At 41.1% G+C, this 126704-nt stretch overlaps 2 protein-coding genes across 6 annotated transcripts; one reads left to right on the top strand and one right to left on the bottom strand.

The window, feature by feature from the left end:
• Positions 1-11678: 11678 nt before the first annotated feature.
• EMP2 (epithelial membrane protein 2) lies at positions 11679-44586 on the top strand. The gene is made up of 5 exons (XM_073362466.2): positions 11679-11779; positions 34951-35061; positions 38725-38815; positions 40917-41063; positions 41612-44586. The coding sequence occupies exons 2-5, from the start codon at positions 34984-34986 to the stop codon at positions 41791-41793; spliced, it is 498 nt and encodes a 165-aa protein (XP_073218567.1). The 5' UTR covers positions 11679-11779; positions 34951-34983; the 3' UTR covers positions 41794-44586.
• A 5239-nt stretch (positions 44587-49825) lies between these two features.
• Positions 49826-106142, bottom strand: ATF7IP2 (activating transcription factor 7 interacting protein 2). Of its 5 annotated transcripts, none has more exons than XM_073362468.2 (12): positions 105883-106142; positions 76047-76953; positions 73766-73899; positions 70820-70954; positions 70415-70498; positions 67267-67439; positions 64005-64067; positions 62662-62732; positions 61969-62033; positions 58732-58798; positions 56607-56710; positions 49826-50592 (listed from the first exon to the last, which is right to left on the bottom strand). In XM_073362468.2, the coding sequence occupies exons 2-12, from the start codon at positions 76942-76944 to the stop codon at positions 50176-50178; spliced, it is 2211 nt and encodes a 736-aa protein (XP_073218569.2). In that variant the 5' UTR covers positions 76945-76953; positions 105883-106142; the 3' UTR covers positions 49826-50175. The 5 variants fall into 5 exon arrangements, with proteins under 5 accessions (XP_073218569.2, XP_073218572.2, XP_073218571.2 ...); XM_073362471.2 differs by lacking the exon at positions 105883-106142 and adding an exon at positions 105327-105846; XM_073362470.2 differs by lacking the exon at positions 105883-106142 and adding an exon at positions 98728-99873.
• Positions 106143-126704: the final 20562 nt, after the last annotated feature.

The raw sequence follows: 126704 nt of genomic DNA on the forward strand, positions 1-126704 counted from the left end.
CAAACAATGAGAGCTTAATTGTAATAATATATTATGCAGTTTTAAAGTTTGATTTAAAAAGGTTATAAAAAGACAATCTAAGTTTATAAAAAACTGAAAGATGAAATAAGGATAAGACAATAGCTCTGATGAGGTCAACACTGGATGATAAAAGCCTTTCTTTTTCAGTAGAGCAGTTATTTTGTTTAATGGTAGCTTAACACCCCAAATTTAGTGTGTGTTAATAATGGGCTTTTACATAAGACCGTTGTTAATAAAAATAAATTGATAATTTTTTAGACTATTTTAATTGAAACAAATGGCTGTTTAGTTTAAAACATTGTTTCCTGAAATGTAGTCAAACAAACAAAAAAACCACCCAACAACCCCAACCTCCCTACAACCATCCTGCAACGTGAAACCAAAAAAATGGAACTAAGCAGAAAGCAAAGTAAAACTGTTCTATTTTTTTGGGTCAAGCTAAAATTAAATAAAAGAGGAAATAAAGAACAGAAAATGGTGAAATGCAAGTTAAATTTCTTATAGTCTATCAGTTTCAATAAATTAAGTTATGACTAATAAAATAGCTTATTTTACCTGAGTCTATTTGTAAAGAGCTAGCGAGTCCTCAAAAAATTAAACAAAAACTTAAACCCAGAAAAACAACAACAATAGTAATAAAAAGATACTGAGAGAGAGAGTATGCCTAAAACAGTCAAACACAAAGGAGATTATGTTGGGAAAGGCTCCTATCAAAGGGAAAACCGAAGTGCAAGCTCAGTCATTGCTGTGGGTTTCAAAGAAGCAGTAGACTAACCAGGTAACTATTAAAAAAATAGTAATGTTAAATTTTAAGCCATAGGAGTAAAAGGTATTTTGAATTTTTGTAAGTAAGTTTTTTCTTTTACACACTTTGTGGCGTACCTTCCAGTGGTGGTACCCTATACGTCAGAAATGAGGGTTCCTTTAATTACTAATCCTTGTCCAGGATTGGAGTAATTGTACAAATACTTCAACTACAGACAATGGGGGAGAAAATAAGAGCGATTCTAGATTTTTATGTTAGAGTTACAGGATCATGTAAAAAGAAAAGGAGTACTTGTGGCACCTTAGAGACTAAACACATTTATTTGAGCATAAGCTTTCGTGAGCTACAACTCACTTTATCGGATGCATTCCGACGAAGTGAGCTGTAGCTCACGAAAGCTCATGCTCAAATAAACGTGTTAGTCTCTAAGGTGCCACAAGTTCTCCTTTTCTTTTTGCGAATACAGACGCGAATACAATACTAACACGACTGCTACTCTGAAAAAGGATCATGTAGTATAATCTCACTGCTTCCTCCTCAGAAATGAGTATCCTGAAATTATCTATGGACCCAAAAGAAGGAAACTTTCCAAAAAGATAAGTAGATATTCATTTTTTAAAAAGCAGAAAAATATTCTACTATAATTGTAATGGAAAAATAATAACTAATTAAGTTTTAATATAATCTCAGATCCTAGCTTATCACTTATTTTTCCATCAGGAATTGAAGTAACACAAAAAAGCTTACGGCTTAAATTTTCAAATCTGGGTGCCTAATTAAGGCTTCCATACCCACATTTATGTCCCAGTCCTGAAATCATTTATGTCAGCCAAGACAGTCACACCCAGTACATTTGTAAACTTTCATGTAAAACCAGTCATTTGGCTTATGAAAAGGGGTGGGTGGCGGGAGGGGGGGGGCGGGGGAGGATGCATCTGGCTCTCAACCTCTGCACAGTGCATTAGAGGTACAGACTCTCATGAGTAATGGGGGAAAATGCTTCCTTCAAACAAGGATAAAGCATTTAGGTCTCAGAATTTATACCAGAAGGGACCATCGTGATCATCTAGTCTGACTTCCCGCACATTGCAGGCCACAGAACCTCACCCACCCACTGCTGTAATAGACCTCTAATCTCTGTCTGACTCGCTGAAGTCCTCAGATCATGATCTAAAGTCTGCTAGTTACAGAGAATCCACCTTTTATTCTAGTTCAGGAGTGGGCAAACACAGAAGTTGTGTCTCCCCAAACAGCCAGAGGTGTCCCGGTCCCCGCCTCCTATCCAACCCCCCACCCTGCTTCTCGATCCCTGATGCCCCGTTCCCCGGAACTCCTGACCCATCCACCACCCCCTGCTCCCTGTCCCCTGACCAGCCCTGGACTCCCCACCCCTGACTGCCCCGTGCCACCCCATCCAGCCCCCTCATTCCTGACTCCCCTCCAGAACCTCTGCCCCATCCAACTCCCCTATTCCCTGCCCTCTGACCGCCCCAACCCCTATTCACACCCCTGACCATATCCCCAAACTCCCCTGCCCTCTATCCAAACCCCCAGCTCCTTACCGTGCTGCCTGGAGCACCGGTGGCTGGCGGCACCGCCCAGAGCACCGAGTCAGGCTGCAGCTCTGCAACAGCGGTGCGCTGAGGCCATGTGGGAGGGGAAACAGCAGGGGAGGGGCCGAGCAAGAGGGTCCCACGGGCTGGATGTGGCCCGTAGTTTGCCCACCTCTGCTCTAGTTCAAACCAGCAAGTAACCCATGCTTCAGAGGAAGGTGAAAAAAACCAGGGTCTCTGCCAATCTGACCTGGGGAAAAATTTCTTACAGGCCCCAAATATGGGGATCAGTTAGATCCTGAGCATGTCTGGCTGGTGGGTCTCGCTGACATCTGGGAAAGAATTCACTGTAGTGACTCAGAGCCCTCCCATCGACTGTCCTGGCCACTGGAGATATTTACTACTAGCAGTTACCAATGGGCAATCTCATCATACCTTTACTTTTTGAGGGAGCTGGAAGTAGAATGATCCATCCAGTACACTGTGTTATCAAACCAGCTGAAGGGACTTCAAGACCTGCTATTAGAAATAAGATCTTCCAAAAGGGAGTTTTATACAGATGTGTTAAAACAGTAAGTTATGACTTAATGTGGATATATAGAATAGGCTTTAAAGATTTTACAGACTGATGTGGAAGATTACACAGAGGTTAATTAGCATACTGCATACTGTGGTGAAGCTTGTCAACTAATGGTGGCACAGTGACTAACAGTTATGACAACGAACCATGCCTCTCTCAAGAGACTGAATGGGGAATTTTGGTAGATTGGATACATGCATCTAAATTCACGACACTAGGGTTAAAACTACTGCTCATGATAGAGGTGCTTTGGTATCTTCAATGACCACAAATTCTAGGACCTTGGTCTTAAATATCCTCTCCAAGATGAATCTATCACCTGTACCCTAACACCCTGCTGTCGAAGCGGACTCTTGTTCACTAGTGCAGTGGGAGAAAACCCACTGGTTGGTCTACACTAGTGCGCCCACGGATGGAAATACAGTGGTGCTAGAGCAATAAGAGAAGAACTTCAGACATGTCTGTGTAGTCAAACCAAGAGAACGTGTCAGTCACTACATCAGAGGTAGGCAATCTACGGCCCGCAGCCCACATCCGGCCCCCGGGACCCTCCTGCCTGGCCCCTGAGCTCCTGGCCCGGGATGCTAGTCCCCGGCCCCTCCCCTGCTGTTCCCCCTTCCCAGCAGCCTCAGCGCACTGCTGTTGCAGAGCCGCGGCCTGACCCTGTGCTCTGGGCGGCGCGACTGTAGCGCCGCCAGCCACTGGTGCTCAAGGCAGCACGGTTGGGGGTGGGGGGGGTTAGACAGAGGGCAGGGGAGTTTGGGGGTGTGGTCAGAGGGTGCGGAACAGGGGGGTTGGATGGGGCAGGTGCCCCGCTGGGGGGGGGCAGTCAGGGGTGGGAGGTCCGGGGGTGGTCAGGGGACAGGGAGCATGGGGTGGTGGATGGGGCAGGAGTCCCGGGGGGAGGTGGCTGTCAGGAGACTCCCGGGGGGGGGGGGGGCTGTCAGGAGACAGGGAACAGGGGGGGTTGGATGGGGCAGGAGTCCTGGGGGAGCCGTCAGGGGGTGAGAAGCGGGGTGGGGTCGGATAGGAGGCGGAGGCCAGGCCACCCTTAGCTGTTTGGGGAGACAGCCTCCCCTAACCGGCCCTCCATACAATTTTGGAAACCCAATATGGCCCTCAGGCCAAAAAGTTTGCCTGCACTACATGTTTGCTCCTGTACTACATCCTTCATCAACTACACTGGGTCCTTGGGTTGATAAGCTCACCACGGTCTCCAGACCAGCCCAGGCCTGGAGAACTTGTGACCTGTGGTAGAACCATTGAACAAGGTGCATGTTCAGTGAGAAGCCTGAAGTCATCTGGCAGGATATTAAGATCTAGAAGCATCTAATTTCTAGCTAAAAAAAACCAAATGAGTAAGTAAACTGTAAGAGAAGCAAAAATATATGGAAGAGAAAGTGAGGGAGCAAGAAAGAAGCTGATTATGCTTATTGGCAAGTTTAAGCCATTTATCCTACAGTGAAAGGAAGAAAAAAAATTACTTCTTAGTAAGTTCTATTTTTTTTGGCATGAAACACACTAACTTATCCCCTTTCTAGTCATAATTCACAGCCAGAAATACTTCATTAAAACCACCATGCTTTTAAAAAACACATTCTCTATGAAATGCTTTTGTTTGTATCAAAAGCATGGTTTAAATGACTTAATTTCCAGCTCTTCAGCCCAAGCAGTCAGCTGTTCATGCTTATGCTAGCGGGCACAGCCTTTAAAACGAGGGACTGGTTTTTCTCCCTGTCCCCTTTCAAAATTCAGAGGCCCAGCCTCCATTGCTCTGATTCCACAGTTCCAGCTTTTCCCTTCTATTTACCTCTGCAGGCTGCTTCTTCAGGCCCAAGGGTATAAGCAACTACCTCTAGCTCCACTAGCTAATAATATTCTGTACTCAGGCCAGCAACAACGCGGTTATTGAAAACATGTTTGTCCTCCCTATTGACAAAGGACGCAATCACTTCAGGTCTCTGCCAACTTCCTCCTACCTAGTAACTTGGAATACATGACTATACAAAACCTGAAGTTTTGAACACAGGGACTGTGTAGGAAGAGGCCAGTTCAGGACACTAGATTTTGTCGTGAATCACATTGAAGTGACTCATGGACAAACACATTTATTTAGTAGCTAAAGCTAAAGCAATAAATCATAAAGGGAACACACACAGTGAGGGAGGATTGCCTATGTCTGAACTCTAAGTTACTCCCAGTGCTCTCTATCAGTGGCTCTCAACTTTTCTGGAGTACTATACCCCCTGCAGGAGTCTGAATAGCCTTGCCTACCCCCAAGTTTCAAGTTACTTCTTACAAAATCAGACAAAAATACAAAAAAGTGTCACAGCACACTATTACTGAAAAATTGCTTACTTTCTAATTTTTACCATGTAATTACAAAATAAATCAATTGGAATATAAATATTGTACTTACATTTAAATGTATAGCACGTAGAGCAGTATAATAAATCATTGTCTGTATGAAATTTTAGTTTGTACTATCTTCTCTAGTGCTTTTTATGTAGCCTGTTGTAAAACTAGGCAAATATCTAGATGAGTTGATGTACCCCCTGGAAGACCTGTGTACCCCCAAGGGTACATATACCCCTGGTTGAGAGCCACTGCCCTGTATGTATAATGATCAATAGAGCCCTGGCTTCTCTCGGACTATAAGAGATAGCAGGCATTCTGAATTCTTGTCTCCTATTTCCTACATTTAAACATGAAACACAAGGACCTAGCTACCTAGAGTTCTAGCCAGGTGCTGATTTCGTACACAAAATGCCTCAAGTGAAAGGAAACCAATATTCAAAACTTGAGTAAGTCCCTACTCAGGTAATTGGGCTGTTAGCATATGGTCTCTGGCTTGTATCCATTTTCTACACTTCCCCTACTTAGGGCAAGTCAGTAGATTATATGCCAAACCAACTAAGCAAGCCAAATCTAATTCCTTAATGCTTGCAGTAAATAAAATGTTATCCTTTCCAGGGACCAACTTGATGGCCTAAATGGCCTTTTACTTTGTATCCCAAAAGAGCAGTATAGCTTGTCCTAATATAGGTGACCCTCTTTCAATAAAAATAATACCAAATACTGTACTCAGTACAGGAATCTGACATGTACTCAATTTGCAGGGAAAATGAAAGCACATAACAAACAGACCTAGGTTATAACAATCTGAATGGGAAAGCAGTTATCTCCAGTTTTGAGACTAGAGTTTTGATTTAATACAAAAACGGTAGCTCAAGCAATACCCCTAAATACTCATATTATAATTTGTTGTATTGGTAGCAGAATTTCCTAGTGTCATGCCTGTAACATTCAAGGATACTAATATTCTGACTTGTATGTTTGAAAGGATGGAATAACCTTTTCCCTTTCAGGTCCTACTTGGAAGCCAATACTGGAGCTCCTACTTGTTCTTAATCATATCTTGATCCACCTTTACTGAAGGGGAAAGCAGAGAAGATGGAGTGGCGTATGGCTGAGAGTTAGCACTTTTCCCTGTTGGACAGAGACCCAATGATCTTGATACCAAGATGGGATGTTAGATGTACGCATGCTATTCAAAGTACAGGAAGAATGATTTTAATACTGCCAACAGGACACAATGATTAGTCTTATGCCCAAATATGTGTAGAAGCCAAGTTGCATGGAGAGGCAAGGGTAAGATATTGTACCTTATTGTTGAATATTGCAGATTAAAATAGACAAAAGAAGTCTTTCATGAGCATACATAATAAAGAAAACTCCAAAAATTGGTTGTGGCTACAGTACAGTCATCAAGTTAAGGGCTAGCTTTAGACCTGATTTCACCTCTTCTGGATTTGAACTTTCCTAGTGGATTCTCATTAACCTTCTCTGTTTAATTAGATGTAACCATTTAGAGAAGATTGAGGAGAAAGTGTGTATTCAAAATGTCATGAGTGTCATAGCTATTTATAATGAATCCATGGAGTAAAGACTTTTTACCATGGTTCAATTAACACTATGTCCAGGAGATATCTTCAGATTTGCTTAAAAGCTTAGTATGTGAAAGTGACTCTTGTACAGCAGCACTGGTATCTCTCCTTGTCCTGTTTGGCAGTTGGCATTACCCAGGGGGGGAAAATATGTAAAACATTGCACGAAAGTAGTAGTCACCATGTTAATGATATGGTTACAGAAGTCATCACCCCATCCACTAGGTGAAAGGTTCTGTGCATTAAAGGAAGCAGTGGTGCTTACTGATGAAAGCAAGAGATGGTACGTCAGAAAACCTGGGTTCTGTACCCCGCTCTGTCACTGACTTGTGGTGATCTTAAGAGTCACTTGAGCAAACTATGCTTCACTGTCTCTAATAGTCAGCTGTAGATTACATTACTGGTAGGGAAATGTTCTTGGAGATGCTCTGACTGAAGGCACAACAATGGCCAAATATTTAGTTTCAGAGTAGCAGCCGTGTTAGTCTGTATCCATAAAAAGAAAAGGAGTACTTGTGGCACCTTAGAGACTAACCAATTTATTTGAGCATAAGCTTTCGTGAGCTACAGCTCACTTCATCAATGATCCGATGAAGTGAGCTGTAGCTCACGAAAGCTTATGCTCTAATAAATGTGTTAGTCTCTAAGATGCCACAAGTACTCCTTTTGTTTTTACAAATATTTAGTGGGACATTTGAATACATCCATCAGAATTAAGACATTTCTTGGTGAAATGTCTGAGCCAAGGAACAAATCCTAAAGGCTGATAGAGAGGCTTGGCCCACTTTAACTGTGAATAGTACTCTTCAGCATGGTTACAAAGCACCTAACATCCATATATTCTGACAAGCTTCACAAACATTAACTCACCTCATTTTTGAGAGGTAGGTGAACAATCCCAACTTGAAACTGAGACATGGAGAATAAGTGTCTTCCCCAAAGGTTGCAGCAAAGTAACAGAGCTGGGGAATAGCACACAGGCATTTTAACTTCCAGTCCCTTGCTTTAACCATTAGAGGCGCTTCCTCTTTGTGGATGCTTTCAAGCACCGTAACAGTCAGACAGCATATAAATACTAAGTATTGCAGGAGCTGCTCCTTTGGCCAATAATGGCAAAATATCATTTAAGGTTTAAAAAAGTCACTAGGGTTGACATAATTGAGCAATCACTGATAAGGATCTATCACTGATAAGTGATTGCTCAATGGATCAGTCACGATGATTTATTATGCTGCTTGTTTGCTTTAAATAAAACCGTAAACTCTACCCCAGGGAATTTCCCCCTAAAATGGAATATGGACAATGCTTCAGTTTTTGGAAAAAACAACAGTATCCACGTATGCAGTGTTGGTGGAGCTGCGTTGGTCCCAGGATAGGAGAGAGACAAAGGTGAGTGAAGAGATATCCTTTATTGGACCAACTTTTGTTGGCGAGAGAGAGGGGAGCTTTCGAGGACCTGAAGAAGGGCTCTGTGCAACCCAAAAGATTCTCTCATCAGCAGAAGTTGGTGCAATAAAAGATATTACCTCACCCACCTTGTTTCTCAGAACCTGTGGGCTCTCAGAAAATAAAATTATATAGCTCCAGAGACATAACAGTTCTGCTTTAACCTCACTACATGGGGCCAGACTGCAACCTGACATACAACCCAGTAGGGGGAAGAAGCCGGGGTAAATGAGCACAACATGGCCTATAGTGTTGTACAAGACAGTCTTGCACCAGTGCTATTTCAGCTCCTTTCCCCCCCTCCCTCGGGGGCAGGAGAAACTGACACAACTGCAGCTCCTTCACTCAGGGCCCTCTCCTTGGGTAAGGTAGAGGTGAGAGGCTGAAGTCTCATTCGGTTACCTTGCAAGTTGTATCCTCGCTGTGCAGTTGCTCACCAGCTGGTAGTGGATCCAACACTCAGCAGTACCTGCCCCAGGGAGCTCAGCATTACCTCCTGCCCAGGACAGGTTTTACTTCCTGCTGGGCTGCCCCCGAGGCAGGCCTTTGCATGCTGTTGCTCCGCATGCCAGGGAAGGGTTCTTCCTCCTGCTGCAGCTTGCAGCTGCTAGGAGACTCCCTTCTCATCTGCTGCAGCTCCAGCACCAAGTCCCAGCATGGGGGAGAGGGGAGAGGAGAGCTTCAGGGCAGCCCCTTTCTGCTGTTCTTCCTCTTCCTCTGGGGAATCAATTGCTTGAAACCAAAGAGCACAGCCTCTCTCCTCCCTCATTCCAGCTGCCCTTTCAGTTGCATACATGACTGGAAGGGCAGAAGGAGGGGGTGGTGGAGTACGCACTCGCAGGTGTTGGAGCTCAGCACAGGTATTCATTCATTCCACCCAGGGGAAAATATTACTTCCCCTCCCTTCTCACAACAGGTGCATGGGGAGGCCCAGTCAGGCAAGTAGAGGACTGTGCTGGGGGAAGCCTTACTGCTGTCAACCCATTATGGCTTTGCTAGACTGGCAGCCTCCCCCCCACACCACGTTTTGCTGTAAAGATGGTGGGGAAATAATACACTTAGGTGGAGGAGGCCCAAGTCCTCCCTTCATATGCAAAGACCCCACCTAGATGGAGATGAGGAGCAGAGGGTTGAGGGTGGGCACCCCCAGAGTAACAAAAGGAGTGGTGTAAGGTGGGCGAGGTAATACTTGTTATTGAACCATCATCTGTTGGTGACATAGAAGCTTTTGAGCCACACAGAGCTATTCCCGGAGTCTGGGAAAGGTACACCCAACAAAATGCAATGTGGAACAGATTGTTCAGCATAAAGTAGTTAGCGCATATTGTAAGGGACCATTCATAGAGTGGCCCATTAGCACCTCTGCAGGCACAGAACAGAAAGAGAGGGTTTAGTGGGTTACAGATTGTTGTAATAATCCATAGATCCAGTGTCTATTCAGTCCATGATTTTTAGCGTCTAACATGCTAACTAATCTGCTCCACCATGCATTTTTCTGTGAGGCTAGGAGCCCCTCTGTGACATGAAGAAAATGTCTGTGTGACTTGAAAGCTTGTCTGTCTCACTAACAGAAGTGGGTCCCTAACCCTCACTCCCCTTGTCTTGCTAATGTCTTGAGACAGCCTTGACTGTAATTACACTTCATGCAAAGAGTGTTGTCAGTCTGCACAGCAGTCGGAACCTCCGTGCATGAGTAGAGCCTGCCACTACTTCCACTCCAGTGGGGTTAGTGCTATGGTGCAGGGCCCCAGGGGTCTGTGTGTGTGGCCTTGATCCAGCCCTGGGTCTCCTTTCCACGGTACTGTACCTCTTTCATAGAATATCAAGGTTGGAAGGGACCTCAGGAGGCCATCTAGTCCAACCGGGTGCTCAAAGCTAGGCCAATCCCCAACGAAATCATCCCAGCCAGGGCTTTGTCAAGCCTGACCTTAAAAAACCTCTAAGGAAGGAGATTCCACTACCTCCCTAGGTAACCCCTTCCAGTGCTTCACCACCCTCCTAGTGAAAAAGTTTTTCCTAACATCCAACCTAAACTGCAACTTGAGACCATTACTCCTTGTTCGGTCATCTGGTACCACTCAGAACAGTCTAGATCTCTCCTCTTTAGAACCCCCCTTCAGGTAGTTGAAAGCAGTATCAAATCCCCCCTCATTCTTCTCTTCTGCAGACTAAACAATCCCAGTTCCCTCAGCCTCTCCTCATAAGTCATGTGCTCCAGCCCCCTAATAATTTTTGTTGCCCTCCGCTGGACTGTTTCCAATTTTTCCTTCTTGTAGTGTGGGGCCCCAAACTGGATGCAGTACTCCAGATGAGGCCTCACCAAAGTCAAATAAAGGAGAATGATCAAGTTCCTCAATCTGCTGGCAATGCCCCTACTTATACAGCCCAAAATTCTGTTAGCCTTCTTGGCAACAAGTGCACACTGTTGACTCATATCCAGCTTCTGATCCACTGTAACCCCTAGGTCCTTTTCTGCAGAACTGCTGCCTAGCCATTCGGTCCCTAGTCTTTAAGGAGTGTGATTCGTCTTGCATACCCCAAAGTTTCATCTCACTTAAAAACTACTTGCTTACAAAAATCAGACAAAAATACAAAGTATCACAGCACACTTACTGAAAAAGAGTAAGTGTTTTTACCATATAACCATAAATAAATGGACTGGAATATTTCAATGTATAGTATACAGAGAAGTATAAACAAGTCATTGTATGAAATTTTAGTTTGCACTGACTTCCTAGTGCTTTTTTGTAGCCTGTTGTAAAACTAGGCAAATATCTAAATGAGTTGATGTACCCCTGAGTACCCGCAGGGGTATGTGTGCCCTGGGTGGAGAATGTCTCTGTTAAACTGCAGAAACAAACAGTAATTTATTTGCAAATCCCACAGCTTTTTTAAAAGGGAAACCTAGGCCCGTGTGTGCACTCTCCCTAATCTCATGGGTGATTATTGTAGCATCCCACCTTTCTCGTTCCTCTTGGACAAAGCCAATTTATTAGGCTGGCAATATTAAAAAAAAAAAAAAAAGAGAGGGAGGGGGAGGTAAAGAGGGGAAATCCTTCAAGTCTCAGTGGAGACTGAAATTAGAAATTCTAGTCCTCAGGAGCTGTCTGTGACCCCCCAATACAAAGAGTTTGGAAGCCAAGCCTAGCCATTAACATGCAGGAAAGGGAGACCTAACTATCTGTATGTGTTCAGAGATTGAAACGGGCGGGAAAAGTTTGTTCCAGGTTTCCCTCCACACACACCCCCCTCCGCATTTCCAGGCAGTTGAGAGGCTCTTTTGAAAATTATTTTCTTTCCACACCCAGTTTGCTTCTGACATCATTCATCCAGGGAGGGAGGGCTGGAGAGAGCCAGACCTTCAAAACAACCCAGAGTCCTGCAGCATCTTCCCCTCGGATCTGCCTTGCTCGCCACCATCTCCCTGCTCAGATCTCTGGGCAACTCCTGAGGACACAAGCAGCCCGTGAGTAGCCTTGCTGGTTAGTGAGGGAGGGGTTGGTGGAGGGTGTTGCATTTTATTATGAGAGAAAGTTTTGCAAGCAGTGCTGGCTGCCAGATGGGATTTAGTGGAGAGGGAGAGGAAAGGGATCTCTACACTGCTGGAGGGAGAGAAATTGCTTTTCCAGCAAAGAAAGGGAGAGACCAAGAAAGCAGGGGTTTGTCTAGAACAAACATTTCTAAAAATGGGACATCCACAAATACTTTTTGTTTAGGCTTTTGCTGCTTAGCTGGTCCTTCTAAAACTGGCACTTAAAAAGGTAAAAAGAAAAGGAGTACTTGTGGCACCTTAGAGACTAACCAATTTATTTGAGTATAAGCTTTCGTGAGCTACAGCTCATCCGATGAAGTGAGCTGTAGCTCATGAAAGCTCATGCTCCAATAAATTGGTTAGTCTCCAAGGTGCCACAAGTACTCCTTTTCTTTTTGGAAATACAGATTAACACGGCTGCTACTCTGAAACTTTAAAAGGTGTTGCCCTTCTCCTGTGAAACTCTGCCTAGAGTGGCCTTGAAAACTATTCACTTCCCCAGAGAATCAGGCAGCACTTTGGAAACCTTTTAGTTTCTCTGTCAAACTATCTTGCTTTGAAATTTTAGACTTTAAAAAAATATGAAGAGAGTCTTCATCGGAAGATATTGCTCAGCCTATCAAAATCCAGGAGGAACTTGGGGGCGGAGAGGGAGGGCAGAAGAAACTTGAAATTCACTTTATTGCAAGTAACTTAAAGCCTGGACAATACAACTGTAAACTTTTTCTGGGATAGTCTCTTTCTATGTGATTCACTGCAGGGTTTGCTACGCTCCAACAAGAACTCGGGCTGATCTTGACTACTGTGCCCCCCCTAGTGGAAGCACAAAATATTTAAACATAATTCAGTACAGATTTTTGGCTTATGAAATTCTTGCTGGTGTTAAATGTTTTTTCCTCTTTAACTAGACTAGAGTTTTTAAAAGCCATCTGCCTTCCTACAGCTGCATGCTTGTACCTCTTTCCAGATGAGCTGTCCTCTCTCCTCCAGAGGGACTAATTGCCAGATTCAGGCAAATGGCCTTTAGTAATTTATGTTGCTCATAACACTCCGTAGTAAATTTTAGAGGTTGTCCTGTTTGGAGATAGCTGCTAAGAATGTTCCAAAGCCGTCCCCAGTTCAGCCAGGTAACACTCAGGAAGCTACTAACTCTCTGTTCATGCTGCCAACAAGAAATGTTCACCTGCACTGAGGCAGGACCAAGTAAACCTAGACCAGTGGTTCCCAACCAGGGGTATGCATACCTCTAGAGGTACACAGAGGTCTTCCAGGGGGCACATCACCTCATCTAGATATTTGCCTAGTTTTACCGCAGGCTATATAAAAAGCACTAGTGAAGTCAGTACAAACTAAAATTTCATACAATGACTTGTTTATACTGCTGTATATAACATACAGTATACACTGATATGCAAGAACAATATTTATATTCCAACTGATTTATTTTATAATTATATGGTAAAAATGAAAAAGTAAGCAATTTTTCTATAATACTGTGCTGTGTCACTTTTGTATTTTTATGTCTGATTTTGTAAGTAAGTAGTTTTTAAGTGAAGTGAGACTTGAGGGTACTCAAGACAGATCAGACTCCTGAAAGGGGTCCAGTAATCTGGAAAGGTTGAGAGCCATTGATCTTGACCATCCTTGATACGTGTTTGTCAAACCTGTTCTTAAAAGCTGACAAAGATGGGGATGCCACAACCTTCTTTGGAAGACTATTCTAGAGTCTTTATAACCTTTGTAGTTAGAAAGTTTCTCCTAATATCTAACCTAAATCTCCCTTGCTGCAGATTAACTCCATTACTTCTTCTCCTGACTTCAGTAGATATAGACAACTGATCACTGGCCTCTTTTTAACCGCCCTTAACATATTTGAAGACTTATCAGGTCTCTTGAAACTTCTCAAGACTAAACACATGCAGTTTTTTTTTAACTTTTCCTCATAGGTAAGATTTAGAAAAATCTTATTTTTTGTTGCTATCCTCTGGACTCTCTCCAATTTGACTGCACAGTGTGGCGTAAAGAGGAACAATTATCTTACATACAATACACCCCAGAATGATATGAGCCTTTCACACAGCTGTATCATATTGTTGGCTCCTATTCAATTTGTGATCCACCATTACCTGGAGATCCTTTCCAGCAGTATTACCACCTTGCCAGTCATAGCTATAAAATGGGGAATAAATTTGATTTTTCCTTCTTTGAACTTGTCTCTAGAATTTCATCTTGTTGAATTCAGACCCAATTCTTCAATTTGTCAAAGTTTTGAATTCTAATCCTGTCCTGCAAAGTTCTTGCAACCCCTCCCACCTTGGTGTCATCTGCAATTTTCAGAAGCATATTCTCCACTCTATTGTCCAAGCCATTAATGAAAATTTTGACTAGCACCAGACCCAGTACTAACCCCCTTTGGGACCCCACTAGATACACCCTCTCAGTTTAACAGAAAACCACTGATAGCTACTATTTGAGTATGGTCTTTCAACCAGTTGTGCACTCATCTTATAGTAATTTTATCTAGACCACATTTCCCTAGTTGGCTTATGAGAATGGCAACAGCCTTACTAATAATTAAGATATGACCTCTACTGCATCCCCCCCATCTACTAGGCCAGCAATCCTGTCAAGAAGGAAACTAGGCTGGTTTGGTATGAGTTACTCTTGACAAATGTATGCTGGCTTTTTCTTATCACCTTATTATCCTCTAGGTACTTACAGATTAATTGTTTAATAATTGGTCCTAGTATCTTTCCAGGTGTTGAAGTTGCTGCATTCATTAATATGCAGTTGACAGCAACTGCTTGTTAACAGGATGCATAGAGACTTCCCTCTCTAAAATTTGATTGTGCATCTCTTAAATATTACATGAGTGCAGGTTTGAAAGAAGTTCCTCCTGAATTTTGTAGATGCCTGAGTATTCTGCTTATTTGCAGCCTGGGTTCTCTGAAGCAACTGATTACATAGAGACGACTATTTGGGGGGAGGGATAGCTCAGTGGTTTGAGCATTGGCCTGCTAAACCCAGGGTTGTGAGTTCAATCCTTGAGGGGGCCATTTGGGAACTGGGGCAAAAATTGGGGATTGGTCCTGCTTTGAGCAGGGGGTTGGACTAGATGACCTCCTGAGGTCCCTTCCAACCCTGATATTCTATGATTCTATGATTACTTCAGAGGATACCACATACTCCTGTGGAATGGCTGTAAAAATGCATGCCAGATCTTCCTAAATGGGATTGAAAATCCACAACCTTATTTTCAATCTTGATCAACAATGAAAAGCAGCATATTATACTCACTTTCAGACTCATCAGCCCACATTAGTATGACAGCTATACAGAACAGGATCGATCTCTGCCTAATGAATGGTCCATTAGTTTGCCAAACAAAATATTTGTAATGCATCTTCTGGAACAGCCTGACCGCATGACAGCCACAAGTTTCACTTTCAATTGCACCAGATCAAAATCAAGATGAGAAGAAATAATCACTAAGAATAAAGCTGCTTGTTCTCAATTGAATTTTAATTCCAATCATATGTTACAATAACTCATGGCCCTGACAGGATCACTATGGAATGAAATATTAGCAGTTGAAGAATCTGCTCTCTTCAGTTTATGGCTGATTGTTTTGCAGGTAATAGATGTATTTATCACCCTTGTTCTTGGCAGTTTAGTTGTAAATTTTACATTAGCTGAAAGCAAAAATTCTCATTATCTACAGAATTAGTGTCTGATTCTAAACCAAAATCAAAACAGTTTGAAACTGTTATATTCATGAGCATAAAGTATTAGATAGCTATCAATATTATATATCATTGGCCAAAGTTAAAACAATTATATCTTTCTCTTGTACTGAATTAGATGCATTTTGCTTAATTTGGAAAGACAGACTCTTCTTTTGTTTTTGGCTAATTAGGTGGAACAGCATAAGTCACACTAGCTGTTCCAGTGCATCTGGAATAACAGTTTGAATAAATGGCAGTCTGTTTTCAGTAGAGGTCATTTGTTGAGCTGTACTCTTACAAATGTGTCTAGAATTAGGGCAACAAAAGTAATTTGGTCAGCCTTTTCAGTAGTATTCTGAAGAGTTCACTGAGCCAGACTGACCCCAGATTTCTGCCAACATAGACACTGCTGGAGGGCCTGATAGAACAAAGCCTGACACTTTGCACTGGGGAGATTCTGAAAGAGGGGCCAGTCACACCAAAAAAAGTGGCCAAGCTCCTTCCCAGTCAGAGTGGGACTAGGACATGCATGGATTCATTCACTCCCTCCATGAACTGGCACTCACAAGGCTTTTCTGGAGCTTTTGGGGAGTTACAGCTACTCCCCAATTTCCCTGCTCCAACTTCAGTAAAACTGGCCTCAAGTCTCTTGCTCCTCAATGTTAGAAAGACAACTATGCCAGAAGATTCCATAGAGTCCCACATACTTCTTCATGAGACCTGGTGACCAAAATGCAAGATGTGGAAGGAAACCTTTGGAGCTCCTTTAAAAATGGAGAAGACCCCTCCCCAAAAATATAAACCTAAGAAATTCTACAGTTTCTTTGAGATGGTTGATTTGTGTTAGTGATCAGTTTTAGGTACCACCACTCATATTGATCACCCGGCTATATAGTTCAAAATTGAATTTCTAAAATACTTTGTTTTCTCTTTATATTAATCAGTGGGACTGTAGGTTGAAGGAGCAGGAACAACGTATGTGATTTCTTCCAAAGATAGGAAGGAATTTAGAGGCCTGTGGGTCACTGCAATCCAAGAGAAGGATTTTAAAGCATGTGGGGGTAAATTGCTGGTATAACCTGACTGACCTGCCATGGAATTAAAGTGCCTAGTAGAACTTGTTCTGTCCTTGGAAGATAGGTTGTTTGTGCACTGAATAAATCTGTTGCTTTTTTCTTTTTAAATAGTAGTGATTTTGGACCTCATTACAGTTAAAACATCAGTTTTGCTCAATTTGATCATGAAGAGATTTCAATGTATTTGTGACCCAAGAACCTCTGGGTGCCAACTGGCAGAGTGCATAGACGGTGTATAGAATTTTACAGGAGCCAGTAGCCCCCTATTCATCTTAATCACTGCAAAATGTGTATATGGATACTATTTAAAAAGCATTGTCTATACAGGCAGTCCTCAGACTTATGACACAATTGGTTCCTGAAAATTGCATCATAAGTTGAAAGGTCATAACTCGGAACTGCAGTCCACTCCATTGCAGGACCAAGTGTCAAAGTCAAAACCAATTGTTGTAAGTTGAATCAGGGTGTCAATTCAGAAATGTCGTAAGTACCGTGCATCATAAGTCAAATGTCAGAAAAGTCGAGGACTGTCTGTTCTGAAAATTATGTTAAGGCAGGTAACCAGGAGGTAATATGTCCCAGACAGGACGCTTCTCTCTCTCTGTCCGGTAGTGTGTACTGGACATTGTATGTCTGACAGTGAATGCCTGTTGGCATACTGAGCCAAATGCTAATCAAGAGATTATGAAATCTTCAAGAGGAAATTGACAGAAAAAAAAAACAGCAGGAGGGGTCCTTGTGTATGAGTAAAGACAATGGATTGTTGAGGGCAACACAAGTATTGCCCTGCAGGCCTATGCAGGCCCCCCTCTTTCTCTCTGTAGGTTAGAGATGAGCATACTCTAACCCCTGAGCATTCCTGGAGCGTCCAACCCCTCTTCCACTGGACACTCGCAGTATTCACATATTTGCTGCTACCAAAGAAGCAGTACACCCCGGCTTGCCAGTTTCGCCTCAGATCACTGTGCCACATAATGCAGAGTACTTACATTTTTTTGCTGTAAACATATGTAACAGTTTATTGAATAAAGTGTAGAGATTCAAGTGATAGCAAGAAGAAGTATCAAATGGTTACACATGAAATGAAACATCCATTCTAGAACCTAGACTGACTTAACTAGATACTTTGGGGGAGCAACGTTCTGTAAGACACAAAAGTCCTTCCAGTGTGTTACAGCCAGGCTTGGCTGTGACCCTCTGTTCATAAGACACAAACACTGTTAGCTTGTCTCCTTAGTGAAGGATCCAGGGTGTACCTCAGCAGTCCCCCTTTCAGCTGTGTGGAGCACAATCACTAAATCAGAATCACTTCAAATCAGTTAGGGTACAGCGTCACATGGGTGTTTGACAGTTTTATGCAGTGTTACAAAGAGTTAGTTCAGAATATGGTTGGCATGTGCACCACATTTAAACCATTCACTGTTCCTAAGTTCTCCAGTATGTTCAATTGTCTGGGAATCAAGTAGGCAAAAGGAAGATTATAGAAATGGGGGTGTTACATTGGCTTGTAAACAGGAGCAGCAAACAGGGAAGTTTTGCAAGGGAGTTCTCCAGGCTAACAAGGAGGAGAGACTAAGTGACCCTCCCCCATCTGTTACCAACTCCCCACTACTCTAGTGAGACTAGGACTGCAGGGTTCCTTCTTGCTGCTCCTTCTTGCGCTTTATACTGGTTTTATACTGCTCAGGCTTCCCCTGCTGAGTGGGGCTTCAACGTCAGTTAGACCTTCTCAGCCCTGACTCTCTTCCAGGTGCAGCCTGTCACAGGATTAATTGGCTTTTTTTGCCTACTTAGGCCTTGTATGGGAGTGGGGGACACCCATTCACATCCCCTCCCTGCAAAAAAAACCCACCCCCACCCAGAAAACCCTTCTAAGAGTAGGAGATGTGCAGCCAGAAGTCCAGCAGAGTGGAGGCTATACAGGGCTGAGCTACACTAGAAAATGAGATCAACCCAGCTACATCACTCAGGTGTGGAAAATCCACACCCCGAGTCACATAGTTAAGCCAGCTTAAGTCCCCATGCTGCATGTGTCCCAAAAATCTCTGGCTGCCAGAAACTGAGACTTGCTGACAGGGGAAGGATCACGCAGAGTTGTCCTCTTCTGTTCATTCCCTCTGAAGCATCTGCCACTGGCCACTGTCAGAGACAAGATCCTAGCTTAGATGGACCATTTGTCTGACCCAGTATGGCCATTTTTATTAGTTGGTAAGGACATTTTTAATTTTTCAAATTAGACTTGTCAAGGTTCCTCCCCCACTCTGAACTCTAGGGTACAGATGTGGGGACCTGCATGAAAAACCTCCTAAGCTTATCTTTACCAGCTTAGGTCAAAAATTCCCCAAGGTACAAAATATTCCACCCGTTGTCCTTGGACTGGCCGCTACCACCACCAAACTAATACTGGTTACTGGGGAAGAGCTGTTTGGACGCGTCTTTCCCCCCAAAATACTTCCCAAAACCTTGCACCCCACTTCCTGGACAAGGTTTGGTAAAAAGCCTCACCAATTTGCCTAGGTGACTACAGACCCAGACCCTTGGATCTTAAGAACAATGAACAATCCTCCCAACACTTGCACCCCCCCTTTCCTGGGAAATGTTGGAATAAAAGCCTCACCAATTTACATAGGTGACCACAGACCCAAACCCTTGGATCTGAGAACAATGAAAAAGCATTCAATGTTTTACAAGAAGACTTTTAATAAAAAATAGAAGTAAATAGAAATAAAGAAATCCCCCCTGTAAAATCAGGATGGTAGATATCTTACAGGGTAATTAGATTCAAAAACATAGAGAACCCCTCTAGGCAAAACCTTAAGTTACAAAAAAAAGATACACAGACAGAAATAGTTATTCTATTCAGCACAATTCTTTTCTCAGCCATTTAAAGAAATCATAATCTAACACATACCTAGCTAGATTACTTACTAAAAGTTCTAAGACTCCATTCCTGGTCTTTCCCCGGTAAAGACCAGCATATAGACAGACACAGACCCTTTGTTTCTCTCCCTCCTCCCAGCTTTTGAAAGTATCTTGTCTCCTCATTGGTCATTTTGGTCAGGTGCCAGCGAGGTTACCTTTAGCTTCTTAACCCTTTACAGGTGAGAGGAGCTTTCCCCTGGCCAGGAGGGATTTCAAAGGGGTTTACCCTTCCCTTTATATTTATGACAAGACTAATTACAAAACTTCTGTAGAACATAAAACTACACTTTATAGAAAGAGGTGATGAGCAGGTTGCTACAAACCTAACAATAGCAGCTCACTTCTTTGACCAGAGAACTATTGATACAAGTACAGAATCCAGCTTGCAGTTTCTTGGCAATGTCTTTATGTGTGTAATACATTGTATTAATTTCCCTGACAACTTTACATATCCTCAGGGCTAATAATTTGAAGAGTATTCACAGGCTAACATGTTAAAATCTAGTTGCCAAAAGTAAATTTCTTAATTCAATAGCTAAACACCTAACTAGAACTTGGCTGTTTTGTTCCTGCCCTTGTACCCGAAAGGGCTAACATCACCCCAGTGAAGGGCTGTGTGGCAGGAGAAGGAGAATGGAGCAGGGCCCACACACCCATCCTCCGAAATAGATATACTCTGCCTACAGGGGTAGGTAGGGTGCATGGAGTCCTTGCTGCAATCACTGAATGGAGGTGGGACCCTGTTGCCACTAAGTGGAGAACAGAGCCATTGAGGGTGTACGTGGTTTACCTTATGTTGATTACCTTAATCTAACCCTGACTGGATTTACTCATGGGTAAGGGTTGAATGACTGAGAAAAAAGAGTAGATATGAACTTTGGGGCAGGAACATGTCTTAACAGGACCACTCCTGGAATACTTAGAAATGGGTAAAGGGGCCAAATGCTTCTGTTACACCAGTGTAAATCTCACATTCTGGATTCACACCAGCATAGCAGGGAGAGGGGAGGAAGAATTGGACCAGAATTTCATTCTTGGCTAAATTTCTCCTATTATTATGGATTTAATTTACACTCTGACAAATACTAATGAGTACAAAATAATTACATTCAGTCAAATTTTTAATACCATTGAAGGCTAATTAAAGTAGAACCACTAACACTTCAATCCTTGGCTTGTTCAAAGTTATCATGGAGGCTTTCAAGGCTGATTCCCCACTCTGGCTCTTCGAGTGCAGAACGTGGGGGCCCGCAAGGGTTCTAAAAATTAATACTGACCACTCCAGGCTCGTATTAAACTTGCAAGTTTACAGCTTCTCTGACCTTGGATTGGTAAATGCTGCTACCATTCAAGTGCAGAACCTCTTTGAGAGCCCAGAAAGGTGTACTTGGGAACTCCGTCCTGTGGGGTACCCTCAAGCCCTTTCACCACCCCTCTGGGGAAGAGCTGAGGAAAAATAAAAATAAAAATAGCTGTTGCCACCAGCTAATTAAACAACAAGTGCACAAACCTCTTAGGGCACAAAAATCCAATCCTGTTCTTAAAAAAAGTACATTTTATTATTTAAAAAAAGAGAGAGAAAAATACATCTGGGAACTCAGACTGTTGCTAGATATTAAAAGAGCAACTACAAGGATTAAGCACCAAGACTAGCTTTCTTGAGGTCCAGCTTAAAGTTTACAAGCAAAACAAAAGCACCTGGGGCTAGCACAGAGCAGTCCACAAGCCATAATGAAATAAAAGGGATAAACCTAATCACGTCTTCCTAGACATTTCCTGATCTACTTACATTGCTGGAGTTTTAAATGAGTAGTTTCTAGGTATGATACTGATGATTTTTCATACCTGGCCCAAGCTTCTTATTGCATAGCTGCTGCCCTGTCTGCCTCTCCCCGGGAGAACGACCGACAGACAGACAAAAGGGGAGTCTTTTCTCCATTTTAAAAAGTTCTAGCCTTCCCATTGGCTCTTTTGGCCAGGTGCCCACTCACTTCCTTTTATCTATGCATAGCAGTGAGACTTTTTAACCCTTTACAGGTAGAGCAATTAGAGAACAGCTACTAAGAGGGATTTTACAGCTAACTGGCTGGGTGAGTGTCTATAAAAGGGAGCTCTCCCCACCCCCCTCAATTTATCACAGACGCCCAATCACAGTTTATACTTGCCAGAATACTTTCAATCATCACAGCTGGCTAATGAACAACTTAAGCAAATAGTAGGCCTGTTTTTTCCACTGCCTGGAATCTGTTGTAGCTGCATACTTTGAAGGAGAAAATAACTGCAGAATGTGCTAGGCAGTGTCCCAAAGAACATCTGAGAGGCACTTCTATTTATTTGGTTTTATGATGCTTATTTTAATAGTCTAGCCTGTTTAAAAAGTCTGACACATTTATCCAAGTGGAAAAGCATTCAGAGTCTCTTCTTTATCTGTCCCTCATCTTAAAGAATGATGCTCAATTTAGTCCCAAAATTGCACCCTGCAAATGTAATGTTAAATAGCTTCAGCTAATGAAACTGAAGTTAATTCTTTTCACTAAAGGAATTAATCTAACAGTATTAAGTTTCCTGAATTTTGTGTCTTGCATATTGTCCCATGTTTAGGCCTCAGCAGGTTGACAAGTGTGCAGAGAAAGCTTTTGCTAGTTTGAAAAAAAAAAATCCACTAACTGAACCAGCTTATTTTACTTTTCTAACTGAAGATTATTGGCCATGGAAAAGAAGTCCTGCATACTAGATTTTAAAAAAATGTAAGTTTCCAGTCTGTTCTTACAAACCAGTGAATTTTATACAAGTTTAGGGACAAAGGTACAATGAAAACCTGAACTGGCTTCTATGTTACCATGTGATATGTCACAAGATGCCATGAGATGTTGCACAAGAACTCTGAGTAAAATAAGTTATTGTGATTAAATCAAAAATCTTGTGATACATCATAAGGTAACAAACCTCTCATGCCAATCCATACAAAGTTTTTTCTTCTAACTTAAAAACATGTAGCTTTGACAGTACTCGGAGTTCCTAAAAAATGAAACAGGCTTCTCCTGATTCAGTTTTGAGCTATAATGACGTAGAAAATACAGCTAAGGCTTGAAATCATGAGTTAAAATTTGGACATTTGCTCTTCTTCCTGCACTCTAACAAATCTCAAATGGTTGGGAAGTTCTTAACCAGATGCTGAACAACAAGTTAGGGTAAGATCCTCTCCCTATCTTACACTGAATTCGCTCAGTTATTCAAACTATTCAATGTCCCTATGAAATTGGGATAATCACCTTGATTTGGAGATGCATGGACATGATCTGGCTGCTGCCATAAAGTCGGAATACTCAAGGGTTTTAAGCTTCCATACAACTGCTCGTGGATTAGAATTTGAAACTCTGAGAAGACTGCACAGAGATACTGTATCTCTGAATTTTGGATTCTGTGTATTCTAAAAACTCAGGGGTACTCTTGCTTTCTCCTGAGTACATAGCCCAGATGGAAATGATATGAAGAGCTAGTTTGTGATTAATAGGCAGAGGACAGGAGTTGACATTGCAGGGTAAAATTACCATCACCTAAATGCAGTGAACACAGGATAAAATAAGTAGAACATCTTTCCTTGGTAGAAATCTTTTGGTCCCAGAAAATGAAGAATTGACAAATAGTGGAAGAGTTTGACAAGCAAAGGGTGGGATGCTGAAGTTGCCTTCCAGAACTCAGGCTTTATTCAATGAAGGAGGTCAAGGTAGATACATCCAAGCTTTGAACTTCAGTAAAAAACAAACAAACCAACCAAAAAAACACTTGCCATATGAAGGGGGAGGAACAGTTGATACAGAAGGAGAGAAAAACCTAAGTGATAAACATCATGGAGTTAAAGTTGTAGAGGTCTTAAAAGGGTGTTCCAAATAGGAGTAATGGAATTAAGATGAGAAATTTAGGCTGAATATCAGGAAACTTCCTGACAGGGAGAAGTCTCTCAGTGGAAAGAGTTATATCACCAGAGATGGCATCTAGACTGGAAAGCAGTGGTAATTCTTTTGCAGAGAAGTCCTGCATTAGCAGAGATGGACTGTCTTCTACTTGCTAATCTGAACAACAAGCAAAACTTAGTTTTTCCTGTATTGTCTTACACTTAAATAACAGAAAACAAGTCAGGAGGCTGAAGCTGCCTTATTTTCTTAGTAAGAGTAAGGGACTGGTATTGATCCCTATACTGCTGCTAACATGTCATGCAGGGGCAAGTTATTCCCTGTCCAATAATGTGTTTGTTGAAAAACTGTCTACTAGTTACAATACAGTATTCCATTTTGAAATAGCAAGGGGAGAGCCAACATTGAATACAGTGCCAAATGCCATGCTGTTGGCTTGGCAGGCTACAACGAGGGGTTAATCTATTGCTGAAAGAACTGGGTACAACTGCGAACATGAAGAGAACTCTTGGAAAAGTGTTGTTGGTGGCTGACAAGACAAAGTGAACAACTAGGATACAAAAAAAAAATGGATAGGTTACTGTACTATCTGGACAAGTAAACAGTCAAGATACAGAAGTGTCTGAATATTGATGGATGGAAGTCTTCTCATCTGAACCCTTCCTAATGTTCAAGAACTACACAACTAAATCACTTGAGACAAAATCAAGTGATGAATGATCTGGTTTCCTCTGAGCTTTAAGTGGCTTCTGGAAGGAAACTGGCCATTGTTTATGTAAATGGTACAAATTAAAGGTGGCATGTTACATGCCAAGGGATTTGAAGGATAGAGAAGCAGAAGTAGCTGCTTATAGGAGGGTATAAGATAAAGCGCATGTAACCTGATTTCTCAACCTTTTTGTCACCTTTGAATTTCAAACCAGCATGTTTTGCTGAGAGTTAGTCTGCCTCAGACACAGTAGATAAATTGACATGCGTCTGTGAAAAGGGGGAGTTATGAGAGAAGCAATATAGGCTGAGGCCTGGTCTACACTACAAAGTTATGTCACATAAGCTGCCCTCCATAGACCTCATTGTTCATGTGTCTGTGCTTAAATTTGTCTCCCACTGACCTAAACGCCCTGTCACAGAGATGCAGTAACGCCTCCTCCCCAACCGGCACTGAGCTGCGGTCGATGTACTGAGGTTGATGTAGCGTGAGTGTAGACGCTGCATTACCTATATCGATCCTAACAGTCTGCTAGCAGCTATCCCATAATGCCTGACACTGACAGCTCTCATCACACTTGTGAATTCCACTGCCCAGGGTCACAGACACCAGAAGTCCCCTCTCTCTGCCCCATTTTAAGCCCTGCAACTTTTAAAATGCCTTTTCCTGATTGCTCAGCTTGGCGAGCACACACAGCAGCTCTCCATTGTTGTGTGAAGCTGACCATGCCGGCTACATGCTCCAGATGTGCTCTGGCTTGGAGTACACAAGAGAGATTGGAGCCCTTGGGGAGAAGCGGCTGTGTGGGCAGAGCTACAGACCAGTTGTAGAAATGTGGACATCTACCGGCAAATTGCACAGGGGATGCAGGAGAAGGGGTGTGACAGGAATCAGCAGCAATGGCACATGACAGCGAAGGAACGACAACAGAAGACTGGGGAAGTCAATCCAGTGCTTTACAAAGAGCTGCATGCCGTACTTGGCGGAGACCCCTCTACCTCCCCACAGACCAATGTGGATACCTCTGAGGATCCAGTCACAGACCTCTGACATGAACAGCGAGGAGGTGGTGGGAGACGTGCAACCATGGGCTCCAGCTACGCCATGCGTCAGGACCAGTTTGAGACACCACCACAGTCCAGTCAGTCCCAGGGAACGATTCTCAGGTATGTGGGTAAATATATTTCCCATTACAGTTTGGTGCCCCTAACGTAGCAAGACACAGTTATTGACCTTTCATTAATTTACTTACACTAGGAAAGGTAGCAGTACAAGGAGAAGTAGTTATCAGTACCGAAAGAAGTTCTCTTCTTTTCTTTCCCCTGTAGAGTTAGGCAGGGGTGGGGAATACAGACCAGTTTTTTATGTACACAAGCATGTCCCTTACATCCTCCTGAGAGATCTTGAAACTTTGATGGGGGTACTCTGCAGTCCTCTCCTTGAAGGTTTCTAGGGGTGGCAGCCTTATTTCTTCCTCCATGGTAGGACACTTTCCCACACCAGTCGGTGATAACTTCAGCAGACACCATCGCAGTACACAGGCTAGCAGCATACAGGCCGAGGTGGCTTTAAGATGCCAGCAGCAGCTGTGCTCTCTCAACCCATGTCACCTTAAGGAGAGATATCAGCTAAAATCACCACTGCCTGTGGAAGATGGTGCCAGTATTCAGTGCCATTGCCCTATGCTTAGTTTCATGCAAATGAACGATTCCTTCTTCATTTCCCTCACCCTTGACAGGCCATATTCACCCTGGCTGGTGTTGTGAGCGGTGTCATGCTCAAGCACTTCAAAGCAGAAGTGTCAATAAGCATATCTTGTTTAAAACTTTAGGGGAGCATGGAAAGGGAGTTCTAAATCTTAACTTTCGCTTTCTGTTGTGACTATACTGACAATAGTACCTCTCTGTGTTTTATCTGTAGCTGCTGCCACTGCAGCCTTGAGGGGTTCCCCCTCCACACCTGCAGAACGCCTGAGGGCAGATGAGGAGAAAGAGGACTCTGGATGACATGTTCAAAGGGATCCTATTAGCCAGTGTTGCATCAGACTGTGCGCAAAGGGCCTGGAGGTTGAATATTGCAGACAGCTTAGACAAGGAAAGAATGGACAGGAGAAAGGCCCAGGACGCCCATCAGGAAAGGAGACAGAGATGAACCAGGACATGATGGGGCTTCTCCGACAGCTAACATGGATGCTGCAGACTCTTGTGGACCTATAGGTTCAACAATCAATCACGGGCTCGTCTCTCTTTGCAGTCCATGGAAAACTTCATTATAGCACCTTCCTGCTTCCTCAGTATCCCTTGTGGCTTCAGGGGCTGCACCCCTACCCATACCACTCCACACCAAGGGACATTAAGGACAGCCACAGCTTCACATAGGCTGACCTGTGAAAGCCATGGTTGCTGTATGTGTAGGTAAAATGGACATGCATGTTCTTTCCCCTTGTTAAGCTCTGTTCCATTAATTTATTAAATTGTTAATGTACTTGCTTTAAAATTTCACAGATTTTTCATTACACTGGTTGTGTTACTCAAAATTCTATTATTTGGAAAATAATTCTTCTTGATTAGTTCACAACGTATGCTACAGAATGCCTCGTGGTACCGAACACACCCACTTATTTGTCACTGCACAGTGTGACAACTCATAGGATCAGTGACAAACAGTGGAATAATCCTAAATATATAGCAAGCGCCACAAGATTAATAGGTCCATTGACAATGTTATATTCACAGGTGTACACCAAGCATCATACGAATCCTAACTTTCCCCAAAATAACTGGGCCAGGAAGAGCACAGTACACCACAAGGCATTACTGTGGCTCCCTGAACAGGGGACCCATCACTTTTAAAAGTGGGAGGGTTATGCCCTCCCAGTTTTTACTGGCCGTGAGGGTGAGCGATGGGAGGGAGGGAGCAAAGAGGAGTGAGCAGGGGGTGGTGCTTGGGAGAAGGGGTGGGATGAGGGCCCTGCGCCCTCACACACATTTAGAGAGTTTCTGCCACTCATGGTTCACGCTATGTCCCACAGCAATCTGCCCTACCAGGAATCATCATATTCCCCCTGATTCAGTTCTTCTTGCAGCTCTGTAAATTCTAGAGGATTTTGCACTCTGTGCTTGCAATGCTTATGAAAATAGTGCAGAGCTGTGCGGGCTCCATGTTTCTGTCAAGATGGCAGACAGTGAGGAGAACCATGTAGGTTCATGGAATTTTTAAAAAAGGTGTGAAAATTACAGGCTATGGTTAATGTTATGGGATGGATACAGTTGCATGCTGGGAAATTGACTCCTTCCTCCCAATCATCCCTGCACAACTTGTTTCTGTCCTGCCATGCATTGCCAAAACTTCCCAGAAGATACTGTGTTGGATGATGGTGGGTTGTGCACTAGAAGACCTATCCATGGTGTACTGCACTGTACATTGACATGAGCACACCCATAGGTGGCGAGTTATATGGGCCCGTAATGCCAGGGCCCCACCAATATTTAGGAACATAGGCCTGGCTCCATGAATGTTTGGGCTTATATTTTTAGAGCTGTCCCATCCATAGGGCTGGCCAGGGCAACCACCCTAGGCCCTGTGCTTTGGGGGACCCCACGCTTCAGAGGGATGCAAGGTCCAGGGCAGCCTGGGGAGTTAGCGGAGGGCCTGGCAGCAGCAAGCAACCCAGCCCCAGCCCACTCCTGCTATGCCCCACCCACAAGTCCCCCATCCCTTCCCCCAAGTCCCCACCCCACCTCTTTCTGCCCCTACTCCACCCCCTCCCTGCCACCATTCCACCTCTTCCCCCCCCAAGAGATGCTGGGAACCAAAAGGGTGGAGCAGGGTGGGTTGGGGCTGGGTTGCTCGTTGCTGGCAGCGCTAGGCCCCTTGCTAACCTCCCAGGCTGCCTTTGATCCTGCATCCCCCTGATGTGCAGGACTCCCCAAAGCGCAGGGCCCAGGACAGTTGCCCCAGTCCGTCCTATGGATGAGACAGCTCTGCTTGGACCTGTTCTGGGCACCACCAAAAATTATACAAACCTGGCATCCACGAGCACACCTGGTGAAGATGTGCAGCACTTATACAAGTGTGCACATGCACAACGATATGCTAAGTGCAGCAGCTTTACACGGATATCAAGGAAATCGAGGTTCAGGTGATCTTAAAGTCTATGATATTACTTGTAGGTGCAAAAATTTGCAGTGTAGCATGGATTTGTGACTCTGGCCATGGCAACACAAAGCTAGGAGTAGTAAAAGCTTGTAATATTATGTACAACTTGGCAATTCCATGAGAAATGACCATTCTGACCTAAGCACTTTTATCAGGTAAGTTATGCCCAGAGGGGTTTGGATGGCCAAGGCATGGCTTGCTACAACAAAGTTCCTTGGAGAAAAATGGTCCATCCAGTGTTCTGCACCAGCCATTTTCATACAGATCCATCTTTCCTGACCCATTGCCAGATTTACCTTCTAACTCTCCACAGTACAGTATTGTTATAGATAGCTAGGGGGGAATCACTTTCCTACTTCTGGCCAGCCCTTCTAGTCTGCACTTGGGGAATACATGTGCCTCTTTCTCCAGAGGAGGGATTTTAACCCCCTCCCTGCCAGCTTGTGGACTGGGTTTTTTCCCCCTTCACATAATGGAATAAGTACAGGGCCATGTGAATGGAGGAAGAAGAGATTAGTCAAATGATATAAAAAAAAAACCCGACACAATTTTTACACCTACTGTCTCCTTCCCTACCCCCACAAAATACTATATAGCAAAGATCACCACCAGCATCCAAGAGGTGACTTAATTTTTACAAAGGCACCACTGCTGTTGCAGCATATTGGAATGTGGGATGCCTACAGATACACAGCTGAAATCTATTCATTACTTCTGTCACAGGGCACACAACTCGCGATGCCTCCTGCTGGTCGCTCTGGGGATTAGCTCATTCAGTTAACACCCTGTTCCATGGTTTGCACACCACCTCTCTCTCCAACTCTGCAGCCCCTCATTAACCGCAGCATCCTCTCCGTGACTCAGCCCTCTGGCTAGGTCACTCAAAGTTCCCCCTTTCAGGGTATAGTTCCTCAGCAGTCCTAGACAGCTGTGGCCTCTCAGGTTAATTAGCCTCCTTATTGGCCCTCGTCAACCCTAGCAGCAGAGTGTGTGTGTGTGGAGAGGGGGGGACCGGAACACCGCATCACAACCTCCCATTTTAAAAAACCTGCACAAACTCTGAAGAGGAAGAATGACTGAAAAACACTGCTTCAGAATCAAACTACCTCTTTCTCGATTGGAACAGAATTGGAGCTGCTCCCCTAGGATTAGGCATGAGAAAGCCAGCATCTGACTCTGGGGAGGGCCTACAGGGATTGCGTAGCCTGGCCTCTGAGAGTATGTCTATGCTGCTGTTAAACATTCACAGCTGACCTGTGTCAGCTGTTTCAGGCTGTGGGGCTATACAACTGCAACGTAGACATCCAGGCTTGAGCTGGAGCCCAGGCTTGGGAACCCTTAAGGGACATCTACACCACAGTTTTATAGCCCGTCAGTTGATATGGGCCAGCTGTGGGTATATCTACACTGCAGTGTAAGCCCAAGGTTCAAACTCAGGCTCAAGCCTAACCCCCGCTTCCTTCTACACACAAAGCACTTTAATCCAGTGTTCCAGGATCCCTCAGGGATGGAGAGTCCAAGCTTGAGTCAAGCTGGGGCTCAGGATTCAAGCTCTAATTGCTTTACTGTGTAGACACAGCCCTGTGGGACTTGTGCTCTGGGTATTTGTCAAAAGTATTCCACAATCGCATGAGCCAATTTTCTTTGTTCTCTAGCAATCAAGTTTGGTGGACAGTCAAGTTTTCCCACACTGCCCCACATACAAAGGGCTACAGCGGCCACATTTTGGGAGGATGCTAGAAAATCTGGGCTATGGGTGGTTGGAGTCAGGGCTATATAAAGCAATGTGGACCCTGGAGCCACAAGTTGGGACGCTGAGTCCAACTATTCCTAACCTGAGGTTACAAATTAGTGTAGCTCTCAAGCCCTTGGTTAACAAACCCAGGGTCTACTAACTTGAGTGTTGCTAACCCTGGGCTTACACTGCAGTGTAGACATACCCTGAGGATGTTCTTGAGATGAGTGTTGTGCCTCTTGCTTTTGAGTAAGAGAAATGGAAAGAGATGTTCCTTTTGTTCTGTGCTGATGGGGGAGGAGGGGGGTGTCTGTGCACACAAAGCTGAGGGGATCTTTTCCTCAAAGGTGGGGAGAGCTCCTCTGCATTTGTTTGAGCTCAGGTGCCTCTCCAGGAAAAGCATCTAAAGTCAGGCCACCTTAGGGCTGTGTATGAACCATGTTGGACTTCACTGGGCAGAGGGGAGAGCTGAGCAGAGAAAGCTAGCTTAAAAGGCACAAACCCTCCAAAAAGCCCCTAGTGAATCCCATCTTCTATTCCCTGTCCATAGGACCTATCCCTTCCTGACCCTCAGTGTTTTCCTCTATTCCCCACTGCCTCAGAACTTCTCTCAGTGAAGGTCCAATCCTTTCTTTTTCCCTAGCTCAGCCAGGGAAGGGGAGCCGAAGCTGCCTACTGCTATGAGAAAGAGGCTGCCTGCAGAGGAGGTCAGAGGGAAGAATACCTCACTCACGATTCCAATGCCCTAGAACAAGACATTGTCCATGCTAAACTAGCTGTTCGCAGTGTTGAAGAGCTCAGTGTAGCTCGAAAGCTTGTCTGTTGCAGCAACAGAAGTTGGGTCAATAAAAGATATTACCTCACTCACCTTGTCTCTCAGGTTAAGGTAGGACAGTTGGCTAGAGGAGGAGGAAGCTGCATCTTCTTCCTGTCTCTTGAGTGGTATGTGAGACCTGCTGTTTCGGGTGTTCCCTTTACTGCAGGCTGGCCTCAGGGAGGAAAGCCGCTGCCTGCTTCTGCTGGTGCCCACGTTCTACAGCACTCAGGTAGAACATACATCCTGACCGCTTCTGTTACTTTGAAGGCAGGGATACCTCTGCTCTTCTCAGCCCTGAGGCAAAGGGGAGTGAGCTGTTGCTAGTAATGTCTGGGCCACACAGACTTCTTCATCCTCTTCCTGAGTTTCTGCCTTGCTACAGCATGTTGGGGTGGCAGGTTTATTCCCATTGCTGCTCTGTCTTGCGCTAGCACTTGAGGCATCTCCCTCTCTTCCCCAGTATCCTGAAGGGCCAGTCTCCTTGGTTTACAGCAATGCATTCTGAGACATTCCAGAAAGAGGCAGTTGAGGAAGGGTTATTTCTTTTCAAACCTTAAAAAGACAGGCAGCTTTATATTTAAACACAGAAGCCCTAGTTTAGTCTATCAAGCCTCAGTGTGCTTCATTATGAAGGGCATGTTAGTCCAGAAATTATTTGTATTCCACCCAAACTTGCTGACCCTAGCAAATCCTAAACCAACCATGCCTGCAATGAAGAATCATAAAACTGCTGGTCTAGAAAGCTAATTGCATTAAAGACTTCAAGCATTCTGCAAGAGGGAAAAGAAATTCCCCTCATTGTAGGTCTTTGTCATGCATTGCATCCCAAGTTTGGGCCTTATTAGTTTGGTATGATCTCAGTTAACGAAGCTGTAGACGTCCTGGATCCCAATAAGGCCCCTTTACCAGCCCAAACCTGGAGAAAGCTCTTTAGTATAGTTCTGATTTCAGACTTTCTTGGCTGGCTTCCAAACAACAAATTGGGAGATTTGAGTCTATGTCAATTACTTGAATTTAGGGAGAAATTCTGATGTAATAAAAATGTAATTTATAAAATAGGTTAAGCTTGTCACTGCTGAAGAAGCTGCATTTTTCATTGACTTGTGTTTAACTGGATAGTTGACAACAGGTATTGGCATTTGCATGTTATCTTCTGGCTGCCACAAGGAAGGATCTCCCTGCTTGGCCACTGTTAAATTCGTAGTGCACCCAGGTGCTGAATTTGACACCTGTAAATATTTTTTGCTCTCCTATCAATTAAATGTACCTCACCAGCAGGGTTTTCTGATTCTTTGAGCATTGGGTCTTGTAAACATCTGTGTGGCCAGGCTGAATAATTTGACAGGTGACTAAAATCATTAGCAGTTTCATTATTTACATCATAAGGGAGCTGTTGGCCAGTGGATTGAGCACAAAAGAGTTTAGATTCTAGTGGGTTGCTAATCTAGATGGGGTGATTTTTCTTCAAGCTTTGGCTCCTGGATTCAAGTTATTAGAAGATTCTAAACCAAATTTCAATGGCAGAAAATCATTTTTTGTTAAAGATTTTTTTTTTGAGGACCTGATTGAAGTGTTTTGAAAGCTTAAGGTTAGTAATACTGACTTCTTGTGCCTTAACCAAGTTAATACCCAATCTCTAATTCCTCATGACCCATTCTGTGAAATAAGGAGGATGTTTATCTATAGTTTTCTAAAGTACTTAAATCTGTGGCTGAAAATCAGTTAAATCAAAACCATTAACTTGGTTAAGTTTTTTGTTTTGTTTTTTTTTCCCCCTAGGCTGATAAAACTTGATTTTACAAGGCTGACTTTAATTTGAGCAAATCTGGTTAGTTTGTACAGCAGGATAGGAGATATGAATTGAACTCAGAATTGCATCATACTGCTTTTTATACTGTAATACAATTTGCTTCTCTCATGGTGTGGCAACTGACCTGTTGATTCCTGATTCCTTGTTTGGGAATAATTTGTCCAGCAAATGAAATCTTAAACTGGGGAGGGAGTGTGCTCTCCATTCAGTATGGAGATCAGTGGTATAGATGATTTCAAACTACCTGTATACAAAACCACAAGACTTGTGCTCTTCGTTCAAGGAAGAGCTTGGATGACATTAATAGGAACAAACATGACTAGTGACTTCAGTCATATAATAACCTAGATTTGTTGGTGAAAATTAGCACACAAGGCTAGATGTGGAAAAGGCAAAGTTTAACCGTGAGTAATTAGACCGGCATAAATAGTAGTTTCCTTTAATTTAGAATCCAGATTTAACTTTGCAATATTCCAGTAGGATTTTGCCAACTATATATGGAAAAGACCTATCAGATCAGTCTTCCTTTTCTCAAAAAAATGCTTTGTTAAGTGGGTTTATACATCTTATGATACTCCATAGTAGACTCAGCACATTAGTCTGGAACTCCTTGTTTCCAGTATGTCTATATGTTGTCAGCTTTTTTTGTTTCAACTTTCGCAGAGTAGTTGTATTTTGGAGGAGGGGAATGCCAGTAGATCCATTGCTCATTAAAAATGCTGTCAAAAGAGGCTTTTGTTTGGTTAAACTCACTGTCTGCATTGCTGAGTGTACATGTAGTTGATGAGTCCAGCAGATAAGGCTGGGGTTGAGACGATTAGACGTGCAGCAACTTGGTTGTGGTAAATTTGTAAAAATAGATTGACAACTTGGTTGTGGTAAATTTGTAAAAATATTGCAAAAATAGATTTGTAAAAATAGATTGAATAGAATTTTAAAAATAAATTAAGTCTGTTATGTGAATCTGGTCATTTTAAAAAAAACCCTCCATAGTAAAGGAAATGGAGAAACATCCATTAATGTAAACATCTTAATTTCAGTCACACATCAGTGTGACTCATAATGGTATATACAATAGCCTTATACTGAAATATAAAGAGTTTGAAACAGAAAAATACACAACTGAACATAACTAAAATACACTCTCATTGACAAGCATTCTTAAATAGCAAGAGGGGAAAAAATGCAATGGATAGCAGGCAATAACACAAGTTTAAATATGTTAAAGACCATACTTTCCGCTCTGTGTTTGGTGACTACCCATACCTCTTTCTTAGTGGTCCCTTTCTGATTGCTCTTGATGTCAAAGCTAGGCTGACTGGGCAATAAGATAAAGGTGGAACAGAAAAAAAATTAAGTGACTGACAGTAAATCAGCTACAATGAGTATGAGCAAAGCTACACTTTGGTGGGAAAAGTACTAACACTCAGTCAGCAATAGACAAAAGACCTAGAATAGTTTTTGTTTAAGGAAAAACTAAAGACCTTTTTGGTATGGTATAATCTAGTATACCATGGTTATTGATAAACCTAGCGAATAATTCCTGAACTGCTTCATCTTGTCCTGGTTTGATCGGCAATAGCATCCTTTCGAATCCAGTATTTCTTCCTTGAAGATTTAGGGTGAAATCTTGACCCTACTGTAATCACATTGCCAGGACTCCATCATCTTCAGAGGGGCCAGGATCTCGCCCTTGGTCTTTAAAACACTAACTTTCCTAAAAGTAAAGACAAGATCTCCTAAGCCCTGTTTGCTTGCTGGAGAGGCTCACAGTCAGAAATATACGTGCAGCTAGGAAATTCTGTAGAACTGTGTGTCACCCAACAAGGGTAGCACAATGCATCTGTCTGTAATTTGGCATATTTCAAAATGCAACACTCCCATTCATACTCTTGTTTTTTTAATTATAACTCATTGCAACAGGAAAGGACATAAGGAACTCACTAACTAATCCTGTATATCCAGTGAAATTGTTGCATTATGCTATTCTATACTAAGATTGACCAAAGCTACAGGTGAGCCTTCTATCTTTTATAAAAGCGAGTGCTCTAACTTCCTGGCTCAAAATATACAGAATAGTAACATTTTGGCAGGTACAGTATTTCCTTACTCTGAAACTAATTAATACTCAGACCTTCCTATTCCACAAGCAATTGAGATTATATCCCTGTTTTAAGATGTCAGCTACTCAGTTTATCACTACATAATCTAATTGTATATATTCCTTGTTTTTAAACAGCTTTATCTCAGGCTAAACCTTCAAGGAGCAAACATGTTGATTCTTCTGGCTTTCATTATCGTGTTTCACATAACTTCAGCAGCGCTGTTGTTCATCTCAACCATTGACAATGTAAGTTTCATTCCACCTAGAAATTGTAATTCAGAGCCATAGGTTTCTCCATGTTATACTGACTCAAGCGTCATATTATGTGTTGTCTAGCTGTGTGTTCACAGAAAAAGCAGCTTCCCCAGCGTGTGATCTGGGCACAATCATAATTGAAATATAAATACACCTTTATATAAAACGTGAAGAAAAACATTTCCTGGTCCTAGAGTCTAGCTGAACATTAAAAATACAGTCAGATCAAAAATTAAATTAGTTGCTCATCAGGCCAACCCAAAATGTAACTAACTAGCATATTTAACCTCAACAATGCCCCCCTTTTTTATCAGATCCCTCACTTCCCAAAAGCCTGGGTAAAAACCAGCTATTTGTAAGTATAAAATAACATATTGCAGCTCAGTCTCTTCTCTCTTGGTTTTGTGTTTATTTCATATACTTATCTTAAGATTTGCTTTTGAGCTCTCAAAAGCATTTGACAGTGTTAAGATTTAGTACACTTGATCTACTTAATGGGGAAATTCTAGGCTTCTTGTACTTGCTCGAAAGACCTGAAACCTCCTGCTGCCACTGTGCCTGGAAGAGGCAATCCAAATCAATGCCACGGCACTATGTTTCACAGAGCAGCATTCTGCAGCAGGGCAGGGGGATGTGGCCCATGGGCCTGCACTTACATGGATCTATTAGCCAAGAACCCTACACAGAAGAAGTGTAGCAATCTACAAACACTACTATAGCTTGGAGGCTGAAGTTGTGGCTTTGGGGAGAGGTGAAGATTCTACTGCACTTCTGCCAATGTCACATACACAAAGCCAGTTAATTTAATATTTGTGTAGGGGGAGACTTTGAGCCTAATAAGCCTTCAGAAAGAGGCTTATTAAAACATTTATGCAAGATGTACCATGGAAGACACACTAGAAGCTGAAATATGTTACAGCTTCTGTGCCTGCTTGGAGTCAATTGAGCCTCAAAGTTTAGAAATACTTTAGTGTTGCTTGGAAAGGTGAATTTTCCCATTACTGACCTTTTGCTCTTACATAAAGGGATTTTGCTCTAGCAATATCTGTACGTGTCTGGCTCTTCATCTGGATCTTTTGCTGAACACCCTTTGTCCCACTGTTGCCACTGCAGTTACTTATCATGGTACACTCTTGCTAAGAAGGCAAATGTACACACAGGCTTTTGGGATACTGAAAACACAGCTTGTATCTCCATCTGTTTTTCAACTAGCTCAGCAAAGCGCCCCCCCCCACCTTCCCCCTCCCAACAGTAGCAGAAACTTTGTTTGCAAAACTTTGACTCTCTTTGACGGGGTTGCCTGCGATAGCAGGGAACTGGACTCTGACCCAGGAGGTCCCGTTCAGTCCTACATCTCTATCTTAAGAACTCAAGTTCTATCAGTTGTCTCCTTTATAAACACTTTGGGAAAATATTGACTGAAAGACAGTTAGGAAATATGTTAACTTCAGTGCAAATATCATACACTAGTGTCCAAGCAAATGAAACCCAAGTAACCCTAGCTATAAAGAAACATGCATTCTTGGTCATCTAGTTGCATTGTTTTAAAAAATAATAATAATGAAACCTATAGGTTTGTAACCACCTTCTCAATTTTTTTCTCATTGCCTGAATGGGTTTTGCACAGTGCTGAATATAATGAAAAATAAAACCGTATAAGAAATGGGTGTTCAAAAAGCTATATTGAACTGTAACACTTCTTTGTGCCATCCTTAAACTGCCAGTTTATTTAGTCTTGAACAAAGGCCAAGAATACAGATAAGTCAATACCATAATAAAACCTGATAGTGCAGATGTGAAACTGTCTATCTGTGTCTTCCTTGAATTAATATCCAGCATTTCAGGACACTATCCAGTCTGAATTCTCCTTGTAAAATGACTAATTCCAGAACTGCTTTCCAAACAATTGTTGCATTAACTGACTTAACAATCTCTTAGGTTTCTTATGGGCTATTCCAGCAGCAGACACTACTGTAGATAATATTTAAATGGCATATTTTCCCAAGCCCAGCAGAATAAAGGCCTAGGTAGCTATTTTAACTGGTCTGGATTTCCTCAGGAAATATGCTTGGCTGGACAGCTTGCAGTATTTGTAGTGTTGCTATGAAGAAGGCGTTCAGTCACTACAGTGCTAGTTTGTGTTAACAGATGGTATACCAACAATAGTAATATCACAAGGGGACCTTAATGAGTCACTAGTCGCTTCCAGTCTGATGTCCTACAGTTGGACATTGTACCAAGAGTACAGATAAGTCAATACCAACTTTGCATGATGTCTGATGTTAAATCAGTTAGGAAATTCATGCACAAGGTTCCAACTTCCCACGCCTGTAGTTTTACTCCCTTGCTCACATGCGTTACAAGAGTATCTTATATGCTCACATAACATAGGGCCCCACCTGAATGTACCAGAGAAGGCTTTACTTCTGTTCATTAAAGGAACGGACACTGGCATTTCTGGCTGGTGATCTCCTACTTCTGGCTAGGAGTAGCAGATGCAGCCATCAGCTTGTTTTATAGTTCTGGTCACTGTAGACTTGTGCTCCGTGCACTCGCCTACCTTAACCTCACTATACCCACCACACTTCGCTGTTGCCTTGCAGAGATCTACCATGTAAGCCTCCTGTAGCATAGATGGGTAGAAAGATTTGTGCCCCCTTTCCCCAGATGGAGCTCTATTACTTTTCCAACCATAGCAATGGAGCAGAGATTAATAGTATTCCAGTAGTGCCTACTACCCCAGTGTCCATCACTGGATATATTTACAGTAAGACAGTTCCCACTGCTCTTCACCTGTTGATTGGGTTTTAAGCCATAGGGAGAAATACAAATGTTGCAAACATACATGAGAGGTTACAGAAAAAGAAGCAACTTAAACACGTATGAAAATTCCAACTCCTGGATCTTCAGGGGGCCACATTTGAAATTTAGAAAATGTGAACTCTGGGAGCTGGAGCTAGGAATCTGATCTCTATTTTTTCTTGAGGGTAAGGGGACATCTGACCAGCAGAAAATTGGTGCTTCTCCAGACACGGTAATGTACAAGTTCCTCACTTAGAAGCAGGTATATGGCATGAGCAGAGTTTTAAATCTGAACAACTTATGATTTTTAATCAGTCCTTAAAAAAGCACCTGAAACACTTGCCTGAGCAGCAGAAAGTCTCTCCAACATCTGGACAAAGTAACTGGATATTTGTTTCTTGCCCATTCCCTTCCCACTCTTCACAGAAGACTAAATTGTACTTAGCGATTGGAATTGTAAGATTTACTTCATTTCAAAATGTGTAACCAGTTCATGCAGGAAATGTATGTTTGTTTATTTATTGCAGAAGCTGTTTTTATTCATTTGTAACCTAGTGAGTAGCAATTGATCTTTGTGATCAGTTTCTTGGTTGCTACATAATTGTATCCTTAGACTGTATCTCTAGGCTGAAACATCACTTCCAAGTAATTTAAGTGGCTGAAGATGGGTGCTGAGAATGTTATTATACACGGATGCCCACTTGTAGAGCTGTGAAGAAGTGCACAGTACAGTTTTTGGACACAGTTAATATATTTAAGCCAAACACTTTTCTTATAAAACAATTTTAAGAGGTGGTCTAACTTTCCTGGTCTGAATTTTTTTTTATATATTTCCTTTATATTGTTTTACAGGCCTGGTGGGTAGGAAAAGACTTTTCTACAGATGTCTGGAAAGTCTGCATCAATATCACCAACTGTACAGTCATTAATGAAAACAATTCAGGTGAGTATTAGTACATACTATTAAGCTGTCAAACTAGAAGCTGCTTTTTAAACAGTATCATGTAAATAAACTATAAAATGTTGCAAGACAAAAAAACCTTAATATCTCCATTTCTCTGCCTCCATTTCTCCATCTATGAAATGTGGATGCTATTGCTTTCTCTCCATCCTACAAAGGAACTGAGAATTAATGTTCATAAAGAGCACTAGAGTGTGTTTTGAAAGGTCTGAGATAAAGTACACCCCCTATTTTCTGGCATCAAGAGTCCACAGCAAACTAGTGAGACTAAAACAAAACGGAGGTCCCATGTGACTGCAATGAAGGGCATTAAATGCTAAAAATAAGTTCCAGTTTTCAAATTCTAACTTATTCGCTATTCAGGTTCTTCTAGTATTAATGGTAGTTACCAGAAATACTTCTGAGGGGTCTAACTTAAAGATTAACAAAACAGAACGCAATGCAAAATCTTAACTAAGGGAAAACAATGTACAATATGGACTAGATTATCCCATTTTTAACATGAGTGACTTCACTGGGAATAAAAGATGTATTTCAGTTATGAGAGAAACAGTAGTAACAATTTCTCTTATCCCATCCATTCATTCTTGGTCTATATCCAAGAGGTGAACAATTTGACAAGTATAATCATGGATGGATAGAAAATCATTGTATTGTCTGTCTACAAGTCCATTTAGGGAGGAGTTATGAAGATTATTAAGGTAATTTATGGCCTCCACCATGGTATGGTTACAGTAAGGACCTCAAGTATTTAAACACAACAAAACCAAACTAAAAGTCTCCACAGCCTTTCCATTTCAGTTTATAGAGCAATAGCTGGATTAATTTACAGGGCTGTGAGACTAAACTGAGGAAGAGATTAACGGAAGTAGAGTTTTACACTGAGTTTTGAAAGCCAGTAGGTCCGTGGTCACTTACCTCTTCTAGGTCTGCTGCAATGCCCTGCTCTGCATTCACGAGCCATCTCCACGGTGGTGGTGGTGGAATATACCTGGTACAGGAGGACATTATTTTGGAGCAAGACAGTGTTTTTAATAATTAAAGTCAGTTCTATTGAAGGCTTTGCATATCAAGACCAAGGGTGTCTACGCTGCAGTTGGACGTGTGACTGCAGCGCGTGTAGATGAACGTGAGCCAGGGTTAATCTAACTAGGTCAGGTATCGACAGCAGCAAGCTCGTTGCCTGAGTACATACCCAGGGGGCTCCCTGGCAGGCTTCTACTTGGGCGGCTAGTCTGCACTGCCACTCATGCTGCCGAAGCTTCACTGCTGTTGGTACCTGAGCTAGTTAGATTAAATCTAGCTCAAGAACGTCTACATCTGCTGCAATCCACACCTCCAATTTCAGTACAGACACATCCCTTCACCTTCAACTGTACCCTGTATTATAGGGCCACAGTGTAGAAAGCAGAACAGTGAGCCATTCACACTGGCCTGTGTTACAGTAACTCGTCTGCTTAGCATTGCACTGTCCACTCTTCCTTATTTAAGAAAAGGCAACCAGAGACACACTAGCACAGGAAACCTCAAACACCTGACCTTAGGTACTTTCTAAAGGACACCACTGCTGGAATCCATCCTGAATACTGCAGATCATGCTTGCACTGCTATATTCTCTGACTTCACCTCTGTATAACAGACAGAAGCATCTGAAGGGAAGCAAGTGATGGAATTGGGAAGGTGTAGTGTGAGAGGCTGGGGAAGCTCCATTTGTGCATTGTGGTTGCAGGGCTGGCAGAGACTGTTTAAAAAGCTGCCTTTAATGGGAAAGCAGTAATAGATTCTAAGACCAGAAGGGATTATTGGGATCATCCAGTCTGACTTTGGGTATAGACCACCAAATGTCCCCCATGTAATTCCTACAGCACATCTTTTAGAAAAGTCAGTAAGAGGGGAAGGGTGAGTGGAAGTAGGAAGGTGGCACAGAGGCAGTGGCTTAAACAAGAAGGGAAAGCTGCAAGAAGGAGGGTAGCCAGCAAATCCCAGTAAGAACAGACTACCTAGGAACAGGTAAGGGTTGGTGCTGGTAGTGGAAGCGGCTGGGGAGGAAGGTTTACAATAAAACCTGGTTCTATTTTCACAGAATATCAGTCTGTGCAGGCTGTTCAGGCCACCATGATCCTGTCTACTATTCTGTGTTGTGTGGCATTTCTGGTTTTCATTCTTCAACTCTTCCGCCTAAAGCAAGGAGAAAGATTTGTGTTGACTTCTACGATCCAGCTCCTGTCATGTGAGTGGTTCTTTGACATGTCTCACTTCAATAGCCCTTCCATTAAAAGTGAGAAATAGGGTTCAGAATGGAGCCATGGTACAACACAAAGCAGAAGCAGAAAAATGTTGTACATAATTGGTAAGCTTTTTGCCAAACATTTGTTAGATTTCTAGCTTAACACTACATTTTAAATTTAAAACAAATTTCAAATTAAATGTTCTGATTTTTTTTTTTTTTTTTGGACTTTGGTTTTGACAATTTAAAAAAAACATTCACAAAACATTTTGGTATCACAGAATCTCCATTTTCTGCCAAAAATGTTTTGATTGGAAAAACTTCATCCAGCTCTGACTGTATTTTAGTAACATGACTATTTCAACTTGGCTTAAGAAAAGGATTTGGAAGCCCTGAATTACTCTAAATACAGTTATGATTGCAAAGAGCAGCATCTGGGCAGGGGATGAATAGAGTGGTTGAACTACACACTGTGAGCCTGTATAACTGCTTTAAATCTTTTTTAAAAAGTAACAGACATTGTTTTAATTCTTTCTTTCTTTCTCCTCCAGGCCTGTGTGTTATGATGGCAGCCTCCATTTACACAAATAGGCATGAAGATCTGCACAGGAGTGTTGGATATGAGTTTGATTTTAGTGGCCAATATGGATATTCTTTCATCTTAGCCTGGATTGCATTTGCTTTTACTCTGATCAGTGGTGTCATGTACCTAGTATTAAGGAAACGTAAATAAATGTCAGCAGGTAGTTATTTCTGTCATTGCAGTCCAGAAGCAGAATTTCAGTAACCATTTTGTATATAATCATTTGTGTTTTGTAGTAAAGGTATTGTTTCTCTAAAAATGTACTGTGTTCTTGGTATGAAAGCTATATGGAAAAAATAATGCAAGTTGACTGGAACACTTTGCCAGCTAGGGTCAAGAGTCTGAACAAGCCAAGGCCAAGTTAGCTTTCCTTTGTACATTTCACAACTTTAAAGGGCTGCCACTAAATTAGGCATTCATAAGAGTTTGATCCTGCCCTCTAAATGGTTCACATCATGTATAGTGGAAAAGATACAGTACATGCTTATTACATTGTTAGCAATGTGCTACTAGAAATCTGCTTGGGGATAAGTATGGGGAAAGAAGACACACACACACACTCTACATTACCTAAAAAACCATTAGGGGAGTTCAAAGATATGCTCAGTGCCTATCATAGTAGGGAACCTGCATTCTTGCTGTTTAGCTCTACAATACATGCTCTACAAGCTTTTATTAAAACCCCTTGCTTTGAAAAAGTAAACCACTCCCTTTTGTATGCTGAATTTTTTCAGATTGTGAATGCTCTGGACACAAGCAGTACAAACTGTCAATAATTCATTGCACGTTTTGGGTCTGGAATTGTTTCTGTGTGTACATGCTGAAGCTAATTTACAAACAAAACAAACCCTAAATGCTCTTAACTCTGCATTGTGCATAACTTCACTCAACTCTTGATCTACCTTAAAATTTGCTTGCCTCTATTTCAGGCTTTTTTAAAAAAAAAGTTTTAAGCTAACATGTTCCCCACTGATAGCACATGTAGGTTTGGATGTACAAGTTAGCATGAAGTATTTACTTGTAAAGTGACTTTATGACAAACAGGAATGTCATGCTAAAGTATTATTCAGGACTGCCCATTAGGAAATCCTGGCAAAAGGTGTACAGGTGGCCTTTAACTTCTGTTGGAGATGTTTAAAGGAGCCTAAACACACCAGCTCAACACATCAGGATGGGGTTTTCCTAAGCCATTTAGCCCTGTGTACTTAAACTTAAAGTGACTTAAGGATTTTTTTAATATGGAAATACCTAGTACAGGCTTATATCAGTTATTAAACTTAAATAATCTCTACTGTAAAATACAGTTTTGGTTAATGGTGATTTTAAAGGTTGATCATCCTTGAAGGTTGTCATTTTTACTTGTCTATTGTAGTGTGTGTTTAAAGTAACATTTTATAGTTTGGCATAATCAATCATGGCCTTTTTTACCTACCACAGTTGGACAAACCCCATGTCTAGAAAAAGGAAAGCTAGTAGGTTTTGAATAGGCCTGTAACTAGTTACACTTGAGTCAGATCAGTAGTAGCATAGCTCTACTGAAGTCAGAGCTACACCCTATAAATCAGTGAAATAGCTGACCCACACATCTTCAGTGAGATAACACTTGTTTGACTACTCACAAGGTAGGAATGGATACAACTAAGTGCACCATCTTAAACATGGGAATGGGTCTTGCTCTGTTTCCCAAATTGGTGGTGGTTATGTATTACTTGCAGGGGGCAGGAAAAAACTAATGGCTTAGGGTATGTCTTCACTACCCACTGACTCAGCAGGTAGTGATCAATCTATCAGGGATTGATTTATCATGTCTCATCTAGATGAGATAAATCGATGCCTGTACTCCACCTCGGCAGAGGAAGTAAGCAGAGTCAACAGGGGAGCTGCTGCCACCACAGCTGACTTGCCACCGTGAGGACAGCCAGGTAACTCGAACGAAGATACTTTGACTTCAGCTACGCAAATAGTGTAGCAGAAGTTGCGTATCTTAGTTCAAACCTCCCTCCCTAGTGTAGCCCAGGCCTTTGAGAACAGGTAGAGTAAGAGGGAAACTAGATTTAAAGTAGTCCTAGTACTATGCTTTCTTGCCCTTGTAACATGACAGTGCTAATCTCCTTATTTTCCTTCTAAGTGTGTCCTAACTTGTGAAGTTCCTAACTAACACTCCTTTAATTTGTAATATTTATCCCCCAATCTTCATTCTGTTAAAGGAATAATTAGGTACACAGAATAGAATCTGTTCTGTATATAAACAGATGTACTATAAGGAAAGGGTTAAAGTAGCATTCACCCCAAGAATTTGATATTCTGGCTTACATTTCATGTAATGAACAGTAAAATGATCTAATGAAATTATAAAGCAAATACTTAGCCATAAGTCAGCTACATAGTTTTGGTCCAACAGTCCAATATTTTATAAAAGTTCATACATTACAGTATAAATACTAATTGTGCCACTTACTGGCTACTTGACAGATAGTGAATCATTTTACCTGGGTCATTTTATATTTGACTATTTAAATATGTAAGATACAGCATGCATATATGTACATACATGTATACACAATCGGGCTTTCATTATGAAAGCCCTAACACCCTAAAGCAAATAGCATATGCTGGAAGAGTACATACAGCTATCTATAGATGCTGCCATATTTTAGTTAGACCAAGTGTGAATCTTTTGTAAACTGAAAGCTCAAACTTTTCTTGACAGTTTGTGTCTTGAGAGGAAAACCATGATTTTAGGATATTCTTTTTACCTACTCCGCCTTGAAAATATTCCATTTTCTGTGTTTTATATACTCTGAAATTGTACATGAAAATAAAGCAGAAACTACTGTACTGTAACAGCAAGCTTGATACATTTGATAGCCCTTACATTGCCTTAAAGTTCTGGATCCATTTAAACGTTGTGTGTGAGTATTTCTGTGCAAATAAGTAAAAATCAATAGCTCTTTACTTTCCCTGTGAGATCCTCATTAGGACACTATAAATGAAAACAAGTTGGTGGTTTATTATGGGAGAAGTATCAAGAAGAATTTAGTCAGATAAGGTAGATTTTCCTTAGTTGTCTCTAGGTGACTGGAAGTCATGGTCTCACAGTGTGGCTATGAAGAGGGACCCTTTGATTAAAGTGGAGCCTGCTCCTTTAGCAATGTAAAACCATATTGCTAGCATATAAATTTAATAAGGCTTTAGCTGAGTGTTTAAACTAGGACATAAGGGAAAGATGACAGAAACCAAAGAGCACATAATTTAGACAGAACTTAGATCAAGGAAGTAGGTAATACAAAAATCTGTATCCAGTGAAAGGAAGGACCCAAAACAAACCAGGCCAGGAAAAGATCACAAGAAGCGTGTAGGCCATCAGCAAAGTATAAGGAGGTAAATGAACAAGGCATCTGTTAAAAAGTGAAAGTGAGGTCTATGTACAAATGCAAGAAGCTTAAAAGCAATATTAAAATGCCTGGCAATGGCAGAGGCCTTTCATATAATAAGCATTACTGAAACATGACATCAGTTAGGCTAAGACTTCACTATGAATTACACAGAAAAGATAAGACTATACCAAAGAGGTGGCCAAACAGCACATTATTTAAAAGATTCAATTGAATCCAATGAGAAGTATTGAATGGAGAACACCACGTGGCTGAATGTGGATGGATACAAAGCTTCTGCAGTCAGATGTAAATATATTAGGAGGGCTACACTAATAGTTTGACTCAAAATGATAAGCACACACTACTCAGAGGTCAAACTACCAGCCAAGGCTAGGACATCGCTGGGGGAACTGGTCCAATGGCACAACAGGACAAAGTTTTGTTTGAAGACGTAATCATTAAAATCGTTTCTCTAAACAACCAGTTCTAAAAACACACAAGAGGCGAGGCTTTCTTCAATTCAGTCTTATGCACAACAGAATAGCTACTGTTAGACTCACTTTTGAGAATTATGAAACAGTGACCACAATATACAGTAGTTAAGTTCAACTTCTTAAGGGGAAATAAGATTCCAGAAATTGGTACAGTAACTCTAAACTTTAGAAAGGGAGATTTCAATATGGAGAGAGCTAGTCAAAGGTACTAAAGTAAAATTCTTGGACTATCTTATGTTTTTCTTAAGTCAAATCCATACCACATTTAAGGAGGCATGCACACTACTAAGCAAAAAAGAGACAGCCACACAAGAAATATATAACTAAAAGGCAAGATTGAAAAAGTTATTCAAGAAAAACAGATCTTTCAACATTTGGAAATCAAATCCTAATGAAGCTAACAAACAGAAACATAAGTTACAGCAGGCAATAAGATATCTCAGAGGGAAGTTAGGAGGTATAAAATAGATTCTGAAGAGTAAACAGCGAACACTATAAAAGAAACAAGGAATTCTTGAAATATATTAGAAGCAAGGAACCTGCAAAAGAATCAGTGCATCTGCTGGGTCAGTATGGGTTAAAATTAAGGACAATAAGCACCTAGCTGCAAAGCTAAATGTTACGGGTTGTTTTGTTGTGTGTGGGTCTTCACCACAGATGATGTTAGGGAATTACCTACCCAAAACTCCTCTTTGTTGGTTAATAAAGAGGACCTGGAACAAACTGATCCAGATTATATGTATCCAAGAGTTTTGAAGGAGTTCATCTGTGAAATGACTGAGTTATTAGCAAAGATGTCATTAGAAATAATTTCTATGCCACAGGAGTGGTAAAGTAGCAAGTGTTGTATCTGTATTTTAAAAAGTCTCTGAGGGTATTCCAGGGAATTGCAGAGCAATAAATCTTACATCTTTACCTAATCAACTAGTTAAAATGATAGTTAAAAAAAATTCACAATGAGCACATTATTATGGTAAGGTAGGGTCTAACCAGTATGGTTTCTGCAAAGGAAAATCATGCCTCACTAATCTGGTAGAATTATTTTAATGTGTCAATGTAGTATATAAAATAGAAACTGCTGATAATGTAGACTTTCAAAAAGTATTTGACAAGGTCTCTCACAAGAGACTATTATATAGGTATGACGTGACAAGCAAAGTATTGCAAGATACAAACAGAAAACTGAGCAGATTCAGAGAACACCCTCAGTGTAGCTAAAGTTCTATCATTTTACCTGATCAGGCTGAAGTCATTCAGGAGCAACCCTAGGCTACTTCTTGTGTGGAAGACAGAATGAGGGATCAAGCAATGTCTACCTAAATGCTGTGTTAATGGATGCTTACTTGTATTAAATCTTGCTATGAGTTTAAACCCACAGTTTAAAGTCCACCAGGGGTCAAACAGCTTCTGCAGCTTCCCACAAAAGCATACCAATCTCTGAAAACTGCAGGGCAGCTACACTGTGATCTGTCCACACTTCTACACCATATTATTCCCTAGACACAGCATTAAGATCCAATGTCTGGTTTGGCAGAAATTCAAATAAATTGAGCACCCATCTCCAACCTACAAAATCATTGCTTTTGAGTCATTAGAAGTGGAATACATGCAAACATTCACTCAAAAGAAAATGACGGTGGGTTGTTACTTCAAACAACCTAAGTTCCCCATCCCAGGGTGGGATATGCTTCGTCCATGCAGTAAGAGATAGGAATACCAATTTTGGAAGAATTAGTTTTCATGTATGTGTTGTCTGAACTTAACAGGTACTTTATTACCAGTCAATGTTATAATATTCTCATTCTGATATAAGCATATGGAAGAATATATTACTGAAACCATAAGGCCTATCACTCTGAGGAAGAATATTACAGTTGGTTGGAATTATCTTCATGTTTGAGAATGGCAGACTTGCCTCTGGAAGGAAAACCTTTCTTGCTTGAAATCTACACATCACCCAGACAAAAAAAAACTTTCTGTATAAGAAGGTAAGATTTCTTTCAATTTATTCCGAGTCCCACTTTCTCAAAAAGTAAACATGTACGATGACTTCTGTAAGGCCTTTGTGAGCCAGTTATACAAATAGGGGTAAATCTAAATAGTCTGACACCTCCAATGCACTGCCAAATTCACTGCTGGATTGGACCACATTGTTCTGGCAGGTTGTAAAAGTCCTTTTAATACTGGTAGAACGATCTTGGAATTAGAAGGGTTCCCAGAATATCAAAGTCAAGATGAGTGATAAAAGATTATTTCCACAGAAACTGACGTTAAGTAGAAGCCCTTCTAGATACCATCTCATGAAATTTTATGGCATATTCAGACAGGGAAGATGCTGCAGCAATTCCACTGTCATCTGGGGATGTCTGGTCACTAGGCTTTAGATCAATGTCCTGAAATTCCACAACTCATAGGTGGTTATTCTGATAAAATGTCTGGGACAATCAAAGTATATAGCATTCCAGAGAACCGGATCTGGTGAATGGGGCTTCCCCTGAGGTCTTGGGGGGAATGACTCCTCTATAAAGGCTATTCTCAACCTCTGTATAGTATCTCAAAGAAAGCCAGTAGACCCATCCAGACCAAGGAGGAAACTGAAAGACACCAGAATCAGGTTCTCTGTCATAGAACCTACCAGGATATAGGCAGAGCCTGTGTCTGTTTGGACTATGTAGAGCATTGGTCTAATGTCTACTCTAAAATGTTTTTTTGCCAGGTGACTGGAACTGAGGTGGTAGAATAACTTGCCTGTCCCTATCTGACTAATCAGACCTCAGATCAGAAGCAGAAGATATTGGTGAAATGAAAGGTCTTGGCAACTTTAAAACTGAAAGGGAGAAGTAAACTTCCCTTGTGAGTTCACGGAGATTTAGGAGATAAAAGCACATTTGAATATGCTATACCATCTTTTATTTCTCTCCACCTTGTATCACCTGTATCTTTCCCTTCTGGAGATACTGTAGTCCAAGTATCTTCTGGATCAGTTACTATTGGCTACTGTTAGTTGGCGCTGGGGTGTAGAAATTCTAAGATCCTAAGAAATGTAAATAAATAATTATATTGTTTTGTTCAAAGTTTTTAATCCTAGCTAGCTAGCTATGACTAAAACTACCTGAAGATGCTGTCTTGCTTGAAGAGGTTGTTCTGGAGAGGTTCTAATATAGACCATTCACAACCTTGGCTGGAATGAACTGAGGTGTCCTGAGTGCCATGCTTTTACATAGGCTCATCCTCAGAATGCTCAAACCGGTGAGGGAAAATGCAGGAGAGCACTCCAACAGGCACTGCTAGAAAACATTCCACCACTCAAGATGCACCAAGGGCACAAACCCAAGAGTGGGAATACGTAGAGGCCATTCAAAGAACGGCAAATTATTGCAACAAAATGATCTTTCAAGTTGCTTTTGTTAGAGTTTTTCCATATATGAAAACTTTTGTTTAATACTGAAAGAATCAAACTTATTGGGTTTTTAAAGTATTTTGAGTAACCTACATAGCGTGATTTAAACTGTATAAGAAAAACTTACATTGCTTGTAGTTATTATTAAAATTAAATTAATCCAGATATTTTCTATTTCTTTATAACCTTGCTGTAATGGACACACTACAAATATCACTGAATTCATTTCAATATGCATATTTAAACAGAAAGCCAACTGCCACCACAATGACTTTGTAATTAATAATTTTGTAAATGAATATTCTAGAACCATCACTAACATAAGTAATGAGTCACCTACCTCTTTGTGGCATTATGAAATGTCTATCTGGATGAGTAATGACTACCATTGTACCACACCTAAAGGCAAGTGAAGCCTCTTTAATACCAGAAGATACAAGCAGGTGAAGTACTTATAAAGCAATGGAAAACATTTATTTATCAACACTTTAATCAACTTCCCCAGAAGCTTAATTCTTGCCCAAAATGGGTGACAACGAAACAATCTCACTTGGTGTTCCTTTACAATGCAGCATCTCTAAAAAGATCATGGTCCAGATGATTGTCTCAGGTGATTGTAGTAGGGTAATAATACAGGAACTATAGTGTTTTAAATACTACAGAGACTTGCATCCTTACAAACATTTTTCAGAGGCTTCAGAATAATGGAGATGCTCCTGTACTACTGTTTGAGTATACTCAAGTACAAGAACTAAAACCTTCTGAAAGCTTGTGTACCATTTAGTGAAGGAAATGGAACACAAAAAAACCACTATTTCCCCCAAAAATACAAAAAGGAAGGGTGAACAAAGCACCACAAAACTCATGACATGTTAGATTTCTCATCTCATGATCGTCATCAAAATTCATAGTTACCAAGTAGAAAATTTTATTCCTTTATGTCCCAAGTACATCCTACATGTAATGATGCCCATTGAAAGGAATGGGAGGGGAAGGACTGAGAAGGAAAATAACTAAACTAAACACAGAACTGAAATTAGTTTTATAAACAGAATTCTCAGTGTCAAGTTATTAGAAACAACTTACAAAATGTATAGAACAATGCTCAGAATATAAATAACTGATAGTTGGCATGATAGATAAGAAACAGAACTGAGCGAATACAGTCTGTAGTACAATTCATTCCTTGGCTCTGGATTGTTTACAAGTAAAAATACAATATTTCAAACTGAAACAACCATGTAACAGTTACTGAGGTAGCTTATGAGTTTTCCAGAGAAATTAAAGTAATTGACTGTATATCACAAAATGGTCCATAACGTCCACATACATCTTTTGATTGTATAGTAAAGTAGTACTTCTTGGAGGCTGTAAATTGTGATAAAGAACAAGCCATTGGTAGGGGCAAAGCCTTTATTTCTCCTATTTTCTTCCAGTGTGGTACAGTACTGTTATTGGAGTGTTCATGGTATATGAACAAGTGATAGCTCTCTACAGGAGCGCACATGGGATCAATCTCTGTAACAGTCCATGAGAGTGCAATACCTTTTGGATTTTGCACCTGAGCCAGTTTCAGTTCAGGCTTCTGAGGTGGCACAGTGTCTCTGACTCCATCCTTGAGTTCTGGGTATGGAGGTATCCTTGGTAGCGGAGGAAGATGTGGAAAATGTTCAAGAATCTACAGAGCATAAAAAAAGAAAAAAAGGTGAATAACTTAGCATTACTGTAATATTTCTTTAATGAACAAATCAACCAATGTGCGCTAACTTTTGATTCAGATTAAGTGTTTCCATTTTAGGAAACAGTTTTGAAAGTGTTAAGGAGTTCATTGTAACAGCTTTACCAAACAAGTTTTTTTGTATTGTGGTAAATAATGCTGCATTAGTTTCATTTTAGGTATTTATTAGTTCAGTAGTTCTTAGAATGACTGTATGGATAAGAATACTAAATTCAAACCAACAATAGTATTTTGTTAAATTGTTTTGTTTTCCGGTATGTCATGCTGCAATGCTTTATTTACTGAATTTATGTTACTTTACCACTTTTTAAAAAACCCTTCCAAAGACTCCCTCTAAACTAGCCCTATTTTACAGTCTCTAAGAAGTCAACAGACAAGAACAGTCACAGGAAATGATCTATTGCTGCTACATAAATGTTTAAGTTTTGCTAACTGATTTTATTTTCCATAAATCCAATACTCCTCCCCCCCGACACAAAAGCGCAGAAGACACTACTAACAAACATTGTGTTAAGATTATTTTTGGTTGTCCCAAAATGAGTGTTGCAGAGGTCAACATTATATCTAGATAGATTTGCATAGTCACAATTCAATTAGTGTTCTGTTATTGCACTCTGATAAATTTTCCAAAAAATACCTACAGATTCAGGCAGGCAGCAGCACATCCATAGGACTGAAAGGTTTTAAAAAACTTAACTTTACCAATATGAATAATACTGTAGGTATCTTGATCAAGTTTAATTATTATTAGTGAATTTTGACAACCATCCTATAATCGGATTGTTCTGTACAGATATCATACAATGTAAGATGCTGAAAGAAAGAGCTTATGTTCCTATCTCACTAGCAATTACCAGAGCAGAAAGCTTGCACTCTATGTAGGTCTTCAAAAAGAAAGAAAAGTTAAACTGACAGATCTTTAAAAACTGCTGCTTAGATTTTATCTCAGAAGAAATCCAAGAAGGCAGCTGTGAAGAGAGTGTCATAGCTATTTTAGAAGGTTTATTCTGGTTTCATATCCTTTTGAACATCCAGAAGGACAGAATAAAAAGCAGAACTGACATAGTGGTTCCACCCTCCTCATAGTACTAGAGTCAGTTACAAAAAAATCCCAAACCACAGAACTGTCTTTTCTCTCTGTACATTTTTCTTTTTGATAGTTAATTATCTCTGAGGATATACTGCAGACAGGTCTGTACATCTATTAACAAAATATTTTAGGCTGAGAACAATTTACTGCTCCTGGAAGCATCTGTACTGATCCACTAAAGAGTTATAGTCCTGTAAGGTCACAAGATAGATCATAAAATCCTGTTACTACATTTGGTTTTACACTTTTAGCATAAGGCATGCAAAAATTTCTTGGGTGGATAGAAACAGATTTTTCTCACACCCGGATGTTCCCTGGCAGTAGTCAATCCCTTCTCTCCCATCATTAAGCTCTTCCAAGAATCACAACTCCCCTTTTTCTTTCCCATGATGCTTCCTTAGAAGGATCCTGGCCAATCTCTTTGAGGTGAAAAAGACACAAAAATGATTGGAGTCACCCCTTCACCGTGTGCTGGCAACTTCTGCAGATACCACTCTCCCATTGTTGGATCATATTAAAGTAGTTCTGTATTAAAATCACAAATGAGTTTGATTCCCCATAGTTTAAATTCCAGGGTATTACTAATTAAGAGTACTTGTGGCACATTAGAGACTAACTAATTTATTGGAGCATAAGCTTTTGTGAGCTACAGCTCACTTCATCGGATGCATTCAGTGGAAAATACAGTGGGGAGATTTATATACATAGAGGTGAGCTATTACCAGCAGGAGAGCGGGTGGGGGGACCTTTGTAGTGATAATCAAGGTGGGCCATATCCAGCAGTGGGGGGTGGGGGATTAAACATGCAGAAATAGTTTACTCATTATTACACAAAGTAAAACTATTTCCCCATGTTTATTCCCCCCCAAGTGATAGCTCTCTACAGGAGCGCACATGGGATCAATTTCTATAACAGTCCATGGGAGTGCAATACCTTTTGGATTTTGCACCTGAGCCAGTTTTAGTTCAGGCTTCTGAGGTGGCACAGTGTCTCTGACTCCCCCCCCCCCCCCCCCCGCCCCAAACTGTTCCTCAGACATTCTTGTCAACTGCTGGAAATGGCTCACCTTGATTATCACTACAAAAGGTCCCCCCCCACCACCCCCCAGGCTCTCCTGCTGGTAATAGCTCACCTTAAGTGATCACTCTGGTTACAGTGTGTATGGTGGTACCCATTGTTTCATGTTCTCTATGTATATAAATCTCCCCACTGTATTTTCCACTGAATGCATCTGATGAAGTGAGCTGTAGCTCACGAAAGCTTATGCTCAAATAAATTTGTTAGTCTCTAAGGTGCCACAAGTATTCCTTTTCTTTTTGCGAATACAGACTAACACGGCTGCTACTCAAACTAATTAAGAGCTCTCTTGGTTTTTGGTATTGTTTCTCTCCCTCTGTGTGTGAAACTTGCAAGCTGCTAATTGTGTTAGTACATTCTAAGACAGAGTCTGTTCTCAAAGCAATTCTTTGTAACAATAACTACTCACACAGAGAGAGACTCAAAACAATACTCTGTAACAGAAACAGCAACCAGAGACTCCCCACCCTTTTGTTGTATTCATCTCGCTTTGTTAACAATTGTGATTAAAATAGAGATAGAGGATGTATGTGGATGGATGCTTGGTGTGGATAATAACTGAATGATCAGGGAGGTGCCAGCCTAAGAATCCAGAGTCCATCGGCTAAAGAAGGCGTCAAGTGGTAACTATTATGATAACCTTGCAGAACCTGTGTGTGTGTGTGTGTGTATGAATGAATGTGTGAATAAATATGAGATTGAATGGAATGTTATAGCTATAACTAACTGCTTACTATGATTCTTTCTGTATTCACAATAAATGTGGCATTTTGCCTTTTCTCCTTTACTAAGATCCTGCTGGTTTTTATTTTGTTGGTATAACACCATGGCTCCCAGCCCTAACCCAATGGAAAGCTCTGCAAGTCATACAAATCACTTTCTCAAAAGCAGGGACATCATTTCAGAAAAATTCAAGGGAGCAAAGCTGTGTCAGCCTATACAATACTATATGTGACGAATGTGACACTGCACTCCATATTCTTCATAGTGATATTATAAGTCATGGGAGGTGTCATTGGAAAAGTTATGATTTGCTAAATATGATTATCCTATTTGTATGCATGTATCATTTTTGTATCTGAAGTTATTAATATTGGCTATGTATTTGTATTTCAAATGTAGTTACACCTGGGTAACGTCCACTAGACAAGATGCTTTCAGTCTAGATAGTGGGTGGGGAAGGACCTATTCAGGGCAATGGGCCATTCTGGAAAAAAACAATAGGCCTTAGGAGAAGATTATCTCCCACCCAGGGAGCTTTCCTGAAAACGCTACAGACAGCCTCCAAGTCATGGCTGCTTTGACTCTACAAGGACATGTGATGACACCACATGTCTCTGGATTCCATCTTGGGATGTCAGTATTTTTCCACAGACTATTCTGGGAACCAAGCTTTGGGAACGAAGAGATCCTGCCATATGCAAAAGCTATATAAGACAAGGAGTGACATCATCTGGTGTTCTTCACTCGCCACCCAAGGAGACTCCTAAAAACACCTGTGGAACAAAGACTGAACTGGGGGAAGTGCCGGACCCAGGCTAAAGGGATTTCTAGTCTGTGAATGAAACACCTGGGGATTCCAAGCTGTAAAGCAAGTGCAGCTTGCCCCTTAAGAATCTGAAGCTTACTTGTATCATCTCTTAGAGAATCTGCTAGTCATATCCAATCTATTTAGTATATTAAGCTTAGTTTGCATTTTTTGTCTATTTGCTCAGTAATCTGCTTTGATCTGTTCGCTATCACTTAAAACCTATCTTTTGTAGTTAATCAGCTTGTTTTTGCTTTATCTAAACCAGTGAGTTGGAGTGAAGTGAAGTGTGTGGGAATCATAACTCAGGGAGAAAAGCTGTACTGCAGTTCCAGGTACCCTGGGTGGAATCCATCACAATTATTATGTAATATTCTAAAAAATTGGTGGGGGGTGGGGGGGACGGACAGACAAAAAGATAAGAGATATAATGGAGCATATAGACCTATGAAAAGCTGTAGGGGTTGGGGGGGAGGGAGAAAGAGGCAACTGCCACTACTGTCCCATAACAAATGATGCTCCTGTCCAAGAAGGGAGAGCTCCATCCAGAGTTATATTTTCAGTCTCAGTGTTCAGAAGCCACCCCCAAACCCTTTAATGGAACTGAACTAATATTAATTATTTGTTTCAAGGTAGTGGGCAGAATATGCCAGGCATAAACACAAAAGGCAACAGTACCCATCCTGAAGAGCCTGCACTCTACAGAGCAAGGCTCTCTTTCATCCATAATGTGATGCTGCAGTCTGGGAGAGGCTCCAGCCTCTCACTTGTCATGCTTCTTGTCCTGCTGCTGTGTGGGTTGCCTATAGATATTAGATAGTTTTGTCTCAGAGCTGGGATGGATGGGTGGGTGGCAGATGCTCAAATGTTAGTAGGAGGCAAGAAGAAACTGATGTTACTTGTTGATGACACTTTGATCTGTCTTGCCATTACAAAACTGAAGGTGCTGTTGTGTGGTATATCCTTTATAGTGGCACATCCAGGGCTCAAACTGGGCTAGTATGCAGCAGTATGATATACCAGCTCCTCTCCCAAGTTGCTATTATATATATAATTTAAGAGACGAGTTAGCGGTTACGGTTGAAGAGAAACTTGAAAACGTGAATTAACCAGAACAGTGACACCTACCTAACTGTGTCTGGAATAACAGCTCCAAGAAATGTGAGGTGACGCATAAATCTCAGTGGGAGGTTAACTCACATGCCCAATCATGATACTTTAAAGTAAATATGCCATTGCTAATTAAAGCATGCAAGATAGAAGAATGGGGTGGGAGTACAGACTGCAGATCTGCACTATCCACAGTGAATGATCTCTCATTTTGGTACCATGAGTGGGTGATGTTTTAGAGATGCCATTGCGTTCTTTTTATTTGTTTTTTTGGTCCTCAGTCAAGGAGGAGCCGAGCACAAGAAGCACCACAGAACCTAGCAAGGCACATGAGCCCCACCACGGCTAAGCAGCCTAGTAGAACCCAATGGAATATTCAAACACCTCAAATATGAGAAACTCATGGACCCGAGAGACCACACATGATCATGTTTTGAACACTTGCACAATTGATTGTGAACAGTGCCTCATTCTGACAACTCACAGGAGTGGAACTTATTTGTGGGTGGAACAGTAATAAAACATGCACACTTAGATACTTGATGTTTAAATTACTGCTCCCTCATTCTCGCACTCATTTTAGACACTGGAGCAGGACTGAACACAGAGAGTCTTGGACCACACCGATGGCTGAAATTTTCAAACCCCTTTTCACTTGCTCAATTTCAGAAAGGTTTTTTCCCCCCTTGACTGAAATTTTCCTTGCTGGTCTTTGCCCCACGACAAATTTTCTACTGCAACATTTTCTACAATATTTTTTAGAAAAGTTCATTTTAGCCTGCCTATCTGATTCATTCTCTTGCTTCAATATTGCTTCTTCTAATAGTTAGTATTTTTATTAGAAATCGCTGCCATTTTAGGAGCCATTATTGCAATAAGTATTTCATGGTCACTGAAGTCTTTATTACTCTTTTCTTTATACTGTACTACCTCCTTGTGGCTCAAAGGAGTAACTTACCCTTTGCCAAGGAATCTAGTTTAAAACAAACGTAATGATACATTTTCATCAAAAATGTCCTTTAAAAGTCTGTTTTAATTCCCATTAAGTTGTATATCATAGATTCATGAAAAGCTAGTCAGTTGAAATTTGTAAACACTACAAATTTAAAAATAAAAATTGTAGAAAGCTTAATAAAGAAAAAAATTACCTGATTTGATGCTTGTGCTGGTGGCTCAAGGCAATTTGATTTGGGGCTTGCTGTCTTTGAATTACTTTTGTTTGACACAGAATTCTGGTCTTCTTTTAACTTACCTGTAAACAAAATGCAAGTTTTAAATACTGTAATTTACCACCTATTGAAAGTGAACTGGGTTAAAAAGCCACAAATCTGTGAAATAAGGTTATGTTTACATACTGAGGATTTCTCAGAGACTGTGAAAGGTGCGAGACTGAGGACCCTGGAGAATGAAATCTCTATTTTTCTACAAAACATACATGCAGCAGAGTTATTCACACTGTTAAAGTGCTTCAGCCAGACGTGTGCGGGCTATCATTAAGTGAGAGTAAGAGGGATAGTTCAGTCTTCATTTCATTTAATTGTCCATCTTGATATTTTACATCTTGATCGAAACAGAATTAGGTAAGTTAATGGAGGATCGGTGTATCAATGGCTGTTAGCCAAGATGGTCATGGATGCAACCCGATGCTCTGGGTGTCCCTTAACCTCTGATTGCTAGAAGCTGGGAGTGGAGGACAGGGACGGATCACTTGATAAATTGATCGGTTCTGTTAATTTCCTCTGAAGTATCTGGCACTGGCCACTGTCGGAAAACAAGATAGTGGGCTAGATGGACCATTGCTCTGACCCAGTATAGCCACTCTTATGCTCTTATTTATTGTTCACACTGGAGGCAGATGACCAACTCAGTTAACAGAGTTTTAGCTGAACATCTGACTAATATCTTACACCAAATACAACATCTTCATTCATTCCAAAATGATCTCTGAGTTTCACGTATTTTACAAACTACTACACTAAATACCCACCACTAAAATGCAACATTGTCTTGGTGGGATGCAAGAGCCTTTTAACAGCACAGGAACACTATCGTGGCAGTTTAGAAGAAGAATATAACAAAAAAGAAACCAGTTAGCTGCAGGAAGAATTTAGGAAGTAATAACTTATTTATTCCAGGATACTGCCCAACACCCATTCTACTGCAAAAAAGTGGCATGTGATCTTAAATTACTACAAAGATTCTGATCCAGTTTTAAAATTCATACGAAACACAAAATTAACAACAGCACAGTACTTTTTAACTCCAGGATAGAGCATTAGTTCTGTACACACTGAGATGGAAGAAGGCAACCTACCAAGCCAGCCACTAATACTATTTCCTGCAGCACCCTGAGTTCTCCCATCCAGGTCTTGACCTAGAACAAATCCTGCTTAGTTTACAAAAATTAATGAGATTACAAATCACCTCAAGGCTGTATATCGCCAAGTAACAATTTCCACTGAAACCAAACTACTTGAGTTCAAATCCTGAAGTTGGACAATTGCATATGATTTATAGCAAAAGGAATGTTACTTACCAGCAACTAGAGTTCTCCAAACATGTGACCCATGAAAGTCCATATTAATCTCCCTGTCTTTGGTTACTACACTTCCTCCTCACCTAAACATAAAACACTCTGCACCTAATTTGGGGTCTTCTCATTGCAGGAGCAGTGGTAGGCAAGTAGCCAACTCATTCTGTGCTGGGGAGCAAGTCTTCACCCACAGATGAATGAGGAACAGGAGTCTCTCCTCATTATGGGGAATATTTAAGATTTATAGGCAAGAAGGCAAATCAGGCTGTATTGTGACTAACTGGCTTTGAGTTCCTGGCTCCTATTTCAGTTGTTAGGCAGGTGGGAAGAGATTGGTCAGCTGCAGCCTTCAATCTTAGTGAAACACCAATTAATGAATGGCATCTGCTTGCAGCATTGGAGAGAGGGACTAGGAACAATTGTAGTAGCAGGGTCTAATATCATTACAGTGGGACACTGGATCCATGAGTCAATAAGCATACATCCCTTAAAAAACAAACTACTTTAGAACTGTTCTTGAATTGCAAGGTACTCTACTGCAGTGAAGATATGCAGAAGCAGTTCCCTTCAGGAGAAAGTTTTTTTCTTTTAAGGAATGGGTCCCAATCTCACAACTCCACAAGATTATTTTCTCTTAGGTTTAAAATTGATTTGATTTAGTACTTTTTCATACTTACACTTATTACATTTTAAGTTCTCATTTTCAGAATCTCTATAAACAAAATTATTTTTTCCTTCACCTTTATCAAAATTGTGCTTTTCTTCTTCTGTTAGATCAATCACTGCACATTTTTGTTCTTCAGCACGCTGTAAAAACAATGTCAATTCCAATTAAATTGTTTCTACAATGGCTTAATTGTAAATACGTCTGTTAAAATTTATGAACTGTCAGGATGCAAACTTACTTGTAAATTAAACTACCAGAAATGCTCATTTTTATATAAAACTTCTTGTAGATGTGAAAAATAACAGAAATAAGTACAGTGTATAAGTGTCAGTATCCGTAAGAACTCAGACATTTAAAAATACACTTGATATATCACAGTAGATCACCTAGCCAATCAGTCAACAGTACGAGGACAAAAACTATAAAAGATGGATTTTATAAACATTAATGGATCTCAATGATAATTATACAGGTCTTGGCTCTCTAAGAGCAAATCTACATAGACAGTTTTTCACTAGTTTCCTTCCAGGTAGGTATGCTTTAGGATAAGTTTTCACACAGCTTGCCAATGCACAAGACTGCCAGTAAGCTTCTTATTTCTAGAGCTGTCTGAAATAAAGCCTTTTTGCCCTCTTGCTAAGGGAAGATGTAGAATTGTTTATTATTTTATTCAATACAGTAATTCAGTTGTAAACTTAAGGAATCATTTAATATAACTGAACAAGTGTTTGTATAATGGTTGTATATAGATTTTAAACAATTAGATCTTATATACACTATCCCTCCCCCCCCTAATTCCTGCAGTTGCTCCGATTGATGTAGTTCCACCATTGGTAGCAGAAGTGTAGTGGGAAGAGAGCAGTTTTTCCACCACCATCTTGTCTAAATATTCCCAAGGAGGCTTATACTAACTACATGGTAGTAGAAATCCCAGGTGCCCCGTATATACCAGTGTTTGCACTTTTGCTACCACCAGTGAAATCCCACTTTTCATTAACCAAAACAGGGATTTTTATTTTATTTTACTGGGGGGAGGGGGAAAGGAAGGCAAGACAGGAAGCTTTGTGTGTAGACTGACCATTTAAGTGATTTAGAACAATTTGGACACAGACCATCTAAAAAATGGATATAATTTTAACATGTTCTGTTGCTAAAGTCTAACCAAAAGCTTAGCCTGCTTACATTATATATACACAAACTGGTTTATATAAAAATATTCTCAGACTTGAAATAAATAAAAAAGTGCTGTTTTGAATAGCATTTTCAAACTATGTTATGTGAAAGACTGGGTGTAACATTTAATCTACATTTTGAAAAGTCAATGTTAAATTAAACTCTTCAGCAATAAACCCAACCTACAGTACTTCTGTACACAGTGGGGAAATGCACTCTAACGAGATGCGATTTCTAAAGTGCACTAATGTACTGATTAATTGGTCCACACGCACCCCGCTGGTACACACTAAAGGTTCTCTAGTGTGCTTTAACGTGTTTCAAATGGCACTATGTTAAAGAGCATTAAGAAATCTTTAGTGTGCAACAGCAGAATCTACACTGACCAATTAATGTGTACCACATTAGTGCACTTTAGAAATCACACTCATATAATGCACACTGCCACACCATGTAGAAAAGCTCTTAGGGTGTTGTAAGTGAATACCAGATAAGCTTATTAACTATTGGAACAGAAGTATACAAATGACATGATCCAACTGTACTAGTGTAGCAAAAACATCCACACAAAAATATGGCTACGGTGAAGTTAAGGTTGAGACTATATATCAGTAATGTAAGAGTTAAAGTCCTTATGTTAATGTTTTTGAAGAATAAGTCCACAAGTCTGCTTTAGACTTTAGAGACCACTCTTGTTGACCTTATCTTGGCAAATTATATGGTTTCCTAGCCCAAATTTTGCCTGCAAGATGAGAGCCTTTTGTTGGGTCACCAGTCCCATAGGAACACAGACTCCTGACAAAGTGTTTGGGATTGAACCTCACCTTGCTTATCAAAAGGGAACAAAATATGAAAATATTTAATACTTGTTACATACACACAAAAAGAGATGAAAAAATATTTCCATTGATGATCAAAATTTATAGACAGGAAAAGAAAAATGCTGCTTGAAAACTTAATACAGTTTGATTTAAAGATATTTACTTTGTATATATTGACATGTGACGTCGACAATTTGTGTTTTAATGATGGTAAAGCTTTAGCTTTTTGAATATCAGTGTCTACTGTCATTAAATTGTCAAATCCTCTCCACAAAAAAAAAAAGCTTTAAAAATAAACATCATTATCTATCAAAAATTATAAACAGCAGCTAATTCTGCCAAGTACACAGGAAGAGAGGAGGGTCTGCTTCCCTGATCTTTTCCTTCCCAAACTGCTTGTACAGCAGATCTCCTAAAAATTTCAAGAGTAGATATTCCATCTGATGAGCTTTGGGACTGTGTGTGTTTGGGTGGGTGAATCCAGGGTCCTTGGAAGAAAGGAAAGAGATGAGACACACATTTTCTGTGTGTTCTATAATCCACTCGATATTAAGGCTTATCATCTTTTTAAGGAATGCCAGAAGTGACTACCACAGTTATTTATTTTAGGGAATACATTCTGCTTTTAAAAAGGGACTTGTACATGATTATTTTAATTGGAATTGCACTTTATTTTGTTTCCTTCTGATGTATGAAGATGGCCTAAAAAAGTTCTGCTTATTTTTTCCACATTAGAAATATGAATAATGTCAAGCCTCGTTTTTTGCTTAGAGATATCAAAGTACGCTTATGGTGAGCTCTTACTTGAGGGATGGCGGTGCTGAATTTTTAAAAAGTTATCCTTTACCCAAACTATTATTCACTGAAGTTGAATAGGTGCTTACAAAAAAACCAAAAAGTTTTGGAACAGTGAGAAAAAAATCCCTTCTCCCTTTCATACGCTGAACTTTTCGGTCTCTTGTGATCTCATCATTTCACTAGTTCTCCAGATATTAAAGTCTTCCAGGGTAGACAAGAACTACAGAAAAGTAGAAGGTAGCACAAACCCAGTATTATTTTCATTGCAGTTCACCTTTATGATGTGAAAATGAGGTAACACAGCAATGTGAACAACAGTACCTCCTTCAGCAAGGTGCAAAAGAGGAACCAGAATGTGCTGTATCTGCACAGAATGGTAAATGACCCGAAGTAACAAGCATCACTACCACAACATTGGAAAAAACAGGCTTTGTTTCATTATCTTATGTACAAACAATTAAATTTAGCTTTAAGTTTTAGCAGATGAGCATGAGGGAAAAAATAAACTCTTAACCTACCTTGTTTTTGGATTGAGCTTCAGTGGAAATTTCTACTTGTGTAGAAACTAATTTTTTTTGAACATCTGAAACAATTTTCACAAAAGATTAAAAAATTCAACTTTCAATTAATAAATCTGGTTGATGCAGGATACAAAAATGTCCATCTAATAAGTGGAATACCAAAAAATTACCAAATAGACTTGTAGACATACATGCAGCAATCAGCCATAAGTGAATGACACGGAGACTCACAGCCCCAATGCAATGGTCTGGCAATCAAGTCAGCCAGCCAAGATTTCTTCTAAAGGGGCCCCTGAAGTCCAAAGACACCTCTGTAAGACTAGGGAGAAGCCTCTGCAGCTGCGTATTTAGGAATGCTCACAGACAATGGGCCAGCACAGATGCTAAACTCTTTTTCAACTGGATAGTTCCCTCAAAAGAAAGAAAGAAAAAAAAAAAAAGAAGCAGCAGCGCTAATTGTTAGTGAGAAAAAATTTCAAGCATGGTTAGTGAGATGGGTAAAGCAAATGGAAGTTATGGTTAAAACTGATGGGTTGCTCTTACTCTTCTTAAACAGCAACCAAGGAAAATTATATTTTGATACAATTAAAAGAGTAAAAGCATTAGTTGTAGGCTAGTATGGTGGTTTAATTATTTTCATCAAATCTGTTTTGATTAGGATGCATGCATGCCAAGGTTAGTTTTGGATACCTGAATTGTTTGTAGTTGTTACAGTTGTTGAATTTCTGCTTTCCACAGAAATCAGTATAACTTCATCAGAGCTGACAAACAAAACAAAAAAATTAGAGATGCATGAAAACAGGTCCCCCCTCTTCAAATGTAAGATATCAAGAACTAGCTACAGCACATTTAGAAGTCAAGAAGCTCAGACGGTTGATTTAACAAGAAATCAATTGTATTTTACTGAAGAAAACAAATGCATTTTATAGCACCTTGGCTAGCTGTAAACTCCAAAATAATAGAATATGAATCATTCAAATAAAGAGCTCCCCAAATACCATGACTCAATATCTGATTAGGCAGACACTTTTTAAAATCCCTTCAGCTTGGCATTACAATGTACTGATCTGACAGTTACTATATCTCCATCACATAACAGCAGAGAAGGTAACATACTTCAAAAGTGTTCATGTTCTAAGATCCCATTTTCAAAAAACAACCCTGGTTGTTTCATCTTTGTTTCATCTTAGAAAAACTAAGAGATTGTGAAGGCTTCATGCACTTGGAAACATTCAGGGCACACCCTGAGTGTTGTGTAGGAGCAGTGCACACACTGCTCCTTTCAAGGACATGAACCATGGGAAGCCTCCCAGGACTGGGCTCAAGGCCTGAGAGCAAGGAATGTAGTAGATAGAAGCTGGTAAATAAGAATATTAATCAAAGTCATATTATTCCTTTTGCTGTTTGAGTATGTAATGCGCATGGGTAGAAGGAGAATAAAAGAGAGGGTGGAAAGCCGACATGGCAGACCTTCCCGCTTGCTTGCTAAAAGCTTTGTTTGTCTTGCATTTGAACCACAACAAGATTGGGAAGTCTATCAATTTCTTTATGGCAACGATCACCCTAAACGAATCCACAACAGAATAAATGTGCACATCCACAGAGGTGTGGGTATCTGAAATTTTCTTATCAATTAGAAATTTCTATGTACACTTTGAACCTGTAACCTTCTAGCTCCCCACATTAAAAACAAACAAACAAAAAAATCAAACACTTTATTATCCCAAGGTCCTGACCTATGACATATCAAATATCCACTGATCAAATCCCTTATCTCAAATCGCAGGAACATGTATAGTACCTAAAACTACTATTAATGTTTTTTTTTTTTTTCAAATTTACTATGTTTCATGCTGACAGTGTTGCCTGAACACCGGACACCATCCAACAATAAGTAGTTTTATGAAGTTCATATTAAGATCTATATTCACTATGAAATATTTCTTACATTGCTATTTGGATGCAGATTATCTGTTTGATATTACAAACAGTAAACAAAATATGACAAGATATATTAATTCAATTTCACTTACTTGATATTTTCACCTCCTGTGATTGGATCAGTACAGAACAATTTCTGGGTCTTCCCCTCCTGCCTGAGAAAGGCAAGCAGGATTGACCAATCAATCAATCTGTAGCATGTTAAAGCCCTCTAAATTCTCTCTTCAAGCCCAATGTTTTGATCCCACCCCAAAAGTGAAGGAAAAAATGCAACTATCTTATCTCCTTAAATCCTACAAACCTCCCTCCAGGAATCAAAATCCTTGGGTGGAGGGGGGTGGTTTCTGTGCTGTACTGATCCAGTCATGGAAAGCAAATTAGCACGTAAGTGGAATTAAGGATTTGCAGTTTATAACCGCATTTATTATAACACAAGCTTTGTGATCTGAAAAGCAATACCCCAGCTAGCACCCTAAGAAAGACTAAGAAGTGAAGAACAAGGAAGCCTTAGGAATGTGGGAGGAGAACTCCATTTCCCATTCACTCCCTTTGAAAGATGTCTAAGTACTGCTCCAATTAAATGCTGCTTCAGCTGACAACACTGTCTAAAAGGTACAGAGAGACCACCACATGATTCCTTTGCAAAATCATCCAGTGATTCTTCCCTTCTGTGTCTAGAAGACAGAACTGTTCTAGTGTAATGGCATGAATCTATATACCAAGGGACCCGGTATGCCCTGACGCAGGATTTATTTGCCAGAGACAAAATTTTGAAACATTTTAGATTCTTCAGACATGATGAAAAGAGACTACCTTCCTGATGTTAACATCTCTAATTAACATGGTGCTTGCAATTATGACGCCAGTAAGAGCTGAACAGGTGATAGCAAAGATGGCATAATTTTAAAAATTTTTACCAGTGGAGACGGGTCCAAAAGGTTAATGGTCTAGAGGGTCAATGATAACCTGCTAGGAATATGAAGGGGAGAAAAAAAAGAAAAAAAAAAAAAAAAAGGACTGCCGTAAGAATTCTAGTGGGGATGCTCTCACTGTTTCCATCCATCTATGAAAGGCATTAAAGGCTAATGTTTGTTCCGCCATTAAACGCTACAAGAATCAGATCAACAACTTCCTCTTGGAAGACATAGAAGGTAATTAAAACCTTAAATTAACAGTTCTCTAAATCACTGGTAGAAATCTAGCAGAAACACCTTGACTGCACTTAGCTTGAGGGAGTTTATAAATAGTCCTTCTCTTCAGAATGCAGCCCCAACACTCACAGCGCCCATCCATTCAGACTTACACCAACTATTCAAAGATTATAAAGCTGAAAGGTACCACTATGATCATCTACTCAGACCTCCTTATAACACAGGATATAGGACTTCCCTGAATTAATTCCTATTTGAACTAGAGCATATCTTGGAGAAAAAACATCTAATCTTGATTTGAAAATTGCCATTGATGCCACCACAACCCTTGTAAATTTTTCCAATCTGTTAATTACCCTCACTGTTAAAAGTCTGCATCTTATTTTCAATCTGAATTTGTTAAGCTTCAACTTGCAGCCATTACATTATGTTATAACATCGTCTGCTAGATCGCAGAGCCCATTATCAAATTTTTGTTCCCTGTGTAGACACTTTTAAGCTTCAAGTCACCCTTAATGTTCTCTCTGATAACTGAAATAGATTGAGATATGTGCATCTTTCACTATAAGACATGTTTTCCAATCCTTTTATCATTCTCGTGGCTCTTCTCTACACCCTCTCAAATTTACCAACATCTTTCCTGAACCGATGACACCAGAGGTGAACAAAATATTCTACCAGCATCTGCACCAGTATCAAATTCAGAGGTAATATAATCTCTAAAAAAAGAAAAGGGGTACTTGTGGCACCTTAGAGACTAACAAATTTATTTAAGCATAAGCTTTCGTGAGCTACAGCTCACATCCGATGAAGTGAGCTGTAGCTCACGAAAGCTTATGCTCAAATAAATTTGTTAGTCTCTAAGGTGTCACAAGTACTCCTTTTCTTTTTGCGGATACAGACTAACACGGCTGCTACTCTGAAACCTGTCAATATAATCTCTGTACTCTTATTTGAGATTCTCCTGTTCAACATCCAAGGATCATATTAGCCCTTTTAGCCACTGCATCGTAGTGAGAGCTCACATTCAGCTGACCCACCTTATTACTTTGTATCCCCCAGATTAAAAAAACTGCCAGCGTAAAACTACTTTATCCCCAAAAAGGGAAATTAGAGGTTGTTGATTACTCTGCATTAGAGAGATACATTAGGTGGGGAAAAGAGTTCACTGTAGAAGTTGTTAGCATATAGGCCAAGTTTCCTAAAGCTTTATGCAAACTGTGCTAAATGGAACAATGGAAAAATATTAGCAGATAAATCTTATACTGCTTGTAGAGTGAAAATATATCTAAGAGCATGACACATTTTCATAACCTATTTTTATGGCTGCTTAAAGGTATTTTTAACTGCATGTATGGTTGTTAAATAAACATGACTGGCTATGAAATTATAACCAAAATCAAAGAAAGGAGTATAAAGGGAAACACAGACCATCTCACAGGTGCATAGGAGATGCTGACATTATTCTCCAGCTGAACAACCCAAGTGTGTTCCAAACTGCAAAGGGCAAAATTAAATGATTGATTGAGAAGTATTATGCCATTAAAACACATTTTGTTAAGTTTGCCAAAATATGATGAAATTGTTTAAGTACGTCAAGCTGAAAAATTAGGGTGTATTAGTTTATGACTTACTCTAGCTTGCTGACCGCAAGATAGATATTTGAAGGTGACTGAATAGTACTAGGTGCACTAACCTCAACTGTCAAAAGTAGTAAATAAGGTATTAAAAAACCATAAAACAATGACCAATTCGGAACTGTGCAAGCTACAGGCCTGGACCAGTAAATGTATTAATCTGTGTCTGCCGATTAATCTTACACGCCTAATCTTTGATTAATAAAAACTGATTGATCTTGGCTAGTTCATGTGTCACTGATTAATAATCTGAGCTGAACCCATTCTTACAAAGTCATTCTGTAAGTGGCAACTTTGAAGCAGTCTTTGTATTGCTTCAGAGGGCTAAGAAGCCGACTACATTTCCAGAGTAAAGTATGTACAAGAATTAACCGTATGTTTAATTACGTATGTTTAATTAAGTATGTATAAGAATTAATCGTATGCCAATCTAGCACCTTTAGGAAAAGTAAAATTTGAGGAAAAAAAAGTAGATTCTTTCCAAGTAAATGCTTTAAAACTATACATAATATGTGGGTTATATTTATTGAATTTATTTTTTTTGTGTGGTCATTATAGACACCTACCTTACAGGCTCTTCTGCAACACATTCAGAAGTAGAACCAGTTTGTCTATGGGATGATGATGATACATGTTTAACTAAAGAAACTGATCGTCCATTTATGTTATCAGGAAGCAGTGGAACAGATTTGGTTCTATTTAGTATCGCATTTTGCGAGTTTGCACCCGGAAGATTTGCCTGAGAAAAAGAAAAAAGGTCACAAAGTCATGGCAAAGTCTGTTCGTGTCCACAACCAGTGCTGAGTTAGTCGGATGTCCTGGATTTCATGCACACCTTGTTTTCAGAGCAACAGATGGCATTTTTTGCCTCTGGGTGATTTGTGCCTTTTTAAACCTTCCCCCGCCTCCATAATTCACATTATATATGTGATCGTTAAACCAGGGCCTATCTTTACAATAACAAGAGATTAACATTTACAGATTCACTAGACACACGAACAGCTAGTAAATGGTCCAAGAGACACTGATAGGAAATTAAAATTAAATAATAAATTAACTTGACTGTCAAATATCTAAACCACACAAAACCTACCAATCCCTTCTTATTCTGTGCGAAATAGTTAGTTCCACCATCTCCAATTTTGAGCTTGTATGAATTTCGAAACTGCCCTTCTAGACCAGACATTGAGGGCACGCAGAGACAAACAAAAAACAGAATTACAACCTTCTTCCTGAATACTTCCTGCTCCCTGCCATGGGGACTGGGTGATCATTGTCATCTTATTGTTGGATGATGTCACCTTTCATCACTCTCCAGACCCTGCACACCCTGTTTCAGTAGCTCATACAAGCAAAGCACTCATTTCGTTCCCCAAGCTAAACATTCCGTTGTTTTAAGAGTAGACACTTAAACATATTCTGGGCCTAATTTCGATTACACAATTGGTTCCTTTAGTTAACTGGAGAAAAAAATCAAGGTCAAATGTAGTAGGGATAGAAGCATGGAGTAGCAGCAGACAATTCATCTATCAGGAGGATATAAGAAGTCAGGTTTTCGGTATCCACTACTACCAGTTTTGCTATTTTCCTGCTAGACTCTCTTGTTGTGTAGAGTTACTTGTTCTTACACGCACTGAATGTTAAGTCAGTACAGAAACATTACTTCACTGTTCATGCACTTTTCCAATTAACATTATGCTATTTGCACATCCGTGCTTACGCTGTGTTTGAATAGCTGACCTCAGAAAGGTATAGCATCTAATAATAATTTGGTTTGAAAAAGTTATCTTCAGTAACCACTCACAAGTGCCTTACTTGTAAATGATGATTTCCCTCTCTGCCTGAAGAATTTAAAAAATACCAGACTGAGACATGGTGCGACTCACCACTGCAGCACCTCCTCAGTGACACTGCCCTCTGGTTGTGCTACACTCTATGTTCCCCCCTTCTGAGGCAACCTGCAGTCTACTGTCCGGCCACTCCCTTCAGTGGCAAACTGCAGTCTAGCCACTTCCCATGTGGCTCCAGCACCCTCTTTGCCCTTGCATGAGGGTCTCAGTCTGCAGATCCCTGCAGCCTTCCAAGAGCTGCCTTTAGCTCTCTGCCTGCAGCACTGTTCTGTCAAGAGTGCTTGGTGCCCTCTGCCTGCAAGGCAGCCAGTCCTCCTCCCATCTCAAGCTCCAGGGAGTGACTGAAACTGCTCTGTTCTGCAGCCCTTCTTATATGGGCCAGCCCGGCCCTGACTGGCTGTTCCTATAAGCCCTTCTGTGATTGGCTGCCTCCTGCGTAGCCTCCTTAGGGCTGCTTTTAATCCCTTTTCTGCCAGTGTGGAGCAGACGTCCCATCACACAGACATAAAACCAGTTTTACAACACATTAGAATATTTACAACAAGGGTGAGATCTTATATTCAATTTATAAACAATTCTTACTTAAATTAGACTTTTGCATGTGGAAGAAATGTGGACTTGGACCCAGAGCTGGTTTTGGAAACCAGACCTTTTCCTTTTACACAAGCACATTTTCCCTAAAAATGAATGTGATTTCCTAAAAGATGCATTATACAGACAGTCAATATAAAGCAAAGGAAAAAAAGTGTTATTTGCAATTCCCTTCTTTCCAAAGTTTAGCAAAAATCTTCAGCATGACAAACTATTTGTTAAGCATTTGCCACTAAGGACTTTTTTTATTTGTATATTTAATCCGAGTTACATTTTTCTAGAATACCAAGTGTAACAAAAGAGTTTCTAAAACCTTTTCAGAAAAACATAACCGAGAAGCAGAATAAGATATTTCTGCAGTGAGACCTTTAAACCACAATTTTTAACATTTGTCATTGCATAAAGTATATAAATTTAAGATAAAAAGCCAATTGTTTCATAAAAGAAAAAATAACTATGGCTCAGGTACATTTGACTAGTCCTACAATCTTTACTCAAATCCTTGGGGCAAATCCTCATCTGTTTTAAACTGTCATAGCCCCACTGACGTCAATGAAGCTATGACAATTTACACTAGCTGAAGAGCTTGAACCCTTAATTTTAAAAGCCTTCTAAAGGATCTCAAGCCACCCCTGAAAACAGTCTGAATTAGCATCCCAAGCAGGTTTACACAAAGCTTGGCACTAGTCAAAAATCGTGGGTTTTCTTGACCAACAAATCTTCAATTTTATGTCACGTCAAGAAATGTTGTCCATGAGGAAGCAAAAAGCCCCATACCAGATATTTTCTTAGGCTATCATTCTGGCAGTATTGTATCCAGAGCTCCATGTGAAATGCTTGTGTTTTATTGACTATACTATTGAGGGTCTAAAGTACTCAATCATCTATGGGAAGGGATGTCAGCTGATACCTCAGAGGCTGCTCCTCCTGTCAGAATGGGAGCTGCTTACCTATGACCTCTGAAGCAATACGAAAGAAAAAAATAATTGTATTTTATTCTACTGAAAAACAGAACTTCTCAATGTAACAACTCAGTTGCAAGTAAATAAAATTCTTTTAACATTTTTTGAGTCCCAGTACCAGGTGTCTGTAGGAGTTTAGGTTTTTCTCTGAGTTGCTATTGTAACACCAATACAATACCATCTTCTCCAAATCTATTTAGTTATGTTTTCATATTGCACGTGTTTAGTATAGATTGTTTATAACTGCCCATGAGCTCATGACTAATTGCAAATAGAATCCCTACGTTGAAGTATTACATATTATACTATACCTTACTAGTGACCATTTTCAATAATATTTTCTTCTGAAATGCTATCACAGTATTAATACGTCTCTCGAGCTTAGACACTTTCTTCTACAAGGAAAGAAAAAAGAGCATCACTTTAAGTGTTAACCTGAAATAGTACACATATTTCCTACTCTGCATATGTGATAAGCACGAGCAAAACACCCCCAAACATCAACTGAGATTTGCGTGCCATAAAATAAAAAGGTAACAAAATGTACAGCCTCCAATTCATTTTTCTATGAACAAACAGAAGTGTAATCTTCATGCCAGTGCAAGCAATTCCAGCGCAAGTTATGCACACAATGTAGGTGCAATTCTGAAAATTTAAGACCTTCCGGAACAAATAAATTCACACTTTTAGGATACGCACAATGCAAAGAAACTTACTAGAAATGTAATAGCTATTTCTTCATGTTTTTTTCGACATTGTGTTTGATCAACTCTTCCATTTAAACTTTCCAGTTTATGGTTAAAGACGTCATTATTTAAAATATCCACACGCTTTTGAATCAAGTGTTTGACCTATAATGGGAAAAAAAGCTACATTTCAAATCTAGAAATCATTCATTGCTGAGGTAATGAAAATATACAAATAAATTAATATTTTTTAATTTTAACTAAGTTTTATTTTTTAAAATGCTTCACCAATGTTCTGTCAATTACAAACCTAATCTGTAAAATTTAGTATTTTTGTGCTTTGGTATTCCCCCTCCCTTACAGCTTACCCAGTCTATTGCAAGTCAACTGTTTGCAAGGACAATCATGCCTTCTGAATCGTAAGAGATATGGTTCATACGATATTAATGATTCTCAATGTGGTGATGGTAACATGTTGTAAATATTTTTCTAGTTCAGTTTGCCATGGTTATAGTTGAATCTTACATGGATCTAGAAGAATGGTTCTCAAATTGTTTTCTTGTACATGCAATAGACCATCATATTTGGGTCATAATAGACTTTTTCCCCCTTTTTGTGGGTTGAGGATCAAAAGTGCTGAAGGGCTGCTCCTGTTGTTGTTGGGTAAGGAGAATTGATACTGCTCAGCGAGTGAAGCTTGTATACCTGGGAAATGAGCCTTTTCCCCACAACTACACTTTTTACATTATATTAGCTTAGATAAGGCCAGGTTTACACTAAAGAGGTTTGCTGGTATGACTATTCTGGTAAACCTTCCTAGTGTAGAAAAAGTTTATACCAGCAAAAAAAATGCTTTTTCTGATACAATTTACAGCTTTTACTAATAAAATACGTTATGCTGGCAAACAACTTTTATACCAGTATAACTGCGTACACAGTAGTGTGTTGCTGGTATAGAAATGTCAAAAAAAAAATTACACTGACATTATTATAGTGACAAAAAGTTTCTAGCATAGACCTGGCCTGAGTATGTTACCTGAATAAAGTTTGTGCAGATAGTAAGTCACTATATTTATGTTGACAGATTAAACATTTGTTTTTCTTACTATTACCCAATTGTAAACTCATTAACATCCTAAACACACGCAGTAGTCACAACAGATAAGTGACAATACAGCAGAGAGATTTAAATATCTCCTTGATATTCTATTCCAGGAAAAAAAAATACATTAAAATGGGGTTAAAGCTGAGAGCATCCATCTGGCAAAAATCTGTTACTTACAAGTCCGTGCTGATACCAATTTTAGGACTTCATTTTTCTTTAGATGCTATAGTTGCACAACTATCACAGGAAATAGAATAAAGGCTTATGGAAGACTAATTGCCAGAATCACTCCTTTTCTTTAAGATCAGTACTGAATCAGACAGGAAGCATAGTTTCCTGGAAGCCTTTTCCATTTCAGATTTCAAAGCTTAATAGGTAGTGTAACCATAACAAATAAGGTATCTTTGCATCTTCATTTTCCAGTTATAATCATAACAGTTAGAAATGAGAATTCCACCAGCTATGTCTCATGTCATCTAGTTTTTTCAGTTATGTGGAGAAACAAATGTTACATAAAGCTCAAGGTTTTCAAGCTTTTGCCAATAGAAGCAGCTTTCCTTGCTTTCACCATTATGCTACATCACACTAGCAAGGCAAAGTGCTCCTCAGCCAGTTTTCCAGCCACAGCTTTGTTGCTTTCACAAATTAATTTATAAAAAACAACATTTTCATTCATATTCTCTCTGTTCTCAGGTTCATACCCCAAAATCTCAGGCACTCTCTATTTTTCTTGTGTGTTCTGTACCATTCCTGAAAAAGGTTCAGTTACTCCCAGTCAGCAGAGAGGCAGAACACAAACGTTTGAGGTCATATTTTCACATGTAAAGGTCTAACCATTTCTCCAGCAGGAAGAGAACACTATCCCGTTTCCACTGAAACCAATGGCAGGTTCCTTTTAACTTCAATGATGTAAGATTGTGTCCTGAAATCATATGGTATTTGAAACAGGACAACCATGAAAATAGCTGCAGTTCAAACCACAGTTTATGATTTTTATCTGTTTTCTTTGAATTTCATGAGATTGAAAGCGTCAGGTGAAAGTCTGAAATAAGAATTGGGGTGAAATCTTGTCATCACTGAAGTCAATGGGAGTTTTACTACGGATTTCAATGGAACCAGGATTTCACTCGAGGTGTTTAATTGTCAAAATAAATAAATAGGCCTATCATGTTCTGTCTGAGCCACTTAAATTCAAGAGATGACTTCTTCTTGGTGGGAGTCTACAAGAGTTCAAAGTGAGCAACCTAATATATCCTAGGTTCTATGCTTTAAAGCTCTAGCCCACCAAAACCTAGCAGCTAACACGGGCACATTGAACTAAAACAGGAATGAAATAACTCAGATAAAACTTTCAGTTAGCAACTCTAATGGGAATGAAGTCACAGCTCTAATCAATTCTGATCACAATTTTTATCTTCTGGAAGGTAGGACTGTGCCAATTGGTCTAAGATATTTTAACAAGTGAAAGAGGAAATCAGCTATCTGAAGCGTTGTCAGGTTACTCAAGAAGAAGTTAAGTAAACATTGAGTTTAAATGAATGTTACTTCATCTACTAAGACATGCAAAAATTGGGTGTATTTATAAAGTAACCCATTTTATTTGTCTTTTTATGGTAAGGAATAATTTTCAAATCTCCAGACTAATGGAGGAACCAATTTAGGATTACTAAAGTTCTTAGTTTCGTCAAACCAATCTGAATTCTGTCTAGAAATACAATTATTCACATTCATAAAACTTGGCTTAAGTAGTTCAGCACAGCTGACAATTATATCTGAAGTTAACATAAAAAACTACTTTCAACAGGAGAATAACTAAAACATTTAATGCATGAAAGATTTCAGCTTTAAGCATGTAAAATAAAGCAAGTTACCTTTCCCAAAAAATTTTCCTCTTTTTCTGACACTGTACAAATATTCTCTTTTTTGTTTTCATCAGAAGTTTTGAAGCGTTTACAGTGACTGTCTTCCTTGCTTTCTGAACATATCCTCTTCCTTTGAGCATTGTCTTAGAGAAAAAAATGACAGACATTTACCTCACAAATTAATTTTCTTAAAAGTGCTATGTGAAGAAACAAACTTATAATTAATGCCTTGGTAAAGTATAGGGCCATTCAAAGCAGAGGTTAAATTTGTAAATGTGGTTCTATTCCTTAATTACATTACACCATAGTTTGGTCTTGGCATCAAGTAGGAAGAAGAGTCTTACTACTTTTTTGTGGGAGTGAGGGGGAAACCATGAGCCCAAGTAAAATGGAAAAGACAAGGTCACTGACAGGGTGCCAATCAGCCACATTTCCATAGCCAAGTGCTAAGATCATTTTTAATTCTCAGGATGCCTTGCACTGGGACAACTGCCAAGAACTGGCTACATCTCCCTTTCCCCAGTAGTGATAACATGCCGTCTGCTACTCCCCAGAGACAAACGATTGAGAGAGAAGAATATGCTTCTCCTACTGCCATAGAAAATAGGTAGATAAGGGCCACTTCAGGTGACCAAAGGCTTTTCCCCTGCATTACCTTAGATAAGTGACAGACAGCCTGTTAGCCGTGTTGGTCCCAGAATATTAGGGAGACAAGATGGATGAGGTAATATTTTTTTATTGGACCAACTTTTGCTGATGACAGAGACAAGCTTCCAAACTTACACATAGCTCTTCTTCAGGCCTAAGAAACTTACTCAGGCATGGCTACACTGGAAACTTCAAAGCGCTGTCATGGCAGTGCTTTGAAGTGCGACTGTGGTTGCGTGCGAGCACTGGGAGAGAGCTCTCCCAGCGCTCCTGGTAATCCACCTCCACGAGGGGATTACCTCCGAGCGCCGGGAGCATGGCTCCCAGCGCTCGGAGCCTGTTTACACTAGTGCTTTAAAGCGCTCTGACTTGCTGCGCTCAGGGGGTGATTTTTCACACCCCTGAGCCAGCAGGTGAAAGCGCTATAAAATGCAAGTGTAGCCAAGCCCTCAGTGTCACAGCTAAATCCATGATGGAACAGACTGTTTAGTGTAACTAGTTAACACATATTTCAAGGGACCATTCAAGGTGAAGTGGTCCATTAACACCCCTTTAGTCACAGTGAGGAAATGGCGGGGGGGCGCGGAGAAGAGGAAGGAGTTGGGAGGTTGTTAGTGGGTTATAACAATCTATAAACTCTCTATTTTTGTTTTTCCCAGGGTAAACAAGACTCTCTAACCATGTTTGTAGACCAGCCAAACGAGTTACTTCATCCTCCCAGCTGTTTGTTTAGTACCCTATAGAGTGTACTGCCCAATAGGTTATTATTAATTCTGCTCTGTGTAGTGTCCTCCAACCACCTTACAATTGCTGAAGCACTTTCAGACAAATGCCCAAAGTTTCGCAGAATGCACCTATGCGAACATGGCAAAGCAATGAGCTAGACGCAGATGTACAAACAAGACTGTGATGACAGAAAAGTTGCTATGTGGATACAAAACTAAGCCGTGTTATTTGTAACCAGTTAAGAGGACAATGCCCCTAACTGTCCTCTTAATTGGTTGCCAAAAAAAAAAAAAATGGCAGCTGTGGAAGTGGATTTATTTTCACCTGAAAAAAATCTCCAAATAAGGATCACATAAAAATGTTCAGTGGACGATGATAGAGGATCTAATATTGATGGCCATAGGCCTGAGGGAATCTTGAGCACAGTCAGTAGGAGTCATTATAGTTGTGGAACAACTGTTAAGCTGTTCTAGGAATTCCATCAGTTGCCTATTCTGTACAAGCCCCAGAGATCCAAGCACCAAAGCCAACAGTTCATTAGTCTTCTTTATTCAAAAATTCTGCACAGGGCACTCTAACACAATCAGGGTTTAGTCACAATTAGCTGACAATACTTCAACACCATTTATCCTGGTCTGTGTGTTCAGCATCATGTCAGCTAACATGGTTGCTGACAAACATGTTCAGACATGGTAACATTTCATAGTATAGGCCAGACCCAAGCAGACAGAGTCAACTGGAAATGATATAGTAAAACTGTTTGGCCACAAGAGGCAATGTGCAGCTTGCAAAAGTTTAAAACAAAAAATAAAATAAAAAGAAAAGAAAAGAGGTGCCTATGAAGTTGATTAGGCAGGATCACTTAACAGTTGGAAACAGTCAAATTTATAGCTCATTAGAAGAAGAGAGTGCTTACCAATACTATATTCAGGTGATGTATCCTGCAGCATAACAGTAGCTTCCACATCTGGTAAAGTATTTGGACTACCATTTCCATGGGATGTTTTACTCTCTAAAACATCAGCTATTCTATCTATCCCAGGCAGTATGGGGGAAACTGAATGAGTAAGGTTATATTTGTGCTTCACATCATTTGAATCAGATATGGTGTCTACCTTCTTTAATGTGGGAATAACCTCTTCTATTGCACTCTCTCTTTCTGTTGTTGTGTCTATCTTCTCTAAAATAGGAATAATCTTGTTAGTTCTTTTTTCATCCCAATAATCACTGTTAACTGGATCTTCTAAACAAGCATTCTCTTTTAACTGGTCAATAGGTAGGTTATTTGGTTTTGAATACAAATGCACTTCAATTGGCTTGGAGGATGGTGTATTTAGTTCATTTTCATACCATTTATGCAGTATATCTTGTAAACACCCAGCATTTAGAAACTGTTTTGCATCAGAGTTTGTGTTACAAGATTTCTCATGGGGAGGCTCTTGGGATTCTTCTTGACAGTTTTGATCAAAATTTTTGTCAAAAGAACATTGTTTTACTTCATTTACTTTTGAATTAACACTGAACCCCTGTATTGAGGCTGTTAATTTTTGAGGTAACATTTCACTTTTTTCAGGGAACGTATCTGTTTTTGATTCAGTTAGTGAGCTTCCTTTTACAGAATCATTACTTCTGCAGTTTATGTCCACAGTATTTAACTGAACGTGGTGAACCTCAGTAGGCAAGCCGTTTAGAATCTTTTCTTGTCCTGAAATACTCTTTATTTTACTCAGCATTTCCACTTGTTTTCGACTACTTGGAGTCATTGTTTTTCTTGCTCTCAAAGGCTTGTGGATGATTGTATTTGAACTCTCCATCTTTCATGCCTTAAAATAAGAAAAACAAAAAACAATTTTAAAAAACAAGAATCAATCCTCTATCCAAAGTCAACCTGAAGCCACTGGGAGACTTCTGGCAGTTCCAGCAGTAAGCACAATAGCCACCTCTACAGTACTGTTCATATTTGGTGCAAAGGAACTATCTCCCAGCTCTTTCAACATCTAAATGAAATGAGAAGCTAGATGAAAAGCAGCAGGCTATACTTAAACCCAGGTAAGTCCACAGTGATGCTAATAGGAAGAGAGAAGTGCTTTGAAGAATGTGACTCTCTGCAATATCCCCCATTATGAAGGCCATCTGCCCCCAGATTTTTAAATCAGTCCACAAGCTATGATTTCTTTTGTACTCTTCAATGCTAGTGGATGCCCAAACAGCTGCACTGGCAAAAAGTATATTTCCATCTGTAAGTGGTTGGGAATTTTTATCCCATCCTATTGGATGCAGCCACGGCCACGTTGATCCATACAGTCAGAACCTCCAGGCTTAAATACTCAGTGCATGCGCTGCAGCACAGACCTCTCTGAACAAGTTTCTATGCTTCAATCTCTTAACTGGCTGCCCACCGAATATAGTCTAGTTCAACGTCTCTGACCCGATATTCAAAGCCATCCACAAAATTGGCCCGACCTATCCAAACTATCACTTCTCCCTCCTTGACTATGGACCTCCCAGGACAGTTACATTTCCTTGAAGCAATGGAACTGTGAGCCTCGTGAGCTTGACACACAGAATTTCATGGGAATATGACCTTCCTAGATGATGGAATTCAATTCCACAGATTACAGCAACCACAGGTGTCATTTCATTTTATGAACAAAACAACTAATTTCTTATATTCACTTTCATTTAATAAGTTTTTCACTCTTTCCTTCATCATACTCGCTTGCACACAAATCTAAAAATCCTTTAAAATAACCACTTTTCTCCTATAATTGGAAAGGAAAAAAAGACTTTATTTATATATTTAATATATACCTTGCTATCATATGCCACTCAATCTATAATGGTAGTATCACTTCAAACCCAGGTTTAAATCAATATCTTTAAACATTTTCAAAATCATAAATTATGTACTCTGCTTTCAGAATAAAAGTTTTTAGAAATTGATCCTAAGATCCTACTCATTTCTTTTATGATTGTTTGTTGGAAAAAAGTTCAGACCTCCCACAACAAATGTGCACAAAGTCAGTAATTGACTTTTGTTATACAGAGCAGCTACAAAATCTATCAGTCCCCACGTTAAAAGAAAAGCTCAATTTCCCTGTCCTATGCAACCAATAAGGCATTACCTGCCTCCAAACCCAGAAAGTCCTATGCTGATACCTACAGCCCATCAGATGAGATGCCTTATCACCAACATTCACTTTTCTGCTTTTATGTCACTGAAAACATGCTAGCCAAGTCTGCTGAAAATTAACAATTAGCTACTTAGACCACAGCTGAGATGATCTTGATCATAATATGGAGTGAAGTTTAGAGTCATACTGAGCCCAATTCCATTGTCCCTATTCTGCTGATCTACAGCAGACTGGGAAACACCCAGAGTTTTGGATTGATGAGATGTGCCAAACACTACTAGGAAAAGAATTAAGGCACTAGAGGTTTAGATCCATACACCAGTACAATAATTGTGGCTTGAGGAAAGAAGAAGAAAAAGAAAAAGAAAAAAAGCCTTCATCACTTCTGTGATGAAGAGACAATTTTTGGGACAAAAAACAATGCAGCCCTCTCACTGACAAATCTGCAAGTCTATTTAAGACCAAAGAGACACAGCCACTACTGGAGGTAGAGGACAGTGACACCAGTCATGATGTTGATCACGTTATCAAAGATCAGTAATAGATTTTTTTTAAAAGATTTAAAATTACTTAGTAATTAAAGAGACCTCAGATAACTCAGCTTAATAGAGTTTAACAAACAACTGCCAGTCAGCAAATAACAAAAAGATAAAGATGTGTAGAACTGAGCATTCAGCCAATGACTGTTTGATTCTGATGCTGTCTGGTTATTATAAGCATATTAAGCTGTAAGTAAATACTAGAGTTGTTCAGTTTCATTCTCATTATTTCCTCTTTTTCCATACAGTCATCTCTTATTTTTGGTATATTTTATGGTTTTCGATTACATAATCAAACATCAGTTTGGCATGTCTTATGTCTTTTTGGCAGGTACATCATATTTTGCTAACTTAAGGATTGGTTACTTCTTGTGGTTACTATATCACTAGAAGTATTAACAATTCTTGCTAAGGTTCTTTCTTTTTGGTAATTCTAACAAGCTAATATTTTTCTTCTTCTTAGCATAACTGCAGAGCATTATGGAGTCTGTCTAACAGACAACCTACAAGGCCTTCACATCAGGCTTATAGGCCAACAGTCTCAGCCTTGTAACTTTAAATTTATTTATGGTGACAATTAGTTATGAGCAAAGAAGCTATAAGTAAGGCATCCATGACTAAATTTCTAACATTATTAAAGTCATATAAAGGTAGCAAATAAAGCATCATAGGGACAACAATTAAGAGGCACAATCATGGGATAGGAATTATTTGCACAAAGTTGTTGGTTCAATTTAGATTACTGATCAACAAGACATCAAACCCAATTGAACTTAGTTATCAGTCAGACAGACCAGCACAAACAGAAAGGTAAAAGTTAATATATCACCAACCTGGGGAAACAGGTTGCAGCTTCACTTCTGTTCCAGCTTTTTCCTCTCTCTAAGCAGGGTTTCTGTACCACCTTTTTTACAGTATTTTACTTGCCGCACTTACATTATCAATTCATACACTGTAAAATGTGAAGGTAATATTTCCTATTTGCCAGCAAGATGATTCATGTCTGCAGCATATTTCCATTTTATACATGATACAAAGCTCATTTGTGAGTAATTTTTCATGAGCTCTCTTAGCCCTGGTCTACACTAGGACTTTAGGTCGAATTTAGCAGCGTTAAATTGATTTAAACCTGCACCCGTCCAAACAATGAAGCCCTTTATTTCGACTTAAAGGGCTCTTAAAATCGATTTCCTTACTCCACCCCTGACAAGTGGATTAGCGCTTAAATCGACGTTGCCGGCTCGAATTTGGGGTACTGTGGACACAATTCGATGGTATTGGCCTCCGGGAGCTATCCCAGAGTGCTCCATTCTGACCGCTCTGGACAGCACTCTCAACTCAGATGCACTGGCCAGGTAGACAGGAAAAGAACCGCGAACTTTTGAATCTCATTTCCTGTTTGGCCAGCATGGCAAGCTACAGGTGACCATGCAGAGCTCATCAGCACAGGTGACCATGATGGAGTCCCAGAATCGCAAAAGAGCTCCAGCATGGACCGAACGGGAGGTACGGGATCTGATCGCTGTTTGGGGAGAGGAATCCGTGCTATCAGAACTCCGTTCCAGTTTTCGAAATGCCAAAACCTTTGTGAAAATCTCCCAGGGCATGAAGGACAGAGGCCATAATAGGGACCCGAAGCAGTGCCGCGTGAAACTGAAGGAGCTGAGGCAAGCCTACCAGAAAACCAGAGAGGCGAACAGCCGCTCTGGGTCAGAGCCCCAAACATGCCGCTTCTATGATGAGCTGCATGCCATTTTAGGGGGTTCAGCCACCACTACCCCAGCCGTGTTGTTTGACTCCTTCAATGGAGATGGAGGCAATAGGGAAGTAGGTTTTGGGGACGAAGAAGATGAGGAGGAGGAGGTGGTTGTAGATAGCTCACAGCAAGCAAGCGGAGAAACCGGTTTTCCCGACAGCCAGGAACTGTTTCTCACCCTAGACCTGGAGCCAGTACCCCCCGAACCCACCCAAGGCTGCCTCCTGGACCCAGCAGGCGGAGAAGGGACCTCTGGTGAGTGTACCTTTTAAAATGCTATACATGGTTTAAAAGCAAGCATGTGAAAGGATTACTTTGCCCTGGCATTTGCGGTTCTCCTAGATGTAGTCCTAAAGCCTTTGCAAAAGGTTTCTGGGGAGGGCAGCCTTATTTCGTCCTTCATGGTAGGACACTTTACCACTCCAGGCCAGTAACACGTACTCGGGAATCAATGTAGAACAAAGCATTGCAGTGTATGTTTGCTGGCATTCAACCAAAATCCGTTCTTTATCTCTCTGTGTTATCAGGAGAGTGAGATATAATTCATGGTCACCTGGTTGAAATAGAGTGCTTTTCTTCAGGGGACACTCAAAGGAGCCCATTCCTGCTGGGCTGTTTGCCTGTGGCTAAACAGAAATGTTCCCCGCTGTTAGCCACAGGGAGGGGGGAAGGTTGAAGGGGTAGTCACGCGGTGGGAGGAGGCAAAATGCGACCTTGTAACGAAAGCACATGTGCTATGTATGTAATGTTAACAGCAAGGTTTACCCTGAAAGAGTGTAGCCACTGTTTTATAAAATGTGTCTTTTTAAATACCGCTGTCCCTTTTTTTTTCTCCACCAGCTGCATGTGTTTCAATGATCACAGGATCTTCTCCTTCCCAGAGGCTAGTGAAGCTTAGAAAGAAAAAAAAACGCACTCAACATGAAATGTTCTCCGAGCTCATGCTGTCCTCCCACACTGACAGAGCACAGACGAATGCGTGGAGGCAAATAATGTCAGAGTGCAGGAAAGCACAAAATGACCGGGAGAAGAAGTGGAGGGCTGAAGAGAATAAGTGGCGGGCTGAAGAGAGTAAGTGGTGGGCTGAAGAGAGGGCTGAAGCTCAAATGTGGCAGCAGCGTGATGAGAGGAGGCAGGATTCAATGCTGAGGCTGCTGCAGGACCAAACCAGTATGCTCCAGTGTATGGTTGAGCTGCAGCAAAGGCAGCTGGAGCACAGACTGCCACTGCTGCCCCTCTGTAACCAACCGCCCTCCTCCCCAAGTTCCATAGCCTCCACACCCAGACGCCCAAGAACGCGGTGGGGGGGCCTCCGGCCAACCAGCCACTCCACCACAGAGGATTGCCCAAAAAAAAGAAGACTGTCATTCAATAAATTTTAAAGTTGTAAACTTTTAAAGTGCTGTGCTTAAAGTGCTGTGTGGCATTTTCCTTCCCTCCTCCACCACCCCTCCTGGGCTACCTTGGTAGTCATCTCCCTATTTGTGTGATGAATGAATAAAGAATGCATGACTGTGAAGCAGCAATGACTTTATTGCCTCTGCAAGCAATGATTAAAGGGAGGAGGGGAGGGTGGTTAGCTTACAGGGAAGTAGAGTGAACCAAGGGGCGGGGGGTTTCATCAAGGAGAAACAAACAGAACTTTCACACCGTAGCCTGGCCAGTCATGAAACTGGTTTTCAAAGCTTCTCTGATGCGTACCGCACCCTCCTGTGCTCTTCTAACCGCCCTGGTGTCTGGCTGCGCGTAACCAGCAGCTAGGCTATTTGCCTCAACCTCCCACCCCGCCATAAACGTCTCCCCCTTACTCTCACAGATATTATGGAGCACACAGCAAGCAGTAATAACAGTGGGAATATTGGTTTCGCTGAGGTCTAAGCGAGTCAGTAAACTGCGCCAGCATGCCTTTAAACGTCCAAATGCACATTCTACCACCATTCTGCACTTGCTCAGCCTGTAGTTGAACAGCTCCTGACTACTGTCCAGGCTGCCTGTGTACGGCTTCATGAGCCATGGCATTAAGGGGTAGGCTGGGTCCCCAAGGATACATATAGGCATTTCAACATCCCCAACAGTTATTTTCTGGTCTGGGAATAAAGTCCCTTCCTGCAGCTTTTGAAACAGACAGGAGTTCCTGAAGATGCAAGCATCATGCACCTTTCCCGGCCATCCCACGTTGATGTTGGTGAAACGTCCCTTGTGATCCACCAGAGCTTGCAGCACTATCGAAAAGTACCCCTTGCAGTTTATGTACTCGGCGGCTTGGTGCTCCGGTGCCAAGATAGGGATATAGGTTCCGTCTATAGCCCCACCACAGTTAGGGAATCCCATTGCAGCAAAGCCATCCACTATGACCTGCACATTTCCCAGGGTCACTACCCTTGATATCAGCAGATCTTTGATTGTGTGGGCTACTTGCATCACAGCAGCCCCCACAGTAGATTTGCCCACTCCAAATTGATTCCCAACTGACCGGTAGCTGTCTGGCGTTGCAAGCTTCCACAGGGCTATCGCCACTCGCTTCTCAACTGTGAGGGCTGCTCTCATCTTGGTATTCATGCGCTTCAGGGCAGGGGAAAGCAAGTCAAAGTTCCATGAAAGTGCCCCTACGCATGCGAAAGTTTTGCAGCCACTGGGAATCGTCCCAGACATGCAACACTATGCGGTCCCACCAGTCTGTGCTTGTTTCCCGAGCCCAGAATCGGCGTTCCACAGCATGAACCTGCCCCATTAGCACCATGATGCATGCATTGTCAGGGCCCACGCTTTCAGAGAAATCTGTGTCCATGTCCTGATCACTCACGTGACCGTGTTGACGTTGCCTCCTCGCCCGGTATCGCTTTGCCATGTTCTGGTGCTGCATATACTGCTGGATAATGCGTGTGGTGGTTAATGTGCTCCTAATTGCCAAAGTGAGCTGAGCGGTCTCCATGCTTGCCTTGGTATGGCGTCCGCACAGAAAAAAGGCGCGGAACGATTGTCTGCCATTGCTCTGACGGAGGGAGGGGAGACTGACGACACGGCTTACAGGGTTGGCTTCAGGGAGCTAAAATCAACAGAGGGTGTGCCTGTACATCAAGGAGTATTTCAGGCAGGACTGCACAGAGGTTTCCAATAAGAAATGGTGCACCTAAGTTATCGTTGTTATTGGAACAAGGAGGTTAGCCTGGCCTCTGATTGATACATGGCTAGATTTACCTCGCTGCACCTTCTCTGTGAGTGACTGCAGTGTGATCTAGACAGGGGAGGAGGCAAATGAGTACAAAACAAATCTGGTCTATTTCTTGTTCTGACCCACTCCATCTATCTTTTACATCTTTGGCTGGCAGCAGACGGTGCAGAAGGACTGCATGCCATCCACATCTCATGGCTGCTCGGCAGAAGATGGTACAGTACGACTGCTAGCCATCTTCATCTCTTGCCTGCCTGGCATAAGATGGTACAATACGACTGCTAGCAGTCCGTATCGCCTGCCCGCTCACCATAAGACGGTTCAATAGGACTGCAGGACTAAAGAGAATGACCTGGTCAAGTCACTCCAAATTTAGGCCCTGCGCCCATGTCTGCCCAGGCGCTCCCAGCCGACGTGGCCAGGAGCACCTCGGACACGATGAGGACGACTACCAGTCGTATTGCACCGTCTGCTGCCAGAAGGCAATGGGTTGCTGCTACTGTGCAGCAAAGCCGTACAGCGTCTGCCAGCACCCAGGTGACATAGGGTGACGGTTACCTGAGCGGGCTCCATGCTTGCCGTGGTATGGCGTCTGCACAGGTAACTCAGGAAAGAAGGCGCGAAATGATTGTCTGCCCTTGCTTTCACGGGGGGAGGGAGGGAACGGGGGCCTGACGATATGTACCCAGAACCACCCGCGACAATGTTTTAGCCCCATCAGGCATTGGGATCTCAACCCAGAATTCCAATGGGCAGCGGAGACTGCGGGAACTGTGGGATAGCTACCCACAGTGCAATGCTCCGGAAGTCGACTCTAGCCTCGGTACTGTGGAAGCGCTCTGCCGAGTTAATGCACTTAATGCACTTAGAGCATTTTCTGTGGGGACACACACACTCGAATATATAAAACCGATTTCTAAAAAAACGACTTCTATAAATTCGACCTAATTTCGTAGTGTAGACATACCCTTAACATAACTACACAAAGCTTTCCGGAAGTCTGGTTCAGGTTTGGTACCTATCTTAGTTCCCTCAATTATGTTGTTTACTATAAATCAAACTTCTTATTTCTTCCTTGTGGTTTTGTTTACAGTTTCATAATTTGTTATTTAGGTAGCAGAACCAAAACACATTTTACCTAACAAGCACATTTCTTATTTGTTAGCACGTATGCAGCTAAAATCTACCTTATTTAGTCATAAATTTAAGTCAAGAAAGTGAGTTATGCCCTGGATATATTAGCATTTCTTCTATGGTCTATCTTACATAGCCTTTTGACATGACACGTCACATATTTCTTCTAGATTCTCCTCTTGACATGATCACAAAAGGTTTGAATATACGGCAACAAAGTTTTGTTTTGAATTATTATAATTTCTTGAAAAAAAATGAATTTTTAAAAAGTATTTAACTCACAGCATGGATGCTACCATTACGGTTAGTGCTATCATTCATTTTTCTGGACATTATGCATATTTAAAGTAGTAATGTATTACTCCCAGTCCTGACCCTTAACTATCTTCTCTTTTGCAATTAATCTCCCATTTCTGTCAACCACTGAGAAAAGGGGCTGTTATTAGCATTAATGTGAGGGCAGAAGAAACTTCTTAAGAGCAATAGGGGCTTCAGTTGCCTAGGAACTAATAAAACTAATCACTGTCTCAAATCAATCCCCACTGGCAGACACGATCAGAAATGGTATTTAATAGACTACAGTACTTTTATTTAATCTTTCCCCAATCATCTGCTGGCCAGGGGCAAATTTCTCTAAAACCCAAGTGCTGTTTGACAAGCAAGTTTTCCAGATGGCTCTTCCTTCCTATTTGTCACTTGGAAATGAACTGTCTAATCCCATTATCACCACCACTCCCATAACCGCATTGGTCGTTGGGTCACCATAATTGATGAGCAAGCAACCAATGGTCTCCACCCCGACAATTGTGTCAGTGCTTGAGCCTCCGTAAAGTGTCCATTCCTGTCCACTCTTATGTTGTCAATCCATCTCTTCTTCCGGCTACCTCTTCTTCTCATCCCATGTGCTGTCCCTTGAAGGATAATCTTGGATAGGCCAGATGATCTTGTTACAAGGCCATAGCACTTCAACTTGCACTTCTTCCCAGTCATCAGGTGGTCTTCTGTAACATCGTCACGCAACGTGCTGGGTTATATGACATCTTCATCAGTGACGTGGTCTAAGTAGGTGATGCCCAGAACTTTATGGAAGTATTTCATCTCTACTACCTGTATTTTCTGTTCAAGGTCTGCCATAAGGGTCCACGTCTCGCACGCATATAGAAAAAGAAATGACCAATGCGTGCAGCAGTTTCAGTACGGATTCCAGGGAGATGTTCTTGTTCCTCCAAATTGGCTTTAGTTTTGCCACTGTTGCAGTTCTTGCCAGAATTTCAGCCTTTGATCCTTCATCAGTGATGACTGCCCCCAAATACTTGAACTGTTTCACTGTCTCCAGCTCTTGTCCATTGACAGTGATATATGAGCTGATCCGGTCATGTTTGTTTGTCATCAACTTGGTTTTCTCTGCACTGACTTCCATGCCATATTTTGGGGAGGTTTCATCCAATTGTTTCACAAGGTTGGCAAGTTCATCTTCACTACCTGCCAGGCCATCAATGTCATCAGCAAACCGAAGATTTGAAATTGTTTGCCCCCCAGTGCTGACTGTGCAAATGTGATCTTCTGGGGCATTATGCATTCCAAGTAGATGTTCAACAGTATGGCAGTGGAAAGAAGGCAGCCTTGCCGGACTCCAACAGTCGCCTGAAACCACTCTCCTCTTGTGCTATTAATGAGAGCTGCACTGCTGGCCTTGGCATACAGTTGTTTAAATAGTAAGAATAAGCTTATGACCAACATTGTACTTCTTCATGGTTGCCCAGAGAGCTTCGTGCCATACTCTGTCAAATGCCGTCTTGAAGTCAAACAAAGACGTGGTAGATGTCCTGCTGGTGTTATAAGTACTTCTCACATAGAACACGAAGACTGAAAATCTGTTCTGTGATACTTCTTCCAGCACAAAAGCCAGCCTGTTCTTCAGTGATGATATTCTCCGCTTTTGGCTTCAATCTGTCCAATATGACTTTCAACATCACTTTGCTGGGATGGCTAATTAAGCTTATGGTCCAGTAATTTTGACACAACTGCAGGTTGCCTTTCTTTGGCAGAGTGATGACTAGTGACTGTGTCCACATGGAGGGCCACTCACCGGTTTGCCAGATCTTGGGGAGTACATCTATTACTATTTCTCCTCTGAATTTCATCAGTTCGGATGGGATGTTGTCAAAACCTGTAGCCTTTCCGTTCTTGAGTGATTTCACAGCTGTCTCCACTTCTTCATGCAGTACTGGAAAGTTATCCTCCTCAGTTGAATTTGGGCTGTCTAGGACACTAGGATCTCTATTTGTCTGGTGGTTGTATAGATCAGAACAGCAATTTGTCCACCTATTGATGACGTCCCTTTCTTCTGTGAGACTGCTCCCTTCCTTGTCTTGAATTGCGTTAGTTTTGGTCCATCTCTCCGTCACCAGATCTTTAGTAAATGAGCCTTCCACATTGTAATTTTTATTATTGATACACTCTTCAATTTTAGAGCATTGTTTTTCGATCTCTCTCTCTTTGGCCAGCTTCATTCCTTTCTTGATCTTTCTGCCAATTGCTCTGTATTTATCAGCTCCCTCCATGCTGTTCTTATCTCTCGAGTGCTCTTCTTATGTCACACATTTGTAGTATTTCATTTGTGACCCAAGGTTTTGTCTTCTTATGGTGTTTCCCAAGGATATCTATTGCTGCCTCACTCATTACAGCGTTGAAACTGTTGGTCATTGTTTCTATGTCTTCCTCTAGAGCAAGCAGTGGAGCAAATTTTCTGCCAATCATTGCTTGGAATGTCTCCGCAATGCTGCGGTCTCTAAGTCTTTCTAAGTCAAACTTGATTCTGGTGAACTTTGACCTGACGATTTTCCTTAGACGTAGCCAAAAGTTTAGCTTTACAAGGTCGTGATCATTTCCAATATCAGCACCAGGGAAGCTCCTTGTTTTGCACCATGATGTAAGCCAATCCGACTGTGATGTAAACCATCAGGTGCTTTGTCTGGATCCACTTTGATTGTCTGGATGCTTTATGTGCTCCTAATGTGTTTGTAAGAATCAGATTGTTATAGCTGGCAAACTCCAAAAGTCTCAGTCCTTTCTCATTGGTTACTGCATTACAGAAAGGGCCACAATAATCTCACCAATCTGCCTGTGCATCAGTACCCACTTTAGCATTCTAATCTCCCTGTACAATCAGGATATCTTTCTTGTGTACCTTATCGATGTCTTGAAGCGGATTGTAAAAATCTTCAGTTTGCTTACTGTCATAGTCTGTTGTAGGGGCGTAGACTTGTACCACTGTGATACTGAACTGTACTGCCTTTAGACAGATGGAAATAAGCCTGCTGGATATTGGGTGGCATTCTAATACTGAATCCTTAATATCTTTATGCACAAGAAATCCTACACCGTTGACACGTTTGTCCTCTCCACTGTAATAGAGTACATGGCCTTCTTCTGTTAATGCCTCTCCAAAGTTCTTCCATCTGACTTCAGAGATTCCTAGGAGGTGCCAGGTGTATTGTTCCATTTCGTCCATGAGTTCTTTCAACCTTCCTATTTGTCTCAATATCCTTACATTCCATGTGACTATGGTAATGTTATCTCTTCCACGGATCCTCTTTGTTGGGGTTGCACCAGTAGTATATTTGTTGTGTCCGCCCTGATAGGAGACAGTTGGCACAGTCATTATAAACCTGGGCTGTGACCAAACCAGTCATGGACATGGTTGACTTGCATTAGACACTGGTGTAAATCACGATAGACTGTTTAAAATGGCCAGGTCCAAACTTATCCAGGCAGCTATGTTCTTGATTATAAATATGATCCTGAAACAGACACCAAGGGTGCTATTATTGCTGAGGAAATATCTATAGCCGGCCGCGGCCCCATCCATGGCTTGGCCCCCATCCATGGTTTAGCCTTCCCCAGACAGCAACAGCTTCTGCTCCCGGGGAGGAGGAGCAGCCCTTTCCCCTATCTACTCCCCAGTTTTTGCTTTTCAAATGCAGTCTGTGTAGGCTTCCTGTCATGTCTAAAATTGCAGTTTGCACAGTTTCTGTCTGAACCACAAACATCAGCCTAAGTCGTCGCTGATATGAGGGGCTTGCTTAAAGCTATATTACTAATTGTATTCATGCTTATGAATATGCAATCAATATGTAAGGAATGAGTGAGATAGTATGAGTGTAAGAAACCAAATCACAAGGCTTGAACCGAAATATTACCGTGTAAGGATGATCAAGGTGTACATGGGGCTGTATATAAACCTGCTGCAGTAGCGGCCAGAGAGAGATGTCATCCATGACAGCAAAAACTCAGGACCGGACCAGAACCAGTAGAGTCCTCCTGCAGACACGAAGGGGTTTCGGGGACTCTTGTTGCCTAGCGGTTTGATCTCTGGGAAGCTGGAACCTGGCCAGTCTCAGTCACCTAAGATTGAAAGCAACGTCCGCATCTACAGCCTGTCACCAGTATGCATGGAATGTGTGTGTGAGTATAATTGTGTAAATAAGGAAAGCAAGCAATAAATCAGCCCTCAGCACTGCTTTAATTCAACCTTTGTCTGTGGTTATTTCTTTGCCTGATTCCAGGGAGCAGGCAACAATATCTGCCTAAACTGTGTAGCCATTCAGAACATTGTGGTTTTGAGGTTTCATCTGCAGTATACAGTGTGTGTCAAGAGTAAGTGGACAAAAGATAAACATTAGAAGATGGAAAACGAATGTAAGAATTTAAAAGCTTGTTCAGCCCTTTCAGTTATCATGTTACCTGTCCTTGGGACTAGCCAAGAAATGAGCCCCCACAAGAAATGAGCAGCACAGAGGTTTGTTTATTGGCATGAGCTGAGCTTGTCTAATACAGCTATACTGACACACACACACACACACACACATCACATTCATGCTAATTGGCTGCAGATGCGGGCATAGGTGGATTTTGATTTCACAGGTTCTGAAGGCTGACCAGGCTACAGCTGCCCAGAGACCGGCTGCGAGGCGACGAGAGTCCCCGAAGTCCCTTTGGATCCACGGGAGGGTTCTACTGCTTCCGGTCCGGTCCTGAGTTTAGCGTGCTGTTACATATCCTTGTTGGTACCCTTGACCTGGCCACCTGTCTCGAGATGTATACCGTCACCAAGATAATACCATGGTTCCATAAAAGGCGATATTTGCCTCTTTGTTTTGCCATTTGCTGTTACTCATACTCTCTCACTCATTCCTTACACTAATTGATTACATATTCATAAGCATGAATACAATCGATTATATAGAGCAATGCAGCTTTAAGCAAGCATCTAACATCATTTGGGACTTACTGCTGCTTGCGACTTTGTAACGGCATAACAGGAAACTATGCAGACCGCATTCGAAAGAGCAAAGGGGTGGCAGGGAGGGAGGGCACGTCTGGCTACAATTAGAGGATGGAGAGTTTCTTATCTACTAATGTGGTTTCTTCAAGACCCTTTAATTCTACAAGCATGAAGTCCCCTCACCAGCAGTGGAAGACATGTTTAAAAATAAAGGCTTTTTAAATGCTACTCCAGGGGACTAGTTATCAATAATCCCTGACTGGAACTTCACAAGAAATAGCAATGTAACCCTTCTGCCAATTGTCATTAGGAGGAATAAGGTTCATGTGCTATCTAGGAGCTAAGTTTTAAATAAAACAAAACACTTGGCTTGAGCCCCAACCTAAAAACCTTATTCTTTCCCAGGCATTAGAAACTTAAATTTAACCCCATCACCTTTGCAGCTATTTCTTCCTGCTCACAAGGACTCATGAGTCCCTTGGAATAAAAAACCACAAACTATTTTTTTCAAAACAAAAATATTAACATTTAAATAATTAGCCTATTTCATGCTAAAAGCCTTATCTTGAAAGTTGAACTGTTGTAGCGTTTGTTCTTTTAATGTGCAGAATATGTCAAAAATCTGTCAAAAAATGTGGTGTTCTGTTGAGGCTTGCCAAATATGAACTGTGTGCTAGTTACAGTTACCACAAATGTGTCTACAGTCTACTGATATCTGAAATGTTACGTACAAACCTAGATAAGAAAAGATGCGTAAGGGTAATATAAATATGAGCAAAACTGAGCTCAGAAATGGAACAGAGTGAAGATATAATCACTGTAAGATTGTTCTCCAGATGGGTAATTTATTAATTTTGCTAATCTAACTTTCATTAATAAACTAATTAATTCTGGTTATCTGACATCTTATCAATAACCAAAACCTTCAGCAACTTAAAATTAGCAAAACCCAAATAGTATATGAAGGGGTATCGTTGACCTTACAATCCCGGTTATTAGTTGCCTGGCTTATTGAGGCAGCTCTGGAGTTTCTAATAATACTGTTAAATCCAACAACTCACTACAGTCTTACCTTAGATCTTAGTTCCTCTGTGCTGCTCACACATTGGGCACGTTACCCAGGGTTTTCTTAACACGATACTATCGTATCTTATATTTTCCTATCTCCAGGTGGATTCAGGGAATAAATCAATAGGGACACAGCTCTTCTGTTTTATAAATGATTGGTACAAACAAGAGTGCTTTACCCAAAAATCTTTTTATTGATTTTTTTTTATTCAAAAATTTTATTAAAAAATCTTTTTTTTATTCAAAGCACACATCTAAAATAGCAATAGTCTAGAACCAGGGAGAAGATAGGTACCCACTCTATGTGGGCAGGGCCGGCAGCGGGCTGAGTGGGGCTGGCAGCTGGGACCCTGGCTGGCAGGAGCCAGTGGACAGAACCCCAGACCAGTAGTGGGCTGAGCTGCTCAGCCCGCTGCCAGTCTGGGGTTCTGACTGCTGGCCCCTTGCCAGCCAGGGTCCCAGCCACAGGCCCTGCCCAGTCTGCTGCCTGCCTAGGTGAACTGAACCACAGGCTGGCAGTGGGCTGAGCAGGCTGGTGGCGTAAGATCAGCATTTTAATTTAATTTTAAATGAAGCTTCTTAAACATTTTGAAAACCTTGTTTACTTTACATACGACAATAGTTTATTTATATATATATATATATATATATATATATATATATATATATATATATATACACATACACACACACACATACATACACACACACACACACACACACTTTATAGACTTATAGAGAGAGACCTTCTAAAAAACATTAAAATGTATTACTGGCAAGCGAAACCTTAAATTAAAGTGAATAAATGAAGACTCGGCACACCACTTCTGAAAGGTGGCTGACCACTGGTCTAGAGCAACCCAGATATAGTTACCCAAAGTCCGAGATGTTTTGAATGATCAGTGGCAGGTTTTTGGTGGCCAACCTTCCTCCTAGCTGCTGGGGAGTTGGATGTCAGCCTCCTAGCTCATAGGAAAGCTCTCCGAACTTCTCCAAAATTATTCACTCTGACTAATCTTTTTATAGGTTGCTCAAAACAAAGCTAATAACTCACAGGAAAATTGTTATTTTGCAAGGGGTTACTACAAGCAACTCCTAATCATAAAATCAGCAAAAACTCATAATCGGGAACACCCAGATCCAAGATCAGCCATCCACACTTACACCCATTCTCATGATTCTTCCAATTTTACTTTCCATCCTCATCAGCAAAACTGCAGCTGCAGCTATTTCATATGCTTATATAAACCTCAAGTTATTTCTACCTACATGGTGTTCTCGCTTCCAGTTAGTGGTGGCTTGAGTGCACAAAACGTCTGTGGCATTGTCAAATCAATTTCTCTTGCAACAGGCAATCCAGTTCCTTCACTGATTATGGTCACTCACTAAGTATGGTATTGCTTCCCAGGTGATGCCAGCTCATTCAGTAGCTTCCGGGGTGGTCTTCTGCCAATTTTTTTTTTTTTGTTGGCCTTCCTTGCTTTCTTTTTCTTTCCTTTAGTGCCCAATTCAATGATTGCTTAGTATGTCTCCCATCTTCCATACAGTGCACATGTCCTGAGCACCTGAGCCTGCTTTCTTTAATAATATTTTCTAACATGTCCTGCTTTGTCAGCTCCCTTACTCTCATGTTATTTTGTTATCTTTCTAGGAAATATGTTGCCTCTTTCTCAGCCATCTGTGATCTCTTTTTTTGTTAGCCATGGCCATCAGCAAAGTGTCTACTCCGTACAGTAGCATGCTTGGGGATAATCTGCCCTTTAGTTTGGTGTGGAAACCTCTGTTTGACCAGATGATGTTCATCCTTCCAAAAGTGTTTTTTGCTTTTCTTAATCTTGTATGAATATCTTTATGGCAGCCACCTTCAAATGCCATCACACTCACAGAAAGTAGAGCTCTGCTATTTTTGTGATTTCTTTTTCATGCATGTACCCCTTTGCATCTCTTGTCCAGTTTCTTATCTTAATTGTGGTTTTCTCTGCATTTCCTATCAGTCCAATTTTTGCTACTTCCTCTTCTACCTCTGATGTAAGGGCAGTCATTCCATTCCACGTCACACTTGGTAAAGCAAAGCCTTCAGCCAAGTCAAGGTCATGTAACTCATCTCCACTAACCCACTTTATACCATCCACAATGACTTGTTCCCCACTTCATCACCAACTCTATTGCTAATACAAAGAGGATTGGTGATAACACACACCCTTGTCTAACTCCGGTCACAATGTCGAACCACTCACCTAGGCCTGTGCATCTACTTCCATCTTACTGTGCATCTACTTCCATCATATTAACTGCTTATTATGTTGATAAGCTTGTGCAGTATCCCATAGCTTCTAGTAAAATTCGACAGGGTTTCTCTGTGGACACTATCAAATGTTTTCTTAAAATTGAGGAAGTTGATTAAGATGGGTTTTTGCCAAGCAGAAGGTTTTTTTTGATGATCTGTTAAAGAGCGAATATGTATTCCAAACATGATCTCCTGCACGGAACCAAGCCTGTTCTTCTCGTAATATTCAATCCACTGCTTCTTGATTCTATTCAGCATAACAGTAGCCAATACTTTGCCAAGGATTGAGATAGCAGTACAATACCTTGCCAGTTCGTGCACTAAGATCACCTTTTTTTTGGCAATGTCACAATGATGCCATCTTTCCAGTGTTGTACCACTTGTTCTTTCACCCATATTTTGTTAGAGTTTTGTTAGCTACTCAATCAAAACTTCACCTTCTGCCTTTAGTATCTCTGCTTGAATTCTGTCAACCCCAGTAGCGTCTCCTTGTTTAAAGCCTTTGATGGGTGCTTTAATTTCATCAGGTGTTATTGGTTCCTCTTCTATTTCTAACTTAGACTTGGCATTTCCTTCAAACCTGTGCATGATCATTAACTCTGGACAGTTTAAAATGGAACCAAAATGTTCTTTCCAGAGTCCAGCTTGTTCTTCATGCATTTTCAGCATCTGTCTCAGAGCTTCTCATGGACATCACCTGCAATGGTCTGATTTTTCTGGCAAAGTCTTTCATTATTCTATAGAGCTGCTTGAAGTCTCCCCACTTCTGTGCTGCTTCCTCTGCCTCCGCAGCTTCTTGTGAAATCATTTTTATCTTGCCTACATCTCTTCGTCTTTTTCTCCATATATTGCACCTGCCTCGAACAGTTCTGCCCACGCCTTGCAGGGTTACTTTTTCACCTTCAGTGCTGCCTGTTCATCGATCACTGCCTATGTTCCAGATGTAATCCAAGCATCTTTCTTCTGCACTCTGCACTCCACTACTACTTCTGCTGTCTCTATACAGTTTTCTTCCAGTTTGGCCCTCTGTTGTCCACACTTTTATCAGCCTGATCCTGTAAAACACTGGAACAGTTGCAAAGTGCAATCTGATCTGCATTTCTTTGACTCTGAACTTATCTACATCTATAACACTAAAATATAATGATCTGAGCCAACATTGCTGCTCCGATGACTGTGACACCCCCCAAATAAGATTTCATCTCTTAGATATTCACCCATGTTCTATCTGGTTGACAGTTGCATTCACTGCTGATGTCCTTGTGAGACTGTAAAACCTCCTGCTGGAGGAAACTGCCTCTTATATTTAGAGTGTTTGTGCCACAGAGATTCATGAGCTGGTTACCATGATCAGTTCAGATGCCTTCCACTTCTGTGCCTATCACTCTTTCCCAATCAGCAGAGCTGTTGCCAATTTGTGCACTTAAGTCACCTATCATCAATTTGATGTCATGGTTAGGCATGTCATCCAATACATTTATGAGCAGGTGCAGCAAGTATCCTTTTCAGTGTCATCTATTGTATGTGTTGGTGCATAGACAAGGATTGTTGTATATTTGAAAGGTCTTATTTGCAGCTGGCTGGTACTATTCGGTCGTTCAGTGGCTCCCAAGTCAACACGGTCTTCTTCACTGTAATGTTATGCAGAATAATTCCTATACCTATTTTGTGCATTCTTCCTCATCAATAATATTATAGCGCCACCAGACACCATCTTGCTACTCTCTCACCTTTTCACCTCACTGATGCAAAGTATCAGATGGTATTTTTTCAATTCTCATGTAACATGTGCCAGCTTTCCTATACTATACAAAGGACATGGATTCCCCACGTCCCTATTCTTGTTACAGACTTGGTCTTCAGGATTTGATGTCTCAAGTTCTCAGCTTTCATTGAGATCTGACTACTTGGCTTTTGAGCTCTATCTGCACCTACTCTCCTCAACTTTTGGTTTAAGTGAACTGTTTCTGGTGCAGTAAGGTTTTACATGAGTGTGTAGCTAACCCAGCTGCAGAACCCTCCTTTTATCTGGGCTTGGGTCTGGCATTGTTGCTAACAGTGGCAGCTCTTTACAAAGTAAAATACAAATCATCCCAATTCACAAAATACAGAATGGAATGTTATCAAAAGACTGGCAACAAAATAGTAGGTAAAAAACCTACAGTAGAATTTTATCTGTATATTATTAATATACACATTTATAAACTTGTCCCTTCATTTCTCTAATATTCAGTAGAAGTCTCTGTGAGGTCTCAAACAGTTTACTACCTTCAAAATAATGTGCTTAAATTTACTTGAATATTACAAACTATCAAAATTAAATTGTGCCATGATTACTTGTTCACAAAATTCAGTAATTTGGCAAACAAACATGCTTGTTTTCTAGGGTTTCCCAGTCAAAGTACATTAAGAAGATTTTCCTATGCCATTCTCTGAACCAGCCCTGACACTGAAAACACCAACAGAACTCAGATACACAACATACAAAGAACTGGGACTCCCGAAAGGCTGGTATTAATGAAGCACAATACAGAGAACTGGCTGGCCAAAACTGAAATCCTTGTCAAATCTGTAACAATGTAAAATGATATGTAAGAATGCCCAAAGGCTGCCTTTACAATATCATAGAGGTTGGGCATCCCTTTCTCAACACAAGTTGTGGAGAATGCACTTGAGGAACAAACGTCATTAGAAGTCTTTTTTAGTTCATGCAACATAGATTTTTAACGCAGTCTAATACTAAAAGACACAGAAGTCTTAGAAGCTGTCTATTCCTTGCATCCAACTTTGATGTTCCCCTCTGGTGTTATCCGGACTGGTGATCTGCTAGGTCACTCCAGTCCTTGACTCTGGGATCCAGCCTTATCCTGCTCTGCTGTAAGAATCCCCACTCCTGGGCTGTTCACACAGCCTCTGGCATGTAAGCTGCTCCCAACTACTTGCAACTGAATGACACTAGCCAATATCTCTGGTCCCAAACACAACCCTAGGCATCTCCATCATGCAGTGTCCAGTTATGCTCTCCAGATGCTGCAAACTTATATAAGTTTGTCAATTTAACAAAGAAATTGATATGTACCAGGCTTATTATCCCAAGGAGAGCCACTGATACATCTCAAACCAAACACACCTCTTCAGGTAGAATAAACAAACGTATTAACTATAAAGACAGATTTTAAGTGATTATAAGTCAAAACATAAGCCAGATTTGGTCAAATGAAATAAAAGCAAAACTCATTCTAAGCTGATCTTAACACTGCCAATGCCCTTACAAACGTAGATGCTTCTCACCACAGGCTGGCTGGCTGCTCTTCAGCCAGGCTCTCCTCTTTGATCAGTGCTTCAGTCGCTTGATGTGGTATCGGCAGGTGTAGGTGGAAGAGAGAGAAGAGCATGGCAAACATCTCTTCCTTTTATCATGTCCTTTCCTCCCCCTTGGCTTTGCCCCCTCCCCCCCCCCTTTCAGAGTCAGGTGAGTATTACCGAGTCTCTCCAAGCAAGGGTGAGCAATTCCCTTGGCATGGCCTCATGCAGGTGAGTCATTGCATTGTAGCTCCCTTGCTGGACAATGGCTGTTGATGGGTTGTTTGACACCCTGCCCGGGCGCTGGTTACTTTACTTGCTGTTGCCTCTGGGGTGCTAATATCTGGCTGAGTCCCCCAACTTACCGCATGTTTTAGTGACAACCATACTACACAATTCTCATTACTTCATATTCATTAATGATATATATGGATAGAGAAACTACTTTCAGCAGTTCATAACCTTTCCCTGATACCTTACAAGGTATGCTTTATATGTAAAATCATGATTATATGAAAATGAGGAATATGGGGGTTACAGCACACTCCCCCAAGGTATAGAATGTCACACCAACCCTAAGAAAATCTGGGCAACTATCCTGTAATGCTTTACAGAAAGGAGAGGTAGCGTGTTTAGCAGATATGCATACAGAGCAGCAATAAGTAGGGCAATACATTCCAGATGTCCAACCAAAGAGGGCTAGGTGGAAAGTCAACTTGCCTATCTGGTTATGTAGGCAGAACTAGGAGCATCATTTACGCCTCAAAGTAAGTGCGATGACTGAGTTCCAAGCTAACAACCGCGTGACAGCCTAGGACATTTGCAAAGTAGACACGCAGTTTTCTAAAGTTAATGCATATTAACCACATGGGTTGCCACAAACTGTGTTAGGTGCCAACAAATTATTAACTGGTTACAAACCCCAAAGGAATGAGATGCTCAACTCCCACTTAATTTCAATGGGGTTTGGGCACCTAAATCCCAGCCAAAGAAATTGTATTGCATTATCCTGAAGACATTCTTTCACATTTTTCTGTCACAAAGTAATCACGTAAAAGGAATGTGGGGGAGAGGAAGGAAATATTATTCTATCTCATGCCATTTTAATTCATGACCTAGTATAAACAGGTTATACCATCTATAAGCAAATCTAGATCACTGCTAGAAAAACAGTCACTTTTCAACATATTAGACAGCAAGTTAAGTTTCAAGGAAGAATAAAGATCCAGAGATTCCAAGGATCACCTAGTCTGACCTTCTGTATAACACTGGCCAGAGAACTTTCCAAAAATAATTCTTAGAGCAGATTTCTTAGAAAAGCATCCAATATTGATTTAAAAAATGGTCAGCGATGGAGAATCAACCACCACTCTTGAAACTGTTCCAATGGTTAATTACGCTTGTTACCCTGAAAACGGATGTAGGGTACCCCCAGAATGTAACTAAATCTGTTCTCATTAATTATGGGTCTCCAGGGTGACTAAGGAAATACTTGGAAGACACAGATATAGCTTTCCGATAAATGACTGACACATGCAGTACTCTTTCCACAACAAGGCATCTTTTTATTGGTGCAAACAACAATCCCTGACAACCACCACCAAAAAACAAATCCCTACAATAAATTAAAGAGCACCCCAAATAGCAACAACATACAGTGGAGATGATCCTAGGTAGCTGCACCTCACATCAGATAGCCGGTCTTTCACAGGTCACTGACAGCAGTTCTTATATGTTCTTTAAGTCTTATATATGTAAATTCCCCCCACAATTAACACAACTTCATTAATGCCCACCCACGCACACAGTACTATAACTATGACTATAACTTCGTCTAACAGACTTACTCCATTTGCTGACTATGCTGCATTGTCTCTCCTGTGCTCGCTCTCTCTGTCCATGCTACTGCACACTCACCAATTAGTGGTGAAGCTGAGCTGGCCATGTTCTGTGAGGGTAATCAGTCTCCACAGGTCATTGATGGCAGCAGTTCTTCTCTCTTCTCAGCTCTCTGCTCAACTCCTGTGACAGGACAAGACTCCCTCTGCTGCTGTTTTTCCGAGAGTGTTCTCTTCTTAACTGTCAGCTTTTAACTGACACACTGACCTTTATACCATTTCTCAATTCTATTTTTAGACACATCATCCTACTTGTTTACCTTATTGTGCTGTCAGTTCTATTTTTAGCCTGCCACTGTTATTTACCTCATAGTGGTATGATTTGCTGAATCACTGGTTGTTTCATACCTTTTTCCTCACCAATTTGGTTTTCCTGACAATTCTACATTTAGTGCTCTGTGACTTGCAGCTTCCATCTATTGATGGAATGACTCTTGCTTATTTAAAATGGAAACCAGGGATCTAGGGATTTTAAAATGGAGTCTCTGGTATCACCCTCACTGTCAATAATTTATGATTTCCCGTCTTAATTTGTCTAGCTTCGACTTCCAACCGTTGGATCATGATATAAGAATAGAAAAACTGAAGGTGTCTATGACTCATCTAGGGGGTGCTGTATTTTCTCCTGGCTTTTTCATATCAATTCAGCAGGTCACACACACACACAAACATCTAAAGAGAACGTTCCTCCTTGAAGGGGAATAAGAGTCAGATAATGTAGCTTCTGTTTCCAAGTCTGACAATTACTTGCTACTTAGACTTGGAAGTCTGTATTAGTGACTTAACCTAATGTGGCCGTGATGGAATTATTAATATTTGAAATTAGGCCTGTCAAGCGATTAAAAAAATTAAACATGATTAATCGCATTGTTAATAATAGAATACCATTTATTTAAATATTTTTGGATGTTTTCTACATTTTCAAATATATTGATTTCAATTACAACATAGAATACAAAGTGTACAGTGCTCACTTTTTATTTATTTATTACAAGTGTTTGCACTGTAAAAAACAAAAGAAATAGCCATGTTAGTCTGTATCAGCAAAACCAGCAAGGAGTCCTTGTGGCACCTTAGAGTCTAACTAATTTATTTGGGCATAAGTGTTTGTGGGCTAAAATCCACTTTATCAGATGCATGGAGTAGAAAATACAGTAGGCAGGTATAAATACACAGCACATGAAAAGATGGGAGTTGCCTTATCAAGTGGAGGTGGGGGGGGGGGGCGGGATCAGTGCTAACAAGCCAATTCAATTAAGGTGGAAGTGGCCTATTCACAACAGTTGACAAGAAGGGGTGATACCAAGGGGTGGGGGGAAAATCACTTCTGTAATGCTAATGGGCCAATATAATCAAGGTGGCCTATTTCAAACAGTTGACAAGAAGGTGTGAATACCAGCAGAGGGAAATTAGTTTTTGTAGTGACCCATCCACTCCCAGTCTTTATTCAGGCCTAATTTGATGGTGTCCAGTTTGCAAATTAATTCCAGTTCTGCAGTTTTTCATTAGAGTCTGTTTTTGAAGGTTTTTTGGTTGGAGAATTGCCACTTTTAAGTCTGTTACTGAGTATCCAGGGAGATTGAAGTGTTCTCCTACTGGTTTTTGAATGTTATAATTCTTGATGTCTGATTTGTGTCCATTTATTCTTTTGCACAGAGACTGTCTGGTTTGGCCAATGTACATGGTAGGGGGCATTGTTGGCACATGATGGCATATATCACATTGGTAGATGTGTAGGTGAATGAGTCCCTGATGGTGTGGCTGATGTAATGTGGTTATGTCCTTCTTGTCAACTGTTGTGAATAGGCCACTTCCACCTTAATTGAATTGGCTCGTTAGCACTGATCCCCCACGTGGTAAGGCAACTCCCATTTTTTCATGTGCTGTGTATTTATACCTGCTTCCTGTATTTTCCACTCCATGCATCTGAAAAAGGAATAGTATTTTTCAATTCACATCAGTACTGTAATGCAATCTCTTTATCATGAAAGTTGAACTTACAAATATAGAATTATGTACAAAAATACTGCATTCAAAAATAAAATATAAAATTTTAGAGTTTGCAAGTCCACTGAGTCCTAACTCCTTGTTCAGCCAATCACTCAAATAAAAAAGTTTGTTTACATATGCAGGAGATAATGCTGCCCCCTTCTTGTTCACAATGTCCTCTGAAAGTGAGAACAGGTGTTCTCACGGCACTGTTGCAGCCAGCATCGCAATTATTTACGTGCCAGATGAGCATGCTTCAACTACCATTCCAGGGGACTTGCGGCCATGTTGATGATGGTCTCTGCTCGAAAACCATCCAAAGCAGTGCGGACCGACGCATGTTCATTTTCCTTATCTGAGTCAGATGCTACCAGCAGAAGGTTGATTTTCTTTTTTGGTCGTTCGGGTTCTGTAGTTTCTGTATCGGAGTGTTGCTCTTTTAAGATTTCTGAAAGCATGCTCCCTACCTTATCCCTCTCAGATTTTGGAAGGCACGTCAGATTCTTAAATCTTGGGTTGAGTGCTGTAGCTATCTTTAGAAATCTCACATTGGTACCTTCTTTGCGTTTTGTGAACTCTGCAGTGAAAGTGTTCTTAAAATAAACAACATGTGCTGGGTCATCATCCGAGACGGCTATAACATGAAATATGTGTCAGATTGTGAGTAAAAGAGAGCAGGTGACATACAATTCTCCCCCAAGGAGTTCAGTCACAAATTTAATAAACACACTATTTTTTTTTTAACCAGGGCTTTGGAGTGGAGCCCGCAGAGCAGCTCCGGAACAGCGGAGCTGCAGGTTTTTGCCTTGAGCTGGAGTGGAGCTGAAGTACAGCCCCAAAGCCCTGTTTTTAACGAGCATCATCAGCATGGAAACACGTCCTCTGGAATGGTGGCCGAAGCATGAAAGGGCATACGAATGTTTAGCATATCTAGCATGCAAATATCTTGCAATTCTGGCTACATAAGTGCCATGCAAATGCCTGTTCTCTTTCTGGTGATGTTCTAAATAAGAATCAGACAGCATTATCTTTTGTAAATGTAAACCAACTTGTTTGTCTTCATGACTGGCTGAACAAGAAATAGGACTGAGTGGACTTGTAGGCTCTGAAGTTTTACAGTGTTGTGTTTTTGAGTGCAGTTATGTAACAACAAAAAATCTACATTTGTAAGTCGCACTTTCAGGACAAAGATTGCACTACAGTACTTGTATGAGATTAACTGAAAAGTGCTATTTCTTCTGTTTATCATTTTTACAGTGCAAATATTTGTAAACAAAATATATACTTTGATTTCAAATACAACACAAAATACAAGATATATATGAAAATGTAGAAAAACATCCAAAATATTTAATAAATTTCATTGGTAGTCTCTTGTTTAACAGTGCTATTAAAACTGCAATTAATCGTGATTAATTTTTTAGTTAATCACGTGAATTAACTGCAATTAATCAACAGCCCTATTTGAAATTGATATTAATATGGAAAACCACCAAAAACTAATTTAGCCATAAATTCCTCTGTTAAATCCAATTGCTCTAAACATGCCCCAAAAGCCTAAATAATAAGCAATTTACTATATCCAAACAATAATAAAACATTGATAAGAATTTGATCAAGATACTTACAAACAGCCTAAACCCAGGGCTGCTTAGATGCATATTGGTTGGCTCCCAAACGGTCAGGTAGGTATTAGCAATGAACCCTTTAAGAATTTACTTTTTATACCCTTTAACAAATGATATCATTGCCAATTACTGGCTTCAGCTAAAAACCAGTGTGAGACAATTAACCTTTATTTCTAATCTTAATCCAGATAAGATTTACAACCTCCTTTCTTCCCAAGGCCTTTCCTCCCTATCTCTTCCCCACCTTCTTGCTGGCCAAAAGAACAGTAAGAAGGTTTGTGCTTGTTTCTTTTCCAGACAGTTTTTATTGGTCTTGTTACTGCAGCTCTTTAGTTTACTAGTTACTTTTGAACCAACATCCTTCCCACACTGCAAGTAATACTACTTATTATTCTCTCAGCTTTCTTTTACTTGCTGATTGGGGCCTTTTCCTTACAAGCCATAAACAATACGCAGATATTATTTTCTAGTCCCCCAGCATCTGGCTCCCCTACTGAGCTCCCCACACTCAGACCCCGCTGCTGAGCTCTATTCCGCCTACACTCAGACCCCCCATTGGAGTCCCAGCCACCTTCACCTGGACCCCCTGCAGAGTCCTATTACCATTGCACCCAGACCCCCCCACCCTCAACAAGCCCCTGTGCATCCACATCCCTCCCCCACACTGCCCCACACAGAACCCTCTCAACCCACACCTGGATTCCCCCCACACTACGATCCTGCCTTGCTGAGTCTGCCTGCCTGCCCACACCTGGTGCACCTGGCACAGAGGGGCAGGGCTCTGGGGTGTTTCTGGAACAGGCCCAGTCCTTGCGCTGTGTCAGGGTTGGGTGCAGCCTTACTGCTGAATCCATGACCTGGGGGTTGGGGGAGCTGCACAGTAATCTCTCACCTCTATGCTCTACATGTCATGCTGAAGCTTCCATATTTACTTGACAAATAAAATTTGCAGAATTTTAAAATTTTATGCACAGAATTTTTAATTTTTTTGGCACAGAATGCCCTCAGTAGTAATGAGTATGTAAAAAATTTAAAACCAAAAGATAGACGGTTCCTTTTAAAATAGTACCTTAGGCCTTGAAACAATGAAGTGTTTGAGGCCACCATTAAGATTTTGCATTAGAGAGCAAGTTGTCTTCACTGATGTAATAAAAATCGGTAACTTGTGAAACTGAAATTGAAAACTGAACACTAGAAAAGTACTTATCAGATGCAGAGTAATCAAATCCCAGGATCTCATACTTTTTTTCCCGCGAAAAAGGATTTAAAAAAAAAGAAGACTCCCAGCCAAAAAATTTTTAAAATGGGGTTTTTTACTTATTATTCTGTATGTATCACCTCAAACTGTATCAATACAGTGTGACAAATTAAACTATCTGAATTTTAATTTTTATGTTCTCTTTTGTCACATTTATCTCATTTCTGAAAAATAAAAGTTTAAACACTTGTCAAAATGAAATCTTTGCTTTAACTCTTAAGATCACTGCCACCTTAATAGTTATCAATTTCTATCAATATGAAAAGATTTGTTCGGCAGTTAGAATTCATGGAATTTATGTTACTAACTTGTAGGAATATATGCTCTATTAATAAAAAAAATCCTAAAGGAACCTAAAGGCTCTACAAATGGTATACCAGAGGTTCTCAACTGTGGATAATGGACCACATTGCAGCTCTCATTGCATATGCTGTCTTCCTTCATTCCTGCTTCCAAACTGAACTGATACAAGCAAAAATGCCTTAAAAACTTAACCTTTCCATGTAAGCAATTAAAATACTTGTCACAGAAATGTGGTGTAATCTTAAGTAGGAAGAGAGGTGGTCCTCCACAATCTATGTATTAAAATGCAAGCTACATTATGAAAAAGTTTGATAATTGCTCTATACAAAGTGCACTGAATTGTAGTCACATGGAGAGGTGGAAGTTAGCCATCTGGTACATCTTGGGGAGGGGAAATTTTGTCTGAAGACAACAAGGCACACCAGTCCTCTTATAAAAAGCACTGTTGGATGTTTAACATCTACATCAATCAATGATCCTCTCAATTCAATGGGACTCTGGCATTAGACAATGATCTAAGATGCACACAGGAGTACAGGAGAGTTTCCAGGCCACAGAACTATTTGAATGTGATCTGCAAAGTATTAAAAATATAAGATAGGGCTTGTATCTTACTTGTTTGCTTATGACCTAAAAAGAACGAAAGTTTTATTTTGTTCTTTAAAGATAAAAAGCAAGCAGGAATATCAAATTTAGTTTCCCACATTTTTAAGGAAGGACCTCGGGGAAAACCCTATAGATGATTATAACTTCTAACCCATTAATTTAAAGGGCTTCAAGGGAGCTGAATCTTTAACACAAGCTATCATCAGCAACAAATTAGTATTGTGGTTAAGTTAATGGCTATTATCCAGAGCTCTGAGACCAACTGGAGTCACCAAAAATTGTAGATATTAATTATATTAACCATTAATATGGATTAACAAATTTTGTATCGAGTGGAAGCGTGTAACAATATACCCAGCTACGAGACAGCTAAAATACAAATTAGCATAACATGATGTCATTTGAAATAGGATATGAAACTGCTTTAGGAGTCTCTACTAAAAAGTAACATTATCGTTTGATTAAATTTCTGTATTTAACACGTCTAATGATCAGGTGGAGGTTTATTAGTGGACATTAAGTGATTTACCGGAATACAAGGTTGAGAATGTTGAGATCAGTATCTAAAGAAGGGATCATATCTGGCTCTCAGAATTTTTAGCAAATGTGACCTAAGACACCATGATTTTTCAGAATGACTACACCTGGATATTATTAGACACTTGAATGGGTCTATGACAGAAGTTATGCTTTTTCATCAAGGAGGCACTATGGAAAAGCAACAGAAATAAAAATCAGGCCTTCACACCTTTGAAAACAGTGAAGTCCTGTGTCTTTTACCGTGGCAGGCCACCTATTTACCACCTTATGCTTGGTGCCCCCCCATTACAGTACCTTCAAGCCACCTTGCACAATTTCACTCTCACAGTTTCGAGTGGGGCTGATTTGCAGCCTAGGAAGGCGCTCCAGTTGCACACAGGGCAGGAGGAGAAGAGATGGGCACGCTGCAGCCAGGGCACCCCGCCAGGGGGCAGAGGGAGGGTGCTCCCCTAAACACACCTAAGGAGCAGGGCAGGATGGGCGCCCCCTTGAAAAACGCCGTCCCCTCAGGCATCCACTGCCCTGGGGGCGGGGCACAACGCTTCGGAGCGAGGCTGTACCATGGACTCGGAGGCCAGTGGCTGCCCGCGGGGGGCAGGGCCCGAGTCAGCCGGAAGCAGGGAAGGGGAGGAGCGGGGAGGGGGGTTCACACGCTCGAGAAGGTTTAAGCTCCCCCAGGGCCGGCGGGCGAGGTCCCCTGCGTGACCCGCACTGGGAAAGCCCAAGGGAGCAGCCGGGGCCGGGCGCTCTCCTGGGCAGGGGGTGCGGGGTCAGGCGCCCTCCAAGGGCGCCCCCCGGCCCGGAGCAGGGACGGGCTCTGCGCTCCGGGCAGCGTGATCGGCGCACTCACCGGGGAGGAGGGGGGCAGCAATGAGCCGCTGCTTCGGATTCGCCGCAGAGCCGGACGGTTGCAGCAACACTTGACCGCCCCGCAGCGCGCGACCACCCGGAAGGGCAGGATTACCGAGTGCGGGGCACGTCAGGGTGCGCCGCCGGCCAATCAGGGCCGAGCGACCGCCGGGAGCGGACCCCAGCGCCTCCGAGCCTGCGCCAAGCTCGTCGCGCTCAGATGTCGGCCAGGGCTCCCCGAGGGCAGGGAGAGAGGGATGCACCAGCCCTCAGCTCTTCTCTCAGTGGAGCGAGAGGGCGGGAACTCCCTGCCCACGGTCAGGCGGGAAATAAGCACCCTGACTTTCACAATAAACCAAAAACGAGCTAATCCCATTGCAAAACAAACCAATCCCTACCACGCTTGGACCAACACTCTTATGTGACTAGATCCACCCCCCCACTCCCCCGGCGTGCACCCCTGACTCCCCCACCCTCTTACCCCTACTTGCCCCCCCTCCCCCCCGGCCAGAGCTGATCCAAAAAAAGAAAAAAGAAGCAAAAAGCTATAAAACCAAAATGTTGCCAACAGGCAACTCACAAGCCAATTAAGCCAAAAATGAGCCTAATTTCTCTCTCCCCCCCCCACCCGCAGGTTCAGCATGTCTGCTCCCTGCCCCTTTGCCTGGGAGAGCAGCTTTGGGCTTGCCTCGTGGAGAGCAAGCTGTGGGCCCTGGGCCCTCCTTCCTGAGGGTTCAAGCTTCTCCCTGTGCTGAAGGGTTGTAATGTTACTGTGTCCCTTCAAAATCTCACTTTATTCAGCCATGCACCCGCTCCCCTGTAGGTCTCCTTGCAATGCACCCGCTGAATGTGTGCGGGGTGGAGATCGGGCCTGCACTGAGGTGCTGCAGTGTATTGGCCCAGCAGTGTGCAGCGTTGGGCCCAGGATATGAGCGAAACAAGGTGGATGTGGTAATATCATTTATTGGAGTGCACCAACTGAGAGAGAGAGAGAGAGAGAGAGGCTTTCAGGCTTACATACAACTCTGCTTCAGGCCTTCCCCATCCTTCCCCAGACCCAAAGAAGAGCTCTGTGTGGCTCAAAAGCTTCTCTCTCTCACCAACAAAAGTTATTATGAGGTAAAAAGATATTACCTCATCCACCTTGTCTCTCAAAGTTATGGGCTCATTTAAAAATCGAAGGACAGGGCCTAGGTCCAAGAGTGATGTTACCAGTTGAACCTCAGAGTTCTGAACTGACCAGTCAACCACACACCTCATTTCGAATCGGAAGTACGCAATCAAGCAGCAGCAGAGACCAAATTAAATAAATACGGTACAGTACTGTGTTAAACGTAAACTACTAAAAAATAGAGGGCAAGTTTAAAAAAAAAATTGACAAAGTAAGAAGACTGTTTCTGTGCTTGTTTCATTCAAATTAAGATGGTTAAAAGCAGCATTTTCTTCTGCGTAGTAAAATTTCAAAGCAGTATTAAGTCAATGTTCAGTTGTAAACTTTTGAAAGAACAACCAAAATGTTTTGTTCAGAGTTACGAACATTTCAGAGTTATGAACTACCTCCATTCCCGAGGCATTTGTGACTTTGAGATTCTATTGTTTATAGGCAATGTCTTTGTCATTCTTATTGTCATTTTAAGTGCCTCCCTTTCCCTATCAGCAAAAAAGTGTCACCAATGCACTTAATATTTCCAATCTGTCATGGAAAGGAAAGGAAAATGGCTTGAGCAAGACTCTTTCACTGGTAATGTTGGGAACAGTAGGTGGACAAATATTGCAGCCATTATGTTATCTGCAGTAGAAGTTCTATGCAAAGCTTAAAACTGGGACTGTCAAGCGATTAAAAAATTAATTGTGAATAATGGTGCTGTTAAACAATAATAGAATACCATTTATTTAAATTTTTTGGATGTTTTCTACATTTTCAAATATATTGATTACAAATACAATACAAAAAGAAAAGGAGTACTTGTGGCACCTTAGAGACTAACCAATTTATTTGAGCATAAGCTTTCGTGAGCTACAGCTCACTTCATCGGATGCATACTGTGGAAACTGCAGAAGACATTATATACACAGAGACCATGAAACAATACCTCCTCCCACCCCACTCTCCTGCTGGTAATAGCTTATCTAAAGTGATCACTCTCCTTACAATGTGTATGATAATCAAGTTGGGCCATTTCCAGCACAAATTGCTGGATTTGTGCTGGAAATGGCCCAACTTGATTATCATACACATTGTAAGGAGAGTGATCACTTTAGATAAGCTATTACCAGCAGGAGAGTGGGGTGGGAGGAGGTATTGTTTCATGGTCTCTGTGTATATAATGTCTTCTGCAGTTTCCACAGTATGCATCCGATGAAGTGAGCTGTAGCTCACGAAAGCTTATGCTCAAATAAATTGGTTAGTCTCTAAGGTGCCACAAGTACTCCTTTTCTTTTTGCGAATACAGACTAACACGGCTGTTACTCTGAAATACAATACAGAATACAAAGTGTACAGTGCTCACTTTATATTTATTTTTATTACAAATATTTGCACTGTAAAAAACACAAGACATTTTTCAATTCACTTAATGCAAGTACTCTAGTGCAATCTATCATGAAAGTTGAACTTACAAATGTAGCATTATGTACAAAAAAAACCTGCATTCAAAAATAAAACAATGTAAAACTTTAAAGCCTACAAGTCCACTCAGTCCTACTTCAGCCAATTGCTCAGACAAACTAGTTTGCTTACAATTTGCAGGAGATAATTCTGCCCGCTTCTTGTTTACAATGTCACCTGAAAGTGAGAACAGGTGTTTGCATGGCACACTTGTAGCCGGCGTCACAAGATATTTACGTGTCACATGCACTAAAGATTCATATGTCCCTTCATGCTTCAACCACCATTCCAGAGGACATGCGTCCATGCTGATGACGGGTTCAGAGTGTTGCTCTTTTAAGATTTCTGAAAGCACACCCCACACCTTGTCTCTCTCACAGTTTGGATGGCACTTCAGATTCTTAAACCTTGGGTCGAGTGCTGTAGCTATTTTTAGAAATTTCCTATTGATACCTTCTTTGCATTTTGTCAAATCTGCTGTGAAAGTGTTCTTAAAACGGACATGTGCTGGGTCATCATCTAAGACTACTATAACATGAAATATATGTCAGAATGCGGGTAAAACAGAACACGAGGCATACAATTCTCCCTCAGGGAATTCAGTCACAAATTTAATTAACACATTATTTTTTTAACGAGCATCATCAGCATGAAAGCATGTCCTTTGGAATCGTGGCCAAAGCATGAAGGGACATACAAATGTGTAGCATATCTGGCAAGTAAATACCTTGCAACGGTGGCTACAAAAATGTCATGCAAAAGCCTATTCTCACTTTCAGGTGACACTGTAAATAACAAGCAGGCAGCAGTATCTCCCGTAAATGTAAACAAACTTATTTGTCTTAGCGATTGGCTGAACAAGAAGTAGCACTGAGTGGACTTCTAGGCTCTAAGTTTTACATTGTTTTGTTTTTGAGTGCAGTTATGTAACAAAAAAAATCTACCTTTGTAAGTTACACTTTCATGATAAAGAGATTTCACTACAGTACGTGTATGAGGTGAATTGAAAACTACTATATTGGGAGTCTCAAAGTCCCGGCCGGTGGGCCATTTGCAGCCCAAGAACCTCCCTACTGCGGCTCGTGGAAACTTTTTAAACGTTTTTTAATCTGGCCCTCATGGCTGCCAGTGGAGGGGCAGGAGCGGGAGGGGAGCGGGCAGGAGAGATTCACATGCCCCTCCCCCCAGCCTTGCTCCATCCTGCTGCTCCTGGGACCCTCCCAGGGGTAGTACTCAGCAACGTGTCATTCACTTCAAGCAGCTCGGCTCCCTGCAAGCAGTTCCCTATCCCTACTGTTGCCGGCGGAGGAGAGACCCATGCAGCCAAGCGGCCGGCTGTCTGCTGCAGGCGCCGCCCCCCCCTGCAGCTCCCGTTGGCTGGGGGAGAGGGATAGAGGTACCATCACAAGTTGCTGGGCAGAGTCAGCCATGGAGGCAGCGTCACTAGTCGCCGGGCAGAGGCAGCTGCGGCAACATGAAGCCAAGGGAGCGAGGGAAAAGGGTGGGAAATGGGCTGTGAGGTGGTGTGAACACCACCTTCAGTGACATTATTAGCCTGCTGGGAGGACTGACACTGCCCTAAGGTAAATTGAGTTTGAGACCCCTGTACTATATTTTTTGTTTATAATTTTTACAGTGCAAATATTTGTAATCAAAAATAATATAAAGTGATCACTATACACTTTGTATTGTGTGTTGAAATAGAAGTCAATATATTTGAAAATGTAGAAAAGCATCCAAATATTTAATAAATTTTAGTTGGTATTCTATTGTTTAACAGTGCGATTAATCGCGATTAATTTTTTTGAGTTAACTGCGATTCATCAACAGCTGTGGCGGTTTAATACAAGACAGGACACGGCTTTAGGCAAGCAAGCAGGCTGGTCTGCTGACGGGATTGCCCCTGTCAGCTTTTCCACCTCTCTTTTATTTCTCTCCCCCCTGCGCATTACATACTCCGACCGCAAAAGGCATCAACAAAGGAAATAATATGACTTTGATTAATATTCTTATTTACCAGCCTCTATCTACTACAATCTTTGTTCTCAGGCCTTGAGCCCAGGCCAAGGAAGCTTCCCACGGTTGATGTCCTTTAATTGACTTCCCAATGGTCCATGTTCCCATGGTCCATGTCCTTGGACAGAGCAATGTGTGCATCGCTCCTACACAACAGTCAGGGTGTGCCCTGACTGTTTCCAGGTGCATGAACACTACATGAACCCTTCAAACAGCCCTACTTAAAATGTAGTAGTCGCTAAGGCTACGGCTACACCAGAGAGCTTACAGCAGCACAGCTGCACCGCAGCAGCTGTGTCACTGTAAACTCTCTAATCTAGCTGCTCTAAACCGACAGGAGAGAGTTCTCCCATCGGCTTAACTACTCCAGCCCCAGCGAGAGGTGGTAGCTATGTCAGCAGGAGAAGTTCTCCCACTGACATAACACTGTCCACATCGGCACTTATGTCAGTGTAACTTATGTCGTTCAGGGGGATTGTTTTTTCACATCTCTGAGTGATATAAATTATGCCATCATAAGCAGTAGTGTAGACATAGCCTAACTTGCACATGAGCAACGATTAGAGAAAGGCACAAGAAGCTATGCTTAAGGCCCGGTCTGTACTGCAAACTTACATTGGTATAACTATGTCGTTCATGTGAAAAATCCACACCCCTGAGCAGCACGGTTCTACCGACCTCACCCTCAGTACTATGTCAAGAGGAGAGCTTCTCTCACCAACATAGCTACCGCCTCTCACAGAGGAGGAATAACTATGCCGACAAGAGAAGCTCTCCCATTGGCATGGTAGCATCTTCATTAAAGCCCCATGGCAGCGCAGCTGCACCAGTGTACCTGTGTCACTGCAGCTTTTTAAATGTAGACCTGCCCTTATAAGTCTTTCTGCCTCAAATACTGCAGTGCTCTAAAACATTTGTACTAAGCATATTGTTAAGGTCTATCCGAAAAGTAAATATCACTGAATGAATTGGGTTGAAATTACATATCAGAGGAGAAAGTGTAAATGCATATAGATTTAAATAATAATAATTAAAGAAAACTGTTGCTGTTCAGTAGATTTCACTCTCACTTCACCACACTTACTAAGCCAAAACAATTTGCTGGTATTTGTCTTTGCTGTAATAACATACAAAGATAAGAACACAGCTGTAAATAATTAACTCCCTAAAGACTGAAGTATTGGAGAACAGCTTGACTTTTTATTTTTCAGAAAGTAAAATACATCTTTGCATCTTGTCACATGCCACTATCATGGAGACTCAATCTGAGGGAATGGCTGTAGTTTGAAGAAGCAAGGCTAGATTGTTCCAGTTTTTTTTCTTTCAAATTTATGTTTTGTAGAGCAATACCAGCAAAATTAGCAGTACCAGACATTTATACACAATACACAATTATTTGTGTTATACCACCAGATCTGGTTTGAAAATTTCCCTGGCCATGTTGACAGCGGAAATCTATTTCTTATTATTTTGCTCATTCTGTGGGTTTTACCTTTAACTATTTTAATCTTGAATGAACTGTTCTGCAAAGTGGGCCTGAACAGCTGCAGAAGTGTGGGGTTTTGCCTGTTGTATGTCTGAGTTAATGACTGTAGAAGAAAGCCTGGAGCACTGGGCCTGGTGCAATATCTGAGACCTGAACCAGAGGCTGTGAACCAAAGTTAGGGCATGTATTAAAGCAGATGTTGACAAGTTCACTATATGACCTTGGCAAAAATATTGCTACTGTGTCTAAAACACAGGCACTCCTAAGAAGCAACAGATACTGGGTATAGAACACACTCCAAAAGATTAGCTCAGGGACATCCTGGCCTAACACCAGATTAGAGGATCTGCTAGAAGTAATGAATAAGGATGTTGTGCCTGAGACACCTGGAGCATGATACAAGGGGATGTAAAAAGCAGATAATTAAATACATAAAATGGTATGAGAGTTGTTTGTCTCAGTCTGTAAATAATGGATTGTCTCACCATAACCCTTTGTGCAGCCTTGGGGACAGCAGAAATTCCCACTGCTGACTGAACCTTTCCTTGTCACAGGACACTCATGTGTTAGCATACCTGTAGCTCCTATGGAGTACCAGGACTGTATCTTGAGGGCAATTAACCTGGCTGAGTGCCTTTGTCACTGAGCCAAGCCTGTGGTCCTTCTTTCTGCGTAATATTATCGAGGTCTGCCAAACCAACTATCTGCGCAGGGCTGGGACAGCATACAGAGAGAGCATACATGCACCTAAGTGACAACAGTGACAATTTGAGATTCTCGAATAACAGGCACTACAGAATACAGAAAGAATACGTACATTACCACCCTTGATGTAAGGTCAAGAGCTGACTCTGCGTCTCTTCTTCACTGTAACTGGTGGCATGAATAGTTTCATTCCCCAACTAAGTTCCAAAACCTCTGTCATTAAATAGGTTTTTAGATAAGGAGACCCCTCTTTCCCAAGAATAGTCTCCCAGAACCATATATTCTGATTTCATTTCTTTTAACATACAGACATTCTGAGTTTACCTGATTGGTGTATGAAGACATGAATGCTTAGAGCTGAGAGGACCAATGTTCTTCAGGATAATATCTTTTAGTGGGTCCTTCTTCCTTCTTCCCCCATAATTATTCTTCCCTATTGATTCCCCAATAGGAAACATCTGCAGTAACAATCCCTCATCAGTGTTTATGTGTGTGTGTGTGTGTTATGGGAATGGTTTCCATGAACATCTGGAATTCTATAGACATGGAGGTGGCAAGGATTATTAGATATAGCTTAATGCATAGAATTCCCGAATAGGGTTACTTATCGGTTAAGGACCAATATTCTGAGCCTTAGAATTCAACATACTCTTTGTTAACATCATAGAGATTCTAAAAAAAATAGTTAATATATAAATGAATCAAATATACAAAAAGAAAAGGACTAAAAGGGTTAATATTTACTGACAGGTACTAACATGCCTCATAGGAGGCCCTCCTGCCTCTGCCACAAGAGTAGAGGTAGAGATATATGCCATTTAATTGGATTTATAAGAGCAAAAAGAGTACCGATCAGTACTGGGTTAACAATAGCACTAGTGGCGCCACAGAGACAGGCCCATGCTCAGAAGCAGCCCTGGCCCGCTCTGTTTGCCCTGCTCCCGGAGACCCCGCCAGTCTGCTGGCTCTCCCCTGCCCACCTCTTGCTCCTCTCAGCCTGCCAGCCATCCGATGGGCTTCTCTTCACCCCCTGGCCCCACCTGACAGCTCCTCTTTGCCCCCTGCATGGACCCCAATGCACCTCCGGTTCTGTGCAGTCTCTGCTTCCCACTAGATGTGGGGTCCTGCCTGTCTCCCCAGAGTCACCTGGGACTGGTGCAGAAACCTGGCTAGTCTCAGACAGTTGTGGGGGGGGACAGTGTTGGGAGCTTGGGTGGGCCCCTCCAGGCAAGTGGGTCCTGAGGGAGCCTGGCTAGGGTAGGCCATGGCCTGGCTGATTGCACCACTCCCAAGAGGCCGGAGCGATTCCCCGCCCCGGCTCAGCCCGGCAGACATAGTCGCCTGACAGTGTGAGGGGAAATCAACCTAGTTAGCATATGTGACTCCATTTTGGGTTTCCTCTCGGCCATTAACTAGAAGCGAGCACATCACGTACCAAGGAAGGAAGGATCCTTCAAGGTGGACAGCTGGACAGTTTCAAGATAAGGGAAACAAAGGAGACAGGAACCAGCTGAGGTGCCTGAAATAGTTGCCACTTCAGCCTTTTTGCATGGGGAAGATGGCTGCAGGGGATTGGTAATAGATAAGGAGATGGCCTGTTTATTGGTGTCATAAATATAAAGGGAAGGGTAAACCCCTTTGAAATCCCTCCTGGCCAGGGGAAAGCTCCTCTCACCTGTAAAGGGTTAAGAAGCTAAAGGTAACCTCGCTGGCACCTGACCAGAATGACCAATGAGGAGACAAGATACTTTCAAAAGCTGGGAGGAGGGAGAGAAACAAAGGGTCTGTGTGTCTGTCTATATGCTGGTTTCTGCCGGGGATAGACCAGGAATGGAGTCTTAGAACTTTTAGTAAGTAATCTAGCTAGGTATGTGTTAGATTATGATTTCTTTAAATGGCTGAGAAAAGAATTGTGCTGAATAGAATAACTATTTCTGTCTGTGTATCTTTTTTGTAACTTAAGGTTTTTGCCTAGAGGGGTTCTCTATATTTTTGAATCTAATTACTCTGTAAGATATCTACCATCCTGATTTTACAGGGGGGATTTCTTTATTTCTATTCACTTCTATTTTTATTAAAAGTCTTCTTGTAAGAAAACTGAATGCTTTTTCATTGTTCTCAGATCCAAGGGTTTGGGTCTGTGGTCACCTATGCAAATTGGTGAGGCTTTTTATCCAACATTTCCCAGGAAAGGGGGGGTGCAAGTGTTGGGAGGATTGTTCATTGTTCTTAAGATCCAAGGGTCTGGGTCTGTAGTCACCTAGGCAAATTGGTGAGGCTTTTTACCAAACCTTGTCCAGGAAGTGGGGTGCAAGGTTTTGGGAAGTATTTTTGGGGGAAAGACGCATCCAAACAGCTCTTCCCCAGTAGCGGCCAATCCAAGGACGACGGGTGGAATATTTTGTACCTTGGGGAAGTTTTGACCTAAGCTGGTAAAGATAAGCTTAGGAGGTTTTTCATGCAGGTCCCCACATCTGTACCCTAGAGTTCAGAGTGGGGGAGGAACCTTGACAATTGGTTTAGGCCCCCCAAGGCACACAGGCAGGATGTTTTGCCAACAGTATATAATCTTTGTGTAACCTGTAATCGGGGTCCCGTTCTGCTTAACAGAGCGGTACCAGGCTCAAGCGTAATAAACCTACAAACTTTGAGATACTCTGCAGTTTGTCTTTATTTGGTTGCCTCAGCCTAGAAACGAGCTGTATGTGTCCTAACTGGAATAATTCGTAACAACAGCAGGGCTGGTGAGTGCGGCCAGGAGGCAGGGCATGGGGGAGTAGCGTCTCTGGGGGGGGTAGGGGGTTGAGGGGGTGCTGGGCTGTGACAGGACGGGGAAGATCTGTGTGTGTTGGGGCACTAGGGAGTGGGGGTTCTGTGTGGGGTGCTAGGTAGCTGTGGTGGAGCTGTGTGCAGGAAGGCGCTTGGGCAGGGGTGGTGTTGTGCTGGGCACTGTGCATTTGTGTGAGTACCAGGGGGGTGATGGGCATAGCAGGTCTGGGGGGGCTCTGCTATAGGGAGTTGGGGGGGTGTTGGGCGGAGGGACTGTGTGGCAGGGCATGGGCTCGCCCCCTAGGGGAAGGGTCATGCTGGCAGTTGCCAGATGCACAGTGGCCCGCCAGTTTGTAAATAGTGCCCTCATGCTTGGCGGAGCGGGGCCGTCCCTGCCATGCCCCTCGCCGGCCCCGAACTCCAGGGACTGAACTCCCGATGCCATGCTCAATTGGCCCCCATGTAGGCCCACAAATATGTTTGGTGCCAGGCTCACAAAAGGTTAATCCAGCCCTGATGCCAATCACAAACTCCAGGTGCCCTTACCAATAGCTTAAACACAATTGAGAGTATCTCTGAGGAGAGCTGAAAGGATTGACTGCTGTGCTTATCAATGGGTCTGTTAATGTACCTATTGTACTGTACTTCTGACTGATATTTTGATAGTAAAACTCATTGCTGGGGTACCAACACCTCATGTATAGGCACTCACAGTATTCTTAAAGTGAGAGAAAGTAGATCACCAAAAGCAAACTGGTAAAACCTAAACTGTATAGCAAAGGAAAAATGAAGGAAAGCGACCCCCTATCTTTCCCCTAAAAGCTCATATAAAAAGAATCTTGCTGTATGTCGTGAAAGGCCCTCCTGCCTCTGGTAACTCTTCACACATACAGTAAACAGTCATTTGGTTAATATCTTCTACGTAAACCACTGGCACTACTAAATACAAAATAAATTTAAAGAAAAAACTACAAGATCAGCAGAACTGAACCACTTTTCTAATAGATCCATCATGGACACACAACTCAGCTAAAGCATAATTTATCTCATCATGTACTTATGTTATCTTATGTTCTTATCATACAGTGAATGTGTATAATGGTTCAATAATAAAAGCATCAAGTTATAAAGTTTTGCTTTGACACAATTTTAGTCCATATAAATATATGTATTTATCCATGTAGGTTTCTCTACTCTGAAATCTTCCACCTTTATTTCTCTTCCTACTTAATAAACAAGTTGTCTGAACATCAAATGCTACTGCTTAACTTCCAGGTTCTGTGACCTATTTTTTCCTCTACTTTATCACTCAGGACCACTACTGTTACTTATTGCCCAGATTATGGAGTAAGAGGTTAAAATCAACAACATTATACTAGCCTTAGAGCCTTATCAGGCACATACCAAAGTTAGAAATTTTGTTACTGTGAACTCAGGCCATCCAGTCCTACTTGCATTCTTTGAATAATCTTGCTTTAAACCAGTACAAAGTTGGTTAATTAGTCATGTCTAGGAAGTCTTGTAAATTTGTGTGTAAAAAGGTGGCTCAAAAATATGTAAGCAGTTGATTAAATAAACAGTATCAGGAAAATGTAAACATGGAAAGCATGGAATATCAGTAGCACTGATTTCTAGGAACAGGCATATTTAGAGGAAGGAAGGTGTAAAGAACTACGTCCGTGAATTCCAGCATTTGATTTATAGAGACCAGGGCCCAGATCCACAAAGGTATTTAGGCTCCTAACTTCATTGTATCTGGGACTAGGGCTTTGCTAGGAAGAGAAACTTGGAGGCTCTCTTTACAGGTTGGAAATCAATATTAGAATAGATCAGAGATAGATATCTTAACCTTACCTGATGGTATACTCTGCTGAGAGAGAAAGAGAGGATTTATAAAAACCAACAGCAACAGGAATTTTGCTTGTTGATTCTCAGGAGCCAGGGTCCAGACTCACCATAAATTGGAGATACTGTCCAAAAACTCAAAATATCTAAGCAAGCTGTACTTTTAACCACCTCACTGCTAGACCTGCAGCACAAAGCATGTGCCTGATTACTAATGTAACAGCCAGGCTTGGGTATCAAAGCTAATATAAAATCGTAAGTGAAGAAGGAGGTCAGCAGTTGTCATGAACACTCCCATGAGTTATTCATAGTATTCTATTAGGAATTAATAGAACTCTTATCTTTGAATGATGCATTCTTTGCTCACATTCCTGGAGTACTTCGTGCCCTAACTCAATTCCTGTTTTATTCTTGAAATTTTGGTGTGACAGCGGTGAGCCTGTACTGGAAACAGAAACTGTGTTACTTGTTTGAACTATGCTACTACTACTACTGTTTTTGTTTTCCCCCCATCCCCTCTTTGAAGTATTTGTTTTTAATTAAAAGCCCATGTCAGTTATTCAAGTTACAACCTCCAGAACTTGTTTCTCCCTCATCAGCACACTTTAGTTATGTACATTATAACCTAATATAAAATACTATGAAAGTGGTATTAGTTCGTTTTACACAATGCATAAATAACCTGTAGAACTCACTATATAATATTGAAGAAAATAGCTGAATTGTTTTAATGATTCTATGTTTATAAGGGAAATTTTCAAAAGCACTGAGGGGAAAGGCAGTAGGAGTTGTTATGGCAAGTGTCACAGCAAAGCTCTTTTATAGTCTTTCATGTTTTTTCATAGCATGCGAGCAAATGTTTAGTCTTGAGAAGGCATACTATGTATTTTTTATTGGTTATGCAAGCTTCTTGGAAGAGAGAGTTGTGTGAGCAACAGGAGAGCTTGCTCTCTACATTGATCTCTGACTGGAGTCCAGTCTTGGGAAAGTTGCTTCCTTGGAAAGACGCATTGGTGTTGAGTTGAGATTCCTAATGGGAGGGATTGCCTGCATGCAGTGTGATCACCTGTGTTCCAGGACTCGTGTTTATGTATAAATCATATTCTGACATTTTGTTACTGTAGTTTGTGTATATTTTTGTTGCAAAGTCAAGCACTTGAAAGTAAGGAAATGCCAGATTTAAGATTCTGTCCAACCTTAATTCATCCCCCTTTTGAGTGTGCATTATGATACTAATTGGAAAAACAATATGATGAAGGGCCCCTGCCTCATTATGTGCACAGGTTGGATGCAAAAGGGGAATGGAATTAAGTTTGAATGTATTGGATGAGAATGCCATACACCTGAGAGTGAGCAGCTCAGGTTTATTAATTCAAACCTTTATTTGAACCAAAAGCAACCAAAAACCACCTTGTGGTTATATTTACTATTAAAATAAGGGTACAGACATGGGGACCCGCATGAAAGACCCATAAGCTTATTTCTACCAACTTAGGTTAAAAACTTCCCCAAGGCACAAAACCCTATTTGTCCTTGGACTGAGGTATGCTGCCACTACCAAGTGATTTAACAAAGAACCAGAGAAAAGAACCACTTGGCATTCTCTTCGCCCAGCAATCCCCCCAAGCCCTTACACCCTCTTTCCTGGGAGGCTTGAGAATAATATCCTAACCAACTGGTTACAAAATGTTCAAAGACCCAAACCCCTGGGTCTTGGAACAATGGAAAAATCAGTCAGGTTCTTTAAAGAAAGGGGGGGGGGAAGAGAGGTGAAGGGTTCATGTTTAGTTATTCCACCTGGAAACAGTCAGGGCACACACTGACTGTTTTGTAGAAGCAATGCACACATTGCTCTATCCAAGGACAAGGACTAGATATGAACCATGAGAAGTTGATTAAAAGACAGTGACCGTGGGAAGCTTTCTTAGCCTGGGCTCAAGGCCTGAGAACCAGGATTGTAGTAGATAAAAGTTGGTAAACAAGTATATTAATCAACGTCATACATTCCTTTGTGTGTCTTTTTGCGGTAGAAGTATGTAATGCATAGGGGGGAGAAATATAATAAAAGGGGAAGGTGGAAAGCTGGGGGCAGCAGCCCATTTCAGCTGACCAGCCTGCTTGCTTGCATAAAGCTGTGTTCTGTCTCATCATTGAACCGCCACAGAGAGGTAAAAATCGTCTCTGTAAAATCAGGATGGAAAATACTTTACAGGGTATTCAGATTCAAAACATAAAGGATTCCCCTCCGGGCAAAACCTTAAAGTTACAGAAAACAGGAATAAATTTCCCTCTTAGCACAGGGAAAATTCACAAACAAAACAAAAAATAAACTAATCCTCCTTGCTTGGCTTACCTATACTGATTGCAATATTGGAGGCTTGGATTAGGATGGGTTGGAGAAGATGGACTTCTGTCTGGCCCCTCTCAGTCCCAAGAGAGAACAGCCACAGAAACAAAGAACCCAAAACAAAACCTCTTTCCCCCTATCTTTTGTCCCCATTGGTTCCTTTGGTCAGGTGCCAACCAGGTTATTTGAGCTTCTTAACCCCTTACAGGTAAGGAGGAATTTTAGGCTACCCTTATAGTTATGACAGTAATTCACTTTGTTCTGTCTGCTATTACTTGGAACCACTTAAATCCTACTTTCTGTATTTAATAAAATCACTTTTTACTTATTAATTAACCCAGAGTATGTAATACCTGGGGGGAGGGGGGCAAACAGCTGTGCGTATCTCTCTATCAGTGTTATAGAGGGTGAACAATTTATGAGTTTACCCTGTATAAGCTTTATTTGGGGTTCGGACCCCACTGGGAGTTGGGCATCTGAGTATTAAAGACAGGAACACTTCTTAAGTTGCTTTCAGTTAAGTCTGTAGCTTTGGGGCACGTAGTTCAGATCCTGGTTCTGTGTTGCAGCAGACTGGTGTGCCTGGCTCAACAAGTCAGGGTGTTGGAGGCCCAAGCTGGCAGGGAAAGCAGGGGCAGAAGTAGTCTTGGCACATCAGTTGGCAGCCCCAAGGGGGTTTCTGCGATCCAACCCGTCACAACGTTATTACTCAATTTAAGGATATTTTGTTTTAAAATATTTCCCTCTGTCCTACACAGCTATTATAAACAAGTTCTACTTATTAACCAGATCATTTAAGGCAGCATTTCATTATTAACCAAACTACACCAAAGCCAGCATTTACTGTTCAAACATATGCCTCAGACATGGCTATTTTAGCATACATTACTACTTCCCACCTTGAAACTCTCGATTTATTGAGGACTTTACTGGGTTGATTCAGGGAGTTGGGTTATGTAGTTTATTTAGCATCTGCGCTCCTTTCAGTTGCCAGTCTCCTAACATTCATCACATTTTACAACACGTTATAAGAATTGTTATGATTAATATAGTTTGCACCAATAATAATTTAAAGCTAAATGCTATAACTGGATGATTTCCAATAGTATTTAGTTTCCACCAATTAACTGCGTTTAGAACTTGGTTGATTTGCTTAGTAATCTGACACAATTGCTGACTCATATATGCAAGATGAACTGGAGTTCATTACAAGAGAGACTAAAAGCAAATCCAATTTTGCAATGAGTACTGTAAAATTAGGGAGTGAACTCACAGCTTCACTTCCAAACTTCAGCTGACTATTAACCATTACAGAGTTAATAAATGTAGGTATAGATGTAATTTCATAATTTTTAATTATAGTTTCAAATTCAGGGATAAAACACCAATTGATCAATTGAAAACACTTTCCCTTCATAATTGTATTTTGTTTCCGACATAAGAGGCAATCAGTCTGGCATCCATTCTAGGCACTTAGACATACGGGGCCCCTGTCCCTGGGGTCATCCCCATTCCTGGGGTCCCGTCTTGTTACTGTGATCAGTATTGCAATTTGGTTGTATGGTTCCAAGGGCATTACACCAGGAAACCCACTTTGCCCACACCTCTGTGCAGCAATCCAAAGTAGAGGCAGCAGCAGCCATCTCAGTGACAGTGATATACTAATTTTGGCAGCTGTAGGCTGACATAATTTGTGTTAACTGAAGGTTGTACTGTAGACATTGTTACCCCAAAATCTCTGTTATAGAATAATAAGGAGGTGACATATAAAGAACAGGTTCGACTTCTACCAGCATCTATCAACTGGGAGAGTTAGAAATCTGTGTGCCTCCTGCCTGTGTTGCATTGAAATAAAGGATAGAGAGAATATAACCTTAAACAAAAGAAGATTTATTAAGGGATAGTTACAACTGAGGTGGTGGGGGGAGGGAACCACTAAGGGAATCACTACAATACCCAAGAATAGATTCCAGCAAGGGGCATAAAGCCCAGACCCTTAAACTGTCCTTTGGTTAAACTATTAAGTACCCGAAAAACAATTACGGTCTCTCTTTCACTGCAGATGGAGGTCACCGGCAACTGATGTACCGTCTCAGAATCTCAGGAACATCGGAGGATCTGGCTCTCTACTACTGAAGCAGGAGATCAACAGATCTGGGCTGATGGCAAAGTCTTCACTGGATCCTTTGGTGGAATACAGGAATGAGATATCAGGTAAGTAGCAAAGTACTTGGCAGGTGTTAGTAGCTGAAGTCTTGATCCAAAGCCCACGCAAAGAAACTGGACGTGGCTGCCTCAACGGTGGACAGCCCCTGCGTCATCACTGACAGTTCCTTAAATGCTGTATGTGGTGCGAATTCCTGAGGCACACTCTGGCGGATGCTGCCCCTAACTGGTTCCAGCCAGCTCTCAGTCCCTCAAGTTCTGGAGGGAAACAGAGTTTCAGCGGGAAATTGCCATGAAGAAAGGATACCAAGATGGAGTTCAAACCTTTCCTACCACATGCGCCATCTTGAATTCTTAGATTCCATTTTGAATTGCAGCAACATTTATTATAATACATAACAAAAGTATAGCCATACACCAATAACATGACCTGACATTCCTTTTAGGAATCATTTAGTGGTTGTATTTATGATATGGTTTTGTCCTTGTCCACAAGTCACTGGATAAAATTACTGAGATATATCATTAAAAAGAAAAGGAGGACTCTGTGGCACCTTAGAGACTAACAAATTTATTTGAGATATCATTGTTACAATTACTTCTGGGTCACTGCTTGCCTTCTGAAAGGTGGAAAAAGGTCTGGGTGTAGTAGGGAAAATAGTGTTTTAGCCTAGGCAAGCAGGTTGGAATCTGGAACAACCCAGCAAATAGGTGATTGCCCAAACACATAAATGGTTCTTTGAGGCTGACATCATGAGCAGAACAACCTTAGGGATGACATGATAGACAACTGACAGACAGCCTACATGGCATCAGATGTCCTTTTCATTAAACCTTTATGTTATTATATGTATCATGATTAATCTTGGTGAAAGTGAAGTCCTTAATGTTCTTGCATGTCTTTCAGCAGGATAAATACAACTTTAGAATTTTTTATCCCTGAAGGATTTGCTTCAGATTTCACTTTTCCCTGTCAAGATAAAATGAACAGTGTATTACGTCGCTCAGTTCTGTTCACAACAAGAGTCATCTTGCTTTTATTGAATTCACATAGTATGGCAATTTTCAAGATGTTGAAGGTAATTCTCTAAACACAGGTTCTTTAGAAACCCTCTCACTTTGTTCCTGTGTAGGACAGGTCGTCCAGAGGCTAAACAAAATGAGACACTGCTAATGATAGCTCTTAAAATCCTTGCCATTGACTCAGCAAAGCTTCTGATCATGCATATAGGGAAAAGCTTGTACTGTTATAGATTTATATCTTGCCCATAATTCATCCTCATTTTGTCTAGAACTTGTCAATACTTGTGAAAAGAACTGGCTTTTAGCTTAGAACAAGTGAAGTTTCTAATAAAGCATAGTACAGAAGTTCTTATACAAGTTGTTTTCATTTTTAGAGTTTATCCCAAATTAAAGTTTTTACACCAAATACAAATAAAAAAGAAAGAGGTGGTTGTGACACTCTGTACCTTGGGGGACCACCCTTCACCCCCATGTTAATCCTTATAATATGATTGTGTGGTATCCAATGCAAAGTTTGTCATGTCGGGTGTCTTCGGAAGATTCATGATGCACTGAGCATTGTTGTTATAGTAGTGTTATAGGTTGTAATTTCATGTATATAGTTATGAGGCTGAAAATGTGTCCTCCTGGCTTAAAACAAGCCCAGACAAAACTTAAAACAAGCCTAGGAGCAGAGGGGCAGTTCACACCTCATCAGGGCATGTATGGGACAAACCCAGCCCAGCCTCACAGGAACAAAGGACACTGGTCTAGGCAGCAACAAAGGATCTGTTGGACACTTGAGTGAGTCACCCCCCTTCCCTTGATCAATTTGGGACTACGATGAGGTAATGCTCACCTGACTTTGAAGGGGGTGGGCAAAGCCAAGAGGGAAGAATGGACATGATAAAAGGGAGAGACATTTGCCATGCTGGCTCTCTCTTCCACCTCCATCTACAGACACCACCACCAACCGACTGAAGCGCTGATCAAAGGGGAGAGCCTGGCTGAAGGGCAACCAGCCAGCCTGCGGTGAGAAGCATCTAAGTTTGTAAGGACACTGAAAGTGTTAAGATCAGCTTAGAATGTGTTTTGCTTTTATTTCATTTGACCAAATTTGACTTATGTTTTGACTTATAATCGCTTAAAATCTATCTATATTTCTCACAAAACCTGGATTTGTGCTGGAAATGGCCCAACTTGATTATCATACACATTGTAAGGAGAGTGATCACTTTAGATAAGCTATTAGCAGCAGGAGAGTGGGGTGGGAGGAGGTATTTTTTCATGCTTTGTGTGTATATAAAAAGATCTTCTACACTTTCCACAGTATGCATCCGATGAAGTGAGCTGTAGCTCATGAAAGCTTATGCTCAAATAAATCACTTAACTGACAATGGACTTTGGGAAACTCCAATCCACAATGTCATTTCCTGGGAACATTCAAACTAACATGTAAACAATGGCGTCAGCCTGCAAAAAGCTGAATCATTCATGGACATGTGACTTGCCCAGGTGGCTACAAACTCATATTGTCACTGTGATTTTGCACAGAAGAATAAAGGGATTTCTGCCCACAAGGGAGAGAACATAAAAGGCTCTGGAAGCCCCTCCATTTTGTGTTCAGCTGGCTCAAGAGATGGCCTCTCCACCCCAAAGAGGTGCCTGAAAGAAACTGGAACAAAGGACTGTAACTATGGGGGTGTGAGTGATTGCTGGACCCAGGCTATAAACCACAGTGTTGGTCTGAAAAGGATTGGGCCCAGACTAGGAAGGAGTCTAGTTTGTGAAAGAAGCTTATTGGAACATCTCTGAGGGTGAGATTTACCTGTATTCAGCTTAGACTTGCGTGTTTTGTTTTATTTTTCTTGGTAACTTACTTTGTTCTGGCTGTTATTACTTGGAACCACTTATATCCTACTTAATAAAATCACTTTTGTGTATTAATTAACCCAGAGTAATTAATACCTGGGGGAGCAAACAGCTGTACATATCTCTCTATCAGTGTTATAGAGGGTAGACAATTTATGAGTTTACCCTGTATAAGCTTCAGAGGAACAGCCGTGTTAGTCTGTATTCGCAAAAAGAAAAGGAGTACTTGTGGCACCTTAGAGACTAGCTGTATACAGAGTAAAACGGATTCATTTGGGATTTAGGCTCCCAGAAAGACTGAATACTGGCAAAGTATCTGTTAACTGAGAAGCCCCTGGGCTAAGTGAATCTTAGTTTCTGTGAACTGCAAGGAGGTGTGACCCATCCTCTTGGTCTGTGCTGTAATCTATGGGAGTGGAGGGAAGCCTTCTCTAGCAGGGGGATTTGTTCTCAGTGGTATCCCAGCACATCTAGTTACAGTCTTGAGGGAGTTTCTGTGAACAAACCCATCACAGAGGGGAAAGTATAGTCTGTTTTGAAATATAAGGTAATCAGAGCTATACATTTAACTATAGCTTTCTTAAGCCAAAGTCATCGTACTTCAAATTACTGACACCGCAAAACCTAAAAGCCCTCAGTTCATGCAGTAGAATACATTTGGATCTGTCCTTATGGCTATGTGGAACCCTATTAACTTCATTGGGATTATGTGTAGGTACAGGGGCCCTCTTCTGGGATCCAGTTGCAGGGTTGCAACCTTACTGAATTTCTGTTCCCCTTCCAATATATTCTGTGAAGATGCAACAGCCTGGAAAATACTCAGTTATGCCTTTTGTAATTATGCTTTATCTTCTGAAGAAAAGGTGATGTTTAACGAACATGTGTATTGATTTACATCTGCCTTCATTAGCAATTTCTTTCTAAAAAAGATTGTTTCTTGGTAAACTGATTTCTCTCTCCATGGCTGGTTTTTATTGGAGTTCATTTCTGTTGAGTGGTTAATTCAGATGCAAATTATATTTAACTAAATAGGAGGTATTTACATTGTTTATTCTCCTCACTTTGTGCCTTCATTTTGTTCTGATATCAACAAACAGGTACATTACTATGCAGTATTTTCTTCTTTTTCCGTAGAGAAATCTATTCCAAAATAGCAGTGGAATTTATTCATGTAATTTTTATGGTCAGGTCTCTTAATGAATGCAAAGTTTAATAAAGCACTATGCAGTATTTTGACTTGGTATTCACAAAGGAGCAAATATTTGCCAACTTTTACATTTTGCAGCAAGTTTAATTAAAAAGTAAAATAAAGGTCACTGATTTGTGAAAGGTCACATTAAAAGGAAATGTAACCATAACCAAATGTGGCATTAGGCCACATTTAGCACCTGCAGATCCTGTTGAATTCAATCAGATTTATGGATGTTCAGTTCCTCTGATAAAATGGGAAAATAGAAATGGCTTGATTATCACTTCGTAATTACAACATGAATTCATTATAAGACACAACATTTTAAAAGGTGTTATTGTGGTCAATAGCAGTACTAAATATATTTTGTCTGTATGAATAAATCCCCACATTGAGAAAAAATATCTAGGAAGCAGAGAAAAATCTCATTCATATTAATATTGAACAGTCCTTAACATGGCTCAAATGAGCATAAGAATAATAGTTTAGGGCCAGATTCAACTATCTTTAAGATACATCTACACTTAAGCAGTGTGTAGAGTGCAGACACTACATGCCCAGCTAGCCTAGCCAGACACTACATGCTGAGATATAAATAGCAGTTAGACAATGAGGCCTGGTTTAGGTGAGTAGAGTAGACTGAACCCAAGGGAATATACCCTACATGACACTCTGCATGTCCATGCAGTGTCTCCAATATCTAGCTACACTGCTACAGTGTAGTATCCCACTGCCGGAGCCTTTCCCTGCTGCAGGGAAAGGCTCTTGCTGCTGGAGCCTTTCCCCACTGCCTCCCTGCAGCCAGAGCCTTTGACCGC

This window comes from Lepidochelys kempii, chromosome 10 (assembly GCF_965140285.1).
Source record: "Lepidochelys kempii isolate rLepKem1 chromosome 10, rLepKem1.hap1, whole genome shotgun sequence".
NCBI lineage: Eukaryota > Metazoa > Chordata > Testudines > Cheloniidae > Lepidochelys > Lepidochelys kempii.

Coding starts and splice junctions, on each gene's coding strand:
- EMP2 (XM_073362466.2), top strand. CDS start 34,984: ATGTTGATTCTTCTGGCTTTCATTATCGTGTTTCACATAACTTCAGCA. Junction 35,062..38,724: donor TCATCTCAACCATTGACAAT/GTAAGTTTCATT, acceptor ATTGTTTTACAG/GCCTGGTGGGTAGGAAAAGA. Junction 38,816..40,916: donor CATTAATGAAAACAATTCAG/GTGAGTATTAGT, acceptor CTATTTTCACAG/AATATCAGTCTGTGCAGGCT.
- ATF7IP2 (XM_073362468.2), bottom strand. CDS start 76,944: ATGGAGAGTTCAAATACAATCATCCACAAGCCTTTGAGAGCAAGAAAA. Junction 64,068..67,266: donor GTTGCAGAAGAGCCTGTAAG/GTAGGTGTCTAT, acceptor TGCCTTTCTCAG/GCAGGAGGGGAAGACCCAGA. Junction 58,799..61,968: donor AAGCTCAATCCAAAAACAAG/GTAGGTTAAGAG, acceptor TTGTTTTTACAG/CGTGCTGAAGAACAAAAATG.